Here is a 144,179-nt window from a genome sequence, read left to right as displayed (position 1 = left end):
GCCTAACTCTCAACCTGACTAGGCTAACTGTGGTACCCAGCCAACATGGTAAACTGGCAAGGCTGCCCATGCCAACTTTTGGGGGCTACACAGTGAACTGTCCAAGCCAACTTCTAACCATGGCCAAGCATCTTTGTTTGTGCAGATTATGTTTAAGACCATTTTTAGTTTCGTGACTCCAATCATCAATCCGCTTGTTTTGTGTGTTTCCAATAGTGTTAGAAAAATCTTAGTTCTCATGTAACTAGTTGGGTATAGAAGATTTTGGGTTGGAATCTTATTCCATTGTGATTGAAGTTGACATCTTTATTTTATAGTTTTAGAGGTTTTTGTATTGTGTTTGGCTTTGTAGTGTGTTGAGTGTCCCATTGTGTCTTTCGATTATCAGAGAGAACATCTAGCCACCAATTAGCTCAAGGGCATCACTTTTCTGATTTTTTTTATTGTTTTTTAGGGCTCATGTTTGAAATTAGTGAGTGTAAAGATTGTCTATAAAAACAGTGTTTTCCATTCAACCCTCTTTGTTCGCCTGACTTGTGACTTGGTACATCAATTGGTATCTCAAGTCCTGTTTGGCAACTAGAAACATTTATAATTCTTGCGAGAATTAGTAGAATCACAATCAAACGGGTCAGGTGAGAAATGATTCCCCTTGAGAACCACTAGAAACATTTCTTGTTTCTATGCATAGCAAGGAGAAACATTAGTTAGGTGGTTTCACATGATTCCGGTTCTTGTTACTCTTTTATGTTAGCAACCAAAAATTTTAGTTTAAAGAGTGAAAACAATTTGGGTGCCCAAATCTATGTAAATCTTATGTCCTTTGTTCTGTCATAACTCATCTTTCGTGTCCTCTACAAACTAAGCCCACCATATGGATCACCTATGGTGGACCTACAGTACTAAACACTAATGTTACTTGTACTTATAAACTTGTGATCACTACCGGACACTGCTCCTTTGCCGAGTGCCTTAGGCACTCGGCAAAACCTAGAAAACACTCGGCAAACACTTTGCCGAGTGTAACACTCGGCAAAGAACGCTCGGCGAACTGTACATCGGCAACGGCCTCTTTGCCGAGTACTTTTTGTCGGGCACTCGGCAAAGAAAAGTCGCTGTCACGGTGCCAAGTGACGGTGACGGATCCTTTGCCGAGTGTTTCCTTTGGCACTCGGCAAAGAGGCCAATTTTGCCGAGTGTCTGTTATCATGGCCCTCGGCAAAGATGGCTCCAGTGGGCCCCACCGCCAGTCCCTGTGCCGAGAGCTCTCGTAGGCACTCGGCAAAGGAGGCTTCTTTGCCGAGTGTCTAGTGGACTGGCTCTCGGCAAAGAGTCCTCCAGTGGGCCCCTTTGCCAGTCTCTTTGCCGAGTGCGCTGGGCGGCACTCGACAAAGGTAGCTTCTTTGCCGAGTGCCTTGACCACAACACTCGGCAAAGAAGGCTTTACCAGTTCCCAGGTATCCTTCTTTACCGAGTGCCATGGTCATAGCACTCGGCAAAGATACTCTTTGCCGAGTGTTACACTCGGCAAAGTGACCAGGAAGTCTCTTTTTTATTTGTTTTTGCTGTTCCATCCAAACAAACAAAAGATATATATCATTCACATCACATTATATATCATTCACATCACAGAATCAACACATTTATCATCAACACCATAAATATCACCACATAAATCAGGTTTCACAGCACATAAGTCTCACTAAGTATCTCACAAGACCAAGTATAACTAACATCACCAACACTCACAAATATAAGTCTGGATCATCACAAAATAGGTCATCAACGAGGTGGGCATCTGGACTGGTTCGGCGAAGGGCTGGACGAAGCGTGAGGGTTGTTCGACGCCGTCGATTGACCCTGCACAGAGAAGAGATTGCATGTGTGAGAACATATGAATATATATCATGCAGTTCTAAAATTTTGATACTCACAGGAGTAGTGAACTCAGCAGGGTCAGCTGCAGGGAACAACGGAGGTGGTGGAGCATGATCCTGTGCGGCGCCAAGGCTCTACATGTACGCGAACATCTCCGCCATCCTCTTCTCCAGCTCCTCACGTTGCCTCCTCTCATCATCTAGCTGAGTCTGTAATATTTCGCCCTAATGTTACGATAATGCAAAGAGAAGATATATAATAATCAGTGAACGATGAATAGATAAGGAATAACCTGGAGTTGCTAGATACGATACTGTGAGCTGTCCTGCCGAGGTCATATGGCTGGGCTCGCGCTCGTGCTCCTTGCTCGCACCTGAGAGAGAGTGGGAGTGGAGGATGAGTCGATTGCCCCGTCGGCAATCCAGTACCGCCCATGCCTCTTGCCTCCTACGACCCTCATGAGGACATCTCCGTCGATGTCCTCGGTCCTCGGATCGTAATCTAGCCCATGGACCTCCTTGGCCATGGCGGTGTACTCACTGAGGCGGCTGTGGACGGCGGGGTTGGTGTACGCCTCGGGCCCGTCATCCGGGTTGTAGGTGACGTCGGACGTCGCCTTCCCCTTGTGGGCCATAGCATATGCCGAGAACGTGGAGCAAGGCGCGCCACCATGTGCCGCCGACTGCGAGAAAACCAACGAGATGGTTAGAAATCATGTCTAATCGAAAGTTATATACCTATATAAAAAAGAGCGCATACCCATGCTTCCGCGTATTTGCCCAGGCTGCGGCTGCCTTGATGGTGGGAGGGACCTTGCATCATCAAATGTCGTTCCCGGCTAGCGTTGTGCGCCTCGTCCCACTCAACCGAGCACCACCTCTGCACCATCTGCTCCCAGCACTCAGGATGCGCGGCGCACCAATGAGAAATCATCTAAAAAATACAAGTACACGGCATATCAGAAGATAAAATTAAGCATATTTAGTACCAATAATAAAGTTTTGTATTTACCTGCAAGTACTGGTCCGGAGTCAACGACATGGTTCGGGCGTCCTTCTTGCTCACCTTCTCCCCAAGGACGGAGCCGTGGTAAGTGACGATGGCCTGGATGCGCGCCTCGTAGTGCATTTCCACGACGAGCTTCTTACAGCTCGTGGTAGCCACCACATCCGCCCTGGCCTCGTATCCAGCCTCGCATCTGAAGAAATCCTACATACAAAGACGATGTATCCATACATTATTTCAAGAATATGCAACAAATGCGACTTATTAAACAATATAGTGCGAGGAAGACTTACCCACAGCTCTTGCTTCACCCACTCCGCCTTGTTGTTGAATTGTCTGTCGTCCCGATCTACTGCATCGGGGGCGACGACGTAGTGGTCGAAAGTGTAGGCTGGGCTCGTCACTCCGGCGTACTCGACAAGTCCAGGGAAGTGTTCCCTGCATAGAAGGCCGAGGATGACATTGGGGTTGCGGCCGTGACCCCCTGCACTCTCCAAAACCATCCAAGACCTGTCCAAGTGATTAAGATAAAGTATTAGTTTCTATTATTAATTTGAACATATAATATGAAAAAGCAGCAACAACATCTAAAGTTACCTACCTCTCTCCATCGGGTCGTATCAGCGGACGTCTGTCACGAAGTATGGGTCGCTGAGGGAGACTCGCGGGACCTCGCAGGTAGATGCTCCTCGAACCTGAGGACCCAGAACCTGAGACGTCCTGCTGAGCGGCGTCGGCGTCGTCGTCCTGCTGCACCGTATCGACAGCGGCTTGCTGCTCCACCTGCTGCTGTACGGCGTCGTCCTGCTGCGCCTCCTCCTCCATCCTACGGGTGCTCCTCCTCCCACTCCCCTCCCCCTCCTCGTCCTCGTCCCACCGCCCACCATCTTTGTCCAACAACCTGTAATTAAGAGTAAGCAATTAAGCACAGATAAAAAAATATGTATTTAGAAACATATGCAAAATAAATGAAATATAGCATTACATCGATTAAAAATAATCTTCATATGTGTCCGAGTTAGCCGGGTCATAAGTGTCATCATCACTATCAACCATTTCATAGTCAACACCATCTGAAGGCACAATTTCGTCATTGGCATTGCCTTCAAGCATTTCTAAGTCATTCTCATTTTGCACCTCATCATCCTCCTCATCAACAACCATTTCAATATCTACTTCCATTCCGATCGCTTCGGTTAAGTCTATCTCAAATCGCCCTTCTAGCCCATCTTCTTGGAAGAACTCTCCGTCATATGTGTCTGGGTCTAAGTTATAATCTTCATCGTTTGGAACAGGTAATTTACCATGCGGTGATACCTTATACACAACATCCCAACCCTTAAGATGTTGTTTCGTTTGGCACGCATATGGAATATAATACACTTGTGTGGCCTGTTGGGCCACAATATAAACATCGTCTCCTGGTAAGGTGGAATCCTGTCGAATTTCGACTAGCCCAAGATTAGAATGTGTCCGTCTCGTAACTTCAGGGTCAAACCAATGACATTTGAATATCACTGGAGTAAGAGGTTTGGAACCATAAAAATTGAGTTCATATATTTCTTCAATTCTTCCATAATACTCGACCTCGTCAAGCCCGGGCGTAAAGACTCCAGAACACGTGGTTTTTCGATTGGGCCGACTTTGGTCGTAGCTTGTTGTGCGAAAACGGTATCCATTGACGTCATACCCAGAAGATTTCCTGACCCTATAGGCAAAGCCATTGGCTACTTGTCTCAACTCGACACTCATAGATGGCTCTCTTTGGCCCTGCAAGTTCAAACACGCTAGATTGTTATATTATTCGCACGTAAGAGCAACTTCAAATGACAAACTAAGCACGTACCTTACGTTTAAACCAGGAAATGAAATCGGGCAATCCATTTCCCGCACCCTTTCCAAGAAGGGTATCATATTCCTGTGGAGTTGGGTCCCTTGATCGACGCTAGAATTCATGAAGAAATTGCTCCATGTATGGCATCACCTCTTCAAGGTTGGTCAATACATATAGCATGATATGGTGCCACTCTTCATGTCTCAGGGTATTGGTGGTCGAACCACTCGCGCTTCTGAGTTGCCCTCGAGTTGAGAAACCTTTGTCTTGTCGTGAAGGGGTTTCTGTGCCGCGTCAAACATGTCGTAGAATGCCTTTGCGGTCGCCTCTGGCTCGTCCTCCATACGTCCTTCGGCGAACTGTGCCTCGTGATAGTCGTTCAACATGTCCGCTACCCCGGCATCATCATCGTAATCCTCGAACGCGTTGTCTCACCACCTCCTCTCTCGTGCGATGCGCTTCACCATGGAAGATCCACCGAGTATAGTCCGGCGTAAATCCATTCTTCCAAATATGTTCTACCATGACCTTCTTTGTTTTCCTTTTCCTGTTGGCACATTTGCTGCACGGACAAAGGACTAGACTAGCTCCTTTAGCAGCTTCGCCAAATGCCCGTTCCACGAAAGCATCGGTCTTCCTAATCCATTCAGGGGTGACATCATTACGTCGAACGTGGCCCGTGTACATCCACTCACGGTCCTCCATCCTCTAACATATATAACCGAGTATAGTTTAATATAGACATGTAATGCATGTACACTACGTTCCTACCTTCTAATAGGTGAGGATAGGTCCTAATCCCACCCGCGGTTGCGTAGATGAAGTTAGTTTCCATGCTCTACTCCGATCCAAGATAGAATTTCGGTAGCACCTCCCCGCTGTTCTCCGGATACATGTCCTGGCAGGGAGAGTGTACTGTCCGGAGAACAACAGGGAGGTGACGCCGAAACTCTATCTCGGACCGGAGTAGAGCATGAAACTAACACCATCTACGCAACCGCGGGCTGTCCAAAAAATGTGGACAATTCGAAACTGATACATTTGTAGATATGCAAAGACCTGCATATCTACACCGTATCTCTTTCGAACAGGAGATGCCTAACTGGGTTACATGATCTACGACCATGATGCGGAAATAGAGGTTATACCTAGGGTGGCGGTGGAGTCAGGCTAGTGGGGCTGTGGCGGGTCGGTGCAGTGGCAACGCGACGCGGTGCAGGCAGACCCACAGCGGCTAGGAATACAAGTATCTTCTCTGTAAAAAAGAAACACAACTATGTTAATACAAAAAAAAATCGACAGCACCTCCCCTGTACGTTGAGGTTTTTAAAACCTGCAAATAAAACTAATAGCACGATGGCTGACATGCACACAGTAAGAAAAAATTCACCTAAAGTATACACTCCAAAGGTAATAGAGCAATCTAATTAGTGCTGAGAACACGTGAGCACAAGGTTTTCAAAGATCTATTTCTACTTGCATGATTCTAACTTAACAAGACAAGTTACATAAAACAATCATCAATATTTATACACAATTGTACTTCATGTCGAAAGGCCACTTAGCAATAGAAAGCAGTGAGAAGGGTGCTAAGCTATCAAGCACAAGAACACCTAAGTTCTAATAACTTTCCCAAACATGTTGGATACAAAGATTAGACTGGGCTATCACCGGACTACCAAAAACAAACCATGGGACAAAGTGCTAAAGGATCATGATGCCCTAAGTTAGGGGTGTGTATTAGGATTCTCTAAATTTTCTTGCAAAAATTAAATCCTAATTGCAAGCCCAACATCACTCGAGTGACTAATGTATGAGAAAGAATTTAACACCCTAATTTCCAACCCTATAATACCATTGAAATTCTAAGTATATAAATGCCTGAAGTAAATTGCACCGAGGTTTATGAAAGTTAGTACCACCAATCTTTGTTTAAGCACCTGTGTCGCTCCACTTCGGTCTGCCTAGGGAGGATGGCACGAGATTGACAGTGTCGATGGCCGGAGCGGGGAGTGGCGGAGATGGCACGGCAGGGGCGGCGGCGCAGGGTGGCAGTGCGCAGGGGCGGCGGCGTGCGGCCCGGCAGCGTGGGGGTGGCACGCGGCCCGACGGCGTGGGGGCGGCGCGCGGCCCGGCGGCGTGGGGGCGGCGCACTGGGCTGGCGGGGCACAGGGGCGGAGGGCGCAGGGGCGGCGCGCGGTGGAGATAGAAGAGAAGAAGAGAAGAAGTGAGCGAAGAGAAGAAGAGAGAAAGACGACCGGTGTATTATTCAGCGTCTTTGCCGAGTGCCAGATCGCGGGCACTCGGCAAAGAATTTTTTAAAAATTTAAAAATACATTTTGCCGAGTGCCGCGGACCTGGCACTCGGCAAAGCCATCTTTGCCGAGTGCCGACTGAAAGGCACTCGGTAAAACCTTAACTTATTGTTTTTGCCGAGTGCTACCAGGCTGGCACTTGGCAAAGAGAGTCTTTGCCGAGTGTCTTCTTTGGACACTCGGCAAAGTACATTTTATTTTTTTTATTTTCCCAACCAAAATTTTTGTGGTATGTTCCTACACTATATAGACCTACATGTACCATTTTGAGACAATTAGAAAATTTATTTCTATAGCTAGTAGATTTAGTTCGTTTTTTTGAATTTCTTCGAAAAAATCACATTTGAACTGCAGGTCACTCGAAACTTGGAAAATCGTGCATGCAAAAATGATATCCATGCTAGTTAGCACAAGTTACATGATCGATTTCAGGAGCGGACCGGAAACTTCGAGCACCATGCTCACTCAACATGGCCGTGAACTTGCCATACAGCTGTTTAAAAATTTTATAAAACACAAACAAACTTAGAAAATCATGAAACTTAGAGTCTGTGATAAAAAATTTAGAATGTTTGGAGAAAGTTGTGAGACATTATGTGTAGAAACCTAAGAGAACTACACATGAAATCACAGAGTTTCAAAGTGGATCTCTTAGGTTTGTACACATAGTGCGTTACAGCTTTCTCGAAACTTTTTCAAATTTTTATCACAGCCTCTACATATGATATCATGACACGTGGACAGGTTTCATGATTTTCTGACTTTGTTTGTATTTTATACAATTTTTAAACACCTAGATGACAAGTTCACGGTCATGTTGAGTGAGCATTGTGCTCGAAGTTTTCGGTCCGCTCCTGAAATCGGTCCTAACTTGTGCTAAGTAGCATGGATATCATTTTTGCATGCACGGTTTTCCAAGTTTCGAGTGACCTGCAGTTCAAATCTGAATTTTCCGAAGAAATTCAAATAAACAAACTAAATCTACTAGCTATAGAAAACACTGTTATAATTGTCCCAAAATGGTACATGTAGGTCTACATAGTGTAGGAACATACCACAAAAAGTTTGGTGACCAAAATAAAAAAAATAAAAATATGCTTTGCCGAGTGTCTACAGAAGACACTCGGCAAAGACTCTTTTTGCCGAGTGCCAGATATTTGACACTCGGCAAAGACTGACGGCCGTCAGCTGTAGACGGCCGCTAACGGCCCTTTGCCGAGAGCCATCTTTGCCGAGTGTTTGACTCTCGGCAAAGCAGTCTTTGCCGAGGGACACTCGGTAAATAAGCTCGGTAAATACCGAGCGCAGGGCTTTGCCGAGTGCGGCGCTCGGCAAAGTCTTCTTTGCCGTTTGCCGAGTGCCCGATAAAAGGCACTCGGCAAAGCCGCCAGCACTCGGCAAAGGCCCGGATTCCGGTAGTGGATGGTTGATTAGTACATTTAATTATAAAGCTACTTATACCAAATTTGTATTATAATAACTAAAAATTGTTAGCTAACAATTAATTAGATAAAGACTTAGCTAAAAATGAACCCTTCTAATTAGGCATACTGAAACTGATTTTGATTAGTTTTTAGATAACTGGCAATTAGCCTTTATATCTGAATATGCTCTAAATACGTGTTACTGGTAGTATCCATATAAGCTCAAGTACGGCCAGAATATGATCAGAACATGCAAAACACTGAAATATAAAGCGCAAGACAAACTTGATTGGAACTTATGTATCACCGGCATACAAGTGACAGCCGGCTAACTCTTTGCAACATGACAAATGCACGGGGAGCAAATAAAGAGGCAGCAGCCAGGCGGGGAGAATACAAATCACGGCCATGCGTACATGCATGATGCGGACTAGTCGTCGCGCGTACGTGGAAATGCAACCAAACCATAATATGCATCACTCATTCACTCATCATCGTGTGCGTGCATATGCATGCAAGGGAGGCGAACGCGCTCAGCTCAGCACTTGAAGCCGGTGGGCACGGTCCTGCCGCAGTAGTTGAGGATGAGGCTGAGATCGATAGGCAGGTTGAGGTTGATGCCGAGGATTTGGCCCTTGATGGCGGTGCAGAGGCAGACGGCGGCCTCCAGGTCGACGAGACCCTCCAGCAGCGGGCAGCACGGCTCCGCGGGCGGCACGCCCACCTTCGCCTTGATGAGGCCCAGCACGTTGGCGCACACGCCAAGCTTGAGCGCGTCGCGGGGGCACCTGCCGAACGACGACGGCGTGGGCGTGGGCGTCGTCGGCGTCGAGGGGGTCGGGGTCGGGGTCGGGCAGTAGGGCGAGCAGGCGCTGGCTACGCCCAGCACCACCAGGTTCACGGCCAGGAACAGCGCAAATGCCTTGCACGCCATTGCTCGTCTCGATCACAAAGCCAGGAGCTACCACGATCGCGATCACTCTCTATAGCCAATAATGCAGTGGTTAGAGATCTTGTTTGCGATGCTTTGATCACAGTATTACCGATGTATTTATAGTACAGCCTCGGGTGATTAATAAATCGGTGCACTAGGCACAATAGCGTTCATGTGATGAACCCCGCGGCCATCATATATATGCATGTGAACCCGGCCGCCGGTTAGGAAGAGGATTATTTGCCTACCTCGTATAACGACTATAGTGTTTTTCCCTTATACGGTATCGAATATTTTGTGCGCGGCTTCGGGTGGCTCCGATCCGCAAATGGGCTGGCTCGCACTGTCACTTGTTTTCATATGATCATTGGGGTGTTATTTTAGCTTGGGATCTTGGCGTATCAGACGGTGTGTAGTGTGCGCAAGTGGTGCAGAGGCCAGAGGGGGACATTAGATGTCAAGCAAATGGTGATTGAGAATGGATGCGTGGCTGCGATCATATCCATACAAATGCATGCACGCGCAAGATAATCAAGGCCAGAGGAATAGCTTGTGCAGTGTAGTGTATACAGATTAAACTAGCATGATGAGACGAAATTTCTAAGCCAGGAGAAAAAAAAAACGATATAGGTACTGTATATGTTTTCGTTTGCTAGCATGGAAAGGTAAATGAAAATTTGACACAAAAATTTTGGGCCTCTATTCACCATTTGCAGCCACATGGACAGCCTACAACATGGTACCGTGACCCTGTTTGACACAACTAGAGATGTCCAAACAGGCCGCCCGGCTTGGCCCGGACCCGTCGAAGCACGGTCCACTTAAGCACGGCACGGTTAGACCCGATTAATTATCGGGGCTGGGACGGGCTGCCCAGCAGGCTCAACTCACCGAACGAGCCCAGCACGGGATGGCCCAACCGGCCCGGGCCGGCATGTTGAGCCCGGCTCAAAAATATTCACTGTGTCTGTCCGAGCCCGCCATAGCATAAATCAAGCTTAAAATTAGATCACCATAAAAATGAACATATTTATAAATCATAATTGAAGGATTAACCAAATACAATAACATATATTACAAATAATAAACATTTCACAAATAAACGATAGACTTTAAATAAAAAATAGAGCTATTTTTTGCAATGTTTGCCTTATTAAACAGGCCGAGTCCTAGCCCTTTTATAAACGGGCCATGCTCGGGCCAGCCCGACGGGCCCAAAACTCAGAACGGGCCCGGCACGCCGCCCGTGCCGGGCTAGGCTCGGGCCCGCATAGAACCGGGTCGTGTCGGGCTCGGATCAGGCCCAAATAGCAGGCCTCATGCTTATTGGCCATGCATAGACACAACTGCTTAAGTAAAGATAACCTATTTAAGAAGCTACAGCTTCTACTTATTATCTGATTTTAGTTTATTTTGAGAAGCAGTTGAACTAATAAGTCGTTGTGAAAACGCCCTATTTAATATAGCTTCTGCTTAAATCTATGAAAAAGCTATGAAATAAGTTGTGCTAAACAGGGTCTATGGTAGATCTAGTCCTTGACACACTGAGGAAGGGAGAAAAGAAGTGATGGTGCGGCAAAGGCACTTAACTCGCGTTGGGGAGAAAAATTGCACTCGTGATGTTCGGCCCTTGCACCATAAAGTAGATCATTTAATTTAACTAGTAAAAAATGTCTATCTACCACACGCTACTCGTCTCCCTTCCGCAGACACTCACCCTAACCCTCGCTCCCCCTCCGACCCCGATGTCGGCTGTGCTTCAAACGCGCCTTGACCCCACCCCCTCCTCCACGCCCAGCCACTGTCCTCCTCCACCTGCTCGTCACACACCCCACCTACCCATCAAGATAGGAGGACCTCATGTACCCGCTCACACTGCTCCATGGTCATCTCGCGCTCCTCGCCACCGCTGACCCGCTGCTCGCTGCCCTTGTCGACGCTTGCTTTGAGCTTGCTTGGCACGCTGACGTGATGAAACATGAAGCCCTCTTTGTGCAGACATTGCCCTACCTTGTGGCCATGGCGCTCACCACTAGCTCTAGCGCCAAGATGGTCCTCTACTGCCTCTTCGCGCTCCGTGACGCGCTGCCACTGCTCAACTACGACAACAGCCAGAGCATCTCTGACTTCAAGATGCTCTTGTTGTGCTAATGATAGTGGTGGCAGAGGGGAAGCCTGGTAGTTGGGAAAGTTGGCGGGGGTAGGGACTGTGCTCGTGCGTTGGAGGGGGCGGTGGCGGGTAGGATAATGAGGAGTCAGTAGCATGTGAGGGGATCGTGGGTGGAGGCATGGTTGATGATGAGTAAGGGATGATCCAAAAAAGCTAGGGCATTGGATTTGAGTGAGTAAGAAAAAGGAGAGATTTCGATTGATCTCGTCTCTTGGTTTCAAAGGTGGGATGGTTCTCGGTGCATTTGGTTGGGTGTATTTAGATGAGATAAACACTATGATGCACAATTGTTTGGGTGATTGTTGTAAAGATTGAAGTGGTGCTTTATATAGGAGTATAGATAATAATTAATAATAAAATAATAAATAATTAATTTTAATAGACAACTGAGAATTACGTCTGGCATGTGTAAAGTGTGTCCACGCCGTCTAGAAAATGATGATCGTTCGATTTGCTCTAGGCATTTCCTCGTCCGATCACATCAGCTATGTTATTTTTCTATGCACGATGCGACTCACAACATGTCAAGCTTGTGTCATTGCTCGGTCTTGAAATACATAAGTATCTGTATTTTTAGATATCTTTTATCTTATCATGTTGTGACATATTCGATTAAGATGGTGTCGTGGTTTCGGAAATCAGGTGACAATAAGATTTGTGTTTGGAGAGGAAGCTAGCGTAGACTCACTCCGAATGGTGAGCCACTGGGACTCAAGTGATGGATTTGAGACAGTGTGTTTATACTGGTTTAGGCTTACGCCCTAGTTCAATGTAGTGATGATCATAGTATTGCTCTGGAGCATTTTACAACTAGTGTGCTCGTGTTGGAAGGAGGAGGGGCCCCTACCCTTTTATATCTCAAGGGTAGGACCTTACATAGGCAATCTGTTTTCTACTACAAAGAGAGAGAGAGAGAGATTGGCTTCCCATGTTGTCATGGTGGGTCCTCCATAGGGTCGTGTGTAGTCGTACTTCCGGTATGGTGTCGTTCGTTACTCCAGCTCCTATAGTGAGACCATCGCTGACATATTTGTAGTGGTGCACAATGGGTCCCACGGACCAGTCTCATCTTGTGGTTGTACGTGGCGTGGCTTCTCCTATCATCATGACCCCTTCGTCACCTGTCAATGTGCGTAGACGTACACTCGGTATGGCGAGTTGTCACTATGGAGACCCCGGTGCCCATTCGGTGTGTTGTGTGTATGTTCAGACGTGGCTTGATGGTGACGCATTGAGAGCACCTAGAGGAGGTGAATAGGTGATCCTGTAAAATCAAACACTAAATAGCCACAAAACTTAGTTATTAAAGTGTTAGTGTGACTAAGTAGCTTTGGAGCGAGTTCTTGTGAACAAAACAATCACAGAGAAAGCAACACAAGAGACACGTGATTTTTATCTCGTGGTTCGGCCAAGTAACACTTGCCTACTTCCACGTTGTGGCGACGAGGGTTGCACTCAACCCCTTTCAAGTGATCCGATGATCAACTTGAATACCACAGTCTTTTCTTTTAGAGTATTTTCCCGTTTGCGAGGAATCTCCACAATTTGGAGCCTCTCGCCCTTACAGTGATGATCACAAAAGAAACACAGAAGTAAGGGAGGGAAAAGCAACACACACAAGATTCAATCCGCAGCAAACACACGCGCACAAGTGAAGACTTGAGCTCAAATGACAACACGGGGAGTTCACAACTCGAATGGAGCTCAAATCACTAACACGAGAATCAAATGCGTGGGAGCGGAGTCTGGATGTCTTAGTATGCTTAGAGAATGCTTGAGTGCCTGCTCCATGCGCCTAGGGGTCCCTTTTATATCCCCAAGGCAGCTAGGAGCCGTTGGAGATCAACATGGAAGGCTATCCTTGCCTTCTGTCGAGTGGCGCACCGGACAGCTACTGTAGCATGTGTGGTGCGCGATTTCCTTCCAAATCGAGCACAGTCGACCGTTGCTCCTCGGAGCCGATTGGCGCACCGGACAGTCCGGTGCACCCAGCCGACCGTTGGAGCAGCCATGTGTCGCTCGTTGATCGCGCGGACGTCCGTTGGCGCGGGCGCCGTTGGCTCACCGGACAGTCCAGTGAATTATAGCCACGTCGCCTTCTTGCTTTTCCTGAGAGCGATGAGTTCGCCGCGAATGACTCACCGAACAGTCTGGTGCAGCATCGGACAGTCCGGTGAATTATAGTCGTACGACTCCGTTGATTCTCGAGAGCGTCCACTTCACCGTTGACTAGCCTGGCGCACCGGACAGTCCGGTGTGCCAGGCCGAGCTGGAGTTTGGCTGCACATAGCCAAGTCTTTTCCATTTCATTTCTTCTCTCCTCGGCACTATTTCTAGCACTTAGATAACCATGTTAGTACTTAAAAACAATTCACTAAGTCTAGAAACATATCTTGTCTTTGATTTGCACCTTTTGCTTTTTTAGCACATAAGAGTTTGAAACCTTTGTGTTGGACACTTAATAACCAAAACAATTATAGAAATGGCCCAAGGGCACATTTCCCTTTCAATCTCCCCCTTTTTGGTGATTTATGCCAACACATCAAAAAGCAACAAAAAGAGTGCAACATCAATGCAATTGAAGACCAAATTAATTTTTTGCTTATGATTTGGCATATTTGGATCACTCTTTGCCACCACTTGGTTTGTTTTTATAAATCAAATTCATTTTCCTATCTCTAAGTCAAACACGCTTGTTTGGGCGCAAAGAGAGATATTCCAAGAGTGAAATTGATCAAGTGCCAAAAACTCCCCCTTTTCCCATAATCAAAATTCCCCCCATAAGAGACCGAATTTTGCAATAAGAGCATTTTGGGCAAAATGCAAATTCTAGCTCTACTATTTTTGAAATTCACAAGTGGTAGCTGATCCATTTGCTTTGGCCTTAATTTCTCCCTCTTTGGCATTAAGCACCAAAACAGGATCATTTTTGGCCCTCTAACCCCATTGCATCACCAAAAATGTCAATTAAGAGCAAAAAGGCAATGAGAGCATAAGAATGAACTTGGAATTGAGTACCACAAATAAACAACAATTGATATAAATGCTCAAATTAACATGATCAAAGGCATAGAACACATGTATGTTATAGATCAATCCAAGTTACGTGAATCTAAGACATTTAGCTCACTACGCAGCCTGCAAAACCTTTTCTCATCTAAAGGCTTAGTGAAGATATCGGCTAGCTGGTTCTCGGTGCTAATATGGAACACCTCGATATCTCCCTTTTGCTGGTGGTCTCTCAGGAAGTGATGCCGGATGTCTATGTGCTTAGTGCGACTGTGTTCAACAGGATTATCCGTCAAGCGGATTGCACTCTCATTGTCACATAGGAGTGGGACTTTGCTCAGATTGTAGCCAAAGTCCCGGGGGGTTTGCCTCATCCAGAGTAGTTGCATGCAACACTGTCCTGCGGCAACGTACTCAGCCTCAGCGGTGGATAGGGCAACGGATGTTTGTTTCTTGGAACTCCAGGACACCAGGGACCTTCCTAGAAATTGGCACGTCCCCGATGTGCTCTTCCTATCAACCTTGCACCCGGCATAATCGGAGTCTGAGTATCCAATCAAGTCAAAGGTAGACCCCTTTGGATACCAGATTCCAAAGCAAGGCGTAGAAACTAAATACCTAAGAATTCGCTTAACAGCCACAAGGTGACATTACTTGGGGTCGGATTGATATCTAGCACACATGCATACACTCAGCATAATGTCTGGTCTACTAGCACATAAATAAAGCAATGAACCTATCAGGGACCGATATGCCTTTTGATCAACGGACTTACCTCCTTTGTTGAGGTCAACATGCCGTCAGTTTCCATCAGTGTCTTTTCGGGCTTGGCGTCCTTCATCCCAAACCTCTTGAGAAGATCCTGAGTGTACTTTGTTTAGGAGATGAAGGTGTCGTCCTTGAGTTGCTTCACTTGGAATCCAAGGAAGTAGGTCAACTCGCCCATCATCGACATCTCGAACTTTTGCATCATCACCCTGCTAAACTCCTCACAAGACTTTTGGTTAGTAGAACCAAATATTATGTCATGGACATAAATTTGGCACACAAAGAGATCACCATCACAAGTCTTGGTAAAAAGAGTGGGATCGGCTTTCCCAACCTTAAAAGCAGTAGCAATTAAGAAATCTCTAAGGCATTCATACCATGCTATTGGGGCTTGCTTAAGTCCATAGAGCGCCTTAGAGATCTTATACACGTGGTCGGGATACCTATCATCCTCAAAGCCAGGGGGTTGTTCCACGTATACCTCCTCCTTGATTGGCTCATTGAGGAAAGCGCTCTTTACGTCCATTTGAAACAGCCTAAAGAGTGGTGAGCGGCAAAGGCTAATAATATTCGAATAAACTCTAGCCTAGCCACAGGAGCAAAAGTCTCCTCGAAATCGAAACCTGCGACTTGGGCATAACCTTTTGCCACAAGTCGAGCCTTGTTTCTTGTCACCACCATGTGCTTGTCTTGCTTGTTGCGGAACACCCACTTGGTTCCCACAACGTTTTGCTTTGGACGTGGCACCAGGCTCCAAACTTCATTTCTCTTGAAGTTGTTGAGTTCTTCCTGCATGGCCAACACCTGGTCCGGATCCTGCAAGGCCTCTTCTACCCTGAAAGGCTCAATAGAAGAGACAAATGAGTAATGCTCACAAAAATTAGCTAAGCATGAGCGAGTAGTTACTCCCTTTCTGATATCACCCAGAATCTGATCGATGGGGTGATGTCTTTGGATCGTTGCTCAGACTTGAGTTAGAGGGACCCGTGGTGCTTCTTCCTCCATTGCTTGATCTTCTTGTGCTCCCCCTTGATCATGCCCTTCTTCTTGTGGTACCTGTTCATCATCTTGAGTTGGGGGATGCACCATCGTGGAGGAAGATGGCTGATCTTGCTCCTGTTGTTCCTGTGGTCGCACATTGCCTATCGCCATCGTGTGCATTGCGGCCGTCGGAACTTCATCTTCATCTATGTCATCAAGATCAACTTGCTCTCTTGGAGAGCCATTAGTCTCATCAAATAAAACGTCTCTAGAGACTTCAACCAAGATGATTTGTTGAAGACTCTATACGCCTTTGTATTTGAGTCATACCTTAGTAAAAACCCTTCTACTGCCTTGGGAGCAAATTTGGAATGTCTACCTTTCTTCACCAGAATGTAGCATTTGCTCCCAAATACACGAAAGTAAGAAACATTGGGTTTGTTACCGGTAAGGAGTTCGTAGGAGGTCTTCTTTAGGAGGCGATGCAGGTAGAGCCAGTTTATGGCGTGGCATGCTGTGTTCACAGCTTCCGACCAAAACCGCTCGGGCGTCTTGAACTCTCCAAGCATCGTTCTCGCCATGTCAATTAGCGTCATGTTCTTCCTCTCTACTACACCGTTTTGTTGTGGTGTATAGGGAGCGGAGAACTCGTGCTTGATGCCTTCCTCCTCAAGATACTCCTCAACTTTCAGATTCTTGAACTCGGACCCGTTGTCGCTCCTTATCGTTTCACCTTTAGCTCAAATTCGTTTTAAGCCCTCCTTAGAAAGCGCTTTAGGGTCCCTTGGGTTTCTGATTTGTCCTGCAAAAAGAACACCCAAGTGAAGCGGGAAAAGTCATCAATAATTACAAGACCATACTTACTTCCCCCGATGCTGAGGTAGGCAACGGGTCCAAAGAGGTCCATGTGAAGAAGCTCCAGTGGTGAAAGGGAAATGTGCCCTTGGGCCATTTCTAAGTATTTTGGTGATTTAGTGTCTAACATAAATGCTTAAATGTAAAATGGTAGACAAAGTACAAACCAAGGATAAAGGTATGTTTCTCAGACTTAGTACATTATTTTATGGACTAATGTATTGTGTCTAAGTGCTAGAAACAGGAAAAATCCAATTGGAAATGTCTTGGCTCGAGCAGCCAAGAATCTGCTCAGTCTGGGAGCACCGGACTGTCCGGTGGTGCACCGGACAGTGTCCGGTGCGCCAGGCTGGTTCGAGCGAAGTGGCCGCTCTCGGGAATTTACCGGCGACGTACGGCTATAATTCACCGGACTGTCCGGTGTGCACCGGACTGTCCGGTGAGCCAACGGTCGGCCGGGCCAACGGTCGGCCACGCGATCTGCGCGGGACACGTGGCCGAGCCAACGGCTAGAAGGGGGCACCGGACTGTCCGGTGTGCACCGTACATGTCCGGTGCACCAACGGTTCTCTGGCTGCCAACAGTCGGCTGCGCCAGTTAAGGAAAGAAATCGGGCACCGGACAGTGTCCGGTGTGCACCGGACTGTCCAGTGTGCCACGCGACAGAAGGCAAGGATTGCCTTCCCAGATTGCTCTCAACGGCTTCTAGCTGCCTTGGGGCTATAAAAGGGACCCCTAGGCGCATGGAGGAGTACACCAAGTATTCCTTGAGCACTCTTGATCACTCACACATCATTCTTGCGCACTTATTCGACATTCTAGTGATTTGAGCTCTGTTCTAGTGTGCTAGTCTTTTGAGCTTAAGTCTGGGTCTTGTGTGTGCGTATTTGCTGTGATCTTTGTGACTTGTGTGAGTTGCTAATCCCTCCCTTACTCTGTGCTTCTTTGTGAACATCTTTGTAAGGGCGAGAGACTCCAAGTTGTGGAGATTCCTCGCGAACGGGATTAAGAAAAGCAAAGCAAAACACCGTGGTATTCAAGTGGGTCTTTGGACCGCTTGAAAGGGTTTGATTGCAACCCTCGTCCGTTGGGACGCCACAACGTGGAGTAGGCAAGCGTTGGTCTTGGCCGAACCACGGGATAAACCACTGTGCCATCTCTGTGATTGATATCTTGTGGTTATTGTGTTTTGTTGAGATTACTCTCTAGCCACTTGGCAATTATTGTGCTAACGTTAATCAAGTTTTTGTGGCTTTAAGTTTAAGTTTTACAGGATCACCTATTCACCCCCCCCTCTAGGTGCTCTCAATTGGTATCGGAGCCGTTCTCTTCAAGAAGGGACTAATCGCCCGAAGAGATGGATCCTAAGGGAAAGGGGATGGTGGTCAACAACAACGAGAAGGAGTCTATCGTCAACGAGCCGAAGGATGACAAGCCTACCGACTCGGGCTCGGGCCACAAGCGCAAAGACGGGAAGAAGAAGAAGACAAGGCGCATCAAGGAGATCGTCTACTAAGACAACGACGAAACTTCCTCTTCCCAAAAGGACGACGACGACTACGAGAAAAAGAAAACGGTCAATTCGAACTTTTCTTTTGATTACTCTCGTATTCCTCAAAGTACAAACGCTCATTTATTGTCTATTCCACTTGGTAAACCTCCTCATTTTGATGGAGAGGACTACAGATTTTGGAGTCACAAAATGTGTAGTCACTTGTTCTCTCTCCATCCTAGTATATGGGAGATTGTAGAGAGTGGAATGCACTTTGATAGTACGGATAGTCCCATGTTCATTAATGAGCAAATTCATAAAAATGCACAAGCTACTACTGTTTTTCTAGCTTCATTGTGCAGGGATGAATACCACAAAGTGAGTGGCTTGGATAACGCCAAGCAAATCTGGGACACCCTCAAGATCTCTCATGAGGGGAATGACGTCACAATGCTCACCAAGATGGAGTTGGTGGAGGGCGAACTCGGGAGGTTCGCCATGATAAGGGGAGAAGAGCCAACCCAAATGTACAACCGGCTCAAGACCCTTGTCAACAAGATAAGAAGCTATGGAAGCACGCGATGGACGGACCACGACGTCGTCCGCCTAATGCTAAGGTCTTTTACTGTCCTTGATCCTCATCTTGTAAACAATATTCGTGAGAATCCTAGGTACACCAAGATGACGCCCGAGGAGATACTTGGAAAGTTCATGAGCGGGCGAATGATGATCAAGGAAGCAAGATACGTGGACGACGCATTGAATGGTCCAATCAATGAGCCTCAACCCCTTGCTCTCAAGGCAACAAGAAGCAAGGAGACGCTACCTAGCAAGGTGGCACAAATTGAGGCGGCCGGACTTAATGATGAAGAGATGGCCATCATCATCAAGAGATTCAAGACGGCGCTAAAAGGTCGCAAGGAGCACCCCAACAAGAACAAGATGAAGGGGAAGCGCTCCTGCTTCAAATGTGGTAAGATTGGTCATTTTATAGCTAATTGTCCCGACAATGATAGTGACCAGGAGAAGAAGAGTGGAAAGTGGGAAAAGAAGAAAAACTACAAGAAGGCAAAGGGCGAGGCACATCTTGGAAAGGAGTGGGATTCGGATTGCTCCTCGTCCGACTCCGACAATGAAGGACTCGCCGCCACCGCCTTCAACAAGTCATCCCTCTTCCCCAACGAGCGTCACACATGCCTTATGGCAAGGGAGAAGAAGGTATGTACTCGAAACTCTACTTATGCTTCTTCAAGTGAGGACGAATCTAGTGATGAGGATGAAATAGATTATTCATGTTTATTTAAGGGCCTAGATAGAACCAAGGTAGATAAAATTAATGAATTGATTGATGCCTTGAATGATAAGAATAGGCTTTTAGAAAAACAAGAGGATTTGTTGTATGAAGAACATGACAAATTTGTAGAAGCACAAAAATCTCATGCTCTAGAAGTTAAAAGAAATGAAATGCTTTCTTGTGAATTATCTTCTTGCCATGAGACAATTTCTATCTTAAGGAGCATTAATGATGATTTGAATGCTAAGTTAGAAATAGCTAGTAAATCAACATCTTGTGTAGAATTTGTTGAAACTTGCAATAGGTGTAAAGACTTTGATATTAATGCTTGTAGCAAACACCTAGCCTCAATTTCTAAATTAAGTGATGAGGTGGCTAGTCTTAATGCCCAACTTAAGACTAGCAAGAGTAATTTTGATAAACTAAAATTTGCTAGGGATGCCTACACGGTTGGTAGACACCCCTCTATTAAGGATGGACTTGGCTTCAAGAGGGAAGCCAAGAACTTAACAAACCATAAGGCTCCCATCTCCGCCAAGGAGAAAGGGAAGGCTCCTATGGCAAGTAGTACTAAAAAAACCATGCTTTTATGTACAATGATAGAAGACAGTCTCATAGGAGTTGTAATGCTTATAATGCTTTTGATGCACATGCCTATGATTCTTATGCTATGTTTACTTCTAGTTCTTCTTATATGCATGATAGAGATATGTCTAGGAGCTATGTTCATCATGTGCCTAGAAAGAATATTGTTCATGTTGCTAGGAAAGTTATGGATGGTCCTTCTACAATTTATCATGCTTTAAATGCTTCCTTTGCTATCTGTAAAAAGGATAGGAAGATAGTTGCTAGGAAATTAGGGGCAAAATGCAAGGGTGATAAAACTTGCATTTGGGTCCCTAAGACAATTGTGACTAACCTTGTAGGACCCAACAAGAGTTGGGTACCTAAGTCCCAAGCCTAAATTTGCCTTGCAGGTTTATGCATCCGGGGGTTCATGCTGGATTATCGACAGCGGATGCACAAACCATATGACGGGGGAGAAGGAGATGTTCACCTCCTACGTCAAAAACAAGGATTCCCAAGATTCAATAATATTCGGTGATGGGAATCAAGGCAAGGTAAAAGGATTAGGTAAAATTGCTATTTCAAATGAGCACTCTATCTCTAATGTGTTTTTAGTTGAGTCTCTTGGATATAACTTGCTATCTGTTAGTCAATTATGCAATATGGGATATAATTGTCTATTTACAAATGTAGATGTGTCTGTCTTTAGAAGAAGTGATGGTTCACTAGCTTTTAAGGGTGTATTAGACGGCAAACTTTATTTGGTTGATTTTGCAAAAGAGGAGGCCGGTCTAGATGCATGCTTAATTGCTAAGACTAGCATGGGCTGGCTGTGGCATCGCCGCTTAGCACATGTGGGGATGAAGAACTTACACAAGCTTCTAAAGGGAGAACACGTGATAGGTCTAACCAATGTCACTTTCGAAAAAGATAGACCTTGTGCAGCTTGTCAAGCAGGTAAACAAGTGGGAGGAGCGCATCACAGCAAGAATGTGATGACCACATCAAGACCCCTGGAGCTACTACATATGGACCTCTTCGGACCCGTCGCCTATCTAAGCATAGGAGGAAGTAAGTATGGTCTAGTTATTGTTGATGATTTTTCCCGCTTCACTTGGGTGTTCTTTTTGCAGGATAAGTCTGAAACCCAAGGGACCCTCAAGCGCTTCCTAAGGAGAGCTCAAAATGAGTTTGAGCTCAAGGTGAAGAAGATAAGAAGCGACAACGGGTCTGAGTTCAAGAACCTTCAAGTGGAGGAGTTCCTTGAGGAGGAAGGGATCAAGCACGAGTTCTCCGCTCCCTACACACCACAACAAAATGGTGTGGTAGAGAGGAAGAACAGGACGCTCATCGATATGGCGAGGACGATGCTTGGAGAACACAAGACCCCCGAGTGCTTTTGGTCGGAAGCCGTGAACACGGCTTGCCACGCCATCAACCGGGTCTACCTTCATTGCCTCCTCAAGAAGACGTCGTATGAGCTTCTAACTGGTAACAAACCCAATGTATCTTACTTTCGTGTATTTGGGAGCAAATGCTACATTCTAGTGAAGAAGGGTAGAAATTCTAAGTTTGCTCCCAAAGCTGTAGAAGGGTTTTTGTTAGGTTATGATTCAAATACAAATGCGTATAGAATCTTCAACAAATCATCGGGTTTGGTTGAAGTCTCTAGCGACGTTGTATTTGATGAGACTAATGGCTCTCCAAGAGAGCAAGTTGTTGATCTTGATGATGTAGATGAAGAAGACGTTCCAACGACCGCAATACGCACCATGGCGATTGGAGAGGTGCGGCCATAGGAACAAAATGAGCAAGATCAACCTTCTTCCTCAACTATGGTGCATCCCCCAACTCAAGAAGATGAACAGGTTCATCAAAAGGAGGCGTATGATCAAGGGGGAGCACAAGATGATCAAGTAATGGAGGAAGAAGCACAACCGGCACCTCCAACTCAAGTCCGAGCGATGATTCAAAGGGATCATCCCGTCGATCAGATTTTGGGTGACATAAGCAAGGGAGTAACTACTCGGTCTCGATTAGTTAATTTTTGTGAGCATTACTCTTTTGTCTCTTCTATTGAGCCTTTCAGGGTAGAGGAGGCCTTGCTAGATCCGGACTGGGTGTTGGCCATGCAAGAGGAGCTCAACAACTTCAAGAGGAATGAAGTTTGGACACTAGTGCCTCGTCCTAAGCAAAATGTTGTGGGAACCAAGTGGGTGTTCCGCAACAAACAAGACGAGCACGGAGTGGTGACGAGGAACAAGGCTCGACTTGTGGCAAAAGGTTATGCCCAAGTCGCAGGTTTGGACTTTGAGGAGACTTTTGCTCCTGTGGCTAGGCTAGAGTCCATTCGTATTTTGCTAGCATATGCCGCTCACCATTCTTTCAGGTTGTTCCAAATGGATGTGAAGAGCGCCTTCCTCAACGGGCCAATCAAGGAGGAAGTGTACGTGGAGCAACCCCCTGGCTTCGAGGATGAACGGTACCCTGACCACGTGTGTAAGCTCTCTAAGGCGCTCTATGGACTTAAGCAAGCCCCAAGAGCATGGTATGAATGCCTTAGAGACTTTTTAATTGCTAATGCTTTCAAGGTTGGGAAAGCTGATCCAACTCTTTTTACCAAGACATGTGATGGTGATTTGTTTGTGTGCCAAATTTATGTCGATGACATAATATTTGGTTCTACTAATAAAATGTCTTGTGATGAGTTTAGCAGGGTGATGACACAGAAATTCGAGATGTCAATGATGGGCGAGTTGAACTACTTCCTTGGGTTCCAAGTGAAGCAACTCAAGGATGGCACCTTCATCTCTCAAACGAAGTACACGCAAGACTTGCTAAAGCGGTTTGGGATGAAGGACGCCAAGCCCGCAAAGACTCCGATGGGGACCGACGGACACACCGACCTCAACAAAGGAGGTAAGTCCGTTGATCAAAAGGCATATCGATCAATGATAGGGTCATTACTTTACTTATGTGCTAGTAGACCGGATATTATGCTTAGCGTATGCATGTGTGCTAGATTTCAATCCAATCCTAAGGAGTGTCACTTAGTGGCAGTGAAGCGAATCCTTAGATATTTAGTTGCTACGCCTTGCTTCGGGCTCTGGTATCCAAAGGGGTCTACTTTTGACTTTATTGGATATTCAGATTCCGACTATGCTGGATGTAAGGTCGATAGGAAGAGTACATCGGGGACGTGCCAATTCTTAGGTAGGTCCCTGGTGTCATGGAACTCTAAGAAACAAACTTCCGTTGCCCTTTCCACCGCTGAGGCCGAGTACGTTGCCGCAGGACAGTGTTGCGCGCAACTACTTTGGATGAGGCAAACCCTCGTGGACTTTGGCTACAATCTGAGCAAAGTCCCACTCCTATGTGATAATGAGAGTGCTATCCGCATGGCGGAAAATCCTGTTGAGCACAGCCGCACAAAGCACATAGACATCCGGCATCACTTTTTGAGAGACCACCAGCAAAAGGGAGATATCGAAGTGTTTCATGTTAGCACCGAGAACCAGCTAGCCGATATCTTTACCAAGCCTCTAGATGAGAAGACCTTTTGCAGGTTGCGTAGTGAGCTAAATGTCTTAGATTCACGGAACTTGGATTGATTTATAGCATACATGTGTTTATGCCTTTGATCATGTTCCTTATGCATTTTGTTGCTTAATAATGGTGCTCAAGTTGTACAAACACTCCCTGGACCTCACAAGTCCGTTGCAAAGTGATGCACATATTTAGGGGGAGATGTGTTACAACTTGACCCTTTGAGACTAACCATGTGCTTGAGTTTGCTGATTTAGTCTCAAAGAAGGATTGGAAGGAAAAAGGTGGACTTGGACCATGAAAGACTTCCACTGCACTCCGATGAGAGGGTAACTTATTCCAAGTTCATCTCATGTACTCTTATTGCCTTTGCATTCTTATTGAAGATTTTGGTGAGGCAATGGGGTTCAAGGGCCAAGATTAATTCCGTTTTGGTGCTTGATGCCAATGGGGGAGAAAATAAAGGCCAAAGTGATAAATGGATCAGCTACCACTTGAGAGATTTTGAAAATAGTAGAATAGAGCCTTTTGTTTGTCAAAACTCTTTTATTGTCTCTCTTGTCAAAAGTTGGCTTCTTGTGGGGAGAAGTATTGATTATGAAAAAAAGGGGAGTTTTTTAAATCTTGAATCAATTTCTTTTGGAATGACTCTCTGTATGTCTTAACATGTGTGTTTGACTTAGAGATAGAAATTTGAGTTTGATTTGCAAAAACAAACCAAGTGGTGGCAAAGGGTGATCCATATATGTTCAAATCTGATTCAAAACAAATTTGAGTTTTATTTGAAGTGATTTTGCACTTGTTCTACTTGCTTTATATTGTGTTGGCATAAATCACCAAAAAGGGGGAGATTGAAAGGGAAATGTGCCCTTGGGCCATTTCTAAGTATTTTGGTGATTTAGTGTCTAACACAAATGCTTAAATGTAAAATGGTAGACAAAGTACAAACCAAGGATAAATGTATGTTTCTCAGACTTAGTACATTATTTTATGGACTAATGTATTGTGTCTAAGTGCTGGAAACAGGAAAAATCCAATTGGAAATGTCTTGGCTCGAGCAGCCAAGAATCTGCTCAGTCTGGGAGCACCGGACTGTCCGGTGGTGCACCGGACAGTGTCCGGTGCGCCAGGCTGGTTCGAGCGAAGTGGCCGCTCTCGGGAATTTACCGGCGACGTACGGCTATAATTCACCGGACTGTCCGGTGTGCAACGGTCGGCCGGGCCAACGGTCGGCCGCGCGATCTGCGCGGGACACGTGGTCGAGCCAACGACTAGAAGGGGGCACCGGACTGTCCGGTGTGCACCGGACATGTCCGGTGCACCAATGGTTCTCTGGCTGCCAACGGTCGGCTGCGCCAGTTAAGGAAAGAAATCGGGCACCGGACAGTGTCCGGTGCGCCACGCGACAGAAGGCAAGGATTGTCTTCCCAGATTGCTCTCAACGGCTCCTAACTGCCTTGGGGCTATAAAAGGGACCCCTAGGCGTATGGAGGAGTACACCAAGTATTCCTTGAGCACTCTTGATCACTCACAGATCATTCTTGCGCACTTATTCGACATTCTAGTGATTTGAGCTCTGTTCTAGTGTGCTAGTCTTTTGAGCTTAAGTCTGGGTCTTGTGTGTGCGTATTTGCTGTGATCTTTGTGACTTGTGTGAGTTGCTAATCCCTCCCTTACTCCGTGCTTCTTTGTGAACATCTTTGTAAGGGCGAGAGACTCCAAGTTGTGGAGATTCCTCGCGAACGGGATTAAGAAAAGCAAAGCAAAACATCGTGGTATTCAAGTGGGTCTTTGGACTGCTTGAAAGGGGTTGATTGCAACCCTCGTCCGTTGGGACGCCACAACGTGGAGTAAGCAAGCGTTGGTCTTGGCCGAACCACGGGATAAACCACTGTGCCATCTCTGTGATTGATATCTTGTGGTTATTGTGTTTTGTTGAGATTACTCTCTAGCCACTTGGCAATTATTGTGCTAACGTTAATCAAGTTTTTGTGGCTTTAAGTTTAAGTTTTACAGGATCACCTATTCACCCCCCCCCCTCTAGGTGCTCTCAAGTGGTCTTGATGTTGTCATCACGTTCTTGCTGTGATGAGTGCTTTCCACCTGTTTCCCTGCCTGACAAGCTGCACAGGGTCTGTCTTTCTCAAAACAGACATTGGTTAGTCCTAACACATGATCTCCCTTTAGAAGTTTATGAAGATTCTTCATCCCAACATGTGCTAGACGGCGATGCCAAAGCCAGCCCATATTAGTCTTAGCTATTAGGCATGCATCTAGATCGGCATTCTCTTTCAAAAAATCAACTAAGTAGAGTTTGTCGTCTAATACACCCTTAAAAGCTAATGAACCATCACTCCTTCTAAAGACAGATACATCAACATTTGTAAACAAACAATTGTAACCCATGTGACACAATTGACTTACAGACAGAAGGTTGTACCGAAGCGACTCTACTAGAAATACATTTGATATTGAATGCTCGTTAGTTATGGCAATCTTGCCCAAGCCTTTAACCTTGCCTTGGTTCCCATCTCCAAAGATGATTGTATCCTGGAAATCCTTGTTCTTGACGTAGGAGGTGAACATCTTCTTCTCCCCGTCATGTGGTTTGTGCATCCGCTGTCGATTATCTAGCTAGAGCCCCCGGATGTATAAACCTGCAAGGAATTAAGCTTGGGTTTTAGGTACCCAACTCTTGTTGGGTCCTACAAGGTTAGTCACAATTACTTTTGGAACCCAAATACAAGTTTTGTCTCCCTTGCATTTGGATCCCAACTTCCTAGCAACTACTTTTGCATTCTTACATGAAAGTACAAAAGAAGTGTTGTAAGCATGAAAAATAGCAGTAGGTTCATTGCACATTTTCCTAGAAGCATGAGTAGCATAATTTCTCCTAGGCGCATGAGACACATCATGATTACGCCTAGGCCTATTTCTACCAAAATCATAAGTAGAGCTGGAAGCAATCATAGCATTATCATAGTGTCTATTCCTAGTAAATTTTCTATGTAAGCATGATTCTTTTGGGAACTATTAGCCATAGGGGCCTTCCCTTTCTCCTTGTTGAGAACGGGAGTCCTTTGGCTCGTCAAGTTCTTGGTTTTCTTTTGAAACCCAAGTCCATCCTTAATTGAGGGGTGTCTACCAATGGTGTAGGCATACCTAGCAAATTTCAATTTATCAAAATCAACTTTGCAAGTCTTAAGTTGAGCATTAAGACTTGCCACCTCATTGTTCAATTTAGTAATAGAAGCAAGATGTTCATCACAAGTATCAAAATCCTTACATCTATTACAAATAACAACATGCTCTACACATGAACTAGTTTTGTTGACTTCCTCTAGCTTAGCATTTAATTCATCATTTAAACTCCTTAAACTAGAGACAGATTCATGGCAAGCAGATAACTCAGAGGATAGCATTTCATTTCTCTTAATTTCTAAAGCAAGAGATTTTTGCACACTAACAAATTTGTCATGTTCCTCATATAAAATATCCTCTTGCTTTTCTAGTAGTCTATCTTTTTCATTGAGAGCATCGATTAATTCATTAACTTTCTCTACTTTAGCTCGATCTAACCCCTTAAATAAATCTGAGTAATCTACCTCATTGTCAGAAGATTCCTCATCGCTAGAAGAAGTGTACTTGGGGTATCTCGAATGTGTACCTTCTTTTCCTTGGCCATAAGGCATGTATGGCGTTCGTTGGGGAAGAGTGAGAACTTGTCGAAGGCCGAGGCAGCAAGTCCTTCGTCATTGGAGTCTGATGAAGAGTAGTCAGAATCCCATTCCTTTCCTAGATGCGCCTCGCCCTTCGCCTTCCTATAATTCTTCTTCTCCTCCTTCTTCCCATGTCTTTCTTGTGCCTGGTCATTTTCATTATCGGGACATTGAGCAATAAAGTGACCAGTCTTACCGTATTTGAAGTAGGAGCGTTTTCCCCTTGTTTTATTATTGTTGGGGTACTCCTTGCGTCCTTTGAGTGCGGTCTTGAAGTGCTTGATGATAAGCGCTATCTCATCTTCATTTAGCCCAGCAGCCTCCACTTGTGCTACCTTGCTTGGTAGCGTCTCCTTGCTGCTAGTTGCTTTGAGAGCAACGGGTTGTGGCTCGTAGACGGGTAGTGGACCGTTTAGTGCATCGTCCACGTATCGAGCCTCCTTCACCATCATACGCCCGCTTACGAATTTTTTGAGGATCTCCTCGGGCGTCATTTTGGTGTACCTGGGATTTTCATGAATAAGATTGACAAGATGGGGGTCAATTACAGTAAATGACCTTAGCATGAGTCGGATAACATCATGATCCGTCCATCTTGTGCTTTTGTAGCTTCGTATCTTGTTGACTAGGGTCTTGAGCCTGTTGTAGGTTTGTGTTGGCTCTTCTCCCCTGATCATCGCGAACCTCCCTAGCTCACCCTCCACCAGTTCCATCTTGGTGATCATGGTGGCATCATTTCCCTCATGTGATATCTTGAGGGTGTCCCAGATCTGTTTGGCGTTGTACAAGCCACTCACCTTATTGTACGCATCCCTGCAAAGAGATGCTAGCAAAATAGTAGTAGCATGGGAATTCTTATGGATTTGCTCATTTATGAAAACAGAATTGTCAGTACTATCAAAATGCATTCTGTTTTCAACAATCTCCCAGATACTAGGATGGAGGGAAAATAAATGACTGCGCATTTTATGACTCCAGAAGGAATAGTCTTCTCCATCAAAGTGTGGGGGTTTCCCAAGTGGAATTGAAAGCAAATGAGCATTTGAATTGTATGGAATACAGGAATAATCAAAGGAATAGTTTTGATTAACCGTTTTCTTCTTTGACGAGGAGTCATTGTCGTCGTCCCTTGGTGAAGAAGAAGATGCATCGCTGTCATAGTAGATGATCTTCTTGATGCGTCTCTTCTTCTTCCCCTTCCTCTTCTTGTGACTCGAGCCTGAGTCGGTAGGCTTGTTGTCTCTTGGCTCGTTGAAGAGGGACTCCTTCTCCTTGTCGTTAATCACCATCCCCTTATCCTTAGGATCCATCGCTTCGGGCGGTTAGTCCCTTAAGTGAAGAGTACGGTTCTGATACCAATTGAGAGCAACTAGAGGGGGGTGAATAGGTGATCCTGTAAAATCAAACACTAAATAGCCACAAAACTTAGTTATTAAAGTGTCAGTGCGACTAAGTAGCTTTGAAGCAAGTTCTTGTGAACAAAACAATCACAGAGAAAGCAACACAAGAGACACGTGATTTTTATCCCGTGGTTCGGCCAAGTAACAATTGCCTACTTCCACGTTGTGGCGTCCCAATGGACGAGGGTTGCACTCAACCCCTTTCAAGTGATCCGATGATCAACTTGAATTCCACGGTCTTTTCTTTTAGGGTATTTTCCCGTTTGCGAGGAATCTCCACAATTTGGAGCCTCTAGCCCTTACAGTGATGATCACAAAAGAAACACAGAAGTAAGGGAGGGAAAAGCAACACACACAAGATTCAATCCGTAGCACACACACACACAAGTGAAGACTTGAGCTCAAATGACAACACGGGGAGTTCACAACTCGAATGGAGATCAAATCACTAACACGACGAATCAAATGCGTGGGAGCGGAGTCTCGATGTCTTAGTATGCTTAGAGAATGCTTGAGTGCCTGCTCCATGCGCCTAGGGGTCCCTTTTATAGCCCCAAGGCAGCTAGGAGCCGTTGGAGATCAACATAGAAGGCTATCCTTGTCTTTTGTCGAGTGGCGCACCGGACAGCCACTGTAGCATGTCCGATGCGCGATTTCCTTCCAAATCGGGCACAGTCGACTGTTGCTCCTCGGAGCCGGTTGGCGCACCGGACACTGTCCGGTGCACCCAGCCGACCATTGGAGCAGCCACGTGTCGCGCGTTGATCGCGCGGACGACCGTTGGCGTGGGCGTCGTTGGCTCACCGGACAGTCTGGTGCACCATCGGACAGTCCGGTGAATTATAGCCATGTCGCCTTCTTGCTTTTCCCAAGAGCGACGAGTTCGCCGCGGATGACTCACCGGACAGTCCGTGCACCACCGGATAGTCCGGTGAATTATAGCCGTACGACTCTGTCGATTCTCGAGAGCGGCCACTTCACCGTTGACCAGCCTGCACCACCGGACAGTCCGGTGTGCCAGGCCAAGCTGGAGTTTGGCTGCACATAGCCAAGCCTTTTCCATTTCATTTCTTCTCTCCTCGGCACTGTTTCTAGCAATTAGATAACCATGTTAATACTTAAAAACAATTCACTAAGTCTAGAAACATACCTTGTCTTTGATTTGCACCTTTTGCTTTTTTAGCACATAAGAGTTTGAAACATTTGTGTTGGACACTTAATCACCAAAACAATTATAGAAATGGCCCAATGGTACATTTCCCTTTCACGCATCACGTAGTAGCTGACGTGGATCAATAGCGTTGGTCTCATATCTTTACCTCATCGGGTTGGTCGACGGTGAGTTGGTCGACGACAACTGATTGGCGGAGAGTTGATCATCGGAGTTGGTCATTGGAGAATTGGTCAGCCAGTCCACCTCGTAGAGTTGGTCGGCAAAGTTGGTCATCAGAGTTGGTCATCGGAGAGTTGGTCAGTCGGCCCACCTCACAGGGTTGCTCGACAAAGACTTGGTTGGTAGGTGGTCCATTTTGAAGGGCCTATTTTGGGTACCTGATTCCTGAGTACTCGATAGATGGCATGTAAATTTTTTTGCACTTCATCTTTATCCTCTTTGGGCTTGATTGCTCCAACCAGCATGTTCTTAGTAACTTCCCTCAGTGGTTTATTACCTACATCATCAAAATTCGTTTGCGCTTCTTGAGAGTTGTTAGTTTTATCAAATTCCACATCATATGCTTCTTGTACCAAGCCAGTGGCATGGTTGAATACTCGATATACTTTGGATTTCAATGAATAACTTGATAAGAAACAAATATCACGTCTTTAAAACTTGCCTAGGTGTTGATGTTTTTAAGATGTAGAACATGTATCCAAACACTCGGAAGGAGATATTGGACTTCTTCCTATTGAGCAACTCATAAAGGATCATTTCAAGCAGCCAATGTAGAAATATTTGATTTGATGCATAGCATGCAATGTTGATTGCCTCGGTCCAAAATATTTTTATTGGTGTTATACTCATTTATCATTGTTCTTACAAGAGTGATCAAAGTCCTATTCTTTGTCTCAACTACACCAGTTTGTTGAAGGGTGTATGTGACAAATACTTCATGTTTGATTCTAATTGCATCACAATGTTCTTGAAAATGCACGTTGTCATTTTTTTGTTATTGTCACTTCTAATTTCTTGATTTTGCAATCAAACTCATTTTTATGTTTACTTGGCAAATCTCTTGAATAAAGAAGTTGCTTCAAACTTTTGTTGTAGAAAGAACACCCAAGTATATTTAAAATAGTCATCCATAATTACTAAGCCTATATTTTTCGAACACAACATCCTTCAAACCTCTAACCATTTCTTGAGTGTCCACATTTCAACATGAGCTAACCTCCTATGCCATATCCACTCAAGTGAGTTTTTGGTAAAGAGGCAAGTTTTTAAGTTATCATCCTCCAAACTGAAATCCACTAAATATAGATTATTGCATCTAAATCCTTAAATATGACTTAGTGATAATCCACTTTATACACAACAACCTCCTAATCTATGAACAAACATTATAGCCAAGATCACATAGTTGACCAATTGATAATAAGTTAAATATTAGAGATGCAACAAAGAGGACATTGGAAATTGAGTGATCATCTGATATATCTACTTTATCCAACCCTTTTCCATTGTCTTTTAATTGTCCCCAAAATTAATCTTCTATTGATAATCCCCTTCTTCATTAAGTGAGGTGAACATTCATGGTACATCGGTCATATGTTGAGTGTAACCACTATCTATTACCTAATGACTCACACCCGTCTTGTAGTTCACCTACATGCAAGAATGTCAAGCTTGATATTTAGGCACCTAGACTTGATGGAGGCCTACGACCTTCTGAACCAAAGTTTTTGTAACCCAAATCTTATTAGGCATATTCTTGTTGGGTGGACCTAAGAAAGTGACTTTGACCTTTCCACTTGTGTCTTTTCTAGTCAAGTAGTATGCATTGAAGGCAAATGGTCTTGAATGTTTGGGCAATTGGGTTGAAGGTGTGGCCTTGTAATTATGATCAAAGTGTGCTTATTTTTCACACTCAAAACATTTTTAGGCTTACGATCTTGCTTTGGCTTGTCATGTGCTTATGCCTTCTTTTCTCTAAAGGCTTGGTACCCAATACCACTCATATCCACTTTTATGATGGTGTTCATAAGCAACTCATTTTGGAGGTACTAGCCCTTATTGATTTTTTAAAGTCGGTAGCTAGATGATTCTTTTCTCATTTGAGCTTTCTATTTTCTTATCTAAGTGTTTCATTGTCAAGAGCCATATCTTTATCAATGAATTTCTTCTCCATGACAATGTTCCCTTTAGTTTCTATACCACTAAACTCTTTCTTTAGCTTCTCATTCTCTATTTTGAGTTGTTCAATCTTATCAAGAGGCTTACTCCCTTCCACTTGCTTGCATGTTTGTTTAGTCGCTTCCTCAATGTTTACACTCAAATCATCACATGATGCTGCTACATCAATATTAGCAATTTTGTTAGTAGCCTCATGTGTTTTGATAGACAAAAGCTCATATGCAATAAAAAGATTATCATTACTAATCTTAATTTGAGTATATTTTTCTTTTGGTGGTCTTCTTCACCATGAGTGCATCTTGACATCATCAATGTCATCATCACATGAACTTTCTTATTCCACTTGCACTCCTGCTTTGCCTTTCTTCTCTTAATTGGCTTTGAGAGCCATATCATTCTTGTTTGAAGAAGAGTCGTCTTAATCATGGAAGTGCATGTACATCTCATGAAAATCGATATAATCTCAAATATTTATGTCAGTGCAGTTGTGGAAAGATCCATTTTGTGAAACATGGTGACAAGGTGGTCACACTTCTTGATTAGGAGCACGCTAAGAATTTTCCTTACAACATCTAATTATATGAGTCCCAAACCTTTGACTTCCTCTACAAGGAGATTAAGTTGTGAATACATGTCATTTGCATTCTCATGATGGAGCATTTCAAAAAAAAATCTAATTATAATATGACAAGCTCCTCATGCTCACTCTTGATCCCCTCATGTAGTGCACAATTGTTGAACCAAAGAGCGTAACCATCCTTATGGTTGTGTATTCTATTGAATACATCCTTCCAAAGGGTGTGTTTTTGGTATTCGCATTCCACTTCTCATAATAAATTTCATCCCCTATAAGATTTTGTAGGATCCTAGGTTTTGAAAGACCTTTATTAGCAGCTCTATAAGCTCCAATGTTCATTGCCTTTAGGTATACTTCCATACAATTTTTTTCCATATAGAAAATCATCACTCTAAAAACGGGAGGAGGTTCGTCCTCATCGCACATCATAACTCAAAGCAGTTAACTTTAATCTAGTGAGCACGAGGATTTGATACCAATTAAAATGTTTATGACATCCAAGAGAGGGTGAATTAGACTTCTTTAAAATTTCTTGCAATAATTAAAATATAATCACAAGTCCTACTTCATCCGTGTGTCTAATGTGCTTATAAGAGTTTTTGCACCATAATTCCAACATTACGCTATCAAGGCAGCTTTAGAAATATAGATACTCAAAGTAAATTGCAAAAATATAATAACAGAAAGTAAAGAAAGGTTCCTCCCGTTTTTGCATGACGATACCCCACCCCTACTAATTTTTATTGGAGCATTCGCGCAAGGATGCCACAAAAATTAACGTGCTTGGAACTCTCCGTACCACACAATGTTCAGCATCGAGGGCATCAACCCGAACTCCAATTACAGGCAAATTCCTTTCTTACTGCAAGGGAAGGCGTTATGTTCAACATATATTTGGATCAAAAGTGAACTAGCAAACACACGCCTGTTTCAAAATTGAGGATATGTTCATATAGACATTTAGGCCTAGTTTTCAAGCTAAAATATCAGAGGGGATTGGAGATTTGGAGGTGTTAAAATTCACTTTTTATTTAAAATTAATTAAGAAGGAGATTTCAGACAATTCAATCCACTCCGGTTTTGTGGCTCCCAAACTAGCCCTTAGAAAGAAAAAAACACCTACTCAAGAAGGGAGGAGTATCTGTTCATACGGGACTAGCAAGGGAGGAGTATCTGTCATGTATTGTGGACTACTTAACTATATATATTTTGTACTAAAAGGAGCAATACACAAAAGACGATAGAGCTGTGCCGGAGCCGCAGAATGATGTGCTGTCATTATCTTGCTTCTAAGAACTTGCTAAGTTTTGCTTCCGAACATCAGGTATCCAACAAGTGAAGATAACAAGAAGACAAGCAGCACAGACGTCGCCGAGAAGTCCCCAGGAGATGCATGTGTCTTCCGGAGGAGATCCTGAAAAGGAGCAGCTTCGACCATTAGTGATCAGAAACCAAAGCTGGAAACAGCAAACAGAGTTGGAGAATGGCTTTTTCTTTTACTCCGATGTTGGAGGACTTCTGGTCATAGAAAGCTACGCTGGCAAACAGCGACACAAGAAGGCAACAGTCTGTGGTTTCATCTCATCTTGCATTATATTATCTTTTGTGGAACGATCAATCCTCTTCCCCAAACAGCCAAAGTATCGTGTTGATCTAGGTGGTTTGCTTAATGTAGCGATAATTTAACCAGCTTCTATGCATTATCAGAATGCTAAAAACGTATGCCATATTTATTTCCTAAATGTTTAAATGTTTTTTCCTAAAATGATTAAAACTGTAAAGCGCCAAGAATATTATGGAGCTCATAAAACTATCACATAAGAGTAAAAGGAAAAGGCCCAAACTACTCTCCTCAAGTTTGTCCTATGTCTAGATAACCCCTAAACTAATGCTTGGTTTAATTTACTCCCAAACTATTTCAACCTGGTCCAATCTAGCCATTTGTTTTTTCTCCCTCCATGTACAAGTGAAGTTTTAATTTCAAATTATGTTGAGGTGATAGCAAACACCATAGTTTAGGTTAAAAATACATCATATTTTTTTATCATTATTTGATAGTTTAGGATATCAAATAATAATAAATTAACACTAGAGATACAAAATCGTGTGAAAGATAATGATGAAAATTCCGTAATGTATTTTAAACAAAAATGCCTTGTCCTCTATTAGCTCACAAAATTTGAGATTAAAAATAAATTTATACGTGGGGAAAGAAAAAAAGTCTTGTTGAGGGATAAATTGAACCGGGTGAAATAGTTGCGGGAGTAATCGTACCAAATGTTAGAGGGTTACCAGATATGGGGCAAACTTGTGTAATTTGGACTTTTCTAAAAATATAAAAAAAGGTTTACTTATAAATATGGAATAAATAAAGCTACTAGTCTCGTCAAATACCTTTATTTCGACAAAATAGAGAGAGAAACACATCAGAAGTAAAAGTCCTACCAGCTCTTTCTGGATCTTCTTGTTTTCCTCTGCATATCTACTTTCCAGTTCTAACTCGGATATAGAGGCATCCTGTATCAGGTCTTTCTGAACCATCTTGTTTTCCTCTGCATATCTACTTTCCAGTCCTAACTTGGATGTAGAGTCACCCTGAAGATGTCAGGGATAAAGTGAATGTTCAGGGTAGACAGTATACAAATATTTTGAAATTCTAACATCCTGGGGGCTAATGGTGCCGATAACCATGGTGGAACTAATATAGGGAATCATTATAATACAAAAACAATTGTAATTAGAGAGGTATTCACATTACAATTCAACAGGAGTATGTTGTTATGATAGTTTTTTTTCCTGTTCTCTTCTTTTGTTTTCGGGTTGAAGGATTTGGGCAGATATTATGATAGAATTTCATGAAACCGAAACTATTCAGTGAATCAATAGCATCATAAAAGAAGAAAGAACTACCGACGAACTTTTAAAGATTATATGCTATGCAACAGGTGATCAACACAAGATCCATATTTGAGTTTGAGAGAACGCAAAGGCAGACGGTATTTAGGAGGGACTAACTAGAGTCACCTCGTCATCTGAAGCTTGTGATCTACATGTATGCCCTTGTCCTGCTGCCTGAAAAACAATGGAAGGCACCAGTCATATTTACACTAGGAACGAACATGGCATCACTTGCTCACATGCAGTAAGGTCATTCAGTACATACACAGTTGGACGTCGATGGTGTCCCCACTTCATGGTCCACATCTGAATCAAGAGATCCGTCATCTTCCTCTGTTTCCTCGGGCACTGGTGACGGAGGGTTGGCAGGGACATAGACCACCCTCAACTTGAACTCCTCAACCAACTTACCTGGCGCTTTGCTGAACTACAATCCACAAACGCTAACGTCACACAACACTCTTGAGTCTTGACTGTAAACATAGGCAACGCCGCGGTGTCACTGAGACTCCACAAACTCGAGCTTTGCGAGAAATTTACCATGCCAGGGACAATGCCCTTGTGCGTCGTCCCCTCCGCCGCCGCGACGCTCTGAACGAGAAACTTGTCCTTGCACTGGTAGTCCGGGGGCACCTCCTTGGGCGCTTGCATCGTGACTGCACCAAAATCCCATGAGAATACACAGCAACGAGAACGATCGATCAACCAACCACACACGACAAGAAACACGGGAGCAGGCAGAGGCAGACGCACGCACTTGTGATGCCGCAGGATCCCCTGGGCTGCACGACGCCGGAGGCAGGCCGCACCGAGTACTTCCTAGGGTTCGTCGTCTTGACCTGCAGCCTCGGCGAGACACAGGGAGAGAGAGAGAGAAAAAAAGAGAGAGAGAGAACCAATCACTTTAGCCTGGCTCCGATGCACAAGACTGCATCTTTCGCTGGAGCGAGGTTCGTCAGATTTGTCACCTTGAAAGCCACCCACCGATCGGTCCTGTTGACGAGCTCGAGACATGCCGAACTGTGCTTCTTGACCTCGACTGCTCACGGCATCAAGCACCAGAGAGGATCCCCCGATCAGTCTGAATATGCCGAAAGCACACGCGACAAGGGACACGACGAGGCAGGAAAAAGTGTAAAGCACTTACATGGCATCTTCAGGTCGGACGGGCAGACCCGAAGCAGCGTGTTACTCATGGCGGCGATCAAGAAACAACGATCACCCCCGCTTCCTCCTCTCTCTCTCTCTCTCTCTCTCTCTCTCTCTCTCTCTCTCTCTCTCTCTCTCTCCCTCCTCTCCTCTGGAGTCTCGAGAACCAAAGAATATGGAAGATCCGATCCCAAGAGCCAAGAACCTGAAAACTGATGAAATATCCCAAGACGGGGGAGGGCCCCGGCGACGTTTTTCTGCTCCCGGAAGCAAAAGTTACGAGAGAGACAAACGAAAGCCAGGCTATGACGACTGACGAGTGTAGTACGGTTGGCAGCGTAGCGCAGGGCTCGATCCGTTTGGTAGGGGAAGAAGAAGTTCCGGATCGGATGGGCTCGGGCTCTGGAGTCTGGAGGAGGGGGTGGAGTTTGGGTTGGCATAAACTAAGGAATGTTTAGGAGGGCGAGTAATGATGATGATGATTGGCCGCGGCGGTGCCCGCCCGTGCTAATCCGGAGTTCCGGACCTCCAACTGCAAACCCTTTCGCCGTTTCGCGCGTTGGTTGGCAGAAGAGTGGTTGGATTCGGGGAACCCAAACCCAAGTCCGCAAGCAGAGCCCGTTGGTGATCGCGCCGCCCACCCACGCTGGAAAAGGGACAGTGGCGGACGAGTACCTTCCTTGCGTGTTGTGTTGCCTTCGTTTCGTCGACGAAAACGAGACACCGGATTTGAAGCTTCATCGGTAAACCTTTTTGCCGTAAACTGCAACCACCGTACCGTTGAGTACTTGTGTTGGATGGGGATCTCTCATCTTTTTTTTTTTTTTTTTTTTGCGAACCTGACGGTGGTGCCTGGGCTGGGCTCTCTGTAGGCGCCACAGTGAACTTGTGTCCACATCATTTGAGAGTCGGTCGTTTTACCTGAATCTGAAAGTCTCTACCTCCGCAGATCATCATTGTCCCCGTTGATGTCGGTAAGCGATCGTTAGAAAAATGATGATTCGGACGCGAGGAAGCTTGCTCCCTTTCTCAACTGCGTCCCACGATCTAACGGGATTGGAGGTATTATTAGACAGACGCACACGGTTGTCGCTGCATTATTGGAGACCACGCGAACAACGATTCTGAATTTCTCAGCAGTCCTGTCCTTCACATCCAATCCAGCTCCCATGCCAGCGACGGCGTTCAATTCTCATGTCCTACTCCGGTACCCCCATTTGAAATAAAAGTTACTCTGTTACCCTACTAGAATTTTTTAAATATACTAGAACAGGAGGCGCCCTTACGGGCGCCCTATAGCATGACTGCATGACACTGCCATCCTATAAGCTGATGAATGGTACAACCATAAATGTAATGGAAGCAAATCTTATTCTTCTGTAAACATCTGTCATTCCAGGGCTTTAATCGAGATGGACGGCAAGCATCTAACTTTGGCTCCAGTTCTGCAGTATTTCTAGTCTGCTAATAGAATGTGGGTTGTGTTCCTTCTCTAGTATCTTGTTTCCAGTAAAGCATCAAGCAACCCGAAATCCATGGCCTGCAAATGACGAAACACATGTAATAGCTCAAAAGGAGAGATTTGATATATTACTTTGTTCTATATAGGCAAGAGAAGCTAATACCTCTGAAGAAGACATGAACCGATCCCTCTGTCCACTGTTGCATCATGTCAAGTGGTTGAATTTTGGATAAAAAAAAAGTCTTCCGTTTGGATTCCTAGACTATACTCTTGATGGTGGATACGTTGTATAACATAAATCTCTATAATACTTTTTATGGAATAGGTTGAAGCAAGGGCAAAATTGGCTTTTCCACCCTAGAATTCTCAAGAAGCTCATAGAGAAAGGATACTGGATTGTTGCTTTGGATTGTTGGAGTACATATGAAACAGGAATGGGAGTGTTTGGATTAGATCCTGAATTTTTCACCAAAATTAGGGAACCTCAATCGGATCCAAACGTCCCTTAGTCCCCCTTTTTCATCAAAATTGAAGAAGACGGCATTGGCTTGGTCCTGAACTCCTTTCCACTCCCCACTGATGAATGCTGCAACTGCAATTCTTCTGTTGTCTTTAGGAGCAACCATGTTCCTAAAAGTATAGGAATATGAAACAGAAACAAGAATATAGAACGGTACTTTATAATAGTACCGTGATTACCAAAAAAATGTTCCTAGAACAATGTTATCAAAACAAAAAAAAATGTGATCGTGTTTTTAATACAAACGCTAATAGGGTCCTCGAAGAGGAAATCTTGTGGAAATGAATGCAGAAGATTGTGTTTTAGAGTGTTCCATGCAGTACACAGCATTTGTTGCACCAAGGAAGCTAGGACAACGGACCTCTGATGCAATAGCCAATAGGTGCTGGGAACACAACCACGGGGAAATCCTGTGACATCGACTATGTAAGTAGGTATTCGGACAATCGGTGCATGAATATCAACTGTACGATCTTGTCAGGGAAATAAATGGAGAAAATAACGAGAACTTGCATAGGTAACCCTTCTCATTAAATTAGCACAAATATTAAAGCACGCATCCAAATGATTAAGCATACTCTGTTCAAAAAGTCATATTAACATACTCTGGCCATTAATGTCTTTTACAATATATTCTTTAATATTCATGAGATTCTTGTTTTCTCTAATGACTATGAATTAAGGGTTTAGGGTTTAGGGTTCAGGTTGGATAAACATGAATCATAAACATGAATTAAGGCTTCATATGGCTATGTTCCAGCAGAAATAATATCACACAGAGATAGAATATATGAGAAATATGCATGCACGATTAGATATCAGGCATTCATACAGGAAAGATGGCACCATTAACCATGCACAACCAAATAACGAATGCACCATCAAATAGGAACTGACCTTTTTGAGAGCACCTGATCACAAATTGGACATGTACCATCATTATTGAGTATTTTCCTAGCATCATCTGCACCTGCTAAACAAGCAATTACCAGCTACATTAAATTGTGTATTCTGTAATAATTAGATAGTAACTTATTTAGAATCAGGATTTAATTCACCAGAGAGGGCAGTAGAGTGGAACCATACATAAAAGATGACCACAGGTGGTCGATACAGCTTGCCCTTCCAAATCCCGCCAGCAAGCTTTGTTCTTGATGGGCACTTTGGCAGGAACTTATGAGATGCAACTGACTTGACATATTAGTCTCACAAACATTGACTCAGGTCTCAGAATCTAATCTAGCAGGAAGACAAGTGAAAAAGAGCATCCAAGGTATTAGAGTGTGCCTTTGAATCAAACTAATATAACACTGATGAGACCTGTAAAAGTCTGGGATGTAGTTTCTTTTCATTTCAGAATAGACTCATGCCTTGGCTCCTTGTTACTTGTTTCAAGTTTAGCTATAAACATGGTATTCTTCCCTAAAAAAGGTACTTCTAGTGGCTGTAACAGCCTAGGATACTTAGCTTGACGCCCAGGATACTATCAAGATTACATTGGTGGATCCCAACCAGAGGTTACCTTTGTACCTGATGAGCCACCTTTCAGAGTAAAATTAGGCACACTATCAAGATTGACCAGCAGCTTGGTGAGTAGAGCTTACCTACAACTTTGAATATGTTATCTGAACAAAATACTTTAGAATTTATTATGAAAAGGAAAAAGAAGTCGCAACATGTATCTCAGCACATATAAAATTGTCGATGGTATATTCAAAAGACCAGCACTTCGTGCGCATATAAAAGTGTGTGGATGACAATTTATTATCAAAAGATTGATCAGGCGGCGCACTTCGTGCGCCCAACACTAACCATGGCTATGATGAGGCATATCAAATTAGCATTATAACAAAATCTTTTTTATTAAGTAACAGATGGTAAAGAAAGAATCTATAATTTCACTCGTCAAATCAAAGAACAATTCTGACCTCTGAGAGCTTTGTTGACTGAAGCCTTTGTTGATAAACACTGCAACCTTTCCCATTCTTGCCAGCCTCGACATCCACCAATGAAGAACAAAAATTTCAATAGAAACTAAGGAAAAAACTGAAACGGGTGCGTTTGATTGGTGACCAGATAACAATTACATGTTAAAGGGAGTGGAACGGCCAATAGATAGCTGGTAGTAGCACAAAACGACAGAGCGAAATAGTAGAAGTACCAAGGGAAGCAATGTGTCTGGTTTGTTCAGGCCTAGACTACATAGGCATGCTTTACATATCGCGAGTATGGTCCTCGCAAGATTGCACGCATAGCATAGCTATAACCAGTCACTACCCTAGAAGCACCAAAAGACATATCTTGCAGCCAAGCACACATCATAGCGCTGTTGATATCTTACAAGCATAAAACGATACTCCCTACATAACAGGGAGGCAAGTTCTAAGAGTAACCTAGATGAACTGGGACAGTTCCCAAAAGCGAGCCTCAGTTCCCAAAAGCGAGCTTCCATAGCTGCTGGTGCTCGTGTCCAGAACCGCTGCAACTAAAAAAGGGTAACAGTCAATTAAGAAGTTTTGGCAAGCATTGCAATCTCAAATATAATGCCTAATTTTTTCTCTGTAGATTTCGACCGAAGAAGTTATATATGAAGGGAATCCAGCTGAAATCATTTGACTATCGATCTGTTGACTTGTTGATGTTTCAGCCTATTGACATCTTTCCTGAAAACTTGCTAATTTCTATTTTGATCTGTATTGGTAGCAGGTGACACCACTTTCTCTTTTTGTTTATTTATTAGTTCAAAGGACCCCATATGGACCTACTGTTAGTTTTAGAATGCTTGTCTGAGATATCTGATGACCTTGGAGCATGCTTTGAATGTTGTTCCTATGCATCACAATGTTTTAGTTGTCTAAAAGTAGTTACTACTGATCGTTTGGATTTTGATGTACCCAGTGCCCACTACCTTATATTATACTATACACAATTGGAACGCTTGGATGTATATAGCTCATGAATTGTAGGGGAGAATTGGACATACCGTTACTCAGCATCAGCGTCTGTGGAACCAGCAGCATCATCATCTGTTATGTCTTCATCTCTAAAAAGTTTCCTGGCAGCCTTCTTGGAAGGGGATGTGCGAGACCTATGTAAATTTTGTTCTCATGGCATGTATGTAAGAGTGATATCATGATATGGGAATAATAGTGTAGGCCAATTTTTTGGCATGAAGCTAACCTTTTTCCGGTAACACTTTTGTGAGTCTTGTTTGTAGATTCATCTAGCACAGTGTAAGCGTTAGCCTGCGAATTTGCTAGTTTTAGAGACAGCTGAAAAAATGCTGAGGGCACAACATGCATGCTAAGGTAAATGGATGCATAGATGAAGCATATTTAGACATTTAGTTGTGGCAATGGAAGCTGCCTGTAAGCATACGCACCACTGGAAAAAAAATTCATGTTAACTCAGCAAGAGGATAATATACCATTATTGAGCATAGGCTACCAATATTCATGACTGTGACGCGGAGTTCGTACCGGGCGGAGAGTGTTGGCACCAGGGGTGTTGTGGGCTCCTGAATGCGCTTGCACGTTAGGCGGAGCAGGGATAACTTCTGTTCCTAGCAGCAGGTTGTCTCCCTGATGTGGGGTTGTATGTATGATACAATGCAAACAAAAGACATATGTAGGGCTTGTTTCTCAGTGTACACAGAAGGAGAATGAGGTTTTATATTGTAGATAGCTATTTTTTAACTGAGTACAACAGTGCACCTTGGCGCTATACGAAACTTTGCGACTCTCCGGTGTTAGTGACGACTCGCAGATGAAGGCAGCCCCCTTGTTTTGTGTGACACCTGATCCTTGTCCTGCTGCAAAGTTAGCAGGTCGCCAAAAATGCTGGTTAGGGCCACAAAAAACTGCAGTGTATGAGTCTAGTCGATTTTTTCATATGTACTAATAATGCCCAATTTGACAATTTGAGTTTCAACCATGTTAGTTTTAGGTGAGCATTCTACAGTTTGTGTCTGTTGGACAGATGTTGTAGTCTGTTTCATTTTAGACCTAGGTGACCCACCATACACAGGTAGAACGGAATGGAACATCAAATAAACAAGCAGAGAAAAGGAACCATAATTTTCATTCCTAACTTGGCACAAACTAATGTACATAGCTCGACTAAACAAATACGATAAGCTTTACCTTGAGATAGTATGGTGGATGATGGCTGTGAGGGCGGTGTAGCTGGAAGTGTGCTGCCACCATCCATTTCTGCATTTATAGCATTCACTTGGAAGGAAACACTGCTATAAATAATTGTGCTTTCGGTGAAGCTAACATTCCACTCGAAAGACTTTTCTAGTAGGTTTGTAATTTCACTTGGAATGAAACCAGGTGGATTAGTTGATATGAGGGTGTCCACATTTTTTTAATGAGGCGCTGTGCCATCCGGCCAAAGAAGATAAACTCGGCGGTGTCAGTGTCGTCTTCAGCGGTGAGGCGTATCTTGTACCTGCACAGAGTGGTTTGATTGGTAGGCATCACTAAACATGGAATCTGTAGACAGTGAAAGCCTTAGTTCAATTTAGATCTAAATTTTGGCTCAGACACTAAATATCTCCTCTAGTTGCCATAGTTTGCTTTCACAAGTTTTCTTTGAGCTATATCACAAAAACAAGCACACTATGCACAAACTGACATAGGCTTATCTGACCATTGCTATGGTATGTTAATACGTTGCGCACTAAACTACACTAAAGTCGAGATACTCTAACTGCAGAGGCCATATATTGGGCAGCCTCCATCATAGCAACCCTTGTGGCAGTAGCTGCAACTCAAGCAGACATATCTACTATTTACTTGATTGGTAAGCAAGCCATGCACTGGGATGTTTGCCATGTCTCAATGTTGCGCATACCTCAAACAAATTTCTAGGGCATATTTACATTCCTAACATCAGCTGGGTATGTATGAATCTTTGCATTGTCAAAACTGATGGGTGCAAGAATCAAAGACAGACAGGAAATGTGTACGGTGTTTTTTTCTTCTTTTTCATTATTTCCTTGCAAATTGCAATATGCAACTGAAAGGGGTAGAGTTGGTACGTGTCTATCATGCTTATAGTGTGTTTAACCTAGAACATGTATGAGTCAACATATTTAGATTAAAACAGAAGGTGTCTAGCAGGACCTTAACAAAAACAGGGAGAGACATGTAAGAGCTGACCTTGGGGTAGGCGATCCGATGTTGTCACAGGAATTATTGGTGCACCTGTATGTGTCACCGTGTGGTTTGGTTGTCCGAAGGCATTTTTTGCATGCGTTGTACCACCACGAGCTATCAATCTTGAGCACCTTTACTATGACAAGCCATTCCTTCTTCTGTAAACAATGTAATTGAAGTAAACAGCTTTGAACCCGCAATAAATCTTAGGACTGAAAGGTTTAGCCGAGTAGCGGGACCTTATTTTCAAAAGGATGGAGGTACTTAATATCCTTGAGTTTCTTGTGTTCAGGGACTGCGACTATTGTACGTTCAGCACCCACTTTTCCCTGATCCCAAATGACCGGGCGGTGGTTTGCTTCAGTACTGTTTATCCATGTCAGTTTAAGAATGACAGTAATCAGACTTGGTGAGAAAGATGACAAAAAACTGTATGTATGTAAACCTAGAATGAGTAAGGTACCTAGCTCTGAGAGCGTTTACTTCTGGGACCGGTGCATTTATGAACCACTTGCATGATGATCCACCCGATAAAGACACATTATCTAAAAAACAATGGAACCTTTCAGACGCCCATGTATTTTAGCTGAGCAACCAAACGGTTGTGGTAGACTTACCAGCGTAACTCCTCACGAGAGTGCCAACAAATATAATGATCTGTGGCGAGGAGTCACTGTCCCTGTGCACCTGTTCAGCTGGGAAAGATGTGGCCCGCTCGCCCCAAAGTACGACATCAACAGTCGGGCCAGCATCCCTGTTGGAGTGCAGGACAGTAAATGTACAAATAAATTGCTCAGTGTATCGTGTTAGGTGTGGACATCGCAGAGAAACAAAAGTCATAAACTGTATATCTAGAGTGCTATCTCATATTGCAAATTACGTGCGAGGTACGTAGAACACTAAATGTTAGGCTTCAAAATAGCTGCTTGTTTAAATGCTCGATGGCAGCTCAAGTTGTTTAGTAATCTTCTATATGAGCAAAGTGTGCATGGTAGGCCCATGTAGCAAAAGAAAGTCTGTCCAGGCAATGGATAATATTAGGCATGAAGGATTGACTGAGCAGGAAGAAGGGTCTCTTCTAAGGTACATTGCAATGAAGTACGGTCGGTTGGAGACATAGGTAGTTTAGAACCAGTTTTGCTTTGCAAGGAAGATGGCATTTTATTTCCCACTATGGCCAACTTGTTTGCAGCATAACCCTGCATGAGTTGTCAATATAGTCCTGCTAAGTTTTTGGACGCAAATTGACCCCCGCGTGATCTAATGACGTTCCTAGTGTCTCGATGCATTTTCCTTTTATCTATTTCCTTGAGCGTATGGATAATTTTGCTAACGTAGAGAATAAAAAGTGGTAGCCCCCACACGGATGGTAATACGTGGTTCAGGTTGCAGGCTGTTCACAGGTCCCTTGCTATGTTATGGCAAAAAAACTGGACTACATACACATATGTGGCAACCAAAAGGAATGTATAGCAGGACAGAAACGCATAGGATACCTTGCATTGCTTATAGTGACTGTTCTCTTCATAACTTCAGCCTGTCGTCCCCTTGTGCGTAGCGATGAAACATGGGAGATCACACTGACAACACCGAGCACATCTACCATAGAGATGGCGAGGGCATTAGTACTGTATTTATGTTACTTGTAACATGTAAACCACTATGCCTAGAAGGTTACCAGTGAAATATTCCTTGTAGTCCATGCGCGGCTGGAGCTGTTCTATGGGAGTGAGGTTATACGTGCAAACTGGAAAAGCAGGGGGGATCTGGAGGACAACTTCAACTGTAGTCCACTTTGTAAAGCTGATCATGCTGCAGTTTTCTACCGGTTTGTAGAATCTGTTAGCTTTCCTGACTAAGAAATACTTCAAGTTGTATACCCCTCCCTCATCAAGCAGAGCACTAAACTGTTGGCATAACGGAGGATAGATCTGGGCATGTATGCTGTTTCCCTGCAAAAGGAGGTAGCATTTTAAACAACACGCAAGAACTGCATGGAATATTGTATATCATGTTCTATGAGCTGATGGTTACTATGCATGTGCAAGTATTAGACCAGTTTAAGGTTGCATCTACCTCTTCATCAAGCAAAACAAGATCAGTATGCAGGAGCCTACTGTCATCCTGAGGATCAAGGAACTCCCAAAGTCTAGAGACACGCACACACAAGCTGTGAGAGCAGTCTCCAACCATAAGGCTAGGAATGAGTATGTCCCCCATCTGTAGTAATGAAGTAGAGGTCAGTCATTTCCATCCAAAAAAGCAACCACCATAAAACAATAAACGTTACACCTAATGCTGATAAGGGCAGTATGTTTACCAAAAAACTATTTAGGATAGGAGAAACATGCCAGGTAAAGTTAGTGTAACATCATTTAGTAGGCATCTACCACAGATGTTAGATGACAAGATTTATTGGAGTATGTAGACATAGCTGTTTCCCTTCGAAAACCTACCACGTATAGTGTTTTAATGCCAGCAGGTTGCTAGATGAACGGTACAGGAGACGAAAAATTCTTTTGATGAGGAAATAGTTGCATAGTGGAGTAGGTATTAAAACTAAACACGTTGCTGGTATAAGTCTTTTATTTTACACATAGCTTATGTACAAGTCTGAGTCGATCATGAACTAAGAAGTCGGATGGGGGACCGCATCTATGGCCTGCAACACTTCTCGGTAAACAACATTTCGAGTCTGCGATCCGCAGGAACCATCAGGATTTTCAATCAAAATTCTAAGACCACTTCTAGATGTAACCCTTGAAACAGCGACGTAAAGCTGGCCATGCGTAAACACAGGTTTGTCGAGGTATAGGCCAACCGTTGAGAGGGTCTGACCCTGGCTTTTGTTAATCGTCATGGCATAGCATATTCGTATTGGAAATTGTCTTCTTTGCAGCGTGAAGGGCCATTTGACGTCAGTAGTGTTAAGCGCAATCCTTGGTATGAAAACCTCTTCACCGACTCCGGAGGGCGTTAACACCATGCATCTAAGAACACGATGGTCGATCTCAGTTACAAGCATCCTTGTTCCATTACAAAGTCCTGCGGTCTGGTTCAAGTTACGTAGCAGCATCACTGTTACACCTCTTTTTAGCACGAGTTTGTGGCAGGGGAAATTTGTCGCATTAATAGAGTTTAGGAATTCAGTAGGATATAGCATGTCAAAATCAGGTATGCGTTCAGATGACTTTGAGATTGTGTCGCAGCTAAGGCATTCTACACCATGTCCAGGGAGCATTGAGACAATGTAGTCGTTTATTTTATCAGCTGTAAGGTTATTAGGACATACAATGGCGCGTGTAGATAAGTATGTAGGGTCCATATATTTGTCTAACAAATTTGGGTAGACCTCGGATATGAGGGACGCAACTGCATCACCATCGGTGTGTATCAACAAATCTTCAGGAATCGTAACCCATGTAGGTTCGGACTCGTCTCCTCTTGTCACGGCCGGCAGAGCACCATCGCCGATATCTAAGACCCATTTGCTAAATTGTTCCATGTTTGCACGTTCCTTCCCATGTGAAGAAGGGTTGGAGAGCCTCATATTTGTTCGTAGTTTCAAAACAGTTGCATGTTGCCACAGTGGTGAGCTTGTAATTGATGCGTTCACTATGGCAGCTCGTGAGCCTTTGCGCACAACGGGTAAAATTTGACGAAAGTCTCCTCCAAGGACAATAGGTTTGCCACCAAATGGTATGTTCGCATTTTCTGCTTTATGTTCCGATAGAATATCACGCATAGTCCTATCTAGAGCCTCAAAGCAATGCCTATGGGTCATCGGCGCCTCATCCCATATGACAAGAGAAGTCCGTTGTATAAGTTTAGATAGCATGGTACCTCTCTTGACACCACAAACACTACTCTCATCTAGATCAAAGGGTATTTTGAAACGTGAATGAGCAGTACGTCCTTTTGGTAATAGCAGCGAAGCCACACCAGAGGACGCCACAGCAAGCACTATTTTTTGTCGGGACCTCAAATGCGTGAGTATAGCGTTCCACAAGAAAGTCTTACCCGTCCCACCATGTCCACATACAAAAAATAGGCCTGGCGAGCAGGAGAGCGCAGATTCAATAAGCATTTCAAAAATGAATCGTTGGTCAGCATTTAGCTGTGAGACAGCAGCAGTGGCAGCATGGTCACACAATAGTAATGGTCCAGGGATTAGTTCGTCGTCTATCAGTCGGTTGCCAAACACTTCATCACCACGGGCCGGTAAGATCGGCAGCTCATAATCAGCTATGTTGGCACCACTGTTAGCAAACGTGTCTGCTAGTTTCCTCGAAAGCAACATGAGGAGTTGTTCATGTGGAGCTGTGTAGTGTGGGTTGCCAAGGGCTTCTTTAAGTCCACGATGTATGTCATCGGTAAAGTAGATCCAATATTTATCGAACAAAGCACGAATATTGCAAACAGGACAATGAACGACAATAGTAACGAACAGCTGACGAAGCTGAGACGCCGACGCAGAGACTATTGCCTCATCAAATAGAAGGTTCCACTCGTTGTCACCTTCGAGCAAACCACGGGCTTCGCACGCCTCTCTAAACGTTTCGTACACAGTATTTTGGAAGGTCCTTATATCAACGAAGCTCGTTGCGCCAGAAACAAACATCAAGAGCATGCGTAGATAGTATAGCTCCCCAGCTGTTGGGTGCATGTAGTACATGCGTCCAATCTTGGTAGACGACGACCTCCTTCTACGCCAACATCTAACAGAAGAGTCCCACGACCACTCTTTTGGGAAATCACAATAAGTCAGGTGACGCGCATCACTGTATTTCGAGTTTGTTTCAAACCATTCAGTTAACATTGTCTTCTTCGCTGCACGGCTTAAAAGCAACGTTTGTAGGTCTGCCCCTGGCTCATATCGTACAATGTTTTTTGCAGGTAAGTGTACCGCCAGGCGTTCCACAGAAGGTACTCTAAAGTGAATGTCGAACTCAAAGATTCGCCATAGAGCCTCACATGTTGATAGGTATCTGGCATCAATGTATTCGCGGATCTCATTTGGTGGGGCTATTTGAGGACCTGGAGATGCATTACTTGTGTTCGCAGTCAACTCAAAATATATCCTAGCTCGATCACTTCCCTTCGTAACATATTTAAACAAGTACTTGATCATGTGTGTTTTGTTGCACCACTCGACATTAATATGTGCGTTGTATTTTTTGAGCAACTGGATATTGTATGGCACCACGCTCCTACTGTCCAATTTGACTCCACCTTTTACTACGAACCGACCATTGTTTCGTCTTCTATAAAGGGTATAGCCAAAAGCATCGATGACAGTCTCTTCTTGGTACGTCTTAGGGAATTTTTTAGAGCATCTATCATTTTTCATGCACGGACACCGCTTGTTGTAATCACTGCACGGACCATGTATCATGAATTCATCAACCAGAGCATAGCCCAAGGGATCAATGGCAATGTCAGGTATCTCAGCACATATAAAAGCATCGATGGCACATGCGTCGATCTCCGAATGACCACCAAGTAACCATAGAAGGCAGTGTATGTGCGGTAGTCCCCTTTTTTGGAATTCTACGGTGTAAATCACTGCATAGTTCAGACTATATATGAGAGCATGCAAATAAATATTAAGGAACCACCCAACGCGACAAGTTAAGATGAAGCTCACCAGCACGTATAGGACCAAAAACTTTATTTTCTCTAATGTCTGCTATGAATTCATCGACCTTCATATGGAAGACCCTTACAACGATATCAGAACGATCGCATGGCTGCTGACCAGGCTCGAAGCGCAGCGCATCGACTATCTCCTTCCATTTAGGGTTGCATGTGAACGTGACAAAGAGATCTGGTGGGCCGTATACTCTACAGATGGCCATCGCGTCCTGGTAGTTCATTACATGGTACCTTCGACCGCCCGTAAAAGACGCAGGCACAATTACCCTTCCACCAACTGAATCTGCACTGGTGAGACCCCTGCCAATGGCGTCGGTTATCCCCTGAACGGATTCACAACGCAATTCCTTTTGGTGATCCGCTATGAATTGCAATCGAGACGCTTCGATCGTAGAATATGCATCAACCGCTAGCTGGTTGCTCAGCCTGCCGTAGCAAGTGAATGGGTTCGGTTCGTTGAGCCTGTAATGGGAACGATGCCTAACAAATTCAAGCATTGTAACATACTTGCGGCATGAGGCATCGCCTCCTCCCACGTCAGAATATTTTATTCCAAGGTGGTATCCACGATCACCGTAAGGGAAAAGAAGCGGGTACTGCAAGGCCATGTAGGACGGGTGCAAGCACGAAACATGTTTGAGGCCACCCTCTCTAGCCTGCACGAGGACATCGTACTTGTAATGTGAAGATGAGCAATCGCCCACTATTACAGCAGCAAGCTCACCATTGGCTGGTAAGTTGTACTGTGCGTCATGTCGTGTGTTACAGCCTAACAATCGCAACGTCACCTTTTGGTTCCCTTCTTCGTCTAAACGTTCTTTAGCAAAGCGAAATGCCGCGACCAGCTTGTTATGCTCATCTAGCATGTTAAGCAATAAACGGGCCACCTGTGGGTCTGGACGATCATGGACGTCAGCCTCACTCTCGAACATGCCCAACCTATTTTGCATCTCGTGTTCAGTGTCATATATGTAAAGCTGCGCAAACTGTGGTCGTAATCCATGACTGGGTAGTAGCGAGCCAATGCGATGGTGTACGACACCATTGATTTTGAAAACATAAGGTGTTGTACCGTTATTTATCGATCTATCAACGACGGCACCCAGTGAGGTAAACGCGAAAAGGGAATTGTATGAGCGAATTTGCCTAAGGAACCTTCTGGCACGATTATCACCATCGAATCGCAGTAGGTCACATAAGGGAGCCGGTGGACATTTGTAAGGCTCCAAAACAATCTTACCTCCTCTGCAACAAAGGTTGTACACAAGCCTGCGCTGCGCAACAGCAGACACGCTTTTGACCCGTTCCTGAAACCAGAAAACTGCGCCACAATGTGGGCACTCGTCTGATGGGCCACCATAGTATGAGCGATCTTTGTAGGTCTCTACACGCAAAGATGGTTCCAGGCTGCATGGATTACTTTAGGAATACGTAGATAAAATAATGTAGGTAGGTGGAACATAAGCACCTTTAAGCAACTCGACATATGATCGTTCAAGAGGCGGTGAGGCTGCATCCGTGCTAACTATAAGCAGCAAGTCGGGCATAAATTCATAGGATTTTTTAACGCCCATCACATATGAAACCTAAAGATGTTTTTTAAAAAGGCAGGCGGTAGGGAACATCCGTTGTTGGCACCTTGTTCAGCAGACGCAAGTGTATGACGCATCTTCTGTATGCGATGTTGTCTGTTAGCGGTGGCAACCGTCGCAGGAAAGTCGAGTAAGGACTTGTCGCCTGCACCCGGCGTGCGCACACGTCTTAGTATGCGCATAGAGATGGAGTAGATAAAGGCAGCAGCAAAAGCTCGAGAGCCACTAACCTGGCCGCTTTCGAGGTACCCGCTGAGAGTGGAATGGAATTGCGTAACGTGTCGCATTTGCCGGCGTCGAAGAGGATGGCTGATCAATTGTGTTCATGTGTTCGATAGTAGCTGTTCAAAGACACAATGAATGTTTCGTTGGCTATGCGAGAGGGAAAGAGACAGATTGGCTTAAACTAAGGCCATATTCAACCCAAAGAACGTATAATATCAGTACAGACTTTGCGAAATCGCAGGACGTTGGGTAACGGGGTCTCGACGGCAACACGCCATGTTCTCACATGTACCCGCATCTATTAGCGGCAACACACACAACAACAGAAACGCCAAACTAATAGGGTCGTATGGAAGGGAAGATACTACTGCCACATCTCCACGAGAAAGGAGGCAGCAAGCGCGGCAATAGAACCAATGAGAAAGCAGTAAGCACGCAACAGCATATATGACTAATTGTTCACCGCGCTCTGCGCTACGCGAACCACATAGAAAAGACGAACTGCTTCACTGCTACAGAGGTGACAGATACATAAACCAAGTACGCATGTAATAGAAGGGAGATCCGTAATGAGCACAATGAAGGAGTGTAACGTTTCCAATTTGTCAAATGAGGTCCAGTCTGAAGACAATCATTTCCTACATGTGTAACATAACTACGCATGTAATAGAGGCAACGTTTCCTGTTTGTCAAATCTGTTTCTCCACAAAAAATTCTAGTTTCAAGGGATCGATTAGCCATATAGTCACAGCTAAGGAAGTGCCACCTGAGTATACACCCCATCTGATTGTACTGGTACTACAACGTGTTTGATGGGAAGGAATGGAACCGATAAGAAAATACTGCTACCAAAAGATAGTTTTCTTTGCTGGTAACCAAAGGTAGCCTATTTATTCTAACGCGCTGTTGTTACCTATTTTGGAAAGTTAGAAGCATATAAAGGCTAAACAAGAATGAGGATTCAAGGCAGAGGAGCATCTAGTTTCAGTGACATCTAAGGGTTCTCAAAGGTTTACATGGGCAGATCCAATTTTTCAGAGAGTAAGCTATGGGCCCTAAATCAAAAATAGGTGCACAAGTGCTCCACAATCAACCAATCTGTAGACACCACTATTAATGTATGACATTATTTATGTGTATTTCCTGGTACAGCCTTTCACATAGGAAGATATGGAACCTAAAACAAAGCTAGCTGTGTAAGTTTTCCATATAACAAAAAAATGCAGGTATAGGGTAAAACTGCTTAGGATTCTTGACCTGAGTCAGAATCACCCTACAACTGTGCCGGAGGTAAGGATTTCTTGGCAAGCGAGGGCTGGAGTTTGCTAGTTTTAATAAATTTTCCTTTTGATTTCCTGACATGTTTTGAAGACCAAAATTTATACAAATTTGTAACCAGCTGATAGTGGTCCTATTGTGATTTATGCATATACTGATTGAACTGCACATAAAACAGGGCATCAAGAATTTCACTGCACTCATTGAGCTTGATCTGTCTGACAACAATATAACAGCACTCCCAGCGGAGCTGGTATGTTTTTTTCCTTCCAATTTTTAGTACTTCATTTCTTGTATCTTCCTAGTATCTATTTCAGCACACTATAATATAAATGTTGTGGACAACTCTTCCTGTCCACGAGTTGTATTCTACGCATGTATCTCAATCTAACATGATCTTCTATTTATGGTTGCTTTTCTCTGCAGGGATTGCTTGAAGCTAACCTGCAAGTGTTGAAACTGGATGGAAATCCGCTAAGAAGGTAAGAATGTAACCTCGAGCTAGTATGGGGTCACGTCATAAATTGGAAACCATAAATTAAAAGGGTAAAATAAAAATGAGTTTGCAAGTATGGGGACACTTTGAAGCAACACATTTCAGTTCAGCTAAGATTAGGAAGCAAACCATACACAAAATGATTAGGCAGCAAACGTTCTACTCTACAGTCTACACCAAATTACTAACGGAAACCATGTAACACATAGACTGTAAGCGGAACATCGCCATATCAGGTTCCAAAGATCAGCCAGATCTTTATTACTTTTCTAGTTGTTGTCTCATCATATCTTATCTGGGCATCGTTCTTTACCTCCTAGGCAGGGAAAAAATTCTACGCGTGTAAGGGGCACAGGAAGGAGCGTGAAAACATGGCGAACACAATCAACCAAGAAACTGCAATGAACCAAAAAACCAAAGCAACATAAAAAAGCGAGGAACGGTGGAACCAAGGATTACCTCAAATCGCTGAAGAAGGGACGAACTGAACGATTTCAGGACCTGCGCGTGTTGGCCAGGTCTCCAACGTGGCAGATCTACAACAGATGAAATAGCAGATGAATCAAATGCACAAGAATCCGGTGCAGAGACGGAAAGGAATCGAAACAAAAGCAATAGGGATCCGCAGAAAAGAAACAGACGACGGCGACGGAGTCGACGAGAAGAAAGGAGCGACTGCCATTTAGGGGAAAAAAGGAAGACAACAGCAGAGGGACTTCATATAGGGGGATTGGGAGAAAGCAGTGGCATGGGCGCTGCGGTGGAAGGACAGGACCACAGTAGACCGACGATGTTCGAAGAAGGACGAATAAACAGTGGGTCGGCGCTGTTGAGAAAGCACTCGTGAGGCGACAGACACGGAGCACGGCTAGAGGCACGGCAAAGCGCGGATTTATCGGATTTTGGAATCCGGTGAACAATCCTCACATGCCGGTATGGGCACGGGCACCGGACGACAACAGTGTATGTCGGATGCCGAGCTATACAGACGAGAACCGAGGAGATGAAGTCACCGGGATAAACGGCGAAGCGCCGGCAGGCACGGACGCGCTGGTCGCGACGGCGGGCCGCCACGGACGCGCTGGCCCCGCCCGAGCCGTACCAACGCAGATCCAGGCGGAGGCCCCCAGGTCCGCCAACTGCAACGGCTCGGCGAGCGGCCCGGGCATCCTCGAGAGCCCCGCCGTCGGATCGAGAACCTCTGCGCGTGGAGAACAGCGTCGGGCCGTGGCTGGCGGTGCTGACGACCAACGGAGCCGTCCCCTCCATAGACGGCCGCCACGCTCGCCGCAGCACACAGGAAGCCGCAGCACGGAGCTCGGGAAGGGAGCCGCGGACGCGAGAGAGCCATCTGCGGACGCGAGCTAGTCTTCTGTGTTCTGTTGACGGCTCCTGTGTAGAGCATGGGCAGCGCAGCGTGACCAGAAGGTTCCGTGAGAGAGTTTTCTGTTGACCTGCTGTGTACGCGAGCATGGGCAGCGCAGCGCGAGAGACCAAAAGGTTCCGTGAAACGCGGGGAAGCGAGCAATTTCGTGTGTCTTTTAACAAGGACTAATATACATATATATATTCATTTAACCAGGTTGATTTAGGAGGAGAGCTTCACTTCAAGATTTTTAACTTTGTTTTAACTTCCTCCACCCAAACAAGACCAGCTCCACGAGCTCTAGTTTTTTATAAAAAATCGATACTAGAGGCAGTTTCATGAAATTCATGAAGCCTCCTTAGAGTCTGTTTCAAAAAGACTCTTTTTATATCTCCTCATGAAGCTATACCAAAATTACACCCCATGTCACTGGTTACGCAACATACAACTTCCGTTCTCTCGCGACAGCCCACTAATCATCAAAAATCAAAAAAAATACACAAATCAATTGTATTATAGAAGCTAGAGTCCATATATATGCAAGTCAAACGCTCCTAAAGCTCATCTTAACAATTTGTTGAAACTGTTTTACGGTGAAGCTAGAAAATCAAAGCTGAAGTTTTTAAAGTAAAACTCTCCTAAACAGACCCTTAATTGGCATGTTCAAAACCATCAAGCGGTTCAATTCCGAATTTCCCATGTCCCATTTTTTTGTGCTCGTTACACACTAATCTAACTTTATTAACAGTTCCAAGGGGAGAGAAGTGTGCTCCCCTGAGAGCAGCGCTCACATGAATAGCACTAGTTTGATCACTGCTGCTGAACAAATCAAACTAACCGAAAGTGTACCACAGTAATCTTGTTTATGGGTGTTTCTAAATGAATTATGTGCATAGCATCTATACACACGACACCTAACCACTGATGATGTTGGACGTATCCAATGCAGAGCAACCAAATACTAAAACAGCCTAGTGTTGGAGGCTAAAATGAGCCTGGCGGACGGTCCGGCCCTGAGGCCGGACGGTCCGCGGTCCGGACTGTCCGCGGTGGTGGCGCGGACGGTCCGCGCGCGCGCAGAGTCAGTTAGGGTTCCTAGTTTCTCGCGGGATTTGTTACCTAAAACCGCGGGATTAACTCAGGAAACAGTTGGAAACGGATCCAGACCTCCCCCTTTATATAGATGAAGGGCTACGGCCGATGAAACCCCCAACAATCGAACCAATACAACTTCTATCTCGCATTTATTTTCAGCACAATTAGGAGTAGTTCTAGTCTAGTTCTAGTTTAGCCCTAGTTTAGTATTCCAATCCCCAAATTCTCTGCCTCTCCTCGACTCTACGTCGATTAGAGGAGTCTAGGTCGGCCGGCCCGAGCCTAGACGACTCCTAGGATCTCTCCTCCCCGACGGGGTCCCTCCCGGGAGCGAGATCCAAGCGCCGTCGGCGATCTTCCGCCGCCCCTGCGCACGCGTGGACCGTCCGGCCCTAGAGCGCGGACCGTCCGGCCGTCAGGCAGGGAACCCGAGCTCCTGCACCAGGTCGCGGACCGTCCGGCCCTGTGCCGCGGACCGTCCGCGTCTGACTAGAGAGCACCGCCACGTCGCGCCAGGTCGCGGACCGTCCGGCCCCAAGCCGCTGGTTCTTTTGAGTGATTGGCGCCTCCGAAAAGGTGTCAACATACTTTTTGGCGACTCCGCTGGGGACTAGGTGTCTAGATCTGCTAAAAATCGGCCCATAAATGGCCGGTTCTAAGGATCCCACCAAGATCTCCACTACCAACATCATCAAGCCGGCCATGGAGGCGCTCCCGGCTGATGACCAAAGGCCCTTTGAAGACCTCGTAATGCGCGATGAGAAGGAGGTGATGCGGCAATGGAACGAACAACGCGACAAGGAAGAGGCGGAACTGCTGCATAAACTCTCCGAAAGGCGCAAGGAGGCGGCGGACAAGTACTTGTCACACTTCACGGTGGATCGCCACCAGAAGATCGTCCGTCAAGGGGAGATCGATATGGAGTCTCTCCTACCTCCACTGCAGGGTCCCGCTGTAAGTACTCCAGATCTATCTCTTACGACTTTCATGGATCAACGAGGAGATCAGTTAAAGCGATATGTAGATGAATCTATTAAAATGCATTTACGTGCATACGAGAAATCAGCTGCTCCTAATTTTCCATCGCGAGAGTCTAATACAGTGCCACCCACGTCAAACACATCGGCTATAAACGGGTCAACTTTGACCCAGCCATCATATGGTATGCCGATGCACGCTTTCGTGTCACCATCACAGCCGCAACCACTAGGCACGCGGCAGGTACTGGACGCGACCGGACCGTCCGAGCATCATCTCAGACAGTCCGGTTATACCGTGGACCGTCCGGCGTATTTCGCCGGACCGTCCGACCAGATGCAGGCCCGCACACAAAACACTCAGGTCGCACCGTACATGGCCGGACCATCAGGGTACAACCCTGAACACTTCGGCCCCATCACGGACCGTCCGGTGCATCACGCCGGACCGTCCGGATATGTTGTGGACCGTCCGCCATGTTACGTCGGACCGTCCGGATATGGCATGAACTGGCCGACGTATTACGCTGGACCATCCGACTCTACACGAGTCCATGCGCAGACTGCCCAAGTCACGCCATATATGGCCGATCCATCCGGGCACAGCCCTGGACCATTCGGCCCGATCGCAGACCGTCCAGTTCTTTACGACAGACGGTCTGGGTACGAGACTACCCACGTAGCACCATATACGGCTGGACAATCCGGATATACCTTCAGACCATTTGGCCAGGTCGCGGACCATTCGGCCTCTTACGCCGGACCGTCCGGATTTGCATACGCAGAGCCGAGAGCTGCGCAATACGCACAGTTCCCACATTCATCGCAGCAACATTATGGTGCCCCACCAGCAACACATTATAATCATGCCATACCACCTCATGGACATAGGGCTGAATACTATTCGGCCACAAGAGAGCCTGAGGGGTATAGGGCAGGAGCTGGTGACATTAATAGGACACCTAACACACACCTCAAACATACCTGGGAGGAAAGCCGACAGAGTAATGTCAGGCAACCTGAAATCTCCACCCACAAACTTAATGGATGGTCGCCGGACATGGCAGAGAGGGTCAGAGACGAGGTAGCCGGGATGTTCAGGGACAAACTCGGTGTTAGTGTGTCAGGTACAGGGCAATCGTATCGGAAGCCTTATAGCCACCGATTCGACACCGTGCCATACCCACAGGGAACTAGAATACCAGACTTCTCTAAGTTTTCTGGTGAAAGTGGGAAAAGCACACACGAACATATAAGCCAATTCATAGCACACTTGGGAGAATTGGCTGATGGGGAAGCCTACCGCGTTGGTTTATTCTCGTTGTCCCTTACTGATACTGCATTTGCATGGTACGCAGCTTTGCCACCAAACTCTATTAACTCTTGGGAAGAATTAGAGCAGAAATTTCATGAACACTTCTTCTCAGGAGAACATGAGTTAGAATTGGCTGACTTAGCTTCAGTCCGACAGGGGCCTGAAGAATCGGTTAATGACTATATCCGGAGATTCTGGGACACTAGAAACCGATGCTTTCAGATTCATGTCGCAGAAAAACAACTGACAGGGCTAGCTTTCAATGGGTTGCGACCCTACTTAAAAGAAAAATTAGATGGCACCCAATTCTTTTCATTAGTGCACTTACACCAGCGGGCTATGACCTGTGAAAGCCGAAGTAAGGAAACATCAAAATCGGCTAGCCATAAGATGCATTTAGTGGGATACGATAATTCGGACGATGAATCCACGGATGTATACACCGCCGAACTGGTTTGGCCAGGACAGGCTAAACCTTCAGCGTGTTCTGCTTTACAGTCAATTCGAAAGAATCGACAAGAGGAAGTTAAGTTTACTTTTAATGTTGCCAAATGCGATAAAATATTTGACGAGTTACTGAAAAACGGCAACATTAAATTAACTCATACTATTCCTCCTCCTGATGAATTAAAGAGACGTGCTTATTGTAAGTGGCATAATTCATTTTCTCATGCCACCAATGATTGTAATGTTTTTCGTCGACAGATACAATCGGCCATAAATGAGGGTCGATTGGCTTTTCAGGAGATGCAAGTTGACACACAACCCTTTCCTGTTAATACAATAGAACTCACATGCAAAAAGGTCTTGGTTCGGCCCGAAATGGCTGATAAAGGCAAAGGCAAGGGCATCGTCATCAGCAATTCTCGCATGTCAGATATATCACAAAAGGAGATTGCTCGAAAGGCTTCGGACGAGAAGGCTAAAAGGTCCGAAGACGCCGGGGGGCAGGCACAGTTAATAAACCAAACACATCAGCCTAGCCCCAGCATCGTAGATGGTCCGGCACCTACGTGCGGACAATCCGGTGCTCAGACAAACGGTCCGGATAACTCAGCCGAACAGTCCACCTATGACCAAAGGCGTCAACCTCTACACAAAGCAAGGAAAAAGACGCAAGGTCAAAGCACATATAATCGGCTGATCAAAGCCGATCCTACTTTTGATCAGTTGCTCTCCAAAAATACTAGCAAAAAGACTGTTCCACGTGATCGGTCAACAAAGAAACCCCGGTCACCTGCTAAAACAAAACGGTCAAACAAAACGACCCGAAAGGCGACACAACAAGCATCGCCTATTCATTCTATGAGACTAGGGTACTTTCCACCTATTTACTCATCGTCGGTATATTATCCTGTTCAAACATGGAATGGCATGACGATGAATCCATGGTACATGTATAGTCCCTTTGTCTATCCAGGCTGGGGGGCACCTCCATTCTATTCATTTTGATCCATTGATCAAATGGTCATGGCCGAGAAAGATACAATCCAAAACGACCTTTATACATTGGTGCTTTATTGAATGATCTCTATTTTGAAAAGCCGATGACTTACATCAGGTTTAGTTCATATGCTTTTGGTTTGTCAAACTGCACCAAAAGGCAGGGGGCATATGTTGGAGGCTAAAATGAGCCTGGCGGATGGTCCGGCCCTGAGGCAGGACGGTCCGCGGTGGTGGCGCGGACGGTCCGCGCGCGCGCAGAGTCAGTTAGGGTTCCTAGTTTCTCGCGGGATTTGTTACCTAAAACCGTGGGATTAACTCAGGAAACAGTTGGAAACGGATCCAGACCTCCCCCTTTATATAGATGAAGGGCTACGGCCGATGAAACCCCCAACAATCGAACCAATACAACTTCTATCTCGCATTTATTTTCAGCACAATTAGGAGTAGTTCTAGTCTAGTTCTAGTTTAGCCCTAGTTTAGTATTCCAATCCCCAAATTCTCTGCCTCTCCTCGACTCTACGTCGATTAGAGGAGTCTAGGTCGGCCGGCCCGAGCCTAGACGACTCCTAGGATCTCTCCTCCCCGACGGGGTCCCTCCCGGGAGCGAGATCCAGGCGCCGTCGGCGATCTTCCGCCGCCCCTGCGCACGCGCGGACCGTCCGGCCCTAGAGCGCGGACCGTCCGACCGTCAGGCAGGGAACCCGAGCTCCTGCACCAGGTCGCGGACCGTCCGGCCCTGTGCCGCGGACCGTCCGCGTCTGACCAGAGAGCACCGCCACGTCGCGCCAGGTCGCGGACCGTCCGGCCCCAAGCCGCTGGTTCTTTTGAGTGATTGGCGCCTCCGAAAAGGTGTCAACACCTAGCAATTATGCTGGATGTACCCCATGCAGAGCAATCAGTGCTAAAACAGCCTAGCAGCTTCTAGTCCAAGACCGGAGAATATGCATAAATGGACTATGTAGGCTCATGTATCATTTGCATCAAACCAGAGTGGAAACATTGCTTAGGGTTTGTTCGTTTTTCTCTCAATCTATATGGATTGGGTGGGATTGAGTGGGTTTCAATCTCGAATAAGTCAAAATCTTTCATAAATTTTTCCAATCATATCCAATCCACATGAGATAGGAATAACCGAACAAGGTCTTAGTGGGAAAGTTAAGTATATCGCACTTCTTTGTGGTAATCCCTAATCCTAGAAGAGTAAAATGCATATGTGGCCCTTAAACTTGCCACGATGTGTCACATAGGCGCCGAACTTAGAAACCCGGGAAAAAAGCATGTCTTTGATTTTTTTCGACCCGTGCAAAATTGACCAAAAACGAATTTGGTCAAACCGGATGGCAACGAGGTAATGCCACGTTGGAGCCTGACACACCCATCGAGCGCCACCTGGTACATATAGGGGGTGTTTGGTTTGAGAAAACACTTCATACATGATGAGGCTTTGTTCGGTTATTCCCATCATATATGGATTTTATGGGATTGGAAAAAATTTAGAAGAACTTTGACTTGTTTGGGATTTAAACCCACTCAATCCTACACAATCCACATGGATTGAGAGCTAACCGAACAAGCCCTGAGGTGGTGCATCATAAGTACATTCCTCAAATTTGGTGGGATGACATCAATCCTCATATTAGTACTAACTAACTATAAGGAATGAGGTGGTGATGGATCAACTCATTCCATTTTATAAACCAAATAAAAAAATGAGGAGTGATAAGATAATTATCTAACTTATTCCTCAAACTAAACACCCTCATATTCCTCGAACTTGGCAGTTGTGTCACCTAGATCCTCGAACTTGACATCCTATGTCACTTGATTCTCTAAACTTTCATTAATGCCCTCCAGCGTGGCACATCACACCAACATCCGGTTTGAGCTAATCTGATTTTGCACGGGTCATCAAAGTTAAAGGACTCATTTTTATGGTTTTCTAAGTTTGGACCTTAGTGACACATGTTGAGCCTAGCAACACTGTCATGTTTAGTTGACTACACGGCTTAGCTTGACTGAGTAGGAATATTGTTTGGTTGCCGATACAGATATATATTACGCCTGATTAAAAATAATATAAGACTATGATCATGATTTTTATTTTGTGCAAATACACTCATAAAGCTCTTATTTTACAATATTATGTCTTCCAACTTCTTTAAAACAAATTAGTAATCCTTACTAATATAATGCAGAAATTTCGTTGTGCGTCATCTCCCTCCCCACACGCGTAGTGACTAGCGAGCGTTCCTCACACGCCAACGAAATATCAAAATAAGTGCAGTGTCGTGATTCAAACTGTTGGTCTATAGAAAGAGAACACTTGGCTCTAACCACTACAATTCATATTGGTTTGTATTATGATATTAGTTTGTGTTATACAGAGAACCACAACTAACTAGTTGTCCAGCGAGCCTGAGTCCCAATAAACAGTCCAAATCTACACCAATTAAGACTAAATATACATTATTATAAAACTAATTGTATAAGCCATGACTAATGTGTGAGATAAATCTATTAAGAGTAATTAATTTATGATTAGCACACTTGTACTGTAGCAACCTCAATTAGTTTATAATTAGCTCATGTTTACTTGTTTAGTCTCTTAATTGACATCCAAAATCCGGACTAAACTTTTCTCATCAATCCAAAACAATCCCTTTGTATTGAGAACAAAACAATTACTAGAGCACCAGAGGGCGCAGATAAGTTTGCGTAAGACCAGCACATGACTGAAATGCTAACCGAAATTGTAACTTCACAATCAGCAATGCTGTATCACAGTGTATACCACAATGTGGCGGATTCGTGGTACTACGATAACAAGGATTAGCATACAAGGAAGGTGCTTTGAGCGCACATGAATCCCAAGAGCAAGATGCTGAGCCAGGCCTCGAACACGCCGAGGCAAGCCCCAGCGACGACGTCGAGGACGTAGTGCCGCCCAAGGAGCACCCTGGACGCCGACGTTGCGGCGGCCCAGAGGAAGAGCGCCTCACGGGGACGGAAGCCGCCGGCGGCGAGGAAGGAGGCCACGAGGAAGGCGCGGGAAGAGTGGCCGCTGGGGAAAGACCAGTGGTCAGCGCTTACGGCCACGTACATGTCCTTGGCGTTGTAGGCCGGGCGCGGGCGGCGGACGAAGACCTTGACGAGGCCAACGAGGATGAGGTCCAGCACGAGGCCGGCAACAAGGCCTGCCAGCAGCGGGGAGGCCGCCCCGGACGCGTTGGCGGGGGACGCGGAGAGGAGGAGCAGGGAGATGGGGACGGGGAGCCAGATGCGGCCGTCGCCGGCGACCTCGAGCGCCTTGAGGAGGAGGCGCGGCACCGGGAGGAAAAGGGCGTGGAGGCGGAGGGACACAGCCGCGTCGAAGCCCCGGACGCCGCCTAGGAGGGTGGGCCTTGACAGCGCCGGCGCCGGCGGCGAGGTGGCTGCGTTTGCCATGCGCGCCGGCAGCGGCGATTGGGAAAGCTTGTGGAATTGGTTTGGAATTCCATCCAGATCAGGAATTCATGATTATACTACAGCTTGTACGAGGCAACAAAAAAAAATCAGTCAAGCAGGATCTTGCTTGGGTGCGTTCGGCCCACTGGGCCTTCTTGATACCTAGATATTGGACTCAAGTGAAGAGTTCTCATCTCCCTTCTCTCTACTTCTAAACTTGGTTTTTAGGCTGGCTCCAACAAGGACCTCTAAAGGGTCATCTACCCTAAATATAGAGAATCAAACGGTCCTCTACGCTCTCCAGCAGCCTCTAAATATAGAGAACGCTACTGGATTCTCTATATATAGAGTTTCTCTAAACGATCCTCTATCCATTTGAATACTTTAAATAACCGGTTTAGCAAAACTAAAATATGTACAATACATTTGAGAGCATGACAAATACGTATGTAAAAAAATAAAAATAAAAAATGTCTCTAATGTAGGTATTTGAGTATTGATGACATGATTTAGAGGATGTTGTTGGAGAGAAAGGAGATATAGATGATAAATCTTTTAGAGGAGACTGTAAAGGACAGATATAGAGGATGGATATAGAGGACGTTTGTCGGGTACCGTAATTAAGGGTACCCTCAACACTCCTAAACACGGCTGGTAACCACCATCAGTGCAAGCTGCAGAGACTGATGGGCATGATTCAGGTCAAGGATTCGTTTACTCAAGGGACGCGATCTCGCCTCGCCCGAGCCCAGCCTCGGGCGGGAACAGTAGTCCCGGACGAATTCTCGCCTCGCCCGAGGGCCTCCTCAAGCAACGGGCGCACCCTCGACTCGCCCGAAGTCCAGCTCGGGCAGGCTTCGTAGTGAAGCAACCTTGGCCAAATCGCTTCACCAACCGACCGTATCGCAGGCGCATTTAATGCAAGGATCGCCTGACACCTTATCCTGACACACGTGCCTCAGTCGGCAAGGTCGAAGTGACCGCAGTCACTTCACCTTTCCACTGACTGACCTGACAGGAAAACAGCGCCGCTCGCCCCTCTCCGACTGTTGTGCCACCCGCCAGGATAAGGCTGACAACAGCTAAGTCTAGCCTCAGGCGCAACAGGAAGCTCCGCCTCGCCCGACCTTGGGCCTCGGCCTCAGGAGGAGGTCTCCGCCTCGCTCAACCCCAGGGCTCGTCCCCCGCCTCGGCCTCGGAAGGTGGTCTCCGCCTCGCCCGACCCCAGGGCTTGGCCTCAACCTCGACCTCAGAAGGTGGTCTCCGCCTCACCCGACCCTAGGGCTCAGCCTAAACCTCGACCTCGAGAGGAATCACGTCCTCGCCCGACCCCGGCCTCGGCCTCAGGAGGAGTCTCTGCCTCGCCCGACCTTGGGCTCGGACCGACCGCGCCACGGAGGATGCATCATTACCCTACCCCTAGCTAGCTCAGGCTACGGGGGAACAAGACCGACGTCCCATCCAGGCTCGCCCCATTAACAAGTAATGATGGCTCCCCGCGTGCGTCCATGACGACGGTGGTTCTCAGCCCCCTACGGAAGCAAGGAGACGTCAGCAAGGTCCCAACAGCCCCGACAGCTGTGCTTCTACAGGGCTCAAGCGCTCCTCCGACGGCCACGATACCGCGTACACAGGGCTCTAGCACCTCTCTGACAGCCACGTTGGCATGTACACAGGGCTCAGGCACCTCTCTGCCGGATACGTTAGCGCATAGCTACACCCCCATTGTACACCTGGACCCTCTCCTTGCATCTATAAAAGGAAGGTCCAGAGCCCTCATGCGGGGGGGTCGCGCGGGAGAACAGGCCGACGAACAGGCTCACCCTCTCTCTCTCGCGAGCGCTTGTAACCCCTACTGCAAGCGCATCCCCCTGGCGCAGGATAACACGAGACGCGTTTTTCCCCTTGTGTTCTGTCTCGCGCCAACCCATCTGGGCTGGGACACGCAGTGACAATTTTACTCGTCGGTCCAGGGACCCCGCGAAGTTGAAACGCCGACAGTTGGCGCGCCAGGTAGGGGCCTGTTGCGTGTTGACGAACAACTTTCCGTTGAGTTCCAGATGGGTAGTCTCCAGCAACCTCTTCATCCCGGGACGCTGCTCCGTTTCGGGAGTCTCAAGTTCATGTCCCTCGACGGCAGCTATGACATGGTACTCCTTCCCCCGCAGCGCGGCAGCGACAACGACGGCCGTCAGCTCACCCGGCGGCGGCGGACTCGACGACGTCTTCCCCCCGTGGCGGAAGAGCAGCGTCCGGGTTTGTCCCGCCACCTTTCTCGCCGCAGGAGGAGGAGACGGGGCAATCATGGCCAGGCAGGAGGCGGCATCTCGTCGGCTGTCGAGCGAGTCGACGACGCCGGCACCCCAGCGGGGGACATGTCGGGCGTTGACCTCGCGCCTGAGACAACGACGAGTGTCGTTTCCCCGCAACGTGCCAACCCCAAGCGGACAGATGACGCCAGCACCCTCGCAGAGGACTTGCTGGGCGTTAGCCTCGTACCTGAGATAACGGTGCAGTCCGTCCCCGGCGCGACCTCGTCACCGTCCATCGATCGAGAGGTACCGTCCGTTTTCCACCCCGTGCCTTTTAGATTCAGCTTTGATCCACCAAGTTGAGAGCACCTAGAGGGGGGGGGGTGAATAGGTGATCCTGTAAAACTTTAAAGCTTAAGCCACAAAAACTTGTTAAGTGTTAGCACAAGTATGGCCAAGTGGCTAGAGAGGAGTCAAAACACAATAACCACAAGAAATCAATCACAGAGATGACACGGTGGTTATCCCGTGGTTCGGCCAAGTACAAAAACTTGCCTACTCCACGTTGTGGCGTCCCAACGGACGAGAGTTGCACTCAACTCCTCTCAAGTGATCCAATGATCAACTTGAATACCACGGTGTTCTTGCTTTTCTTTTCTCAATCCCGTTTGCGAGGAATCTCCACAACTTGGAGCCTCTCGCCCTTACAAAAGATGTTCACAGAAAATCACAGAGCAAGGGAGGGATTAGCAACTCACACACGACACAAAGATCACAGCGAATACGCACACACAAGACCCAGACTTGAGCTCAAAAGACTAGCACACTAGAACGGAGCTCAGATCACTAGAATGTCGAACAAGTGTGCGAGATTGATGTGTGAGTGATCAAGAGTGCTCAAGGAATGCTTGGTGTACTCCTCCATGCGCCAAGGGGTCCCTTTTATAGCCCCAAGGCAGCTAGGAGCCGTTGGGAACAAATCTGGAAGGCCATCTTTGCCTTCTGTCTCGTGGCGCACCGGACAGTCCGGTGCACACCGGACACTGTCCGGTGCCTGATTTGTTTCCTTAAACAGCGCATCCGACCGTTGCTGTCTGAGTCAGATCTGCGCACAGTTGGCGCACCGGACATGTCCGGTGCACACCGGACAGTCCGGTGCTTCCTTCCGACCGTTGGCTCGGCCACGTGTCGCGCGCCGATCGCGCGGCCGACCGTTGGCCCGGCCGACCGTTGGCTCACCGGACAGTCCGGTGCACACCGGACAGTCCGGTAAATTTTAGCCGAAGTCGCCGGAGAAAAACCCGAGAGCGGCTGGTTTGCTCTGCGCTGGTCTGGCGCACCGGACACTGTCCGGTGCACACCGGACAGTCCGGTGCCCCAGCCCGAAGCAGCCTTTGGCTTTACACAGCCACTCTCCACTTCCTTTCTTTTCTTCTTCTTCCTGTTTCTAACACTTGAACAAGGTATTAGTACACAAAACCAATGTACTAAGGCTTAGAAACATACCTTTACTTGTGATTTGCACTTTGTTCATCCATGGGCATATTTTCACATTTAAGCACTTGTGTTTGCACTCAATCACCAAAATACTTAGAAATGGCCCAAAGGCACATTTCCCTTTCAATCTCCCCCTTTTTGGTGATTTATGCCAACACAACATAAAGCAACTAGAACAAGTGCAAAATCACTTCAAATAAAAACTCAAATTGGTTTTGATTCAATTTTGGCATATATGGATCATCCTTTGCCACCACTTGGTTTGTTTTTGCAAATCAAACTCAAATTTCTATCTCTAAGTCAAACACACATATTGAAGCACAAAGAGAGTCATTCCAAAGAATTTGACCACGGATTTCAAAAACTCCCCCTTTTTCCCATAATCAATATTTCTCCCCACAAGAAGCCAACTTTTGACAAAAGAGACAATACAAGAGTTTTGACAAACCAAAAGCTCTATTATACTTTTTCAAAATTTCTCAAGTGGTAGCTGATCCATTTATTGCTTTGGCCTTTATTTTCTCCCCCTTTGGCATCAAGCACCAAAACGGGATCAATCTTGGCCCTTTTAACCCCATTGCCTCACAAAAATCTTCAATTAAGATCAAATGGCAATAAGAGTTCATGAGATGAACTTGGAATTAGTTACCCTCTCATCGGAGTGCAGTGGAAGTCTTGCATGGTCCAAGTTCACCTTTCCCTTTCAATTAACCTTCGAGACTAAATCAAGCAAACTCAAGCAAATGGTTAGTCTCAAAGGGTCAAGTTGTAACACATCTCCCCCTAAACATGTGCATCACTTTGCAACGGACTTGTGAGGTCCAGGGAGTGTTGGTACAACTTGAGCACCACAATAAGCAACAAAATGCAGAATGAACCTGATCAAATGCACAAACACATGTATGCTACAATTCAATCCAAGTTCCGCGAATCTAAGACATTTAGCTCACTACGCAGCCTGCAAAAGGTCTTCTCATCTAGAGGCTTGGTAAAGATATCGGCTAGCTGGTTCTCGGTGCTAACATGAAACACTTCGATATCTCCCTTTTGCTGGTGGTCTCTCAAAAAGTGATGTCGGATGTCTATGTGCTTTGTGCGGCTGTGTTCAACAGGATTTTCTGCCATGCGGATAGCACTCTCATTATCACATAGGAGTGGGACTTTGCTCAGATTGTAGCCAAAGTCCCTGAGGGTTTGCCTCATCCAAAGTAGTTGCGCGCAACACTGTCCTGCGGCAACATACTCGGCCTCAGCGGTGGATAGGGCAACGGAGGTTTGTTTCTTAGAGTTCCATGACACCAGGGACCTTCCTAAGAATTGGCACGTCCCCGATGTACTCTTCCTATCGACCTTACATCCAGCATAGTCGGAGTCTGAGTATCCAACTAAGTCAAAGGTAGACCCCTTTGGATACCAGAGCCCGAAGCAAGGCGTAGCAACTAGATATCTAAGAATTCGCTTCACCGCCACTAAGTGACACTCCTTAGGATCGGATTGAAATCTAGCACACATGCATACACTAAGCATAATATCCGGTCTACTAGCACATAGATAAAGTAAAGACCCTATCATTGACCGGTATGCCTTTTGATCAACGGACTTACCTCCTTTGTTGAGGTCTGTGTGTCCGTCGGTTCCCATCGGCGTCTTTGCGGGCTTGGCGTCCTTCATCCCAAACCTCTTTAGCAAGTCTTGCGTGTACTTCGTTTGGGAGATGAAGGTGCCATCCTTGAGTTGCTTCACTTGGAACCCAAGGAAGTAGTTCAACTCGCCCATCATCGACATCTCGAATTTCTGCGTCATCACCCTGCTAAACTCTTCACAAGACTTTTGGTTAGTAGAACCAAATATTATGTCATCGACATAAATTTGGCACACAAACAAATCACCATTACAAGTCTTAGTAAAAAGAGTTGGATCGGCTTTCCCAACCTTGAAAGCATTAGCAATTAAGAAATCTCTAAGGCATTCATACCATGCTCTTGGGGCTTGCTTAAGTCCATAGAGCGCCTTAGAGAGCTTACACACATGGTCGGGGTACCGTTCATCCTCGAAGCCAGGGGGTTGCTCCACGTACACCTCCTCCTTGATTGGCCCGTTGAGGAAAGCGCTCTTCACATCCATTTGGAACAACCTGAAAGAATGGTGAGCGGCATATGCTAGCAAGATACGAATGGACTCTAGCCTAGCCACAGGAGCGAAAGTCTCCTCAAAGTCCAAACCTGCGACTTGGGCATAACCTTTTGCCACAAGTCGAGCCTTGTTCCTCGTCACCACCCCGTGCTCGTCCTGTTTGTTGCGGAATACCCACTTGGTTCCCACGACATTTTGCTTCGGACGAGGCACCAGTGTCCAAACTTCATTGCGCTTGAAGTTGTTAAGCTCCTCCTGCATGGCCAACACCCAGTCCGGATCTAGCAAGGCCTCCTCTACCCTGAAAGGCTCAATAGAAGAGACAAAGGAGTAATGCTCACAAAAATTAGCTAATCGAGATCGAGTAGTTACTCCCTTGCTAATGTCACCCAGAATTTGATCGACGGGATGATCCCTTTGAATCATCGCTCGAACTTGGGTTGGAGGTGCCGGTTGCACTTCTTCCTCCATCACATGATCATCTTGTGCTCCCCCTTGATCACACGCCTCCTGTTGATGAACCTGTTCATCGTCTTGAGTTGGGGGTAGCACCATGGTCGAGGAAGAAGGTTGATCTCGTTCATCTTGTTCCTGTGGCCGTACTTCTCCAATCGCCATGGTTCGTATAGCGGCCGTCGGAACATCTTCTTCATCTACGTCATCACAATCAACAACTTGCTCTCTTGGAGAGCCATTAGTCTCATCAAATACAACGTCGCTAGAGACTTCAACCAAACCCGATGATTTGTTGAAGACTCTGTACGCCTTTGTATTTGAGTCATAACCTAACAAAAACCCTTCTACAGCTTTGGGAGCAAACTTAGAATTTCTACCCTTCTTCACTAGAATGTAGCATTTACTCCCAAAAACACGAAAGTACGATACATTGGGTTTGTTACCGGTTAGTAGCTCATACGACGTCTTCTTGAGGAGGCGATGAAGGTAGACCCTGTTGATGGCGTGGCAAGCAGTGTTAACGGCTTCCGTCCAAAAGCACTCGGGGGGTCTTGAACTCTCCTAGCATCGTCCTCGCCATATCGATGAGCGTCCTGTTCTTCCTCTCTACCACACCATTTTGCTGTGGTGTGTAGGGAGCGGAGAACTCGTGCTTGATCCCTTCCTCTTCAAGGAACTCCTCCACTTGAAGGTTCTTGAACTCGGATCCGTTGTCGCTTCTTATCTTCTTCACTTTGAGCTCAAACTCATTTTGAGCTCTCCTGAGGAAGCGCTTGAGGGTCCCTTGGGTTTCAGACTTATCCTGCAAAAAGAACACCCAAGTGAAGCGGGAAAAGTCATCAACAATAACTAAACCATACTTACTCCCTCCTATACTCAGATAGGCGACGGGTCCGAAGAGGTCCATATGCAGCAGCTCCAGGGGTCTTGAAGTGGTCATCACATTCTTGCTGTGATGTGCTCCTCCCACTTGTTTACCTGCCTGACAAGCTGCACAAGGTCTATCTTTTTCGAATTTTACATTAGTCAATCCTGTCACGTGTTCTCCCTTTAGAAGTTTGTGAAGGTTCTTCATCCCCACATGTGCCAAGCGGCGATGCCACAGCCAGCCCATGCAAGTCTTAGCTATTAAGCATGCATCTAGACCGGCCTCTTCTTTTGCAAAATCAACTAAGTAAAGCTTGCCGTCTAATACACCCTTAAAAGCTAGTGAATCATCACTTCTTCTAAAGACAGACACATCTACATTAGTAAATAGACAGTTATACCCCATGTTGCACAGTTGACTAACAGATAGTAAATTGTAACCAAGAGACTCTACTAAAAACACATTGGAAATAGAATGCTCATTGGAAATTGCAATTTTACCTAACCCTTTTACCTTGCCTTGATTCCCATCACCGAATATGATTGAATCTTGGGAATCTTTATTCTTGACGTAGGAGGTGAACATTTTCTTCTCCCCCGTCATATGGTTTGTGCATCCGCTGTCGATAATCCAGCTTGAACCTCCGGATGCATAAACCTGCAAGGAAAATTTAGGCTTGGGACTTAGGTACCCAACTCATGTTGGGTCCTACAAGGTTAGCACAAATATTCTTAGGGACCCAAATGCAAGTTTTGTCTCCCTTGCATCTTGCCCCTAACTTCCTAGCAATTACCTTTCTATCCTTTCTACAAATTGCAAAGGAAGCATTCAAAGCACAATAAATTGTAGAAGGTTCATTTGCTATTTTCCTAGGAGCATGAATAACATTCCTTCTAGGCACATGATGAATAGCATTTCTTTTAGGAACAACATTTCTCCTAGTAACATTTCTATCATACACATAAGAGGAACTAGGAGCAAACATGGCATGAGAATCATAAACATATGAATCAAAAGCATCATGACTTACATTTCTAGTTTGTCTTCTATCATGATACAAAAATGCATGGTTCCTTTTAGCACTAGTAGCCATAGGGGCCTTCCCTTTCTCCTTGGCGGGAATGGGAGCCTTATGGCTTGTTAAGTTCTTGGCTTCCCTCTTGAAGCCAAGTCCATCCTTAATTGAGGGGTGTCTACCAACCGTGTAGGCATCCCTAGCAAATTTTAGTTTTTCAAAATCACTTTTGCTAGTCTTAAGTTGAGCATTAAGACTAGCCACTTCATCACTCAATTTTGAAATGGAAACTAAGTGTTCACTACAAGCATTAATATCAACATCCTTACACCTAGTGCAAATTTCAACATGTTCAACACAAGAGTTGGATTTTTGTGCTTTTACTAGTTTAGCATTTAAGTCATCATTGATGCTCTTTAATTTTGAAATAGAATCATGGCATGTTGACACTTCACAAGCAAGCATTTCATTCCTCTTAATTTCTAATGCAAGGGATTTTTGAGCCTCTACAAACTTATCATGTTCTTCATACAACAAATCCTCTTGCTTTTCTAAAAGTATATTCTTTTCATTCAAGGCATCAATTAATTCATTAATTTTGTCTATCTTAGATCTATCTAAGCCCTTGAACAAACATGAATAATCTACTTCATCCTCTTCACTAGATTCGTCCTCACTTGAAGAAGCATAGGTAGAGTTGCGAGTACATACCTTCTTCTCCTTTGCCATAAGGCATGTGTGACGCTCGTTGGGGAAGAGGGTTGATTTGTTGAAGGCAGTGGCGGCGAGTCCTTCATTGTCGGAGTCGGAAGAGGAGCAATCCGAGTCCCACTCCTTGCCTAGATGCGCCTCGCCCTTTGCCTTCTTGTAATGCTTCTTCTTCTCCCTTTTGTTCCCCTTTTCCTGGTCACTTTCATTATCAGGACAATTAGCAATAAAATGACCAAGCTTACCGCATTTGAAGCATGATCGCTTCCCCTTGGTCTTAGTCTTGCTCGGCTGTCCATTGCGACCCTTTAGCACCGTCTTGAATCTCTTGATGATGAGGGCCATTTCTTCATCATTAAGACCGGCTGCCTCAATTTGCGCCACCTTGCTGGGTAGCGCCTCCTTGCTCCTTGTGGCTTTGAGAGCAAAAGGTTGCGGCTCGTTGATCGGTCCATTCAAGGCGTCGTCCACATACCTTGCCTCCTTGATCATCATTCGCCCGCTGACGAATTTTCCTAGGACTTCTTCGGGCGACATTTTGGTGTACCTGGGATTCTCACGAATATTATTCACCAAATGAGGATCAAGAACGGTAAAGGACCTGAGCATTAGTCGGACGACGTCGTGGTCCGTCCATCGCGTGCTTCCGTAGCTCCTTATTTTGTTGATAAGGGTCTTGAGCCGGTTGTATGTCTGAGTTGGCTCCTCGCCCCTTATCATCGCGAATCGTCCAAGCTCGCCTTCCACCAACTCCATTTTGGTGAGCAAGGTAACGTCATTCCCCTCATGAGAAATCTTGAGGGTGTCCCAGATCTGCTTGGCGTTATCCAAGCCGCTCACTTTGTTATATTCATCCCTGCACAATGAAGCTAGAAGAACAGTGGTAGCTTGTGCATTCTTATGGATTTGCTCATTAATGAATATAGGACTATCTGAACTATTAAAGTGCATTCCACTATCTACAATCTCCCATATACTAGGATGGAGAGAAAATAGGTGACTACGCATTTTGTGGCTCCAAAATCCGTAGTCCTCCCCATCAAAGTGTGGGGGCTTGCCGAGTGGAATGGAAAGCAAATGTGAATTTGAGCTTTGCGGAATACGAGAGTAGTCAAAGGAAAAGTTAGAATTAACCGGTTTCCTTTGCTCGTAGTCGTTGTGGTCGTCGTCCTTTTGGGAAGAAGTAGACTCATCACTGTCGTCGTAGTAGACGATCTCCTTGATGCGCCTTGTCTTCTTCTTCTTCCCTTCCTTTCGTCTATGACCCAAGCCGGAGTCGATAGGCTTGTCATCTTTGAGCTCATTGACGAAGGACTCCTTCTCCTTATCGTTGATCACGATTCCCTTCCCCTTAGGATCCATCTCTTCGGGCGGCTAGTCCCTTTCTTGAAGAGAACGGCTCTGATACCAATTGAGAGCACCTAGAGGGGGGGGTGAATAGGTGATCCTGTAAAACTTTAAAGCTTAAGCCACAAAAACTTGTTAAGTGTTAGCACAAGTATGGCCAAGTGGCTAGAGAGGAGTCAAAACACAATAACCACAAGAAATCAATCACAGAGATGACACGGTGGTTATCCCGTGGTTCGGCCAAGTACAAAAACTTGCCTACTCCACGTTGTGGCGTCCCAACGGACGAGAGTTGCACTCAACTCCTCTCAAGTGATCCAATGATCAACTTGAATACCACGGTGTTCTTGCTTTTCTTTTCTCAATCCCGTTTGCGAGGAATCTCCACAACTTGGAGCCTCTCGCCCTTACAAAAGATGTTCACAGAAAATCACAGAGCAAGGGAGGGATTAACAACTCACACACGACACAAAGATCACAGCGAATACGCACACACAAGACCCAGACTTGAGCTCAAAAGACTAGCACACTAGAACGGAGCTCAGATCACTAGAATGTCGAACAAGTGCGCGAGATTGATGTGTGAGTGATCAAGAGTGCTCAAGGAATGCTTGGTGTACTCCTCCATGCGCCAAGGGGTCCCTTTTATAGCCCCAAGGCAGCTAGGAGCCGTTGGGAACAAATCTGGAAGGCCATCTTTGCCTTCTGTCTCGTGGCGCACCGGACAGTCCGGTGCACACCGGACACTGTCCGGTGCCTGATTTGTTTCCTTAAACAGCGCATCCGACCGTTGCTGTCTGAGTCAGATCTGCGCACAGTTGGCGCACCGGACATGTCCGGTGCACACCGGACAGTCCGGTGCTTCCTTCCGACCGTTGGCTCGGCCACGTGTCGCGCGCCGATCGCGCGGCCGACCGTTGGCCCGGCCGACCGTTGGCTCACCGGACAGTCCGGTGCACACCGGACAGTCCGGTAAATTTTAGCCGAAGTCGCCGGAGAAAAACCCGAGAGCGGCTGGTTTGCTCTGCGCTGGTCTGGCGCACCGGACACTGTCCGGTGCACACCGGACAGTCCGGTGCCCCAGCCCGAAGCAGCCTTTGGCTTTACACAGCCACTCTCCACTTCCTTTCTTTTCTTCTTCTTCCTGTTTCTAACACTTGAACAAGGTATTAGTACACAAAACCAATGTACTAAGGCTTAGAAACATACCTTTACTTGTGATTTGCACTTTGTTCATCCATGGGCATATTTTCACATTTAAGCACTTGTGTTTGCACTCAATCACCAAAATACTTAGAAATGGCCCAAAGGCACATTTCCCTTTCACAAGTGACCCCACTTCGGTGAGCGCTTTCATAAAGGCATATCCTAACCTTCTAGGGTACCATATGTGGTCAACCTGGGACCGACTGACGGTCGTCTCGACCTACGGGCCCCCGGGTTCCGAGGAAGAAGACGAGCCCGACTCTGGTTGGGATTTCTATGGGCTCGGTAATCCCAGTGCCATGCGAGACTTCATGACCGCATGTGACTACTGCCTCTCCGATTGCTCCGATGATGGCCACAGCCTTGACGACGAGGGTTGTGGCCCAAGTCGTGAATGTTTCCACGTCGATCTAGGGGGTCACGATGAAGGCAACCACCTCGGTATGCCGGAGGATGACGATCCCCCTGGGCCTGCGCCTCGCGTTGACATCCTGCAGGAGCTAGTTGTGGTCCCAGTCCCTGTGGGGGGGTCAGGACACACAGCTCGAGCAAATCCACGAGATGCAGGCCAAGCTCGACGAGGAAGCAGGACAACTTGTGCAGCTCCGGCAAAACATCGAGCAGGAGTGGGCAGACTGAGCACTCGCCGGAGAAGCGCGTCATCAGGCCCGGGACGTCCAGCGCCGTATCGCTGACGATGCCAGGGCAAGGCTGCCTCCGGCCTCCAGCGGGGTCAGCCAGAATCTGGCTACAGCGGCAATGCTGCTCCGAGCGATGACGGAGTCATCCACCACCGAGGGGCGGTGTATCCAGGGAGAACTCAAGAATCTCCTGGAGGATGCCGCGGTTCGACGGGTCGAGAGCTCTGCCTCCCGAAGGCAAGGGTGCCCCCCGGAGCATCGCGCAACGACTTCTCGATTTATGCGGGAGGCCTCGGTCCACACCGGGCGCATGCGGGACGCGACGCCTGCAGCCCCGGGGCGCCTCGGCAACGAGCACCACCGCCGCGACCGTCGAGCCCGCCTCGACGAGAAGGTGCGCCGAGGCTACCACCCCAGGCGTGGGGGACGTTACGACAGTGAGGAGGATCGGAGCCCCTCGCCCGAACCACTAGGTCCACAAGCCTTCAGCCGGGCCATACGACGGGCGCCGTTCCTGACCCGGTTCCGACCCCGACTACCATCACTAAGTACTCGGGGGAAACAAGGCCGGAACTGTGGCTTGTGGACTACCGGCTGGCCTACCAGCTGGGTGGAACGGACGATGACAACCTCATCATTCGCAACCTCCCCCCGTTCCTCTCCGACGCCGCCCGAGCCTGGCTGGAGCATCTGCCTCCTGCGCAGATCTCCAACTGGGACCATCTGGTCAAAGCCTTCGCTGGAAACTTCCAGGGCACGTACGTGCACCCTGGGAACTCCTGGGATCTCCGAAGCTGCCGCCAGCAGCCAGGCGAATCCCTGCGAGAGTATATCCGGCGGTTTTCGAAGCAGCGCACCGAGCTGCCCAACATCACCGACTCGGATGTCATCGGGGCGTTCCTCGCCGGCACCACTTGCCGCGACCTGGTGAGCAAACTGGGTCGCAAGACTCCCACCAAGGCGAGCGAGTTGATGGACATCGCCACCAAGTTCGCCTCTGGTCAGGAGGCGGTCGAGGCCATCTTCCGGAAGGACAAGCGGCCTCAGGGGCACCAGCAGGAAGACGTCCCCGAGGCGTCCGCCCAGCGCGGTGCGAAGAAGAAGGCAAAAAAGGGGTCGCAAGCAAAACGCGACGTCGCCGGCGCAGATCTTATCGCTGCCGCCAAGCACAGGAACCCTCGGAAGCCTCCCGGAGGGGCCAACCTGTTCGACAAGATGCTCAAGGAGTCGTGCCCCTACCACCAGGGTCCCGTCAAGCACACCCTTGAGGAATGCGTCATGCTTCGGCGCTACTTCCATAAGGCCGGGCCCCCGGCGGAAGGTGGCAAAGGCCAAGACAACGACAAGAAGGAGGGCGACAAGGCAGAGGAGTTCCCTGAGGTCCACGGCTGTTTCATGATCTACGGTGGGCAAGTGGCGAACGCCTCGCTCGGCACCGCAAGCAGGAGCGCCGGGAGGTCTGCTCGGTAAAGGTGGCGGCACCAGTCTACCTAGACTGGTCCGACAAGCCCATCACCTTCGACCAAGGTGACCACCCCAACTGCGTGCCGAGCCTAGGAAAGTACCCGCTCGTCATCGACCCCGTCATCGGCAACACCAGGCTCACCAAGGTCCTCATGGACGGAGGCAGCAGCCTCAACATCATCTATGCCAAGACCCTCGGGCTCTTGGAGATCGATCTGTCCACGATCCGGGCCGGTGCGGCACCCTTTCACGGGATCATCCCCGGGAAGCGCGTCCTGCCCCTTGGACAACTCGATCTGCCTGTCTACTTCGGAACTCCCTCCAACTTCTGAAAGGAAACCCTCACGTTCGAGGTGGTCGGGTTCCGAGGAACCTACCACGCGGTGCTAGGGAGACCGTGCTACGCCAAGTTCATGGACGTCCCCAACTACACCTACCTCAAGCTCAAGATGTCGGGCCCCAACGGGGTCATCACCGTCGGATCCACGTACCGACACGCGTACGAATGCGACGTGGAGTGCGTGGAGTACGCTGAGGCCCTCGTTGAGTTCGAGGCCCTCATCACCGACCTAGAGTGCCTCTCAAGGAGGTGCCTGATGCGAAGCGCCACGCCGGCAACTTCGAGCCAGCAGAGGCGGTTAAGTCCGTCCCTCTCGACCCCGGCAACGACGCCTGCAAGCAAGTCCGGATCGGCTCCGAGCTCGACCCCAAATAGGAAGCAGTGCTCGTCGACTTTCTCCGCGCAAACGCCGAAGTTTTTGCGTGGAGTCCCTCGGACATGCTAGGCATACCGAGGGATGTCGCCGAGCACTCACTAGATATCCGAGCCAGTGCCCGACCCGTGAAGCATCCTCTGCGCCGTTTCGACGAAGAAAAGCGCAGAGCCATAGGCGAGGAAATCCACAAGCTGATGGCTGCAGGGTTCATCAAAGAGGTATTCCATCCTGAATTGTTAGCCAACCCTGTGCTTGTGAAAAAGAAAGGTGGAAAATGGAGGATGTGTTTAGACTACACTGGTCTAAGCAAAGCATGTCCGAAGGTTCCCTACCCTCTGCCTCGCATCGATCAGATTGTGGACTCCACTGCTGGGTGCGAAACCCTGTCATTCCTCGACGCCTACTCAGGGTATCACCAAATCAAGATGAAAGAGTCCGACCAGCTCGCGACTTCTTTCATCACACCTTTTGGCATGTACTGATATACTACTATGCCATTTAGTTTGAGGAATGCAGGTGCAACATACCAAAGGTGCATGAACCACGTGTTCGGAGAGCACATCGGCCGAACGGTCGAGGCTTACGTCGATGACATCGTAGTCAAGACGAGGAAAGCCTCCGACCTCCTCTCTGACCTTAAAACGACATTCAAGTGTCTAAGAACGAAGGGCGTGAAGCTCAACCCCGAGAAGTGTGTCTTCAGAGTCCCCCGAGGCATGCTCCTGGGGTTCATCGTCTCCGAGCGGGGCATCGAGGCCAACCCGGAGAAAATCGCGGTCGTCACCAACATGGGGCCTATCAAAGATTTGAAAGGAGTACAAAGGGTCATGGGATGCCTTGCGGCTCTGAGCCGCTTCATCTCGCGCCTCGGCAAAAAAGGCCTACCCTTGTACCGCCTCTTAAGGAAGACCGAGCACTTCACTTGGACCCCCGAGGCCGAGGAAGCCCTCGGAAACTTAAAGGCGCTCCTTACAAACGCGCCCATCTTGGTGCCCCCCGTTGTGGGAGAAGCCCTCTTGATCTACGTAGCCGCAACCACTCAGGTGGTCAGTGCCACGATCGTAGTCGAGAGACGAGAAGAAGGGCACGCACTGCTCGTCCAGAGGCCGGTCTACTTCATCAGTGAAGTGCTATCCGAGACCAAGATCCGCTACCCGCAAATTCAGAAGCTACTGTACGCAGTAATTCTGACGCGGCGAAAGTTGCGACACTACTTCGAGTCTCATCCGGTGACTGTGGTGTCATCCTTCCCCCTGGGGGAGATCATCCAATGCCGAGAGGCCTCGGGTAGGATAGCAAAGTGGGCAGTGGAGATCATGGGCGAGACAATCTCGTTCGCTCCTCAGAAGGCCATAAAGTCCCAAGTCTTGGCGGACTTCGTGGCTGAATGGGTCGACACCCAATTACCAATAGCTCCGATCCAACCGGAACTCTAGACCATGTACTTCGATGGGTCGCTGATGAAAACAAGAGCCGGCGCGGGCCTGCTCTTCATCTCACCCCTCGGGAAACATCTTCGCTACGTGCTGCGCCTCCATTTCCCGGCGTCAAACAACGTGGCCGAGTACGAGGCTCTGGTTAATGGGTTGCGCATCTCCATCGAGCTAGGGGTTCGGTGCCTCGACGCTCGTGGCGACTCGCAGCTTGTCATTGACCAAGTCATGAAGAACTCCCACTGCCGCGACCGGAAGATGGAGGCCTAATGCGACGAAGTTCGACGCCTGGAAGACAAGTTCTACGGGCTGGAGCTCAACCACATCGCTCGACGGTACAACGAGACCGCGGATGAGCTGGCTAAAATAGCCTCGGGGCGGACAACGGTTCCCCCGGACGTCTTCTCCAGAGACATACATCAACCCTCCGTCAAGACCGACGACACGCCCGAGCCCGAGGAGGCCTCGGCCCAGCCCGAGGTATCCTCGGCCGCCGAGGGTGAGGCACTGCGCGTCGAGGGAGAGCGGAATGGGGTCATGCCTAATCGAAACTGGCAGACCCCATACCTGCAATATCTCCACCGAGGAGAGCTACCCCTCGACAAGGCCGAAGCTCGGTGACTGGCGCGGCGCGCCAAGTCGTTCGTCTTACTGGGTGATGAAAAGGAGCTCTACCACCACAGCCCCTCAGGCATCCTCCAACGATGCATATCCGTCGCCGAAGGACATGAGCTATTGCAAGAGATACACTCGGGGGCTTGCGGCCACCATGCAGCACCTCGAGCCCTCATTGGGAACGCCTTCCGACAAGGCTTCTACTGGTCGACCGTGGTGGCCGACGCCACTAGGATTGTACGCTCCTGCCAAGGGTGTCAATTCTACGCGAGACAGACGCACCTGCCCGCTCAGGCCCTGCAGACAATACCCATCACCTGGTCGTTTGCTGTGTGGGGTCTGGACCTCGTCGGTCCCTTGCAGAAGGCACCCGGGGGCTTCTCGCACCTGCTGGTCGCCATCGACAAATTCTCCAAGTGGATCGAGGTCCGACCCCTAACCAGCATCAGGTCCGAGAAGGCGGTGGCGTTCTTCACCAACATCATCCATCGCTTTGGGGTCCTGAACTCCATCATCACCGACAATGGCACCCAGTTCACTGGGAAGAAGTTCCTGGACTTCTGCGAGGACCACCACATCCGTGTGGACTGGGCCGCCGTAGCTTACCCCATGACGAATGGGCAGGTGGAGCGTGCCAACGGTATGCTTCTGCAAGGACTTAAACCGAGGATCTACAACGACCTCAACAAGTTCGGCAAGCGGTGGATGAAGGAACTACCCTCGGTGGTCTGGAGTTTGAGGACGACGCCAAGCCGAGCCACTGGTTTCTCACCGTTATTTCTAGTCTATGGGGCCGAGGCTATCTTGCCCACAGACTTAGAATACGGTTCCCCGAGGACAAGGGCGTACGACGACCGAAGGAACCAGACCAGCCGAGAAGACTCACTGGACCAGCTCGAAGAGGCTCGGGACGTGGCCTTACTACACTCGGCGCGGTATCAGCAGTCTCTGCAACGCTACCACGCCCGAGGGGTTCGGCCCCGAGGCTTCTAGGTGGGAGACTTGGTACTTCGGCTGCGGCAGGACGCCCGAGGGCGCCACAAGCTTACTCCTCCCTGGGAAGGGTCGTTCATCATCGCCAAGATTTTGAAGCCCGGAACATACAAGCTGGCCAACGATCAAGGCGAGGTCTACAGCAACGCTTGGAACATCCGACAGCTACGTCGCTTTTACCCTTAAGATGTTTTCAAGTCGTTCATATACCTCGTTTTCTATACATACACAAATAAAGTCTAACCGTCAAGGAAGGGTCAGCCTTGCCTCGGCAAAGCCCGACCCTCCCTCGGGGGCTAGAAGGGGGAACCCCCTCTGCATCAAAATTTTCCTCGAAAAAGTCTTTCTGCCAGAACGTCTTTCGCGCTTTTCGACTGCTTCGATAGCGGGATCCTGAAAACGACGAGAGTACGCGTAAGCGGCAAGGCCGACCAAGCCGAGGGACTCCTATGCCTCCGGGATATGGATACCTCACTCATCACCTTCCGCGATAAGTAACTCACGCTCGGATAAGCGATTCTGCTGCTGAACAAGTCCTAACGCTCGAAAACTTTTCTGCCAGAACGATTTTCGTGCCTTCTCGACTATATCGGTAACAGAATCCTATGAACGAGTAAGAGTGTGCATAAGCGGCAAGGCCGACCGAGCCGAGGGACTCCTACGCCTCCGGGATACGGATACCTCACTCATCACCTTCCGCGAAAAGTAACTCTCGCTCGGATAAGCGGTTCTGCTACCGACGAACAAGTCCTGATACTCGAAACAAGAGGAAAGGAAACACAGCTTTATAACACAACAATAAGATGTTTGGGCCTCGACGACCGCAACAAGCATACGCATACTACAGACAAACTGTTCCTGCAGGTTCAGACATCGACAGAGGGAGCAGCAGCACCCTCGGCGTTTGTTTCCACCTTCGGTGGAATCTGGCCCGGCCTCGGACGGCGACACGGGCGGTATGATCTCTACCTCGAAGGAGGACGCCAGCACCGCGCTTGGGCCATCGCAGCCAGGGTCTCCGCAAGGGTCCCGACCCGAGCAGACACCTCGACCGGCCGCTCCGTAGCCTCAGCCAGCTGTCCCCCGAGGACATCAGCCTGGCTCACGGCCTCGGCAGCGTGACTCCGAGGTTGGTCCAGCTAGCGGATGACCTGGCCAAGCTCCAGCCGCCGCTGCAGCACCTCCTCGGCCTGGGAGGCCACCTGCTCCTGGGCCGACGAAGCCTCTTCTCGAGCCGACTCCGCCTCTGTCCACGCCGACACCGCTGCCTCTAGCTCCAGCTCATCACAGAGCGGGCGAAGGTTCTAGAACTAAGCAAGAGAAGCCTTGAGCGGCAAGGCCGACCAAGCTGAGGGACTCCTACGCCTCCGGGATACGGATACCTCACTCGTCACCTTCCGCGCAGGGCAACTCACACTCGGTTAAGCGGTTCAACTAGCCGACATGCGAGTCCTGGTGCTCGAAATGAGGAAGAAACACGGCTTCACGCCAAAATACCTAGATGTTCAGGCCCCGATAGCCATAATGAACATACACCCACACTCAGGGTGCCATTACAATCGGAACTCCGGTTCCACTCCCGCGGGTATGAACAACCTCCACACCGGAGGGCCTACGGGATAACCAACTCCAGGTGGCTCGTCAGCGACCACTGCAACAGCAACAACAATGACCTCAGGGCAAATGCTGCTGTAGGAAGGCCCTCGCCCACGTCCCCACACGAGGGGCGAGGACAAGAAGTCAAAGCCAAAGAGCCGGAGGTCTGTCCGCGGGTGGCGCCGATTGTCTCGTCGGCGGAGAAACCTCCTCTGACGACCACCACCTCAACACCGACGACAGCGGCCACCTGCGCGTCGGCGCTACGCCAACGAATGGCGACCGCCCTAGCCTGCACCGACAGATCCCCACTCAAGCCCTCGCGGACGGGCAGGCACTGACCTCCGCGCGGAGGCGTCGTGCCGGAGTGAGGACAAGACAATCCAAGAACACGAACGCCGCCCTAGCGGCGTGCGACGTCTTGGACGGTCCCCTGGTGCGCACGACGCAACAGCCGCCCGTACGGTGGGCGGACAGCCACGCTCCGCCCCAGCGATGGGAGGTGGCACCGGAAGCAGTGCCAGAGCCGCTCAGACTAGGGAGCCAGACACGCGGCAGCTACCAGCTCCACGGACAACGAACACCCCTCTCCCCCGATCATCGAGGGAAGGAACGGGCCGCTGCTCACGTGGAGACAGGCCCCGACCTGCCCTGCCCCCTCCCCAGCTCAGATGATGAAGATCCTTGAAGCTGAGGGTGGGGCAGAGGCCGCAGCCCGGCTTGCTTCTCCCCACCATCAAACTGGTGGTCATCTTCCTGGATGACCATTGGTGAGGGAATGCAGCCGGGCTGCATGATGAAAATCCTTGAAGCCGAGCGATGGCTGAAGGATGCCAACCCCCGCGAGGTCGCGCTCCTCCAACGGCAGCAAGACGAAGGCAACGCGGGTGCCCCCCATCCGGGGGCTCGGAAGGTGGAAGGGCGCGATGCATGAGGGGAGTGCGAAGGCATGGCTACCGCCCGGGGGATCGATCCCTTTTTAAAGGCGGCTCTCCCCACTCACGTCCTCAGGCGTCACGGACAAAGTCTTCACCAACGTACTCCAGGGCCCTCCCCCTATGACACGGGGGCTAGGTCCCACATGTCATGCAAGCTGGCCCGGAACGAAAGAAGCCAAACCACCGCACGTGGAGCGTGTAACCGCCCCGTGGTTACAAGCACTCCTCCATCCTCGCCGAAACCAGCGGTCGAAAGGCAGGTGGCGTGCAACCGCACCACGAGGGCGCACCCCCTCGGCCTTGTCGCATCTAGTATGGAGGCCCAGGCCCACACGTCATGTAACCGGCGCGCCAGTTACTACGTGCAAGCAACCGCACCGCCACTTGCGCCAATGCCGCGCCTCCTCGACTGCGGAACCGGTGCCGCGACTCGAGGCAACCCTGCGCATGGCCCAACAGTGCCAATCGAGCACAACAATCACAGGTCAGTCAGCCACGGGAGGAGGCGCGACGGTCGATATGGCCAAAAGTGGACCGGCAGTAATGGCGGCAGCAGGTGAGCAAAAGCAGCAGTCAAATCATCTGCAGGCTCACGTCCCCTCCTGGAGCAGCAGTGGAGCCCTCTCCCACGACGTGAAGACGACGCGCCTGTGTTCCGTTCCTCGAACGACTCGCGCACGCGCAACGGCCGCCCCGCGAACCGCCCGTCTCGTCGCATTAACTCCTCGGCAGGGCAAGCAACACCTTTGGCAGGCGAAGCAGGCGCCGTTTCACCTCCGCCATGATGACCGCGTCAAAAAAGGTGCGCCACACCGTTTAAATTCACATCCTTTTCCTCTTCCCCTTTCTCTCTCTTGCTACAGGGACCGGGAAAGGGGATCTTTCGAAAGGGATCCTTCTCCACGAAGGAAACGGGCCCCGAGCCCTCCTACTGATCAGGGGTTCGAAGGCTGGCCCCTCGGAAGGGTTCGACAACCGTCCCAGAGCACTCGGGCTTCAGGCTCATTACTGATCAGGGGTTCGAAGGCTGGCCCCTCGGAAGGGTTCGACAACCGCCTTAAAGCACTCGGGCTCCGCGCCCACTACTGATCAGGGGTTCGAAGGCTGGCCCCTCGGAAGGGTTCGACAACCGCCCCAGAGCACGCAGAGCGAGGGATGACTCTGGGTACGTCCGTTACATGGCCAAGGCTCGGGCTATGCTCCCGAGGTACCCTAGGACATTTCCGAGACCAGCAGGAGCGATTTTGTAATGGAATCCCATCAGAGGGAGGCATCGAGCCCTCGGACCCTATCGAACTGGTCTGGGTCCGGCAAATCACCTGCAGGTACTTTTGGAGCGCGCCTCTGGGCCACTAGCCGACCCTTATTGAACGGGGCACGGGCGTCCACTCGGATCACCCGTTAGCAACTCACTGGGGACACCATGTTCGGCGCCCTCCGAGGGCAACATGGCGCTTCCCCCCCCCTTCCTCCTTGCGGAAAGGCGATGAAGGGGCGTATGATAAAAGTCGAGACAGTCCTTGATCGTCCTCTCGCTCCGTGCAGAGGCTCGGGGGCTGCTCTCGCAAACCCGGCTACGGTCAAACCGTTGACAGCGTCAACAAACCAGCCTGAAAACTCGGAACCTGACCACGCACCCGGGCTACAATCAGATCGCATGAGGGAACAACTAGATCGGCCGAGGCATCACGAAAGGCATTAAGACCTCAGAGGAGTCAAACCACTCCTCTGAGGCCTCGGGGGCTACACCCGGCGGGTGCGCTCGCACGCACCCACCAGAACAAAGTGTAACCGAGAAAGGCCGGTCCCCTTGCAAAAAAGTGCGACAAAGCCTCCAAGCGAGTACCAACACTCCTTTTGAGGCTCAGGGGCTACTGTCGGGTACCGTAATTAGGGGTACCCCCAACACTCCTAAACACGGCTGGTAACCACCATCAGCACAAGCTGCAGAGACTGATGGGCACGATTCAGGTCAAGGATTCGTCTACTCAAGGGACACGATCTCGCCTCGCCCGAGCCCAGCCTCGGGCGGGAACAGTAGTCCTGGACGAATTCTCGCCTCGCCCGAGGGCCTCCTCAAGCAACGGGCGCACCCTCGACTCGCTCGAAGTCCAGCTCGGGCAGGCTTCGTAGTGAAGCAACCTTGGCCAAATCGCCTCACCAAACGACCGTATCGCAGGCGCATTTAATGCGAGGATCGCCTGACACCTTATCCTGACACACGCGCCTCAGTCGGCAAGGTCGAAGTGACCGCAGTCACTTCACCTTTCCACTGACCGACCTGACAGGAAAACAGCACCGCTCGCCCCTCTCCGACTGCTGTGCCACCCGCCAGGGTGAGGCTGACAACAGCTAAGTCCAGCCTCAGGCGCAACAGAAAGCTCTGCCTTGCCCGACCTTGGGCCTCGGCCTCAGGAGGAGGTCTCCGCCTCGCCCGACCCCAGGGCTCGTCCCCCGCCTCGGCCTCGGAAGGTGGTCTCCGCCTCGCCCGACCCCAGGGCTCGGCCTCAACCTCGACCTCAGAAGGTGGTCTCTGCCTCGCCCGACCCCAGGGCTCGGCCTCAACCTCGACCTCGGGAGGAATCGCGTCCTCGCCCGACCCCGGCCTCGGCCTCAGGAGGAGTCTCCACCTCGCCCGACCTTGGGCTCGGACCGACCGCGCCACGGAGGATGCATCGTTACCCTACCCCTAGCTAGCTCAGGCTACGGGGGAACAAGACCGACGTCCCATCCAGGCTCGCCCCAGTAACAAGTAATGATGGCTCCCCGCGTGCGTCCATGACGACGGTGGTTCTCAGCCCCCTACGGAAGCAAGGAGACGTCAGCAAGGTCCCAACAGCCCCGACAACTGTGCTTCTACAGGGCTCAAGCGCTCCTCCGACGGCCACGATACCGCGTACACAGGGCTCTAGCACCTCTCCGACAGCCACGTTGGCATGTACACAGGGCTCAGGCACCTCTCTGCCGGACACATTAGCGCATAGCTACACCCCCATTGTACACCTGGACCCTCTCCTTGCATCTATTAAAGGGAGGTCTAGGGCCCTCATGCGGGGGGGGGGGGGGGGGGGTCGCGCGGGAGAACGGGCCGACGAACAGGCTCACCCTCTCTCTCTCGCGAGCGCTTGTAACCCCTACTGCAAGCGCATCCCCCTGGCGCAGGATAACACGAGCCACGTTTTTCCCCTTGTGTTTCGTCTCGCGCCAACCCATCTGGGCTGGGACACACAGCGACAATTTTACTCGTCGGTCCAGGGACCCCCCGGGGTCGAAACGCCGACAACGTTGCTGGAGACAGCCTTATTTCCTCTAACCTATATTATAGACCAAGCTTGTGTTGTTTTGAGCAAAATTTACATGATCACCTATTCATCCCCTCTAGGTGCTCTCAGTGACGTTGTTGCTTATATATTCACTACATCAAAGATGAAGTTTGATAAAGAGGTAATTGATCCTTATACCCCACTCATGCTAGGATGTTTCAAAATCATAAAATTGTTATTGATAATAATATTGTAACCCTTTATAATAAGGTTATGGCACACTTTGATAAATTATAGGATAAAACAACCGATTATATTGATGAGTTGAAGAATATGCTCTTAAGCAACCTCAATATGGAAACCTTATAATTATTATAAAAATCAATGATATTATGGGGCAACTAACAAAACCAAATTAGCCTCTCCAAAAATTGAAACCTCAATATACCATTGATTCTTTTAGCGAATTTTGAATTTGGTATACAAGACATGAGAATTATAAAGTGTTAACATGTTGGCTCAACATGCATCTGGCTTTCATGTCAATGGGTGTAACTTTTCTATAAAAAGAGCTAATGTAATTGTTTTCATATGACTTTGATCGATCAGTGTCGACCAAGCCAGATTTGGGAGTCGGTCAAGTCAACTTTGGGAGTCTGCAAGGCCGACTTTCCTCCCTTATGTGTAGGTGTGCTCAAAGTGGTTAGAGCAACTCCAATAGTTATGTAAATTTTAGCTCTCTAAATCACAGATTTAAGAAGTTGCTAAATGGCTTTTGGAGTAAAAAAATGTGAGTTCTCCAATAGTTCTCTAAATATAGGTTGTAATTTGTTTTGTATTTATCCACATAAAAAATAAGTCACAAAAACTATATAATGCAGTCAACATTTTTGTTTAGGGAGTTGTTAAATGGTTGCCAAATGTAGAGAGAAAATGAGGTTAGATGACAAGTTGTTAAATTTAGAAAGTTCATTTAGAGAACTGTTGGAGAATAGTTCTCATGTTAACTACCTAAATTATTGATTTAGGAAGTCTTTTAGAGAACCACCGGAGTTGCTCTTAGGCCGACTTCCCTAACCTAGCCAGGTCGGTTCTAGAAGTCAACTAGATCGGCTTTCTTAGTGAAGGCACAAATTAGCTTATTTTGAATTCTAATGTTATTGGAGTCGTTTTGGATGATTAGAGAACTCAAAATGTAAAGTATTTCCATGATCCAAGTGCTGAAGTTGAAATGAATTTTCGGTATAGTTCATTCAAGTTTATGTTGCATAATGATGAGCTATATAGAAGGATCACTAGATAATTATTTTTGAAATGTCTAGGATTTGATTAAATAAGAATAACTATGAGAAGTTCATGAAGATATTTGTGGTATGCATCAATTGGCTCTGAAGATGAAATTGCTATTGCTTAGAGCTAATGTTTATTGGCTTACTATGTTTGCCAATTGTTTTTACTACTATAAAGATTATAAGAGTGACAACTGTTTAGAAATATTCAACTTGTGTATGTTGTTATGCTTCATCTTGTCATCAAACCATGTCATTTTCACAGTTGGGGTCATACTTCATTGACCAGATTCATCCCCATCATAAAATGGATATCACTTCGCCTTAGTTGCTACGAATTACTTCACTAAATGGAATGAAATTATTTCTCTTTAATAATATGATACATGAGGAGGTAATGAGTTCACTACTGAGCATATCATACATAGATTTGACATCACTTAAACATTAAATAGGATAAAGGGACATCATTTGTGTCAAACGAGGTATGTGATTTTCCCCAATTATATCATATCAAATTACTCAATGCATCTCCATATATATTATGCTCAAGCTAAGTCTAGTAATAAGATTTGATCACTTAGACAGCCGCGTTTAATAAGAGGAAGCGTTCGGATTTGGATTTTTCACCGCATATCCATGAGCCTGTAGCAGGACACGGATGAAATTCAGATGAACGATAGCTACCTGCATGCCTGGAAGACTGAAAGCAAGATTTTGACGGTCCTGTAGGCAGCGGGCTGCGCTTTAAGAGTAGCCTCAGAATGTTGGCATATGGTGGAGTGCGCGTATTGACAGGCTGCTGCCTTTCTCTTTCAGAAGGCAGATCGCCTTTGCCGGGTTCAAAAATAGTTTTCGAACTGTTCCAGTGGTAGATCCTGCTTAAATGTATAGGGGAATATGTGTATCATAGTTTTGTACTACTACCGTGCAGTGGTAGAGATGTACGCAGTAGACCTATACTTCTCTGGCAGCTGCTAAACCTATTGAGCTCTGCAAGTAAAACCGATGGTCGTGTTTCATTCTTGCTGGTTCAGTTCGAGTTCCCCATCCAATTTCATGGACCAAGTGCTTTGAGAACCCATCGTGGCGACCTGTTTTGCAGTACAGCCCACACAGCAAGCAGTGCGGACCTGTTTCCTAGACCGTGGCTTCCTAATCATCATCAGGCCGTGGAAAGAAGGCACAAAGCACATTCTGTCATTCATTGGTTAAAACCGCTCTATCAGGGGATGGGCAAAAAAAAAAAAAAACCTGTTGAGTCAGCGCAGCGTAGTTGCATTGTTTGATTCTAATTGTGCCTTAGCGAGAGAAGTCGGCCCGGCCCAGTAAGGTATTTTTCCTGGACCAGGACCAATAATGAGCCCATGCCCTTTTCCTACTTAAAACGGTTTGAACTTGCAGAACGAAACAAAAACAAAAAAAGCGCCGTTGCCGGGGATCGAACCCGGGTCACCCGCGTGACAGGCGGGAATACTCACCACTATACTACAACGACCAGGATGTCTTCGTTAGGATTGAATCACATCTAGTACTATTCAAACTTTGTGGCTGAAAGAAAAATGGACGGCCAGACGGCAGCCATAGGCCGTAACGTGCTCGCAGGTAAGGCAGCCTCTCTTCTCTCCTTGGTCGTCGTACTGTGCTCGTTTGGTACAGCAGGTCACGGTCTGACGAGAGCGTAGGTGTGGCCTCATGTATAGCTTCAACAAAGAACTCAAATGAAAAAAATGAACTCAGAAGTGGTCACAAAAGGTATATTCCTGATAGCCTCATAGCATGATAATAACCCACAGTCAGTTGCTTGGCCTTCATGTTCCATGCTCCGGTCTGCAGACAAATACAAATGTGGCTGCAGGATGCAGAGGAAGGGGAACTTATTGACCGGACAGCGGACACCTGAGCAGTAGGAATGAAAACGGTAGAAAACGATCGAAAAAACAGCTAAATTATTTTTGTTTTCATATTTTTTATCGTGACGAAAACGAAAACCAACGATCGAAATACGGGATCGAAAGTGTCGGTTATTCGAAAACGATAAATTATAGTCGGAAAGATAACTATTTTGTAGTTTTATCAAAAACATAATAAAGTGATGTATTACCTAATTTTTAAGATTTAGAAATACACAAACAACTCTTTTTCATCATTGACATTAGTTAGAGTAATTATAACATTTGCTTTTCGCGTATTCATTCACTTGAACAGAACAAAAGTCTATAACTTAAATAAAGTATATGTTAGATCTATCTCATATTATATAAACTGGTAGAAAAACGGTATTAGCACGACTCGGAAACGAAAAATACGAAAACGGTCGAAAAACTAGCTAAATCGTTTTCGTACCGTTTCTAATTGGTTCCTGAACAATTCGAAAACGATCGAGAAAAAACAGTATTCGAAACGGGACGGTACGAGAATTTCCCGTCCCGTTTTCATCCCTACTGAGCAGGCCTCCCAGTAGGAGTGGGCATTTTAAAACCGAACCCGAATCGAACCCGAATAGACCGAATTATCGGCCTATTCGGGTTTTCGGGTTCGAGTTCGGTTCTTATATGTGCTATATTTTTGGGTATGGGTTCGGGTTCGGTTCCTAACCTTTAAAACCCGAATAGACCTAATAACCCGAAATATAAAAAACTCTTGATATGTGATGGTATTATTATATGATTTATGAACTTATTAGCTAGAAATAATAATATCATGTTAACGATAGTATATATATCTTTGTATGCTAATTTTTATAGTCACTTGTTGTAGTAATAGTACTTTCAATTAATTATTCATTGTACATATTTTAACATAATATACTAGTCTCTCTACAATTCGGGTCTATTCGGTGGACCGAATAGACCGAACCGAAATTCTGAGTCTATTCGGATTCGGTTCCTAAAATATTTTTGAAAATTTCGGTTATAATTTTTCAGAACCCGAAATTTCACAAACCCGAATAGACCGAACTGAATTACCTAATAGACCGAATGCCTAGCCCTACCCGACAGGCAACGAACACAACAGTGTAATCCTTTCCGATATGATCTATCGGTAGAAGTAGAACGTACAATGTGGCATGCGTGGACTGAAGATCTGGGTTTCACTGAAGCATCTGGTGTGTAAATGACCGTGTGTTTGTGCCATGCATGTCGCATGTGAACTTGCCAGATCCAATGGAGCATACAATACAAACCCCAATAATCAGGCATGTACATGACAGGTAAACCTGATCTCGGCCTTTCTGAATCGTCAGTACGCGTCGTGTATGTGATCTGTCTCCTTCTTCTGTTGATCTGCACGAGGCCACGAAGGAACCAGATACCGTGCGTTCGGTTGCCCGCATCAAAAGAGCCATTCTTCTCACATGTATTGAGACGCACCCGGATTCACCCCTTAAATCCGGGTGTGAGATAGACCGTGGCTTCCTGAACATCAGGCCGTTGAAAGAAGGCACAAAGCACATTCTGTCATACATCAATTTATTGGTTAAAACCGCTCTATCAGGATCGGCAAAAAAAAATGATGAGTAATTCATCCTAATTGTGCCTTACCGAGAAGTCGGCACGGCCCAATATGGTATTTTCTCCTGGACCAGGCCCAATAATGAGCCCATGCCCTTTTTCTACTTAGCACGGTTTGAACTCGCAAAGAACAAAAAAAAAATGAAAACGCCGTTGCCGGGGATCGAACCCGGGTCACCCGCGTGACAGGCGGGAATACTCACCACTATACTACAACGACAAAGTTGTCAACAGCTTGATTGGACTAGTATAACTACTATGAAAGCTTTCAGTTGTTCTGTCTCCTTTTGTTGATCTGCCCAAGGGACACACGACGAGGAGCACGACTGCACGAGGCCTTTGCTCGACCACGGGGGCAGCAGATCCGTGGTTCATTCCCTTTCTGGCCCAGGCTCACAAATGTGCCAATCCAATTGTTTTCCACACATTCTGTCGGTCCAGTACGGTAGTGCTGATCAGGCCCATTTCGTCCAGTAAACAGCACAGCACATCGAGGGAGAGCAACCAGCCCACAACGGAGGCCAGCCACGGTACTACGCTCAGTCTCCCAATTGGTACCTCAGACTCTCTGTATTCGTCCCACTTATAGCATCTCGTTTCCAATATAAAAAAGTCCTTAGAAAAATATTGGAAACATATCCTTTTCTCTTCAATAGTTCCTTACTTTCAGGTTGCAAAAACATTTAAAAATGATTCCAAATTACGTCTTTTTTTCTTTTCTATTCCGGTGACCAAAAGCGCACGAATCAGTGACGCGCAGCTTGTTTTGGCGGTGAAATTGGCGAGTGGATGGATTTCAGAACTCTCTACCCTGACCTTTGTTTGACTATTCTAGTATTGACCATAATCCACGTGTGTTGAGCTGGATTGAGGTGTAAATTAATTTAAGTTATACCTAAATCTATCTCAATACACGTGCAATACTAAAGTATCTACTAGGCCTTAGGAGGAAATATGTTCAGGGACGCACAGCTTGTCTTCGCTTATATCTTCCTTGGGCATCATACCCTTATAGCGAGAAATCGGTGGTCGAGACCCTTATGGCAGCACATTGGTGGTCGACGGCGTAGAAACATTTGGATCTAGGGAGGACATAATTAGGAACTAGGTAAGTGTCCGTGCGTTGTAACGGAATCATATAATACCACAAAATGCTATGTATAAATATGTGTTATATTGATACGAGAAAAGATAGTAAAGATAAGCTAGCAGAAATTTGCATCCAATGTTATTGAGAAGTGTCTTACTTTTGGTTCTCATGAGCAACGACAGATTCTGATCGATGAAATGCTTGGTAGTTGGCACAACTGATGAGAACGAACCGTTACATGTTTGTTTTCAACAATGATTCTCAGCTCACCTTTTTCTTTTAAAATCAGTAGTTGGCACAACCACTCTATAACACAGCTCAAAGCACAGAAGCAGGCACCTAAGAAACACAACACCCGCCGGTACCAGCGCAACGTGTTGCCGGCCGATGACACAATGGCGCGCAAGACATTATGGTGCCGGCTACCACCTCCTTGGACATCTTCAGGAACGGGTCCATGTTGTGGTGGTACCAGCCATTTTGCCTCACTCCTATGGATGTAGCTCTCCTGGGCAGGTGAGTTCTTGGTTTTGCTCATAGCTTGCTGCTCATCGTCGGACCAGTCGCCATCACGTCGCGCATGGCTAGGCTCTCATACTCCTCATCTGAATTGGTCGAGTGTTCGTCCATAGAGCCGATATCTATCTGCAAGTACCCTGTGACACGGAAGAACATTAGCTTTGCAGTGTTAGGAGGTGCTGAAAAGATAAGGAAAACAAAAAACCAAATTGTTGAAAAGATTAGAAGGTATATGCTCGTGCTTTGTCATGGAAATAAAAAACTATCACAAAAGATTATTACAAAAAGTATAGTAAGATAACAGTACCTTACCCCTTGAATCTTCCGTTACAGCACATTACCTGGTTCAAAATACAGGCAACATGTATTAAATAATTGTGTGTCGTGTAGACAGAAAGGGCATGTTTGGTTATGTCCCAGACAAACTTTCCTGGCCAGGCATGATTCTCATGTGTTGGATTTCGATCGCCTGAAGTTGAGATATGCTTACCAGAATAATTTGCTTTTACCAAAAGGAGAGGATATTAGTAAGTAAAACTCTAGATGACTAATATCTTTTTTGCAAGGTGCATAAAACATTACAGCATTTTAGAGTTTCAGCTGCTTATGTGAATAGAACAACAGTGTTACTAATAGTACAATCAATTTGTAATTGGCAGTATCATTTATCAATGTTATTCTTAGTCGAAAAATGGAAGTATGACTACTGTAAATGAGCAAAGTTTTGACATCAAATGCCATTTTATCAGACATAAAGAATTACTAAATTAGCAATGGTCATAAAGCATAATCAGATTTAAATGCTACCAAGAGCAAAAATTCCAGCACATACAACTATTACTCGGTATACATCATAATAAAATGATAAAATATTAGTCGATATGCAGCATAATAAAATGATAGACTATTAATCAGTATACATCATAATAAAATGATAAATTATTAGTAAGTAAAACTCTAGAACGACTAATATCCATTTTTTGCAAGATGCATAAAACATTACTAAGGTGTTGCCATGCCATCGGGCCCATATTTAAATAGAAGAGAAACTACTATATAATTTGTATGGTAGGATGAAGTGAAATTAAGATGCAGAGGCAAGAAAACTAATGAAGAACACTATTACTGAAACTATTTTACATCTGTTCTGAGTTACTACTGCAGTTTGAAGCATGGTAACTCTATGTTCTAATGTTGTTTATGGTACAATCTTTTTATAACATTACTTTGTATGAGTAAGCCAATGTTAACCAACATGTGTGTTCTAAACTCCTACATGATGTCCTCTACAAAATTTTAAATCCAAACTCACTATACATGAAGAAACAAAAAAACAAATCTCGATATGGGTAAAATGGGACTATGAACTAAATTGTTGGGGGCATCTGGACATAGGTCAAACATGAAGGGGGAGTTTGGACTTTTTCCTTGAAGAAAGATCAAAATTTCAGAATTACCTTGTAGATAACAGAATTTTGAGAGTAATTAAGTCAACAAAGAAAATATGTTCTTGTGTCAACCTTCTTTGCAACCTCTAAAATTTGATGGAATCAATCGGACATGAAAATATTGAAAGTCGCCTAGAGGGGGGGGTGAATAGGGCGAATCTGAAATTTATAAACTTAAGCATAACTACAAGCCGAGTTAGCGTTAGAAATATGAACGAGTCCGAGAGAGAGGGCGAAAAACAAATCGCAAGCAAATAAAGAGTGAGACACAAGGATTTGTTTTACCGAGGTTCGGTTCTTGCAAACCTACTCCCGGTTGAGGTGGTCACAAAGACCGGGTCTCTTTCAACCCTTTCCCTCTCTCAAACGGTCACTTAGACCAAATGAGCTTCTCTTCTCAATCAAACGGGACACTAAGTCCCCGCAAGGACCACCACACAATTGGTGTCTCTTGCCTCGGTTACAATTGAGTTGATCTGAGAGCACCTAGAGGGGGGGTGAATAGGTGATCCTGTAAAACTTAAAACTTAACACCACAAACTTGATTAAGAGTTAGAACAATGAAATCAAGTGAGTAGAGAGGAGAGCTCTTGTCAAGCACAATAGACACAGTAAGGACAAGCACAAGAGACACGAGGATTTATCCCGTGGTTCGGCCAAGTACAAAACTTGCCTACTCCACGTTGTGACGTTCCAACGGACGAGAGTTGCACTCAACTCCTCTCAAGTGATCCAATGATCAACTTGAATACCACGGTGTTCTTTACTTTACTCTTTTCCCGTTTGCGAGGAATCTCCACAACTTGGAGTCTCTCGCCCTTACAATAAGAATCAATATGAAGCACAAGAGTAAGGGAGGGAAGCAACACACTCAAATCCACAGCAAATACGCACACACAAGAGCAAGACTTGAGCTCAAGACAATATCTCGAGGTTCTCACTAGAACAGAGCTCAAATCACTAAGAATGTCGAACAAGTGCGCAAGAATGAAGTGTGAGTGATCAACAATGCTCAAAGGTTGCTTGGTGTGCTCCTCCATGCGCCTAGGGGTCCCTTTTATAGCCCCAAGGCAACTAGGAGCCGTTGAGAGTATTTCAAGAAGGCAATTCTTGCCTTCTGTCGCCTGGCGCTCCGGACAGTCTGGTGCACCACCGGACACTGTCCGGTGCGGATTTGTTTCATTCTTTGGCGAAGCCGACCGTTGGCGCTTTGGAGCCGTTGGCGCACCGGATACTGTCCGGTGCACACCGGACAGTCCGGTGCCCCTTCTGACCGTTGGCTCTTGCCACGCGTCGCGCGCGGATTCCACGGCCGACCGTTGGCCCGGCCGACTGTTGGCTCACCGGACAGCCCGGTGCACCACCGGACAGTCCGGTGATTTATAGCCGTACACTGTTAATTTCTTCCCGAGAGCAGCCAGTTGACAGACACCGGCCTGGCGCACCGAACACTGTCCGGTGCACCACCGGACAGTCCGGTGCACCCAGACCGAGCTGTCTTTGGCTGAACAAAGTCATCTCTTTTCCAACTTGATTTCTCCTGTTTCCAGCACTTAGACACGATACATTAGTTTCCAAAACAATGTACTAAGTCTTAGAAACATACCTTTTTACTTGATTTGCACTTTGTCCATCACTTTGCATAGATTAACATAAGTCCACATGTGTTGGCACTCAATCACCAAAATACTTAGAAATGGCCCAAGGGCACATTTCCCTTTCAATCTCCCCCTTTTTGGTGATTTATGCCAACAAAATAAAAAGCAACTAAAGGAAGTGAAACATCAATTCAAATGAGAACACAAATTTGTTTTGAATCAAATTTGGCATATTTGGATCATTCTTTGCCACCACTTGGTTTGTTTTTGCAAATCAAACTCAATTTCCTATCTCTACGTCAAACACACTTGTTGAGACATAAAGAGAATTGTTCCAATAGAAATTGATCAAAGATTTCAAAAACTCCCCCTTTTTCCCATAATCAAATATTCTCCCCACAAGAGATCAACTTTTGACAATAAGAGACAAACACGAGTATTTTGACAAACAAAAACTCTAACTCTACTTTTTCAAAATTCTCAAGTGGTAGCTGATCCATTTCTTGCTTTGGCCTTATTTTCTCCCCCTTTGGCATTAAGCACCAAAACAGGATCACTTTTGGCCCTTTAACCCCATTGCCTCACCAAAATCTTCAACTAAGAGTAAAAAGGCAATAAGAGTACATAGATGAACTTGGAGTGAGTTACTCTCTCATCGGAGTGCAGTGGAAGTCTTGCATGGTCCATGTCCACCTTATCCCTTTCAAACCTCCTTTGAGACTAAATTAAGCAAACTCAAGCACACGGTTAGTCTCAAAGGGTCAAGTTGTAGCACATCTCCCCCTAGATATGTACATCACTCACACATGGACTTTTGAGGTCCAGGGAGTGTTTGTACAACTTGAACACCACAAATACATAACAATATTCATAAAGGAACATGATCAAAGCATAAAACACATGAATGCTATAAATCAATCCAGGTTCCGCGAATCTAAGACATTTAGCTCACTACGCAGCTTGCAAAAGGTCGACTCATCTAGAGGCTTGGTAAAGATATCGGCTAGCTGGTTCTCGGTGCTAACATGAAACACTTCGATATCTCCCTTTTGCTGGTGGTCTCTCAAAAAGTGATGCCGGATGTCTATGTGCTTTGTGCGGCTGTGTTCAACAGGATTATCCGCCATGCGGATAGCACTCTCATTATCACATAGGAGTGGGACTTTGCTCAGATTGTAGCCAAAGTCCCTGAGGGTTTGCCTCATCCAAAGTAGTTGTGCGCAACACTGTCCTGCGGCAACATACTCGGCCTCAGCGGTGGATAGGGCAACGGAAGTTTGTTTCTTAGAACTCCACGACACTAGGGACCTTCCTAAGAATTGGCACGTCCCCGATGTACTCTTCTTATCGACCTTACATCCAGCATAGTTGGAGTCTGAATATCCAATTAAGTCAAAGGTAGACCCCTTTGGATACCAAATCCCGAAGCAAGGCGTAGCGACTAAATATCTAAGAATTCGCTTCACGGCCACTAAGTGACACTCCCTTGGATCAGATTGAAATCTAGCACACATGCATACACTAAGCATGATATCCGGTCTACTAGCACATAAATAAAGTAAAGACCCTATCATAGACCGGTATGCCTTTTGATCAACGGACTTACCTCCTTTGTTGAGGTCGGTGTGTCCGTCGGTTCCCATTGGAGTCTTTGCGGGTTTGGCGTCCTTCATCCCAAACCGCTTGATCAAGTCTTGCGTGTACTTCGTTTGGGAGATGAAGGTCCCATCCTTGAGTTGCTTCACTTGGAACCCAAGGAAATAGCTTAACTCGCCCATCATCGATATTTCAAACTTTTGAGTCATCACCCTGCTAAACTCTTCACAAGACTTTTGGTTAGTAGAACCAAATATTATGTCATCGACATAAATTTGGCACATAAAAAGATCACCATCACAAGTATTAGTAAAAAGAGTTGGATCGGCTTTCCCAACCTTGAAATCATTAGCAATTAAAAAGTCTCTAAGGCATTCATACCATGCTCTTGGGGCTTGCTTAAGTCCATAGAGTGCCTTAGAGAGCTTACACACGTGGTTGGTGTACCGTTCATCCTCAAAGCCAGGGGGTTGCTCCACGTACACCTCCTCCTTGATTGGCCCGTTGAGGAAAGCGCTCTTCACATCCATTTGGAACAACCTGAAAGAATGGTGAGTAGCATAGGCTAACAATATGCGAATTGACTCTAGCCTAGCCACAGGAGCAAAAGTCTCCTCAAAGTCCAAACCTGCGACTTGGGCATAACCTTTTGCCACAAGTCGTGCCTTGTTCCTTGTCACCACCCCGTGCTCGTCTTGTTTGTTGCGGAACACCCACTTGGTTCCCACAACATTTTGCTTGAGACGAGGCACCAGTGTCCAAACTTCATTTCTCTTGAAGTTGTTGAGCTCTTCCTGCATGGCCAACACCCACTCCGGATCTAGCAAGGCCTCTTCTACCCTGAAAGGCTCAATAGAAGAGACAAAAGAGTAATGCTCACAAAAATTAACTAATCTAGAACAAGTAGTTACTCCCTTGCTTATGTCACCCAATATTTGGTCGACGGGATGATTCCTTTGAATCGTCGCTCGAACTTGGGTTGGAGGTGTCGGTTGCGCTTCTTCCTCTATCACATGAACATCTTGTGCTCCCCCTTGATCACACGCCTCTTCTTGATGAACCTGTTCATCGTCTTGAGTTGGGGGATGCACCATCGTTGAGGAAGAAGGTTGATCTTGCTCCTTTTGTTCCAGTGGCCTTACATCTCCAATCGCCATGGTGCGCATTGCGGCCGTTGGAACGTCTTCTTCATCTACATCATCAAGATCAACAACTTGCTCTCTTGGAGAGCCATTAGTCTCATCAAATACAACGTCGCTAGAGACTTCAACCAAACCCGATGATTTGTTGAAGACCCTATACGCCTTTGTATTTGAATCATAACCTAATAAAAACCCTTCTACAGCTTTGGGAGCAAACTTAGAATTCCTACCTTTCTTCACTAGAATGTAACATTTGCTCCCAAATACACGAAAGTAAGAAACATTGGGTTTGTTACCGGTTAGAAGCTCATATGAAGTCTTCTTGAGGAGGCGATGAAGATAGACCGGTTTATGGCATGGCAAGCCGTGCTCACGGCTTCCGTCCAAAACCGTTCGGGCATCTTGAATTCACCAAGCATCGTCCTCGCCATGTCTAGTAGCGTCCTGTTCTTCCTCTCTACCACACCATTTTGCTGTGGTGTGTAGGGAGCGGAGAACTCGTGCTTGATCCCTTCCTCCTCAAGATACTCCTCCACTTGAAGGTTCTTGAACTCGGACCCATTGTCGCTTCTTATCTTCTTCACTTTGAGCTCAAACTCGTTTTGGGCTCTCCTTAGGAAGCGCTTGAGGGTCCCTTGGGTTTCAGATTTATCCTGCAAAAAGAATACCCAAGTGAAGCGGGAAAAATCATCAACTATAACAAGACCATACTTACTTCCTCCTATACTTAGATAGGCGACAGGTCCGAAAAGGTCCATATGAAGTAACTCCTGGGGTCTTGATGTTGTCATCACATTTTTGGCATGACGAGAGCTTCCCACCTGTTTACCTGCTTGACAAGCTGCACAAGGTCTATCTTTTTCGAAAGTTACATTAGTTAGACCTATCACGTGTTCTCCCTTTAGAAGCTTGTGAAGGTTCTTCATCCCCACATGTGCTAAACGGTGATGCCACAGCCAGCCCATGCTAGTCTTAGCAATTAAGCATGCATCTAGACCGGCCTCCTCTTTTTCAAAATCAACTAAATAAAGTTTGCCGTCTAGTACACCCTTAAAAGCTAATGAACCATCACTTCTTCTAAAGACAGACACATCTACATTTGTGAATAAACAATTATATCCCATATTACACAGTTGACTCACAGACAACAAGTTATATCCAAGCGACTCAACTAAGAACACATTAGAAATAGAGTGCTCGGATGAAATAGCAATTTTTCCTAACCCTTTCACCTTGCCTTGGTTCCCATCACCGAATATGATTGAATCTTAGGGATCCTTGTTCTTGACGTAGGAAGAGAACATCCTCTTCTCTCCCGTCATGTGGTTTGTGCATCCGCTGTCGATAATCTAGCTTGAGCCCCCGGATGCATAAACCTGCAAGGCAATTTAGGCTTGGGTCTTAGGTACCCAACTCTTGTTGGGTCCTACAAGGTTAGTACAAATAGCCTTAGGGACCCAAATGCAAGTTTTATCTCCCTTGCATTTTGCCCCTAATTTTCTAGCAACTACCTTCTTATCCTTTCTACAAATAGCAAAGGAAGCATTTAAAGCATAATAAATTGTAGAAGGTTCATTCATTACTTTCCTAGGAACATGAACAATATTTCTTCTAGGCATAACATTTTTCCTAGCCAAATTTCTATCATGCATAGAAGAACTAGAAGCAATCATGGCATGAGAATCAAAAGCATCATAACTTCTATAAACATTCCTAGAATGTCTCCTATCATAATACATGAAAGCATGGTTCTTTTGAGCACTACTAGCCATAGGGGCCTTCCCTTTCTCCTTGGCGGAGATGGAAGCCTTATGGCTTGTTAAGTTCTTGACTTCCCTCTTGAAGCCAAGACCATCCTTAATTGAGGGGTGTCTACCAATCGTGTAGGCATCCCTTGCAAATTTTAGTTTATCAAATTCATTCTTGCTAGTCTTAAGTTGGGCATTAAGACTAGCAACTTCATCATTCAATTTAGAAATTGAAATTAGGTGTTCACTACAAGCATAAACATTAAAATCTTTACACCTATTGCAAATTGAAACATGTTCTACACAAGATGTTGATTTATTAACTATTTCTAACTTAGCATTCAAATCATCATTTATGCTCTTTAAGCTAGAAATAGAGTCATGACATGTAGACAATTCACAAGAAAGCATTTCATTCCTTTTTATTTCTAAAGCAAGGGATTTTTGTGCCTCTACAAACTTATCATGTTCTTCATACAAAAGATCCTCTTGCTTTTCTAATAACCTATTTTTATCATTCAAGGCATCAATTAATTCATTAATTTTATCAACCTTAGTTCTATCTAGGCCCTTGAATAAACATGAATAGTCTATTTCATCATCGCTAGATTCTTCATCACTTGAGGAAGCGTAAGTACTAGTATCACGAGTGCTTACCTTCTTTTCCCTTGCCATGAGGCAGGTGTGATGCTCGTTGGGGAAGAGGGCCGACTTGTTGAAGGCGGTGGCGGCGAGTCCTTCGTTGTCGGAGTCGGACGACGAACAATCCGAGTCCCACTCCTTTCCAAGGTGTGCCTCGCCCTTAGCCTTCTTGTAAGCCTTCTTCTTTTCCCTCTTGCTCCCTTGTTCCTGGTCACTATCATTATCGGGACAATTAGCGATAAAATGACCAATCTTACCACACTTGAAGCATGAGCGCTTCCTGTAGGAAACGGGTGACGCCTAAGAGGGGGGTGAATTAGGACTTCTAAAACTTTTACTAAACTAGGCCACAATTAAATCCCTAGAGCAAAACCTATGCAAATAATCAAGACTAGAATGTGCAAACTAGGTTTTGTCTAAGTGTTGCTATCTCTACCGCAAAGGCTAAGTTTCAATCTACACTAAATAAGTATGACTACAAGATTGAAACTTAAATGCTTAATATAAATGCGGAATGTAAAGAGCTAAGTAGAGAAGCAAACTCTCGTGGATAACGCTGGTATTTTTACCGAGGTATCCGGAACCACGCAAGGTCCCGACTAATCCTCGTTGGTGCCCCTACGCAAAGGGAAGCCCACGCGAGGGCCAAGCACCACGGTCGAGTAACTCCGTAGAGAGCCGCGGGCCTTCTCCACGCGCAAGTGGTGCTTCGCTTCCGGCTCCTCTCGGACGCTCCCCGCCGTCTCCACTATCGAGCTTCCGGCCGAAAATGCCGCGTGCCTCGTTCCCTCCGGTACATGGTGGCGGCCGTGACACAAACGCGGTTGTAACGGTCTCGCAAGACTCTCGCCCCACTCGGTACAATTACAACGACTCAAGCAAGAGCCGAGGGGTTGTGTGGTTTTACAAAACTCACTCAACTAACTAGGGTTCACCTAGAGCAAGCGCTAAAGCGGTCTAACTAACCTAAGCACTTCGCAAAGCACCTACGCTAATCACCGAGTGATTCTATTAAGCACTTGGGTGTTTGAGCTCTTGGAAATATGCACTATGTGTCTTGGTATGTTGCTTGGGCTCCCACACTTGAGAATGGCCGGTTGGGGTGGTATTTATAGCCTCCACACCCCCAACTAGCCGTTGGACAGAAAGCAGCAGCTTTCTGTCGTCGGGTGCACCGGACAATCCGGTGCACCACCGGACACTGCATAGTAGATGTCCGGTGCACGCCACGTCAGCCGACCGTTGGCGCCTGTAGCAGTCGACCGTTGGATCCGACCGTTGCCGTCTGCCCGTTGGCACACCGGACAGTCCGGTGCACACCGGACAGTCCGGTGCTATAGCCAGAGAGCGCCTGTCTATGGCCTCTCTGCGCAGACTGTCCGGTGCCTCACAGGACAGTCCGGTGCACACCGGACACCAATGTCCGGTGCGCCACCAGGCGCTGGCTGACTGCCCTCATCTTGGATTTCTTCGTTGATTTCTTCGGGCTTCTTTTGTTCTTGAGTATTGGACTCCTATGCATCTTTTTATGTCTTCTTTTGAGGTGTTGCATTCATTGCCTTGGTCCAATTCTCTTTGCATCCTGTGAACTATAATCATAAACACTAGCAAACATATTAGTCCACAGGTTGTGTTAATCATCAAACACCAAAACTCAATTAGCCAAATGGCCCGGGGTCCATTTTCCTTACAATCTCCCCCTTTTTGGTGATTGATGACAACACAACCAAAGCAAGCAAATAATACAAGTGTTTGTACTAAAATATGCAATCTACTTGCTAAGATGCATGATTGTCCCCACAATGTGATATTATGGACTTAAGCCTCCCCCTAACTCCATAATTCACTTACTTCCTATTTTTGGACCAAATAACCAAAAACCACTTGAAAAGCCATTTGTAGATATAAAATTTTAAATTGGTGGTGTTTGGTGTTTGATATAGTTTTCATTGCTTTGGTCCCTAAACTTCTCCCCCTTTGGCATCAACCACCGAAAAGGAAGACATTAAAAGCATGTAGGAAGTAAATAAAAGCTTGCCCTCATCAAGAATAGAATCAAATGATATCGCTAGAAGGATATTAAGTTAAGCCAAGAATGATACCACTTGTAGGAATCCTTAAAAGATTACTCCCCCTAAATGAGTATTCTCCTTTAGAAAGAGTTTTTTCTCCCCCTTTAGAGATGAAGAAATACTCCCCCAATTGAAAGTCAATGGTGAGCTTGAGAGATCTTGGAGATTTTGCAGTGGAAGATTGTTGTCTTTCTCCGGGGACTTCATTTTCCTTATAATGAGACTATCACATGAAATAGACTTGAAAAGATGTTAGTCTCAAAGTGTTAGATTATAGAGTAACCTCCCCCTAAAGGTGTGCATACAAGTTTTGAATACTTGTAGGAGACATGCACTTTGATTTGATATCAAGAGGGGCAAATTATCCATAATCCAAACTTTGGCACATATAAGTTAAATGATACACTTTGGAGAAATCAAAATTTTCAATTGATGCATCATTTACTATGGAGTGATATAGAAGCTATGTGCCATGCTTAAATAAACATTTTAAGCCATGTAGGTTTGCTTAAGTATATGAATTAAAAACAAGCAATCCTACCATATGATTTACCTAGTATGCATGATTTTAAACAAAAGTACATAACAAATGTAATACTAGGCAAGAAAGGTAAACTAGATAAAAGATAAATAGATACGCATATCTAAAAACGAGAAATATAATAAAACTAGTTACCTTAGTCATGGGTGGGAAATTTGGGTCCAAAATTTTCACTAACCCACTTGGCAATAACCTTGATCCAATATGAAGTATCCCATGATATACATCCCAATTTTGCCAAGTCTCCAAATTTCCCGTCGACTTTTGGTCCACTCACTTCCCTTTTGGGATCCAAACCTTCTTGGTGCTTTTCATGGTTGAAATTATTTCCTTTGGCACCCAGATGCGTTTGGCCCCCTTTCCTTTGTTGGCTTGCTTGTTGGCCTTGATTGCTATCACCTTTCCATTCTTCTTCTTTTTGATTAAGTATGGTGTAGCAGTCTTTTTATCCACCTTTTTGATGTAGGTGTTGGAGATTTTGCTTGATGGCTTTTGCTTGAGCTTTTGCCTTTGTTTATCCCCGGTCATCGCCTTGCATTGGAAAGACTTGTGCCCTTCCATGTGGCATAGCCTACAAATCACAATTTCTCCCTCTACAGGCTTGTTCACTCCCGCAGTGGTGTTATCCTGTGGAGGTCAGATTTGTTTGGCTTTGCCTTTCTTGTTATACAAAGCCTTGCCAAGGCGAGCCACTTCTTGCTTTAATTGTTCATTTTCCTTTGCAACCTCATCCGAACATGTCTCTACAACAATATTCTCAACAACGACTTGGTTGCAGGGGTTAGAATCATCAATTAAATCAAAGCAGGAAGTAGAAGCATCTTTCTTAATTGTTTCAGGTATTTCAACTAAAGATGTTGCTGGGGTGCTACCAATGTTTTCTAGCTTAGTAGTTAGCTCATTATTGTGTATGCTAAGAATTTCCATTTTCTCTAGCAAATTTTCAATAGCTTCTTGGGAGCTAGCTAACTTAGCCTTAAGTTTTTCATTCTTTTTAATAAGGCTATCATCGGTAGCAGTGGATGGAGCACTAGATTCTAATAGCTCAATTTTAGTTGATAGCTCACAGTTTAAGTTTGCAAAAGTTTCAAATTTTTCTAGCAAACCTTTGTAATCATTTTGAGAGCTAACCAACTTATTTTTCAAAGTTTTAAGTTGAGCTTTTTGCTTAGTGCAGACATCCTGGAAAAATTCTACGGCTTTCGCAAGCTCATCTATAGAGGGCTTTCCCTCACCTTCATCATCACTACTACTTTCATCACTAGAAGATGGAATGCTTTTGTTACCTCTTGCCATAAGGCATTTGTGTGATGACCGTGATGAGCGTGATGAGGACCGGTGGCTGCGCGTCCTTGGAGGTTCATCTTCACTTGAAGAATCATCCCAAGTTCTAACACTTGTTAGCGCCTTGCCTTTGCTCCTCTCATTTTTGGGTTTGGCCATATTTGGACAGTTGTCCCTGAAGTGGCCCTTCTCCCCACATGCGAAGCATCCTCTCTTCCTTTGCTTTTTCTTGTCAATGTTAAAGAGAAGATCCTCGACCTGCAGGGGCAAACCCATTAGATTAATCTTGCGAATCATCCTCATTACCTTTCCGACGCGTCGGATTGTTTCTTCGTCCTCGGAGGATGATGTGCATGGTTGATTATCTTCATCATCATCACTTTCTTCTTCTTCTTCTTCTTCTTCACTTGAGGAACTTGGAGTGGGACCCTTCTTTTTGCTCTTCCTTTCATCACATGCAAAAGCATATGGTCTTGAGGAAGTTGGCTCCTCTCCCCGACTCATTTTTCGCGACATTTCAAAAGCCGCGATTTTCCCAATCACGATGGTTGGGGTCATGTTGCTCAAGTCCTCCATGATGTGAAGGATGGTGATGATGCTCCCATATCTTTGTTGTGGTAGCAGGGAGATAATCTTCCTCACAATGTCCGCATCACCTAGCTTATTAATGCCAATAGAATTGAGCTCATTGATAATTAGATTCAAACGAGAATACATGTGAAAGTTCCCTTTGACCCGGGAACATGATCTGGATGTCGCCTAGAGGGGGGTGAATAGGCGAATAAAACTTTTCAATTTAAAACTTAAATTCTTACTCTACTCGAAGACTTCGTATGCAGTGGAATGAGAAGATCCTTCGAGTAGGTTGCAGCGGAATCGGAGATCCTATCTCAATATGTCCTGCACTTCAAATAAAGCTTATACCACATATATGTGTTGAAGTGCAGATATAAAAGCGAGTAAGACAGAGAGTCAGGATATAATACAGAACAGAGCACACAGACGCAAGGATTTATCCCGAGGTTCGGCCAAGCCTGAAATGCTTGCCTAGTCCTCGTTGGAGTTAGCCACACCTAGGCTTGGAGTCTATTTCAACTCCTTCCTCCGTTTGCTCAGATCTGTCAGTATGACAGATAGAGCCTTTCACTATTGAGGTGGGTTACAACAACACCGTGGCTGCTTACAAACTTCTCGGCAGCACCTCGGTAGAGTAACGATACGCTCAAGACCTTGCTCTAGCTCTTAGCAGCACTTCTCCTCTCTCTAAAGGCTTATAGCTGTGCCTTCTACACAAACTATAGAGTTACACACAAGAGGGAGAGTGAGAATGGATTCGAGTGATGTCTACACTTGTTGGTTGCGCTTGTACATTGCTTGAGGCGCCTAGGGGTCCCTTTTATAGGCACAAGGGGCCTAGGAGCCGTTGGAATCCCATTTGGAAGGCAATACTTTCTTTCTGTCGGGTGGCGCACCGGACAGTCCGGTGCACACCGGACATTGTCCGGTGCCCGATTTCCTTCCAGAAATGGCACAGTCGACCGTTGGCAGCCTGAGAGCCGTTGGCGCACCGGACATGTCCGGTGCACACCGGACAGTCCGGTGCCCCCACTTGACCGTTGGCTCGTCCACGCGTCACGCGCGGATTGCGCGGCTGACCGTTGCCCAAGCCGACCGTTGGCTCACCGGACAGTCCGGTGCACACCGGACAGTCCGGTGAATTATAGCCGATCGTCGCCAGACTTCTCCCGAGAGCGGCCTGTTCACTGGAGTTCAGCCTGGCGCACCGGACACTGTCCGGTGCACCACCGGACAGTCCGGTGTGCCAAGCCGAGCTGAGTCTTGGCTCAACACAGCCAAACCTTTTGCACTTCTATCCTTTTCTTCTTCCTTCTGTTTCTAACACTTAGTAGAAGTATATTAGTACACAAAACCAATGTACTAAGTCTAGAAACATACCTTCTCTTAATTATTACATCTATAGTATTTGACATGCTTGAGCTTTTGATGTTGGACTCATAAATCATCAAGTCAGCTTGACTTGATCTAGATTGACATTTCTTAGCTCCAACATCCTGCAAAGGTCACATAGAACATCTCCAAACATAGGAACAACCCAAACTAAAGAACAAGATGAACTTAGCTCTTTTGGGCTGCTTCCAGTTCTGGTTTTGACACTTGTTCTCCTTCTAGTGACCTTGATCTCCTTCTTAGAGCTTAATCTTGAGCCTTATGACTTACACCACATAACTGTAGTTGTTACCTCATTGGTTGTAAGTCACGTCCTTATGTAGTGATCCTTGATGTGCCGTAGCTGTTCTCAACTCGATCACCCTTGACTTTGCAAGCCTTCTTCTTCACCCTTGACTTTGGGTTCCTCAGCCTCCTTGACCTTCTCCCGTGCACTTGGTACCTCGAAGCTCTTCTTGCATCCGTCCTTTGCTTGATCAGTTGTCTCCGAGCTACGCACCCGAGTATCACTTTTGCAGTGTCCATCTTACTTGTGATGTCCATTATGTATCCATAATCCAGTTCTTGGACCATCACATTTGTTCACTTGTGTTGAACCCTGTAGGCTTTACCTTAAGCACCTGTTCAACACTTAGTACACTTGTTAGTCCTTTAATTGAGTTGTCATCCAAACACCAAAACTCACAAGAGAGCTTTCAATCTCCCCCTTTTTGGTGATTGATGGCAACACAATTAAAGCTTACATAAGAATAAGATTTGAAGCACAAATTTTGAATTCTAAGTTTATAGAATGGTCCCCCTAAATATGTGCTTACTTCAAAAACATAATCTTGACCTCAGACGCCAATTTGCACATACTTAGGCAATTCGAAACATTTCTACACCTTAGCACTTTTTAGGATGCATTGTGTCAAGAATCAAACCATGATGCTATAACACACAAATGCACATAATCAGAGTTAAACACCATTCAAATTAGTGGATATATCATAGGAATATCAATCTACCACTATTCACCATTAAGATACCAATTTAAACTAAGATACCAATTTAAAGCAATCTTAAATCACCATTAACCACATGCGCCATTATCCACATGAGTATCTATTTCAGAATGAACACAATAGATGCCACAATAGATGCCAATTAATTCATAGCAGTGCAACCAATTAATTCATAGCAGTGCAAGCTTTCCTCTCAGGTTGAGATAAGCTTTAATGCACAACTTCTCCCCCTTTGACATCAAACACCAAAAACCATACTCAAGCAAGATCATAGGATGATGTCAAGGGACAGCAGGGTGTTAAGGAGGAGAGACACATTATCAAAACTCCCCCTTACTTATTGAGCATATGCTCTACCAACATTAAGTAAGATACAAATACACAAAAAGATTAATATTTCCTTTTGTACCTTTACCATGTTGTAGTGTACTTCCCATTTTGAAAGAATTTAATCTCTTAAGAGCTTCTTCATACTTGTGCCTGATTCTTTATCCTAACCTTTTCTTGTTGCTAAGACACCAAACTTAGAACAAGTTATAGTATTGGGCACAAGAAGAAATTTCTATTCTAATGATTAACAAAAGATGTCAATTAAAGCAAACTATGATGGCTACCAATTGAAAGATACCAATTTCAAGATCATTTATTATCGTAGCTCCATGATATTAAAGCTAAGCATCTAGTATCACCAAATATAATAGAGTATGAGCAATCTAAAAATAAGCCATTACTCACTACTTAAGATACCAATTTCTTGACATACGGAGGTACCCAAGTCCTGATTGCTCCATTTCTTGCTTATCTTTCTTTTCTCCACCTTGAGACTATACAAGATCACTCAAGAAATAATTAGTCTCAAAAGACACAAGTTATGTGTGCTCCCCCTGAAGTTGTGCATCAAGTATTTGAATGACTTGCACTTTGCACATCCTAGCTTCCTCAGAACTAGAGGGGTTCACAACATACCTTGGTCAAGGCATACTCTAACACTTTCATTCCAAAGAGATATCAATTAAATACCAAATTGAAAGCCACTTAATACCAATTGAAGGCTAATTGACTAAATACAACAATGCATGCCTCAGGAACACCTAAGCCAATTGAATACTCACAGGAAGTCTAACATTTATACGCAAGTTAGATAAGCTTCTTACTTAACTATCATTGCGTCACATATACCAATTGAAAAACAACACGATCATGTTTTAAGAACATCATAGTTAAGAAAGTTCTTTAGGTACACCAGAAGAAACAACATTTTAAGGGCATAAATTACCTAAGCCAAGACATTACCAATTGAAAGACAAGAACATAGCTATGATCACAATGAATGGAATTTCAAGAATATTTAATGAAATTCATAGCTCCATTTTCCATACCTTTGCCTTTATGAGAGCACTTGTTATCACCAATTCAGGGCTCCTTTTGCTCACGCACCTCATAGCTCAAAAGGGCACGACATGGATTTGAAATTCACCCAATACCAAACTAGGGTAATCATGTGACATGGACTAAACAAAATGTCATATTTGCACATAGCATGACTTACAAAAAGTTACAGGTTTATCCATATACACCAAGAGAGTTAATCGTTGTGGATATAACAAATGAAAGAGCTACCCATGAATGATTCAAAAGATATATCCTATAGCACCAGTCATGATTAAGCACACATGAATGTGATCATTGAAATTTTGAATCAATTATTGCAAGAATCCAATGTAAGCAAACTTAAAGGCTTAACTACTCCAAGGACAGATAGCACGACATTCAACCTTAAGAGCAATCTAGATAATGCACTTAAGAAACACAGTTACCGTCCTTTGAAGAGACAGATGCGCAATCGAGGTCCTTTGCTTGATTCACCAATAATGATTAAGGACTTATTCAACTTTTCACTTGAGATGAACATGGGGTTAGTGTCTCATAATAATTCAACCTTGGGTCAATAAACACCAAAACAATTAACAGCTTAAGCATAGAGTTTTAGATAACCGTCTTAAGCTCTCCCATGGTCTCCAGTCCATCTCAAGGCACCTGCATGGTTTAGTTAGCACAATTTGGTACCCACCTAGGGATGGGTCCATGACGATCAACTAAATGTGCCTTTGGTACCCAAATAGCCTTTGTGCTAGTTCTAGGTGATCTTGTTATAGATCTATCACAAGTGTATGATTTGGGTCTCCTAAGCGATTGAGACAAATTTACTTGCTTAGAAACCTTACCTTTATTACATACCTTGGATAGATGACCCTGCTCACCACACTTGTAGCAGAAGCGTCGCTCAACCTGACATGACGCTTGCTGTTTGTCATTTTCCTTGGTGAGGGTCACCTTGGAGGATGCACATCCTTGACTCTTCATGACCGGACATGAAGTGATCGTGTGGTCCTTATTGTTGCATCCAAAACAACTCCTTGTCCCTTCATTCTTGTCTTTGTACGGACAGGACGCGATGAGGTGGCCTAACTTCTTGCACTTGAAGCACCTCCTTTTTCCTTTTCCCTTTTTGTACTTGAATGACGTGGAGAGATGATCAGTGCAAACAACATGACTAATTGAATTTTTACATTTTTCCTTGTTCATGTTGATTTCTTCATTTATTGCTTTGGGAACATCCTTCTTATGGAGTTTGACCCTTGCTGCGGTTTCTCCTTCCTCAAGCTTCTTCACCACGTGTTCGTAGATATCTTGCGGAAGTCGAGCAAGGCATCTTCTCCTTAATTGTCTTTGTTTCTTGTTCCCAAGCAATTTCCTTTTTGATCCTGCAACTTGTTTCTCAAACAAAGATTGGCCTTTCTTGGGGCAGTGGAGGTCAGCACATGATAATATTTTGACCAATTGATTACTAGTGCAAGAATGAGGTTCATATGAGTTTAAACTAGTAATTACTACCTCATGAGCAATATCGAGCATGATATGATCATCAACTAGTTTACTATGAGAGTATGACAACATATCATACTTTTCACTAAGAGCAAGCTTTTCTAAATTCATTGTTTCTACTTGACTTCTAAGCATAGAATTTTCAGTTTTAAGTTGAGCAACATTAGATAGATTGTCATCATTATTACTTTGCTCAATTAACATTGAATCATACCGTTGGACCAAGACATCATGAGAGCACCTTAGCTCCTCATGTTCTTTGGTCATCTTCTCCAGGCTGTTGTTTGTGTTGATGAGAGTCTCCTCTAGCCTGAGAAGCGTTTCGCCTTGTTCCTTCTCAACAACTTAACCAAGAGAGCTTTGTCTGCTTTGTTGAGATGGTTGTAGAAACGACGAATCTCCTCTTCTTCCACATCATCGGTCTCATTTTCCCTGTCATTAATGTCAGTGGAAGCAATATAGGAAAATGTACCTTGTGATGATGAAGATTCATCCTCGCTGTCATCCTCATATTTCTCCTCATCATAGCTTTCATCTCCACCGTCATTGTCAGCAATAAAACATTTATCACTAGTGGAGAACAAACCTGTTGACGAGGTGGATTCATCGTTTGGGTGCCATCGTTCTTGTTCTTCTCCCTTTGAATGGTTACTATCACAAGTAATATAGGGAGTAGGAGCATCACAGTTTGCCACAAAATATTTTTCTTTAATCCTATTCCATAAATCATGAGCATCAACAAATAGATCACTATCACTACTCATGATGGCAAAATAGGCACCTCTAGATAGAGAATCAACTAAGATGTTGCATGCATGGTGATTTAGAGTTAGACATCTTAGTTCTTCATTGGAAGGATTTTTACTAATATTAGAGGGAAAAATACTACTACTAAAGACCTGTCTCAAATCAGGATCAACACTCATGAAAGCACTGTAAATAGAGACAGACCAAGACTTGTAATTAGAGCCATCGCCTAAAAGAAGTTCTACAGTTACCTCTTGTGACGACATCGTCATCTCCGGACGGCTAAGCCCACACTGGAGAGGCCTAGTTCTGATACCAATTGAAAGTTCCCTTTGACCCGGGAACAGGATCTGGATGTCGCCTAGAGGGGGGGGGTGAATAGGCGAATAAAACTTTTCAATTTAAAACTTAAATTCTTACTCTACTCGAAGACTTCGTATGCAGTGGAATGAGAAGATCCTTCGAGTAGGTTGCAGCGGAATCGGAGATCCTGTCTCAATATGTCCTGCACTTCAAATAAAGCTTATACCACAGATAAGTGTTGAAGTGCAGATATAAAAGCGAGTAAGAGAGAGAGTCAGGATATAATATAGAACAGAGCACACAGACGCAAGGATTTATCCCGAGGTTCGGCCAAGCCTGAAATGCTTGCCTAGTCCTCGTTGGAGTTAGCCACACCTGGGCTTGGAGTCTATTTCAACTCCTTCCTCCGTTTGCTCAGATCTGTCACTATGACAGATAGAGCCTTTCACTATTGAGGTGGGTTACAACAACACCGTGGCTGCTTACAAACTTCTCGGCAGCACCTCGGTAGAGTAACGATACGCTCAAGACCTTGCTCTAGCTCTTAGCAGCACTTCTCCTCTCTCTAAAGGCTTATAGCTATGCCTTCTACACAAACTATAGAGTTACACACAAGAGGGAGAGTGAGAATGGATTCGAGTGATGTCTACACTTGTTGGCTGCGCTTGTACATTGCTTGAGGCGCCTAGGGGTCCCTTTTATAGGCACAAGGGGCCTAGGAGCCGTTGGAATCCCATTCGGAAGGCAATACTTTCTTTCTGTCGGGTGGCGCACCGGACAGTCCGGTGCACACCGGACATTGTCCGGTGCCCGATTTCCTTCCAGAAATGGCGCAGTCGACCGTTGGCAGCCTGAGAGCCGTTGGCGCACCGGACATGTCCGGTGCACACCGGACAGTCCGATGCCCCCACTTGACCGTTGGCTCGTCCACGCGTCACGCGCGGATTGCGCGGCCGACCGTTGCCCAAGCCGACCGTTGGCTCACCGGACAGTCCGGTGCACACCGGACAGTCCAGTGAATTATAGCCGATCGTCGCCAGACTTCTCCCGAGAGCGGCCTGTTCACTGGAGTTCAGCCTGGCGCACCGGACACTGTCCGGTGCACCACCGGACAGTCCGGTGTGCCAAGCCGAGCTGAGTCTTGGCTCAACACAGCCAAACCTTTTGCACTTCTATCCTTTTCTTCTTCCTTCTGCTTTTAACACTTAGTAGAAGTATATTAGTACACAAAACCAATGTACTAAGTCTAGAAACATACCTTCTCTTAATTATTACATCTATAGTATTTGACATGCTTGAGCTTTTGATGTTGGACTCATAAATCATCAAGTCAGCTTGACTTGATCTAGATTGACATTTCTTAGCTCCAACATCCTGCAAAGGTCACATAGAACATCTCCAAACATAGGAACAACCCAAACTAAAGAACAAGATGAACTTAGCTCTTTTGGGCTGCTTCCAGTTCTGGTTTTGACACTTGTTCTCCTTCTAGTGACCTTGATCTCCTTCTTAGAGCTTGATCTTGAGCCTTATGACTTACACCACATAACTGTAGTTGTTACCTCATTGGTTGTAAGTCACGTCCTTATGTAGTGATCCTTGATGTGCCGTAGCTGTTCTCAACTCGATCACCCTTGACTTTGCAAGCCTTCTTCTTCACCCTTGACTTTGGGTTCCTCAGCCTCCTTGACCTTCTCCCGTGCACTTGGTACCTCGAAGCTCTTCTTGCATCCGTCCTTGGCTTGATCAGTTGTCTCCGAGCTACGCACCCGAGTATCACTTTTGCAGTGTCCATCTTACTTGTGATGTCCATTATGTATCCATAATCCAGTTCTTGGACCATCACATTTGTTCACTTGTGTTGAACCCTGTAGGCTTTACCTTAAGCACATGTTCAACACTTAGTACACTTGTTAGTCCTTTAATTGAGTTGTCATCCAAACACCAAAACTCACAAGAGAGCTTTCAACATGTCTCTAACAAGCTCATCATTTTTCATAGCAAAAGTATTATACTCATTTAAGACTAGGCAATGTTTTTGCTTACGGACATTGGATGTGCCGTCATGGAGCTCATGCAATTTTAGACAAATCTCATTAGCAGTTTTCAAGGTAAATACTTGATTAAAGATATCCATGCTAAGAGATTCATACAAGCAATTTTTGGCTCTAGCATTTAAATGAATTTCTTTTTCCTCACTCGTGGTGGGTTTCTCGGGATTCTTGAGAGGTTTCATCCCGTCACGAGTGACTCTCCAAACACCTAGATCAACGACCTCTAGGTAACAAGCCATTCTAGCACTATAATATGGGAAGTTAGTGCCGTCGAAGTGTGGTGGCCTATGGGTATCCATTCTTTCCTCTAAAAGACGGCGGCTCTTTTAGCGGTGAAGCTAAAACGTTTCAAATGAGCCAAACCGGGCTCTGATACCACTTGTAGGAAACGGGTGACGCGTAAGAGGGGGTGAATTAGGACTTCTAAAACTTTTACTAAACTAGGCCACAATTAAATCCCTAGAGCAAAACCTATGCAAATAATCAAGACTAGAATGTGCAAACTAGGTTTTGTCTAAGTGTTGCTATCTCTACCGCAAAGGCTAAGTTTCAATCTACACTAAATAAGTATGACTACAAGATTGAAACTTAAATGCTTAATATAAATGAGGAATGTAAAGAGCTAAGTAGAGAAGCAAACTCTCGTGGATAACACCGGTATTTTTACTGAGGTATCCGGAACCACGCAAGGTCCCGACTAATCCTCGTTGGTGCCCCTACGCAAAGGGAAGCCCACGCGAGGGCCAAGCACCACGGTCGAGTAACTCCGTAGAGAGCCGCGGGCCTTCTCCACGCGCAAGTGGTGCTCCGCTTCCGGCTCCTCTCGGACGCTCCCCGCCGTCTCCACTATCGAGCTTCCGGCCAAAAAACGCCGCGGGCCTCGTTCCCTCTGGTACATGGTGGTGGCCGTGACACAAACGCGGTTGTCACGGTCTCACAAGACTCTCGCCCCACTCGGTACAATTACAACGACTCAAGCAAGAGTCGAGGGGTTGTGTGGTTTTACAAAACTCACTCAACTAACTAGGGTTCACCTAGAGCAAGCGCTAAAGCGGTCTAACTAACCTAAGCACTTCGCAAAGCACCTACGCTAATCACCGAGTGATTCTATTAAGCACTTGGGTGTTTGAGCTCTTGGAAATATGCACTATGTGTCTTGGTATGTTGCTTGGGCTCCCACACTTGAGAATGGCCGGTTGGGGTGGTATTTATAGCCTCCACACCCCCAACTAGCCGTTGGACAGAAAGCAGCAGCTTTCTGTCGTCGGGTGCACCGGACAGTCCGGTGCACCACCAGACACTGCACAGTAGATGTCCGGTGCACGCCACGTCAGCCGACCGTTGGTGCCTGTAGCAGTCGACCGTTGGATCCGACCGTTGCCGTCTGCCCGTTGGCACACCGGACAGTCCGGTGCACACCGGACAGTCCGGTGCTACAGCCAGAGAGCGCCTGTCTGCGGCCTCTCTGCGCAGACTGTCCGGTGCCTCACCGGACAGTCCGGTGCACACCGGACACCAATGTCCGGTGCGCCACCAGGCGCTGGCTGACAGCCCTCATCTTGGATTTCTTCGCTGATTTCTTCGGGCTTCTTTTGTTCTTGAGTATTGGACTCCTATGCATCTTTTTATGTCTTCTTTTGAGGTGTTGCATTCATTGCCTTGGTCCAATTCTCTTTGCATCCTGTGAACTATAATCATAAACACTAGCAAACATATTAGTCCACAGGTTGTGTTAATCATCAAACACCAAAACTCAATTAGCCAAATGGCCCGGGTCCATTTTCCTTACACTTCCCCTTTGTCTTGGTCTTGTTGGGATGCTCCTTGCGACCCCTTAGCGCCGTCTTGAAGCGCTTGATGATGAGGGCCATCTCTTCCTCATTGAGTCCTGCCGCCTCAACTTGTGCCACCTTGCTAGGTAGCACTTCCTTGCTCCTTGTTGCTTTGAGAGCAACAGTTTGAGGCTCGTGGATTGGGCCGTTCAACGCATCGTCAACGTATCTTGCCTCCTTGATCATCATCCGCCCGCTTACAAACTTTCCAAGTATCTCCTCGGGCGTCATCTTGGTGTACCTAGGATTCTCACGAATATTGTTCACAAGATGTGGATCAAGGATAGTAAAAGACCTTAGCATTAGGCGGACGACGTCGTGGTCCGTCCATCGCGTGCTTCCATAGCTCCTTATTTTGTTGACGAGGGTCTTGAGCCGGTTGTATGTTTGGGTTAGTTCCTCGCCCCTGATCATTGCGAATCTCCCAAGTTCGCCCTCCAATAACTCCATCTTGGTGAGCATGGTGACGTCATTTCCCTCATGAGATATCTTGAGGGTGTCCCAAATCTTCTTGGCGTTATCCAAGCCGCTCACCTTATGGTATTCATCCCTGCACAAAGATGCTAGAAGAACAGTAGTAGCTTGTGCATTTTTTTGAATTTGCTCATTGATAAATGTGGGACTATCAGTACTATCAAATTGCATTCCACTCTCTACTATCTCCCATACGCTTGGATGGAGAGAGAACAAGTGACTACGCATTTTGTGACTCCAAAATCCGTAGTCCTCTCCATCAAAGTGAGGAGGTTTACCAAGTGGAATGGAGAGTAAATGAGTATTTGTATTTTGCGGAATACGAGAATAATCAACAGAAAAGTTTGAATTGACCGTTTTCTTTTTCTCGTAGTTGTCGTCGTCCTTTTGGGAAGAAGAGGACTCGTCGCTGTCGTCGTAGTAGACGATCTCCTTGATGCGCCTTGTTTTCTTCTTCTTCCTGTCTTTTCTTTTGTGGCTTGAGCCCGAGTCAGTAGGCTTGTCATCTTTTGGATCATTGACGAAGGACTCCTTCTTGTCACACCCGGGTTTCGGGGCACCAAGACCCGGGCGCGAACATAATCACCAGGTGTGCTGGGACCAAGTCTCACACATATGATGAATCATGGCACAGGATCGAATGCCACAACTTTACTATATAATAGGAGTTCTATACAAAATAAATAAATAATTACATTATAAGGAGACAACGGTCCAGCAACCCAAAGTTGACTGGGAGACGACGACCTAGACCTCTCATGAACTCGCCACAGCATCCTCCATGTGCCTCATCCTGCGGTACCTGTTCTTGACCTGTGGGGGGTGTGAGACAGCAAGAGTGAGCTCACATACGTTCATTGCTCAACAAGTTGTGGGGAATAATGTGCACGAACTCGCCAAAGGTGGAAGCTCATGTGAAGTGTAAGGCTTACCAAAGAGGATGGTTAGAGCTGAGCATTGCTTTTAAAGTTGGTCAAAATTTTATTAGCAGTTACTAAGTATAAGTAAATACCAACCCAATTAAATAGTAGAACAAAAGTAACAACATCACCTGCGATGCAATGCATATGACAATTTGAATTTAGTTCCATAAATTAATCATGTGAGGGTCCGAGCTGCTCATGACCGTGAACACGGCTAGTATACCAGTTTTACACTCTGCAGAGGTTGCACATCTTTAACCACAAGTCATGTTACTCATCTGCCAAGGGATCGTGACTTCCCATACACCTCTACCGAGGAGGCGAGACAGGGTAACACTACGAGGCCTTTACAAAGTTCCACTAGCTTCAGAAAACCCGCTACAGTTTATAGGAAGCTCCAATGCAGGGATCCCTCGCATGATCGCCATCGCAGCAAAATCATCCCAAGGACCTCCCTACACTGACCACTCCCCTACTGCCCTTGCCCCTTTCGGGTAAGGTAGTCTTCCACTAGCTTTCCTAATTAATCAGCCAAGGGCGTCCCATTAAACCCTTGTGGTAGCATTGTTTTCCCGGGTGGTCGCTCCATGTTCCAATTAACATAATAATCTTATCATGAACAGTAATAATAAATAGATAATAAAATTGTGATCATGAATAATGTATCTTCATACCCAAAACCACATAAAGCACTAGCAAGTACTACCCAAAAAGTTCAGTGGTAAACAAGGTATAAAGATAGACAAACTAGGGTAACCTATTGGGTCCCATCAAAATTAACCTATGTAGATCATTATGATTAATTAGAACATGAGTGGGTAAAAAGAAGTGATCAAGGGCACAACTTGCCTGGGACTTGAGATTCCAGGTACCAGGATGATCTTCAGGTGACTCGTGACCTCATGCTAGTCGTAGCAATACAAACAAGCAGTGTATAAGCAAAATTAACATCACACCAAATATAAGAACAACTGCATAATAATATTCTACGCGCCATAACGAGATCGTAGAAACAAGAACCACTAAACTCGGAGCTACGGTTATTAAGTTATGAATTTTCGAAATTATTTAGCACCTAGAATAGATTAATTCAATTGAGCAATTTTAATTCAAGTTTCATGGTTAAACAAAGGTACTAGGTGATAAATAATATTAAAACAAAATTATTGCAACTGGAATGGGTCAAAGAGGAGCTACAAAAAATTAGTTATGAATTAAATAAGTTTCTGGATTTATTTTTCGTATTAAAAACCAATTTCTATAATTAATTTTCTATTTTCATTATCCTTTGGACTGCGCACCAAATACCAAAAAGATCAGCGGCTATTCCGCAAGATTTACGCAGACACAGAAATTCCCGAGTTGGACGGCGGGTTTTAATAAGAAAAGGCGCAGGGGCTCTTTCGCATAATGGCATGGCCGAAAGGGTAAGATCTATTATGAGTCGTTCGATCCAAAATAGACGGATCAAATTAGATTGCACAGCGTGTGAACCGGTATGCAACCTGACACGTCGGATCAGGGATACACGGTCCAGATCACTTTAGTCGAAGAGATATGTTAGAACCCATCAAGATCGTCCATCAAGAGATCGACGCTCCGGATCTTTAAAATGCAGAATTGAATCTAGCGCGTCCGTCTGGAGATCCGACGGCCAGCGACCCATCTTCCTCCCCACTACACACTAGGGCGCGGCGGCGCTCTACCCCCACGGTGGTCCGCACACCGGAGCAATCCATCCTGGCGTTGTAGTGCACAGATCTTCCCTCGGACAGGTGCTACATAATCCTAGGATCAAGTCACAGCTATTTAGAGGTCTTACCAGAGAGTGAATCGATGGAGGGAGGACTTTTCACGGCTAATGGCGGCTTGACTGCAAAGCTTTCTACGCCCGCACCAACTCTGAGTACGGAGAGGCCACGTACGGCACCGATGCACCTCGGCGAACCTCCCAGAACACCTGTACGAGCCCGATTTACCGTAGAGGAGGAGCGACATCGAACGGCGGCCCATGGCCTCAGCACTAAATTTGGCTAGATCATAGTAGACACCATGGCCAATGGCCAGGGGCTGCCGAGGTCCATATATATATACACCCAACAGAAGTCCGGCTAGAAGGATTGGGACGAGAGAGATCCGCATCGAATCTCAAACAAATTCAGTTGACAAAATCTCCGGAGATCGAGCCCCACCATGCAGCAACATCCGCTCTCATGAAAGCTGCTGAATTCTCAGGCTGCCGTCAGCGTTTGATGCAAGCATGCAACTAGGAATAATAAAAAAAAATAGGAAAATGGACATGTGCTGGACGGAATGAGTAATGGGCTGAGGGGTAGGAGTGGATCTGGTCCAAGTAGATGGCTGGTGAGCACTCTTCTCTTTTTTTTCTTTCATGTTTTCAAATTTAAATTCAAGTTTGATTCTAATTTAAATATCAGGTTTGCACTCAAATACAACAACCAAAAACAAAACCAGCATGGGACGCAAATATAATTTTATGTCAATTTTTTTATTCATTTGAGCAAATGCTTCAAAATATATAGTACACACAACTATGTAATTTAACAATAAATTGCTCGTATAGTATAATCAAAAGTCAATTCCAATATTCAATGTTATTACTCATTTATTTTACTAGGAAATAAGCTCTAATGTATAATTTCTACCACGAGATACTTTTAATCTAATATTTTTATATGAACGTTTCAAAACATATAATCCATCAATTAAACAATAGAGGATTTTATGTTGTCCCTTTTTAATTACAAATTCGAATTCTAGTCTCCAAGTTTGAATATAAAATTTGAACTACCAAAAATTTTATATATCTAGTTATTTATTTTAGGAAGGTATAATCCTTTATTAGAAGAGAATTTAGTTTAATTCTATTTGAAAAAAATTACTAAACCCAAAATCAGGATTTTGGGGTGTTACACTTCTCCTTATCATTGACCACCATCCCCTTGCCCCTAGGATCCATCTCTTCGGGTGATTAGTCCCTTTCTTGAAGAGAACGGCTCCGATACCAATTGAGAGCACCTAGAGGGAGGGTGAATAGGTGATCCTGTAAAACTTAAAACTTAACACCACAAACTTGATTAAGAGTTAAAACAATGAAATCAAGTGAGTAGAGAGGAGAGCTCTTGTCAAGCACAATAGACACAGTAAGGACAAGCACAAGAGACACGAGGATTTATCCAGTGGTTTGGCCAAGTACAAAACTTGACTACTCCACGTTGTGGCGTCCCAACGGACGAGAGTTGCACTCAACTCCTCTCAAGTGATCCAATGATCAACTTGAATACCACGGTGTTCTTCTTTACTTTACTCTTTTCTCGTTTGCGAGGAATCTCCACAACTTGGAGTCTCTCGCCCTTACAATAAGAATCAATATGAAGCACAAGAGTAAGGGAGGGAAGCAACACACTCAAATCCACAGCAAATACACACACACAAGAGCAAGACTTGAGCTCAAGACAATATCTCGAGGTTCTCACTAGAACAGAGCTCAAATCACTAAGAATGTCGAACAAGTGCGCAAGAATGAAGTGTGAGTGATCAACAATGCTCAAAGGTTGCTTGGTGTGCTCCTCCATGCGCCTAGGGGTCCCTTTTATAGCCCCAAGGCAGCTAGGAGTCGTTGAGAGCATTTCAAGAAGGCAATTCTTGCCTTCTGTCGCCTGGCGCACCGGACAGTCCGGTGCACCACCGGACACTGTCCGGTGCGGATTTCTTTCCTTCTTTGGCGAAGCCGACCGTTGGCGCTTTGGAGCCGTTGGCGCACCGGACACTGTCCGGTGCCCCTTCTGACCGTTGGCTCTTGCCACGCGTCGCGCGCGGATTGCACGGCCGACCGTTGGCCCGGCCGACTGTTGGCTCACCGGACAGTCCGGTGCACCACCGGACAGTCCGGTGATTTATAGCCGTACGCCGTTAATTTCTTCCCGAGAGCAGCCAGTTGACAGACACCGGCCTGGCGCACCGGACAGTCCGGTGCACCCAGACCGAGCTGTCTTTGGCTGAACAAAGCCATCTCTTTTCCAACTTGATTTCTCCTGTTTCCAGCACTTAGACACGATACATTAGTTTCCAAAACAATGTGCTAAGTCTTAGAAACATACCTTTTTACTTGATTTGCAATTTGTCCATCACTTTGCATAGATTAACATAAGTCCACATGTGTTGGCACTCAATCACCAAAATACTTAGAAATGGCCCAAGGGCACATTTCTCTTTCATGATCACAAGAAGGAATGAAGAAAAGAAGCAATCCAAGCGCAAGAGCTCAAATGAACACAAGTCACTCTCTCACTAGTCACTATTTGATTGGGAATGATATTTGGACTTGGGAGAGGATTTGATCTCTTTGGTGTGTCTTGTATTGAATGCTATAGCTCTTGTAAGGTGTAGGAAATGTGAAAACTTGGATGCAATGAATGGTGGGAGGTTGGGGTTATTTATAGCCCCAACCACCAAACTAGCCGCTTGGTGAAGGCTACTGTCGCATGGCGCACCGGACAGTCCGGTGCGCCACCGGACACTGTCCGGTGCACCTGCCACGTCACCCAGTCGTTGGATTCTGACCGTTGGAGCTTCTGTCTTCTGGGCCACCGGACAGTCCGGTGGTGCACCAGACAGGTTCTGTAGACTGTCTGGTGCGCCTTTTGGCGTGTGCCTGACTTCTGCGCGCACTGTAGCGCATTTAATGCTGTTGCAGGCGACCGTTGGCGCTGAAGTAGTCGTTGCTCCGCTGGCACACCGGACAGTCCGGTGAATTATAGCGGATTGGCTCCCAGAATTCCCGAAGGTGAGCAGTTCGGAGTTGGAGTCCCTGGTGCACCGGACACTGTCCGGTGGTGCATCGGACAGTCCGGTGCGCCAGACCAGGGCACACTTCAGCTGTCTTTTGCTCTCTATATTTGAATCCTTTCTCGGTCTTTTTATTGGTTTGTTGTGAATCTTTGGCACCTGTAGAACTCATAATCTAGAGCAAACTAGTTAGTCCAATTATTTGTGTTGGACAATTCAACCACCAAAATCAATTAGGAAAAGGTGTAAGCCTTTCCCTTTCAATCTCCCCCTTTTTGGTGATTGATGCCAACACAAACCAAAGCAAAATATAGAAGTGCATAATCGAACTAGTTTGCATAATGTAAGTGCAAAGGTTACTTAGAATTGAACCAATATATTTTCATAAGATGTGCATGGATTGATTTCTTCATTTTTAATATTTTGGACCACACTTGCACCACATGTTTTGTTTTTGCAAATTCTTTTTCAAAGTCATTTTGCAAATAGCCAAAGGTAAATGAGTAGGATTTTGAGAAGCATTTTCAAGATTTGAAATTTTCTCCCCCTGTTTTAAATGCTTTTCCTTTGACTAAACAAAACTCCCCTCAATAAAATCCTCCTCTTAGTGTTCGAGAGGGTTTTAGATATTAGTTTTGAAAGGGTTGTACCAATTTGAAGTTTTATATAAAAAAATAAGATACCAAATTGAAAAATTCTTTTCTTAACTCAAAAATTTTGAGATTGGTGGTGGTGCGGTCTTTTTGCTTTGGGCTAATACTTTCTCCCCCTTTGGCATGAATCGCCAAAAACGGATACTTGAGTGAAATATAAGCCCTCATTACTTTCTCTCCTTATGATAAATAACATATGAGTGGAGATTATACCAAAGTTGGAGAGTGGCGCGGAGCGACGACGAAGGATGAGTAATTTGATGGAGTGGAGTGGAAGCCTTTGTCTTCGCCGAAGACTCCTTTTCCCTTTCAATCTATGACTTAGTTTGAAATACACTTGAAAACTCATTAGTCATAGCACATGAAAGAGGTATGATCAAAGGTATATCAATGAGCTATGTGTGCAAAACATCAATAAAAATTTCTAGAATCAAGAATATTTAGCTCATGCCTAAGTTTGGTAAATGTTTGTTCGTCTAATGGCTTGGTAAAGATATCGGCTAATTGTTCTTTGGTGTTAATATATGCAATCTCGATATCCACCTTTTGTTGGTGATCCCTTAAGAAATGATACTGAATGGCTATGTGTTTAGTGCGGCTATGCTCAATGGGATTATCCGCCATGCGGATTGCACTCTCATTATCACATAGAAGAGAAACTTTGGTTAATTTGTAACCATAGTCCCTAAGGGTTTGCCTCATCCAATGCAATTGCGCGCAACAATGGCTTGCGACAATATACTCGGCTTCGGCGGTAGAAAGAGCTACGGAATTTTGCTTCTTTGAAGCCCAAGACACCAGAGACCTTCCCAAGAACTAGCAAGTCCCCGATGTGCTCTTTCTATTAATTTTACACCCTGCCCAATCAGCATCGGAATAACCAATTAAATCAAATGTGGATCCCCTGGGATACCAAAGGCCAAACTTAGGAGTATAAACTAAATATCTCAAGATTCGTTTTACGACCCTAAGGTGAACTTCCTTGAAATCTTGCACACATGCATACGGAAAGCATAATGTCCGGTCGAGATGCACATAAGTAGAGTAAGGAACCTATCATCGACCGGTATACCTTTTGATCTATGGATTTACCTCCCGTGTCGAGGTTGAGATGCCCATTTGTTCCCATGGGTGTCTTGATGGGCTTGGCATCCTTCATCCCAAACTTGGTGAGAATGTCTTGAATATACTTCGTTTGGCAAATGAAGGTGCCTTCTTAGAGTTGCTTCACTTGAAATCCTAAGAAGTACTTCAACTCCCCCATCATAGACATCTCGAATTTTTGTGTCATGATCCTACTAAACTCTTCACATGTAGATTCATTAGTAGACCCAAATATGATATCATCAACATAGATTTGGCATACAAACAAATCATTTGCAAGTGTTTTAGTAAAGAGAGTAGGATCGACTTTTCCGACTTTGAAGCCATTAGTGATAAGAAAATCTCTTAGGCATTCATACCATGCTCTTGGGGCTTGTTTGAGCCCATAAAGCGCCTTAGAGAGTTTGTAAACATGGTTAGGGTACTCACTATCTTCAAAACCGAGAGGTTGCTCAACATAGACCTCCTCCTTGATTGGTCCATTGAGGAAGGCACTTTTCACGTCCATTTGGTAAAGCTTGAAACCATGGTAAGTAGCATAGGCAAGTAATATACGAATTGATTCTAGCCTAGCTATGGGTGCATAGGTTTCACCGAAATCCAGACCTTTGACTTGTGAATATCCCTTGGCCACAAGTCGGGCTTTGTTCCTTGTCACCACACCATGCTCATCTTGCTTGTTGCGGAAAACCCACTTGGTTCCTACAACATTTTGGTTAGGACGTGGAACTAAATGTCATACCTCATTCCTAGTGAAGTTGTTGAGCTCCTCTTGCATCGCCACCACCCAATCCGAATCTTGAAGTGCTTCCTCTACCTTATGTGGCTCAATAGAGGAAACAAAAGAGTAATGTTCACAAAAATGAGCAACACGAGATCTAGTAGTTACCCCCTTTTGAATATCGCCGAGGATGGTGTTCACGGGGTGATCTCGTTGAATTGCTTGGTGGACTCTTGGGTGTGGCGGTCTTGGAACTTGTTCTTCTTCCTTGTCTTGATCATGGGCATCTCCCCCTTGATCATTGCCCTCCTCTTGAGGTGGCTCATTCTCTTGATCTTCTCCTTCATCATCTTGAGCCTCATCCTCATCTTGGGTTGGTGGAGATGCTTGCATGGAGGAAGATGGTTGATCTTATGCTTGTGGAGGCTCTACGAATTCCTTAGGACACACATCCCCAATACATGTTCCTTAGCGCGACGCACGGAGCCTCTTCATCATCTAGCTCATCAAGATCAACTTGCTCTACTTGAGAGCCGTTAGTCTCATCAAACACAATGTCACAAGAAACTTCAACTAGTCCAGAGGACTTGTTAAAGACTCTATATGCCCTTGTGTTTGAATCATATCCTAGTAAAAAGCCTTCTACAGCCTTAGGAGCAAATTTGGATTTTCTACCTCTTTTAACAAGAATAAAGCATTTGCTACCAAAGACTCTAAAATATGAAACATTAGGCTTTTTACCGGTTAGGAGTTCGTATGATGTCTTCTTGAGAATTCGGTGTAGATATAACCGGTTGACGGCGTAGCAGGCGGTGTTGACCGCCTCGGCCCAAAACCGATCCAAAGTCTTGTATTCATCAAGCATGGTCCTTGCCATGTCGAATCGAGTTCTATTCTTCCTCTCTACTACACCATTTTGTTGTGGTGTGTAGGGAGAAGAGAACTCATGCTTGATGCCCTCCTCCTCAAGGAAGCCTTCGATTTGTGAGTTCTTGAACTCTGTCCCGTTGTCGCTTCTTATCTTCTTGATCCTCAAGCCGAACTCATTTTGAGCCCGTCTCAAGAATCCTTTCAGAGTTTCTTGGGTGTGAGATTTTTCCTGCAAAAAGGATACCCAAGTGAAGCGAGAATAATCATCCACAATTACAAGACAATACTTACTCCCGCCGATGCTTATGTAAGCTATCGGACCGAATAGATCCATGTGGAGTAGCTCAAGCGGCCTGTCGGTCGTCATGATGTTCTTGTGTGGATGATGAACACCAACTTGCTTTCTTGCTTGACATGCGCTATAAACCCTGTCTTTCTCAAAATGAACATTTGTTAGTCCCAAAATGTGCTCTCCCTTTAGAAGCTTGTGAAGATTCTTCATCCCAACATGTGCTAGTCGGCGATGCCAGAGCCAGCCCATGTTAGTCTTAGCAATTAAGCAAGTGTCGAGTTCAGCTCTATCAAAATCTACTAAGTATAGCTGACCCTCTAACACTCCCTTAAATGCTACTGAATCATCACTTCTTCTAAAGACAATATATAACACCTATATCCATAAAAAGACAGTTGTAACCCATTTTACATAATTGCGAAACAGAAAGCAAGTTATAATCTAAAGAATCTACAAGAAAAACATTGGAAATAGAGTGGTCAGGTGATATAGCAATTTTACCCAATCCTTTGACCAACCCTTGATTTCCATCCCCGAATGTGATAGCTCGTTGGGAATCTTGGTTTCTCTCGTAGGAGGAGAACATCTTCTTCTCCCCTGTCATATGGTTTGTGCACCCGCTATCGATGATCCAACTTGAGCCCCCGGATGCATAAACCTACAAAACAATTTTAGTTCTTGATTTTAGGTACCCAAAGGGTTTTGGGTCCTTTGACATTAGATACAAGAACTTTGGGTACCCAAACACAAGTCTTTGACCCCTTGTGTTTGCCCCCCAACATACTTGGCAACTACTTTGCCGGATTTGTTAGTTAAAACATAGGATGCATCAAAAGTTTTAAATGAAATGCTAGGTTCATTTGATGCAATAGGAGTTTTCTTCTTAGGCAATTTAGCATGAGAGGATTGCCTAGAACTAGATGTCTCACTCTTATACATAAAAGCATGATTAGGGCCAGAGTGAGACTTCCTAGAGTGAATTCTCCTAATTTTGTGCTCGGGATAACCGGCAGGGTACAAAATGTAACCTTCGTTATCCTGAGGCATGGGAGCCTGGCCCTTAACAAAGTTAGACAATCTTTTAGGAGGGGCATTAAGTTTTACATTGTCTCCCTTTTGGAAGCCAATGCCATCCTTGATGCCAGGGCATCTCCCACTATAAAGCATACTACGAGCAAATTTAAATTTTTCATTATCTAGCTCATGCTCGGCAATTTTAGCATCTAATTTTGCAATATGATCATTTTGTTGTTTAATCAAGGCCATGTGATTATGAATAGCATCAATGTTAACATCTCTACAGCTAGTGCAAATTGTAACATGCTCAACGGTAGATGTAGAGGGTTTGCAAGATTTTAGTTCAACAATCTTAGCATGTAAAATGTCATTTTCGCTTCTAAGATTGGAAATGGAAGCATTGCAAACATCTAAGTCTTTAGACTTAGCAATCAATTTCTTATTTTCAATCCTAAGGCTAGCAAGAGAATCATTCAATTTTTCAATCTTAGCAAGTAAACTAGCATTATCATCTCTAAGGTTGGAAATTGAATCATCACATACATTTGAATCAACCTTAGCAATTAATCTAGCATTATCATTTCTAAGGTTGGCAATGACATCATGGCAAGTGCTTAGCTCACTAGATAATTTTTCACATTTTTCTACTTCTAGAGCATAAGCATTTTTAACCTTAACATGCTTCTTGTTTTCCTTAATTAGGAAGTCCTCTTGGGTGTCCAAGAGTTCATCCTTTTCATGAATAGCACTAATTAATTCATTCAACTTTTCTTGTTGTTGCATGTTTAGGTTGGCAAAAAGAGTGAGCAAATTATCCTCCTCATCACTAGAATTATCCTCATCACTAGAGGTTGCATATTTAGTGGAGGATTTTGATTTTACCTTCTTCCTTTTGTTGTTCTTTGCCATGAGGCACTTGTGGCCGACGTTGGGGAAGAGGAGCCCTTTGGTGACGGCGATGTTGGCGGCGTCCTCATCGGAGGAGGAGTCGGTGGAGCTCTCGTCGGAGTCCCACTCCCGGCAAACGTGGGCATCGCCGCCCTTCTTCTTGTAGTACCTCTTCTTTTCTCTTCTCTTTCCCTTCTTGTCGTCGCCCCTATCACTATCACTTGATAATGGACATTTAGCAATGAAATGACCGGGCTTATCACACTTGTAGCACACTTTCTTGGAACGGGGCTTGTAGTCCTTCCCCCTCCTTTGCTTGAGGATTTGGTGGAAGCTCTTGATGATGAGCGCCATCTCCTCATTGTCAAGCTTGGAGGCGTCGATGGGGACCCTACTAGGTGTAGAGTCTTCTTTCTTCTCCTCTGTTGCCTTGAATGCAACGGGTTGTACATCGGGTGAGGAGGAGGCGCCTTGCTCGATGATTTTCTTGGAGCCTTTGATCATCAACTCAAAGCTCACAAATTTTCCTATTACTTCCTCGGGAGACATTAGTGTGTATCTAGGATCACCATGAATTAATTGAACTTGCGTAGGGTTAAGGAAAAAGAGTGATCTAAGAATAACCTTGACCATTTCATGGTCATCCCATTTGGTGCTCCCGAGGTTGCGCACTTGGTTCACCAAGGTCTTGAGCCGGTTGTACATTGCTTGTGGCTCCTCCCCTTGGTGAAGCATGAAGCGACCGAGCTCCCCCTCGATCATTTCCCGCTTGGTGATCTTGGTCACCTTGTCTCCTTCGTGCGCGGTCTTGAGCACGTCCCAAATTTCCTTTGCGCTCTTCAACCCTTGCACCTTATTATACTCCTCTCGACTTAGAGAGGTGAGGAGTATAGTAGTGGCTTAGGAGTTGAAGTGTTGGATTTGTTCGACCTCCTCCGAGTCGTAATCCTTGTCTCCCTTCTATGGTATCTGCGCTCCATACTCAACAATATCCCATATGCTTTTGTGGAGTGAGGTTAGGTGATGCCTCATTTTATCACTCCACATAGAATAATCTTCAACTTCTAGCATAGGTGGTTTGCCTAATGGAACGGAAAGTAATGGAGTGCGTTTTGAAATGCGAGGATAGCGAAGGGGCATCTTACTATACTTCTTGCACTCATGGCGCTTAGAAGTGGCAGATGCCGATTCTGAGCCGGAGGTGAAGGGTGACGAAGAGTCGGTCTCGTAGTAGACCACCTTCTTCATCATCTTCTTCTTGTCACCCTTCCGTTGGGACTTGATGGAGGAAGAAGATTCCTCCTTGTGCTTGTGGGTGGACTCCCTTGAGTGTGTTCTCCCCGAGCTTGCGGACTTGTCGCCGGTCCTGATCTCCCTCTTGGCAAATGCTCCCGACATCACTTCGAGCAGTTAGGCTCTAATGAAGCACCGGGCTCTGATACCAATTGAAAGTCGCCTAGAGGGGGTGAATAGGGCGAATCTGAAATTTATAAACTTAAGCACAACTACAAGCCGAGTTAGCGTTAGAAATATGAACGAGTCCGAGAGAGAGGGCGAAAAACAAATCGCAAGAAAATAAAGAGTGAGACACAAGGATTTGTTTTACCGAGGTTCGGTTCTTGCAAACCTACTCCCCGTTGAGGTGGTCACAAAGACCGGGTCTCTTTCAACCCTTTCCCTCTCTCAAACGGTCACTTAGACCGAATGAGCTTCTCTTCTCAATCAAACGGGACACTAAGTCCCCGCAAGGACCACCACACAATTGGTGTCTCTTGCCTCGGTTACAATTGAGTTGATCACAAGAAGGAATGAAGAAAAGAAGCAATCCAAGCGCAAGAGCTCAAATGAACACAAGTCACTCTCTCACTAGTCACTATTTGATTGGGAATGATCTTTGGACTTGGGAGAGGATTTGATCTCTTTGGTGTGTCTTGTATTAAATGCTATAGCTCTTGTAAGGTGTAGGAAATGTGAAAACTTGGATGCAATGAATGGTGGGTGGTTGGGGTTATTTATAGCCCCAACCACCAAACTAGCCGTTTGGTGAAGGCTGCTGTCGCATGCATCGGACACTGTCCGGTGCGCCTGCCACGTCACCCAGCCGTTGGATTTTGACCGTTGGAGTTTCTGTCTTCTGGACCACCGGACAGTCCGGTGGTGCACCGGACAGGTCCTGTAGACTGTCCGGTGCGCCTTCTGGCGCGTGCCTGACTTCTGCGCGCACTGTAGCGCATTTAATGCTGTTGTAGGCGACCGTTGGCGCTGAAGTAGCCGTTGCTCCGCTGGCACACCGGACACTGTCCGGTGCGCCACCGGACAGTCCGGTGAATTATAGCTGAGTGGCTCCTAGAATTCCCGAAGGTGAGCAGTTCGGAGTTGGAGTCCCTGGTGCACCGGACACTGTTTGGTGGTGCACCGGACAGTCCGGTGCGCCAGACCAGGGCACACTTTGGCTGTCTTTTGCTCTCTATATTTGAATCCTTTCTCGGTCTTTTTATTGGTTTATTGTGAACCTTTGGCACCTGTAGAACTCATAATCTAGAGCAAACTAGTTAGTCCAATTATTTGTGTTGGGCAATTCAACCACCAAAATCAATTAGGAAAAGGTGTAAGCCTATTTCCCTTTCAAATATTTTGATAGAAGATAGCTAGCAAGATCCAAACCTTATATACACCAGCTGTGCTTGAGGAGCTAGAAAGACAAGGGTGATGGGAGCACAAAATAATTTGACAATATGATCTCGGACTATGCACAAAGTTCAATAAAAAACAAGCACTTGACAAGAACCTCAGTAGATGGAATGAATAGTAGCTGTGAATCCGAATAGAATAAGTTGCGATGGTTGAACACTAAGGAAGACCCGATCTATGGTCAGAAGCGAGAAGCGTAGGCGCTGGTGCACACATATCTAAAGTGGAGCACCTTGATCCATCGCTAACCTGATACACATCATGAATAAAGTAAATTATTAACCAAATCAAAAATCAGTCGAAGCAAAATGCTAGAATAGGCATGGATTACTCTTTTTCCTGCAAACTGAAAGAGTGTCAATTTTACACAATAGGACGCCCCTTTCATAAGTCGTCATAGTTACGTGCCCGTGTGTTGCAACGACGTACAAATACAAAATATTCAACGATTGCGTGCGGCAACATCAATTATTCAGTTTATTGAGAAGTGCAATAGCACACCACTTCCGAAAGGTACAATATTTATTTATTCTGGCAACTTTTCATTATCTATGTACTTTATGTGAGGACCAAACACAACTTCTACCTTTATGTTTTTTGTGTTGAAAGTTGGACTGTATATTGGATAAAAATTGACTTGTGACTTTGCATAGTCATCCAAAGAAAAGGTTTATAGATGGCTGGAAACAATGCAAAGTAATGGAATTTAGGAATCTACTATTTGTTACTAAATCTTCTACTTGTATCAAACTAAGCAATAGAAAATATTATGATTCTAGAATGATGGATAAAAGTTGACTTGTGACTTTTCATAATCATCCAAAGAAAAGGTATATAGATGGCTGGGAACAATACAAAATAAATCTTGTAGAATGAGTAGCATTGCTAAATACCATACCATGGTCCACCTATCTACAAACAGATTCAGAACCTATACTTGCACATATTCAGAGAATAACTCAGAGAGTCACAAACACAAAATCGCAAGCTCTTTCCAGTCAACATCCAAAAATGACACATTCTGATTGTCAACTACTTTTTAGAGGGATTGAGTTAGTTCTTCAATCACTGCCATTAAGCAGCTGCATATTTTCAAAGGATGAAAAGATGAGAAGCAACAAATTAGAGCAATGTAGCCATTAACTCAATCAGAACTAATCTTATTGCTTAATGGTTCACCTTCCCATGCAACTAATTCCAAATCATGTAGGCTCCTCTAATGTGAACATGATAGCCTCCAAAGACCTTTTTGGCAGGACCTTTATGGGACATGCATGACAAACATGTAAGTGTTGTCTTTAAGATAAGAAGCAAAGTTAAGTCCAATACTTATATAGCCCATATTATGACATCAAAATGTGTGAATGTGATTTCCTTGCGAAAGTGTCATATAATTTGAAACAAATAGTATCAGTGACAGGATAACTAAATAACAGTCAAGTGATTGAAGCGATGTACCACTTGCTAGCTTCCACTGTGATCCATCCTCTAATGTTTCTTCATCTGCTAGCTCCAAGTTCGATTTTGAAAAAAAATCATTTAATCTGTGTTGAGAACTCATCGAATCATATTGCAACATGCCATGGCAATGGAACATATAATGAGACAGAGGAGACAAAGAGTAAGTACTCCTATATATATATATGGAGCATGCATGCATACCTCGCATGGTTAGAGACCGATTAAGAGCGGCAGACACTTCTTGCCTAATGGATCGATGCATCTCTATCTGCATCTCCATGCATGCTTCTAGCATATGTTGCAAAGCTGCTCATCCCTCTCTGCACTCGACTCAGCTCATCTCACAGAATGTGGATAGCCTCCTAGTCCTACAAACAATATTTTTTAATTAAAAAAAGAAGATAATTGCCTGGACGACATTTGGAATTATGTTTACTGAAACCTATTAAGAGAGGATAAAAAACATATCAACCAGATATTCTACATATTTTTTAAATGCTGAATTTTGGGAAAGACAAACCTTGATTCAATGATGACAACCTTGAAAATGAAAGAGAATTGTAAATAGCAGATAACTTTTCTTCCTCTTGGTACCTTGGGACCAGAAGCTCACAAAGATTCTTGAAAGCTAGAAAATTCTTCTGAATGTACTCATCAGTTGCAGCTTCCAACTTAAGCCAGATAGCAGGATCAGTTACATCTAAAAATATGAAAAGTGGTCTAAAAAGCGCATCCAAACCTGCGACTTGGGCATAACCTTTTGCCACAAGTCGAGCCTTGTTTCTTGTCACCACCCCGTGCTCGTCTTGCTTGTTGCGGAACACCCACTTGGTTCCCACAACATTTTGCTTTGGACGTGGCACCAGGCTCCAAACTTCATTCCTTTTGAAGTTGTTGAGCTCTTCCTGCATGGCCAACACCCAGTCCGGATCTTGCAAGGCCTCTTCTACCCTGAAAGGCTCAATAGAAGAGACAAACGAGTAATGCTCACAAAAATTAGCTAATCTTGAGCAAGTAGTTACTCCCTGGGTTATGTCACCCAGAATCTGATCGACAGGGTGATTTCTTTGAATCGTCGCTCGGACTTGAGTTGGAGGGACCGGTGGTGCTTCTTCCTCCATAGCTCGTTCTTCTTGTGCTCCCCCTTGATCACACGCCTCTTCTTGATGAACCTGTCCATCATCTTGAGTTGGGGGATGCACCATTGTAGAGGAAGAAGGTTGATCTTGCTCCTGTTGTTCCTGTGGCCGCACACCACCAATCGCCATTGTGCGCATTGCGGCCGTTGGAACATCATCTTCATCTATATCATCAAGATCAACTTGCTCTTTTGGAGAGTCATTAGTCTCATCAAATACAACGTCGCTAGAGACTTCAACCAAACCCGATGATTTGTTGAAGACTCTATACGCCTTTGTATTTGAGTCATACCCTAGTAAAAACCCTTCTACAGCTTTGGGAGCAAATTTGGAATGTCTACCTTTCTTCACCAAAATGTAGCATTTGCTCCCAAATACACAAAAGTAAGAGACACTGGGTTTGTTACCGGTAAGGAGTTCGTAGGAGGTCTTCTTAAGGAGACGGTGAAGATAGAGCCGGTTTATGGCGTGGCAAGCTGTGTTCACAGCTTCCGACCAAAACCGCTCGGGCGTCTTGAACTCTCCAAGCATCATCCTAGCCATGTCGATAAGCGTCCTGTTCTTCCTCTCTACCATACCGTTTTGCTGTGGTGTGTAGGGAGCGGAGAATTCATGCTTGACACCTTCCTCCTCAAGATACTCCTCAACTTGTAAGTTCTTGAACTCGAACCCGTTGTCGCTCCTTATCTTTTTCACCTTGAGCTCAAATTCGTTTTGAGCCCTCTTTAGAAAGTGCTTTAGGTTCCCTTGGGTTTCTGATTTATCCTGCAAGAAGAACACCCAAGTGAAGCGGGAAAAGTCATCTACAATTACAAGACCATACTTACTTCCCCCAATGCTAAGGTAGGCGACGGGTCCAAAGAGGTCCATGTGGAGAAGTTCCAGTGGTCTTGATGTTGTCATCACATTCTTGCTGTGATGAGTGCTTCCCACCTGTTTCCCTGCCTAACAAGCTGCACAAGGTCTATCTTTTTTGAAGCAGACATTGGTTAGTCCTAACACATGTTCTCCTTTTAGAAGTTTATGAAGGTTCTTCATCCCAACATGTGCTAGACGGTGATGCCATAGCCAGCCCATGCTAGTCTTAGCTATTAAGCATGCATCTAGATCGGCCTCCTCTTTCGAAAAATCAACTAAGTAGAGTTTGCCGTCTAATACACCCTTAAATGCTAATGAACCATCGCTCCTTCTAAAGATAGAAACATCAACATTTGTAAACAAACAATTGTAGCCCATGTGGCACAATTGACTTACAGACAGTAGATTGTAACCAAGCGACTCTACTAGAAACACATTTGAAATGGAGTGCTCGTTGGTGATGGCTATCTTGCCCAAGCCTTTGACCTTGCCTTGGTTCCCATCTACAAAGATGATCGTATCCTGGGAATCCTTATTCTTGATGTAGGAGGTGAACATCTTCTTCTCCCCCATCATGTGGTTTGTGCATCCGCTGTCGATAATCCAGCTTGAGCCCTCGGATGCATAAACCTGCAAGACAATTTACGCTTGGGTTTTAGGTACCCAACTATTGTTGGGTCCTACAAGTTTAGTTACAATAGCCTTTGGAACCCAAATACAAGTCTTATCTCCCTTGCATTTGGATCCCATTTTTCTAGCAACTACTTTTTCATTCTTACATACAAGTGCAAACGAAGTATTGCAAGCATGGTAAATAGTAGAAGGTTCATTACGAACTCTCCTAGGCACATGATGCACAACATGATTTTTCCTAGGCCTACTTCTACCATGCACAAAAGTAGAGCTAGAAGCAAACATAGCATGTGAATTAAACGCATCATAACTCCTATTATAATGAGCATTTTTCTAGAAAATTTTCTATCATAAATGTAGGCATGACATTTTTAGAACTACTAGCCATAGGAGCCTTCCCTTTCTCCTTGTTGAGAACGGGAGCCTTTTGGCTTGTTAAGTTCTTGGTTTCCTTTTGAAAACCAAGTCCATTCTTAATAGAGGGGTGTCTACTTAATAGAGGGGTGTCTACCCACGGTGTAGGCATCCCTAGCAAATTTTAATTGATCAAAATTAATTTTGCAAGTCTTAAGTTGAGCATTAAGACTTGCCACCTCACCATTTAGTTTGGTAATAGACATAAGGTGTTCATCACAAGCATCAACATTAAAATCCTTACATCTATTACAAAAACTAACATGCTCTACACATGAACTAGATTTATTTGCTTCTTCTAGCTTAGCATTTAAATCATCATTAACACTCTTTAAACTAGACACAGTTTCATGGCAAGCAGATAATTTAGAAGATAGCATTTCATTCCTTTTAATCTCTAAAGCAAGAGATTTTTGCACACTAACAAACTTATCATGCTCTTCATACCAAATATCCTCTTGTTTTTCTAAAAGTCTATCCTTTTCATTTAAAGCATCAATTAGTTCATTAATCTTTTCTACTTTAGATCTATCTAATCCTTTGAACAAGCTAGAGTAATCTACTTCATCATCACTAGAATCCTCATCACTAGAAGTAGAGTACTTGAGAGAATCTCGAACACTCACCTTCTTTTCCTTGGCCATGAGGCAGGTGTGGCGTTCGTTGGGGAAGAGCGAAGATTTGTTGAAGGCTGAGGCTGCCAGTCTTTCATCGTTGGAGTCGGATGAAGAGCAGTCTGAATCCCATTCTTTACCAAGGTGCGCCTCGCCCTTCGCCTTCTTGTAGACCTTCTTCTTCTCCCTCTTCCCGTGCTTTTCTTGTTCCTGGTCATCATTATTATCGGGGCATTGTGCTATGAAGTGACCAGTCTTACCACATTTGAAGCAGGAGCGCTTTCCCTTTGCTTTGTTCTTGTTGGGGTACTCCTTGTGTCCTTTCAAAGCAGTCTTGAAGCGCTTGATGATAAGCGCCATCTCATCTTCATTGAGGCCCGCGGCCTCCACTTGTGCCACCTTGCTTGGTAGCGTCTCCCTGCTGCTAGTAGCCTTAAGTGCCACAGGTTGAGGCTCGTAGACGGGGAGTGGACCGTTTAGTGCATCGTTCACATATCGAGCCTCCTTCACCATCATGCGCCCGCTCACAAACTTCCCAAGAATCTCCTCGGGCGTCATCTTGGTGTACCTAGGATTCTCACGAATAAGGTTGACAAGATGGGGGTCAATTACCGTAAATGACCTTAGCATTAGTCGAACGACGTCGTGGTCCGTCCATCTTGTGCTTCCATAGCTCCTGATTTTGTTGACCAGGGTCTTGAGCCTGTTGTATGTTTGTGTTGGCTCCTCTCCCCTAATCATCGCGAACCTTCCTAGTTCGCCTTCCACCAACTCCATCTTGGTGATCATGGTGGCGTCGTTTCCCTCGTGTGATATCTTGAGGGTATCCCAAATTTGCTTGGCGTTGTCCAAGCCGCTCACCTTGTTGTATTCATCCCTGCACAAAGATGCTAGCAAAACAATGGTAGCTTGTGCATTCTTATGAATTTGTTCATTAATAAACACTGGGTTATCCGTACTATCGAAATGCATTCCATTTTCAACTATCTCCCAAATGCTAGGATGGAGAGAAAATAGGTGACTACGCATTTTGTGACTCCAAAAAGAGTAGTCCTCTCCATCAAAGTGTGGAGGTTTACCAAGAGGAATTGAAAGCAAATGAGCATGGAATTGAATGGAATACGACAATAATCAAAAGAATAGTTTTGATTAACCGGTTTCTTTTTAGACAAGTCATCGTCATCGTCGTCTCTTGGTGAAGAAGAGGAGGTGTCGCTGTCGTAGTAAATGATCTTCTTGATCCGCCTCTTCTTCTTCCTGTCCCTCTTCTTGTGACTCGATCCTGAGTCAGTGGACTTGTCGTCCCTTGGCTCGTTGAAGAGGGACTCCTTCTCCTTGTCGTTGACCACCATCCCCTTTCCCTTAGGATCCATCTCTTCAGGCGATTAGTCCCTTAATTGAAGAGAACGACTCTGATACCAATTGAGAGCACCTAGAGGGGGGGTGAATAGGTGATCCTGTAAAATTCAACACTAATAGCCACAAAACTTTGTTATGTAAGTTAGAACGGCTAAGTAGCTTGAAACGAGTTCTTGTGAACACAGATAATCAAAGGTAAAGCACACAAGAGACATGTGATTTTTATCCCGTGGTTCGGCCAAGTAATACTTGCCTACTTCCACGTTGCGGCGTCCCAATGGATGAGGGTTGCACTCAACCCCTTTCAAGTGATCCAATGATCAACTTGAATACCACGGTTTTTCCTTTCTTTGTCTTTCTCCCATTTGTGAGGAATCTCCACAACTTGGAGCCTCTCGCCCTTACAATGATGATCACAAAAGATGTACGGAAGTACGGGAGGGGAGAGCAACACACACAAGACTCAAATCACAGCACAATCACGCACACAAGTCACAACATGAGCTCAAAACACAACCCATGAAGTTCACAACTCAAATGGAGCTCAAGTCACTATCTCAAAGAATCAAATGCGCGAAGTTGGAGTCTTGGAGGCTTAGAATGTTTCTTGAATGCTTGGGTGAGTCCTCCATGCGCCTAGGGGTCCCTTTTATAGTCCCAAGGCAGTTATGAGCCGTTGGAGGCCAACAAGGAAGGTTATCCTTGCCTTCTGTCGGGTGGCGCACCGGACAGTCCGGTGCACCACCGGACAGCCACTGTTCATGTCTGGTGCGTGATCTCCTTCCTATTCTGGCGCAGATGACCGTTGCAGATTCATGGCAGTTGGCGCACCGGACACTGTCCGGTGCACACCGGACAGTCCGGTGCCCCCTGCTGATCGTTGGCGCGGGCCACGCGTCGCCCGCGGATTGCACGGCCGACCGTTGCGCTGGCGGCCATTGGCTCACCGGACAGTCCGGTGCACCACCGGACAGTCTGGTGAATTATAGTCGTACGTCGCCAAACTTTTCCGAGAGCGGCCTGTTCACCGGAGGCCAGCCTGGTGTGCCAGACTGAGCTGGACTTCGGCTGTACACAGCCAAGTCACTTGCAATCCTTTTCTTCTTTTCTTTTCTCTGTTTCTAGCACTTAGACAAAATATGTTAGTACTCAAAACAATGTACTAAGTCTAGAAACATACCCTGTTACATGATTTGCACCTTTTTCTTGTTTGGCACATAATATCTCACTCACTATGTGTTGGACACTTAATCACCAAAACAATATAGAAATGGCCCAAGGGCACATTTCCCTTTCACCTCTCTCCTCGCGCGTGGCATCGGCCTCATCAGAGTCGTCGGAGTAGGCGGCGCCCGTGGCAGCGGCGATCCGCGCGTCGTGGGAGCGCTTCTCGGTGGCTTCTTAGGCTTCTTGACCTCCCTCACACTTGTCTCTTGTGTCTTGTCTCACCACCGAGCGAGGTAGATTTCTGTCGTGTCGTGCAGTGCAGGTGGGCGCAATGGACTCGTATAAGTACCTTAAGATCCGCTTGAACCCGGACGGCTCGCTCTACCGCTACAGGGAAGTGTGGCTCCTCCCCGCGGCACCGGCCGAGGAGCTCGTGGCGGTGGAGGACGAGCAGGGGGCACGCCGCATTGTGGTCCACTCCAGCGACGTCCCGCTCAACGCCGCCACCTGCATGGGCCTCCGCCTCTTCGTGTCGTCCGGGTCCGGCGGTCACGACGGCGGCCGGCTGCCGCTGGTCGTCTACTTCCACGTTGGCGGCTACGTCCTGTTCCACGCGGCCTCCGCGCCATTCCACAACACGTGTGCGGCACTGGCCGCCGCTGCCCTGGCGATCGTGGCGTCCGTGGACTACCGCCTGGCGCCCGAGCACTGCCTCCCCGCGGCGTTCGAGGACGCCGCCGACGCCGTGATTAGGGGAAGTGATACACACGTGATGCGGGGCAGGGGGAGGCGACAACTGTGGATCGGCGGGACAGAGGGGCGTGATTAGGGGAAGGAGGAGGCGGCAGCCGCGGATCAGCGGAACAGGGGGCGGCAGCCGCAGATCGGCGGGGCAGGGGGCACGTCATTAGGGAAAGGGGGAGGTGGTCGGCGGGACGGGAGGAGAGGGCAGAACCGTGCACCGTGGACGCCTACACTCTATTCTTAAGTAGTAGTAGAGATTTCAGGTCACTAAGGTGCATGTTGGGAGATCGGGTCCCTTTTAAATGTGGCGGCTATGTTTTTTCGAAGCACGGAAGTGTTGGCTTCCATGACGGTCCTATCCTCATTAATATAGCCACGAAGAGGTTTGTGCCCTCCATCAGGGCGCATATTAGTTCTAGGCTCTGTTCCTTAACCAGGTCCAAGGACATATCCTACACCAATATTTATTATTGTAAATGATAGTAATTAAACTGTGATGGATAGATGGCTAGTTGTATTTGATTATCGCAATAATTTCCAAGATTTAGTGTGTCTTGTATATATACAATGAGTAAGGTGGATAGAATAATTTGGAACATCCGATTAGTAAGGTTGTCTCAACCAGCTATCCTATCTTATCCATTATCTCATCCCATATTTAAACTTTTACTTTGTAAATAGTGTAATGTATCGTGCAAATCCTATATTTTATACGATGATATATTGCGGATAGCCTAGCATTACCTATTTTCGAAGTGTGGTAGGGTCACAAAGGATCGGGACCCTAGCATTAAATTGTTAGTGCATAAACTTGTGTAATATTTATGAAATAATGTTATATCAATCTAGTTTGACGTGTTTGTACTTTTTGCATGGAATGAGATCTCAAGCAACTTAAGTTTGAATACATCTGTCTCTTCAAAATGATTTATGCTTATACAGTGTTCAACATTAACTTCAACTGAGTTTGGCATGAACTTATCAAAACCAGGGGCATAAACTTCCGTTTCTAGCGGATGTTTACTGTTTAGATGAGTATATGCATTTTCAAATTACGATAGATTCGTAATTATGCGATTCGAGCATGTCGAGCACGTGTCTTATTAGTCGGGATCATGATCATGACAACGAGACTAGGACAAATCCGTATATATGAAACAGGAAGCCGCATTGGAAAGGCAAATTTGAAATCCTAAATTTGGATAGGGCATCGGCATAGATACATCTGTATTACACCTCGCATGCCGAGAATTACACCGCACATAAGGGTGCGGAACCCCACGCTTTTCGGTATTTCAGTTAAAATCTAGCCTAGCGTTGTTGAAGCCCCCTCTCTACGCCCGCGCTCACTGATCCAACCGAACCCACGAGCACCCATACAATCTAAAAGCCCTCAACCCCACCTCACGGCTGTGCCACCGTCGTTTGCGCAGATCGACCGCGGGAGCCACCTAGCCGTGCGTGCGGACGACAAACGGCGATGCATCCGGTGGCTGCGCGTGGCGCCCCGCACTGGCTGCGCGGCCTGCTATCGGAGGAGTTCTTCGACGCATGCGCCGCGCACCCGGGGGAGCGCAAGAACGACAAGAACCACTTCTGCGTCGACTGCGCCGCGCCGCTGTGCCGCCACTGCCTCCCGCACGAACACGTCCACGACGTCCTCCAGGTAACCGCTCCGTCGGCGACGTTTCTTTCCGATCCGCACCGAGGTTTGGCGGCGCGCATTTTGCCGCCGGCCGCCTGCTCCCAACAAGCCGATCTCAGACTATTCTCTTTTTGTTTACTTGACGGTGCCCGAAGATCTGGAAGTACGCGTCCTGCTTCGTCGTGCGCATCGACGACCTGAAGCTGTTCGACTGCACCGGCATCCAGGTACGTACGCTATACTATACCGGTCACCGAGGCGGACACCGATCGACCGTCGCCGATGCGCGCGGCCGAGAGGCGGCGCGCGCTCCGTTTCCATGCATCTGAGTCTTGACTCGCAGCATTATATTGCATGCAGTCGCACACGGTGAGCGACCATGAGGTGGTGTTCCTGAACGAGCGTACGGCGAGGAAGCGGTCCACGAGCGCCGAGAACCCCTGCGCCGCGTGCGCGCGACCGCTCCTCCCCGGCCACGACTACTGTTCACTCTTCTGCAAGGTAAAACGCATCGGGTACGGTCAACAGGATCGTATGCTGTTGATCCTGACCAGTGTACGTACGTGTTGCACTTGCACGGTCATGTACTGCACTGCGTGCGTAGACACGTACGATGGGCTCACAGTCTCACACTAAAATTGCCGCAGGTGAAGCATCTGGGGGAGAGCGAGCACGAGCTAAGGCGCGCGCTACGCGTGAGCCGGCAGGAGGTGGCTCCCACGCCGGAGCCACAGACCGGGAGGAAGAGATCGTCGTCGTCGTCAGACGCGGGGCCGAGCTGCAGCGGATCGTTCCGGAAGCGAAGCCGGAAGCAGGCCGAGCCGGCACAGGCACCATTCCATTGACGTTTCACCTGTTCTTTGTACATTTTAGCAAAATCTTTAGACTTTTGGAAGAAGGGGGCTAAAATTCTTTAGTATCTCTTAATAGTTACTCCCTCATAGCTCGTTTGGAGAAATGGATTGGAGTTCAATCCCTTCCCATACCCTTCTCCCAACCAAACCCACGATCTTCTTACTCCCAACCAAACTCTTAAGGCTAGTTTGGGAGCCACAAAACCGAAAGGGATTGAAGGAGATAAAATCCTCTCTTATTCAAAATTAAATAAGAGCACTGTACCACAACACTAAATTAGTGTCTGACGACCGTCGCTATAAATAGAGAATTAGCATCAAATTGTTAGTCGGTATACATTGCCACAGATGGTGAGTCATCATATGTCTATATTCCAACTGAGTGTTAGTCGTTATATTTATATGTGAATAGTGTCGCTTTGTCAGTCGGCAATTCATACCTATAGCATCTCACTGTCAGTCGCCAAAAAAACATGTGTGGCGCACAAATTAGTTGCTGGCCCAAATACCAGCCGCGCCGCCGCAGCCCAAAACCATATCTCCCTTCCCGTAATTCCAGCCGTCGCGTGCGCACTAAATTCGAGTTGAAGCTCCACCGCCTCATACTCAACGGCGGCTTGGCCGGTCCCGGCGCCTCCGCCGAAGACGTCGCCGACGCCCTCCGCGTCCCCTACCTGGAGTTCCGCCGCCAGAAGCGTGGCCCCTTCGTCGCCTCCGTCCGCCGCGCTCTCACCTCCATCCCCATCCCCTCCCCATCCTCCTCTGACTCCTCCGACGATGGCTCCTCCGGCTCCCGCCGCCGCGGCCACCACGACGCCCACGCCACCACCGCCTCCTCCTCCACCTCCGTATCCGACGCCGTTGCCCACCCGTCGCCACCAGCCCCTGCCTACGACGTCACCAAGTCCATGCTCCGCTCCCAGTACGCCGCGCAGACGCCCAAGCGGGGCCAGCAGCTGGAGATCGAGGTCGCGGCGGAGAAACTGCGCCGCCTCATCACGGCCGACGGTGGCGGCGGAGGCGATGCCAAGCCGGAGGCCGCCCCGTCTTCTGAAGGGTTCGGCAGAGGGGAAGTCATATCTAGGGTGTCTGGTATGTTTTGCTGGTGAAGAATGTGGAGCACATCCAGGCTAGTAGGCATCTCTTCGTCGATGCCTCATCGGCCGGCCACACTCAGACAACTTGTGGGCTCCCGCCGTCGCCCTAAGCCAGGTGTTAAGAGTTGTTCTCTTTTGTCGGCATTGAGGACCTAGGTACGCGAGTTAGAGCTTGTACCTTTCTTCGATTCAATCTTTGGCTCCCTTTTTTTGACATGGATGCTTTCAGTAGGAGAGAACAACACATGTAGGATTCAGTTAGAGGAAATAACACATGTAGGTTCAGTGTCAACTTGAGATGATTTGTCAATGCTCCATATGTCTCAGTAATTTCAAAATTTTGAAGTTGTAGCTGGACTACACTAGGAAGTGGAGACCATTCAGATTTGCTTTGTAGTTTGGGACCATTGAGCAAAACCAATTTGATTCTGAACATGTGGAGATCCTTAGAGACTGCACTGTCTGGACTTCTGCATTCGAAATCATAATCATGAGGTTACAATGAATCAAAGGTTCGAACACTTCTTTTAATAAATGGTCCAAAAAGAAAGTCAACAGCAAAATAATTTATTAGAATGCAATAGAAGTGAGTAAGAAACACATGAATTGGCAAGCACGTCCACCCTGGCTTAGAGAGACTAATCGAGTGAGTGAGTCTATTAATCATTTATAATCTCAGACTAGATAGATGAACAGAGTACACTTTTTTGCTCTAATATATGGAAGTTATGAATATATACGAGAGAAATGACTTAGAAGACCAGAAGAACTAGAGAATGTAACTACTTGTGGCTTATCTAATCCATATTTCTGACCTTTCATTCATAGTGTTCAATAATAATCAACACTGTATTTTGATTAAAAATGTTTTAATAGCATTCCAACTCAAACTTTTAATTGCCCAACTTGCTCAGTTGCTCAACGTATGGTACTCCCTTCAGTCACTATTAGTACTTAATTTTTGGAAAGCAAGACAACTAATTCTAGACCATTTTGTCTGTCCGAAACGTCAAGAGATAGTGGTGACAAGAGTCAGTATAACACTACACTTCGTATTAATCTAATCTAATTCTATGCAGGAGGGGTTGTTGACATGCATTTGAGAAAGGTGTCTGTCGATCAAGAAATAAGTACTATATTATTTGGTCACTCAACACTTCTAAGTATAGGTCCCATTGACACATAAGCTTCCATATTTGACATGTTGTTCTATTATTATTCGTGTTGTGTCGCCGCCTGTCCCTGGACTGTTGGGTGCCTCTATGACGCTGGCTGCTGGGCACCTCTACGACGGTGAGTGATGTTGTCTCTGCTGGCTGATGCCCTACTTTGTGCCTCTGCCTATGGTGGTGGTGGTGCTGGTGCCATGAGTCGTGAGGGCTTGAGGTGAAGCGCAGAACTGGTGACTGCCGATAGGTGAGCACTGAACAGTGAACTGAAAGCCTGAAACATTAAATATTTGAATGCTCAATGAGTCGATACTGATTAATTATTTTAATTTAGTTCCTTGCTAAATACTGAATGCTAATAGGCTAGTTGTTCGTGACTGCAATTTGGAGTGTGGTGCTGACTGGTGAGCTATTGGGTATATGTGGAGTGTGGTGGTGAACAATTTTATTTTATTTGACAAATCAGTTTAATTTATATTATATTTATTTGCTGATCACATATATGTTTAGGATTTTAAGTTATTTGTGAGCTCTAGAGAAATTTTATGGTACTATTATATTTAAAACTCAAATGACGATAACTAGTTAGCATCTCTAAAATACTACATGACATTTATTGAGTTATTTATATGTTTTATAAGGTTTTTCAATTCTTTTTAAGCCTGCCTATAGATTATGCTTTTATCTACATGCTCACTAAATAATTTGATATCTTTTCATCGGAAAGAAAAATATAAAGATATCTAACGGAGTGCAATAGATCTTTTCAAAGAGATACATTGTAGCAAGAAGAATTTCTATAGTTCTCCAACTTGCTTTATATTTATAGTTGTATGGCAAAGCTCTCTGGAGGATTAACTTAGCATTTTATGTATGGTTGAATGCAGTACTCAACTTTGAACCTTTCACCAGTACTCCAGTAGTATATGATGATGATATTCAACTCAGAATTTATGAATAATCA

At 45.9% G+C, this 144,179-nt stretch overlaps 5 protein-coding genes, 3 long non-coding RNA genes and 2 other non-coding genes across 11 annotated transcripts; 3 read left to right on the top strand and 7 right to left on the bottom strand.

Moving 5' to 3' along the window:
• Positions 1 to 8,696: 8,696 nt before the first annotated feature.
• Positions 8,697 to 9,480, bottom strand: LOC100286224 (cortical cell-delineating protein). Its single transcript, NM_001366745.1, has one exon. The coding sequence runs from the start codon at positions 9,388 to 9,390 to the stop codon at positions 8,995 to 8,997; it is 396 nt and encodes a 131-aa protein (NP_001353674.1). The 5' UTR covers positions 9,391 to 9,480; the 3' UTR covers positions 8,697 to 8,994.
• Positions 9,481 to 34,131: 24,651 nt separating this feature from the next.
• LOC100278349 (uncharacterized) lies at positions 34,132 to 37,716 on the bottom strand. Its single transcript, NM_001367357.1, is given in 8 exon segments — positions 34,132 to 34,534; positions 35,566 to 35,715; positions 36,145 to 36,192; positions 36,284 to 36,445; positions 36,559 to 36,674; positions 36,776 to 36,857; positions 36,987 to 37,057; positions 37,166 to 37,716. Coding segments are annotated over 8 exon segments (792 nt in total). The 5' UTR covers positions 37,215 to 37,716; the 3' UTR covers positions 34,132 to 34,420.
• Positions 37,717 to 41,391: 3,675 nt separating this feature from the next.
• Positions 41,392 to 54,880, bottom strand: LOC103653877 (replication protein A 70 kDa DNA-binding subunit B). 2 transcript variants are annotated; one of them, XM_020552647.2, is made up of 14 exons: positions 54,017 to 54,880; positions 46,388 to 46,531; positions 45,990 to 46,263; positions 45,808 to 45,910; positions 44,929 to 45,065; positions 44,775 to 44,856; positions 44,551 to 44,677; positions 44,315 to 44,469; positions 43,292 to 43,601; positions 42,863 to 42,960; positions 42,629 to 42,730; positions 42,330 to 42,394; positions 42,133 to 42,237; positions 41,392 to 41,634 (listed from the first exon to the last, which is right to left on the bottom strand). In XM_020552647.2, the coding sequence occupies exons 2-9, from the start codon at positions 46,529 to 46,531 to the stop codon at positions 43,448 to 43,450; spliced, it is 1,176 nt and encodes a 391-aa protein (XP_020408236.1). In that variant the 5' UTR covers positions 54,017 to 54,880; the 3' UTR covers positions 41,392 to 41,634; positions 42,133 to 42,237; positions 42,330 to 42,394; positions 42,629 to 42,730; positions 42,863 to 42,960; positions 43,292 to 43,447. The 2 variants fall into 2 exon arrangements, with proteins under 2 accessions (XP_020408236.1, XP_020408237.1); XM_020552648.2 differs by having other exon boundaries at positions 41,392 to 41,628.
• LOC103653875 (uncharacterized) lies at positions 53,024 to 53,580 on the top strand. Its single transcript, XR_565778.3, has 3 exons — positions 53,024 to 53,073; positions 53,240 to 53,314; positions 53,488 to 53,580. It is a non-coding gene; the product is annotated as an uncharacterized lncRNA (long non-coding RNA).
• Positions 54,881 to 62,469: 7,589 nt separating the features above from the next.
• LOC100276985 (putative lipid phosphate phosphatase beta) lies at positions 62,470 to 63,340 on the bottom strand. Its single transcript, NM_001176122.1, has one exon. It carries the CDS (start codon positions 63,198 to 63,200, stop codon positions 62,586 to 62,588), a length of 615 nt encoding a protein of 204 aa, NP_001169593.1. The 5' UTR covers positions 63,201 to 63,340; the 3' UTR covers positions 62,470 to 62,585.
• A 25,716-nt stretch (positions 63,341 to 89,056) lies between these two features.
• Positions 89,057 to 89,128, bottom strand: TRNAD-GUC (transfer RNA aspartic acid (anticodon GUC)). Its single transcript has one exon. It is a non-coding gene; the product is annotated as a tRNA-Asp (tRNA).
• A 2,165-nt stretch (positions 89,129 to 91,293) lies between these two features.
• TRNAD-GUC (transfer RNA aspartic acid (anticodon GUC)) lies at positions 91,294 to 91,365 on the bottom strand. The gene has a single exon. It is a non-coding gene; the product is annotated as a tRNA-Asp (tRNA).
• A 40,154-nt stretch (positions 91,366 to 131,519) lies between these two features.
• On the bottom strand, positions 131,520 to 131,892 carry LOC118476962 (uncharacterized). Its single transcript, XR_004857844.1, has 2 exons — positions 131,724 to 131,892; positions 131,520 to 131,564 (listed from the first exon to the last, which is right to left on the bottom strand). It is a non-coding gene; the product is annotated as an uncharacterized lncRNA (long non-coding RNA).
• Positions 131,893 to 138,037: 6,145 nt separating this feature from the next.
• LOC103655610 (probable carboxylesterase 8) lies at positions 138,038 to 138,535 on the top strand. The gene has a single exon (XM_008682337.1). It carries the CDS (start codon positions 138,038 to 138,040, stop codon positions 138,533 to 138,535), a length of 498 nt encoding a protein of 165 aa, XP_008680559.1.
• Positions 138,536 to 139,799: 1,264 nt separating this feature from the next.
• Positions 139,800 to 140,940, top strand: LOC103655609 (PLATZ transcription factor family protein). The gene is made up of 4 exons (XR_002268809.2): positions 139,800 to 140,116; positions 140,251 to 140,322; positions 140,456 to 140,650; positions 140,743 to 140,940. It is a non-coding gene; the product is annotated as a PLATZ transcription factor family protein (long non-coding RNA).
• The last annotated feature ends 3,239 nt before the right edge of the window (positions 140,941 to 144,179 follow it).

This window comes from Zea mays, chromosome 4, assembly GCF_902167145.1.
Source record: "Zea mays cultivar B73 chromosome 4, Zm-B73-REFERENCE-NAM-5.0, whole genome shotgun sequence".
NCBI classification, from domain to species: domain Eukaryota; kingdom Viridiplantae; phylum Streptophyta; class Magnoliopsida; order Poales; family Poaceae; genus Zea; species Zea mays.
The sequence above is the reverse complement of the archived record's forward strand: the minus strand, read 5'-3'. Positions and strand labels throughout refer to the sequence as shown.

Coding starts and splice junctions, on each gene's coding strand:
- LOC100286224 (NM_001366745.1), bottom strand. CDS start 9,390: ATGGCGTGCAAGGCATTTGCGCTGTTCCTGGCCGTGAACCTGGTGGTG.
- LOC103653877 (XM_020552647.2), bottom strand. CDS start 46,531: ATGGGGGACATACTCATTCCTAGCCTTATGGTTGGAGACTGCTCTCAC. Junction 46,264..46,387: donor TTGTTTTGCTTGATGAAGAG/GTAGATGCAACC, acceptor CTCCTTTTGCAG/GGAAACAGCATACATGCCCA. Junction 45,066..45,807: donor GTCACTATAAGCAATGCAAG/GTATCCTATGCG, acceptor GCACTCCAACAG/GGATGCTGGCCCGACTGTTG.
- LOC100276985 (NM_001176122.1), bottom strand. CDS start 63,200: ATGGCAAACGCAGCCACCTCGCCGCCGGCGCCGGCGCTGTCAAGGCCC.
- LOC103655610 (XM_008682337.1), top strand. CDS start 138,038: ATGGACTCGTATAAGTACCTTAAGATCCGCTTGAACCCGGACGGCTCG.